Source organism: Sarcophilus harrisii, chromosome 1, assembly GCF_902635505.1.
Source record: "Sarcophilus harrisii chromosome 1, mSarHar1.11, whole genome shotgun sequence".
NCBI lineage: Eukaryota > Metazoa > Chordata > Mammalia > Dasyuromorphia > Dasyuridae > Sarcophilus > Sarcophilus harrisii.
In genome coordinates, this window is record NC_045426.1 from 49,583,379 (window position 1) to 49,697,912 (window position 114,534).

General features: G+C 45.4%; 5 protein-coding genes and 1 pseudogene across 24 annotated transcripts; 5 read left to right on the forward strand and 1 right to left on the reverse strand.

The window, feature by feature from the left end:
• Window positions 1–22,363: 22,363 nt before the first annotated feature.
• Window positions 22,364–62,658, forward strand: MTMR14 (myotubularin related protein 14). 5 transcript variants are annotated; one of them, XM_031954606.1, is made up of 19 exons: window positions 22,364–22,757; window positions 24,417–24,565; window positions 27,015–27,123; window positions 33,774–33,849; window positions 34,186–34,246; window positions 37,278–37,400; window positions 37,973–38,046; window positions 41,258–41,328; window positions 41,937–42,011; window positions 46,188–46,254; window positions 47,113–47,198; window positions 47,555–47,631; window positions 47,795–47,876; window positions 50,212–50,282; window positions 52,219–52,277; window positions 52,423–52,561; window positions 53,318–53,497; window positions 57,936–58,091; window positions 62,015–62,658. In XM_031954606.1, the coding sequence occupies exons 1-19, from the start codon at window positions 22,578–22,580 to the stop codon at window positions 62,193–62,195; spliced, it is 2,016 nt and encodes a 671-aa protein (XP_031810466.1). In that variant the 5' UTR covers window positions 22,364–22,577; the 3' UTR covers window positions 62,196–62,658. The 5 variants fall into 5 exon arrangements, with proteins under 5 accessions (XP_031810466.1, XP_031810472.1, XP_031810484.1 ...); XM_031954612.1 differs by having other exon boundaries at window positions 37,281–37,400; XM_031954620.1 differs by having other exon boundaries at window positions 22,365–22,757; window positions 47,840–47,876.
• Window positions 62,659–63,293: 635 nt separating this feature from the next.
• On the forward strand, window positions 63,294–73,315 carry CPNE9 (copine family member 9). 10 transcript variants are annotated; one of them, XM_031954648.1, is made up of 21 exons: window positions 63,295–63,820; window positions 64,889–64,929; window positions 65,201–65,247; window positions 65,343–65,446; window positions 65,559–65,595; window positions 65,862–65,864; window positions 66,807–66,883; window positions 68,581–68,644; window positions 68,831–68,934; window positions 69,128–69,232; window positions 69,435–69,476; window positions 69,894–69,969; window positions 70,230–70,283; window positions 70,371–70,453; window positions 70,727–70,773; window positions 71,068–71,249; window positions 71,620–71,747; window positions 71,988–72,090; window positions 72,185–72,242; window positions 72,508–72,614; window positions 72,841–73,315. In XM_031954648.1, exons 1-21 carry the CDS (start codon window positions 63,753–63,755, stop codon window positions 73,018–73,020), a joined length of 1,710 nt encoding a protein of 569 aa, XP_031810508.1. In that variant the 5' UTR covers window positions 63,295–63,752; the 3' UTR covers window positions 73,021–73,315. The 10 variants fall into 10 exon arrangements, with proteins under 10 accessions (XP_031810557.1, XP_031810508.1, XP_031810518.1 ...); XM_031954665.1 differs by having other exon boundaries at window positions 63,296–63,820; window positions 70,392–70,453; XM_031954667.1 differs by having other exon boundaries at window positions 63,298–63,820; window positions 72,508–72,581.
• Window positions 73,316–78,382: 5,067 nt separating this feature from the next.
• Window positions 78,383–93,788, forward strand: BRPF1 (bromodomain and PHD finger containing 1). 2 transcript variants are annotated; one of them, XM_031954713.1, is made up of 15 exons: window positions 78,383–78,643; window positions 79,293–79,399; window positions 81,481–82,098; window positions 84,250–85,209; window positions 86,377–86,578; window positions 86,866–86,997; window positions 87,564–87,710; window positions 88,588–88,897; window positions 89,162–89,476; window positions 89,896–90,180; window positions 90,726–90,873; window positions 91,140–91,276; window positions 91,374–91,492; window positions 91,963–92,117; window positions 92,978–93,788. In XM_031954713.1, the coding sequence occupies exons 3-15, from the start codon at window positions 81,491–81,493 to the stop codon at window positions 93,159–93,161; spliced, it is 3,702 nt and encodes a 1,233-aa protein (XP_031810573.1). In that variant the 5' UTR covers window positions 78,383–78,643; window positions 79,293–79,399; window positions 81,481–81,490; the 3' UTR covers window positions 93,162–93,788. The 2 variants fall into 2 exon arrangements, with proteins under 2 accessions (XP_031810573.1, XP_031810581.1); XM_031954721.1 differs by having other exon boundaries at window positions 87,564–87,692.
• Window positions 93,789–94,132: 344 nt separating this feature from the next.
• Window positions 94,133–96,916, forward strand: OGG1 (8-oxoguanine DNA glycosylase). 5 transcript variants are annotated; one of them, XM_031954759.1, is made up of 7 exons: window positions 94,142–94,482; window positions 94,579–94,808; window positions 94,898–95,110; window positions 95,510–95,691; window positions 95,805–95,955; window positions 96,031–96,080; window positions 96,169–96,916. In XM_031954759.1, exons 1-7 carry the CDS (start codon window positions 94,376–94,378, stop codon window positions 96,301–96,303), a joined length of 1,068 nt encoding a protein of 355 aa, XP_031810619.1. In that variant the 5' UTR covers window positions 94,142–94,375; the 3' UTR covers window positions 96,304–96,916. The 5 variants fall into 5 exon arrangements, with proteins under 5 accessions (XP_031810608.1, XP_031810630.1, XP_031810615.1 ...); XM_031954764.1 differs by having other exon boundaries at window positions 94,146–94,482; window positions 94,898–95,077; XM_031954748.1 differs by having other exon boundaries at window positions 94,133–94,482; window positions 96,031–96,916.
• On the reverse strand, window positions 96,533–108,200 carry CAMK1 (calcium/calmodulin dependent protein kinase I). 2 transcript variants are annotated; one of them, XM_003762425.4, is made up of 12 exons: window positions 107,993–108,200; window positions 105,105–105,222; window positions 102,961–103,092; window positions 101,108–101,182; window positions 100,594–100,732; window positions 99,487–99,613; window positions 99,234–99,309; window positions 98,781–98,893; window positions 97,941–98,019; window positions 97,769–97,856; window positions 97,299–97,416; window positions 96,533–97,202 (listed from the first exon to the last, which is right to left on the reverse strand). In XM_003762425.4, exons 2-12 carry the CDS (start codon window positions 105,188–105,190, stop codon window positions 97,123–97,125), a joined length of 1,113 nt encoding a protein of 370 aa, XP_003762473.1. In that variant the 5' UTR covers window positions 105,191–105,222; window positions 107,993–108,200; the 3' UTR covers window positions 96,533–97,122. The 2 variants fall into 2 exon arrangements, with proteins under 2 accessions (XP_003762473.1, XP_031810598.1); XM_031954738.1 differs by lacking the exon at window positions 107,993–108,200 and adding an exon at window positions 107,101–107,220.
• LOC116423147 lies at window positions 108,003–110,319 on the forward strand (annotated as a pseudogene).
• Window positions 110,320–114,534: the final 4,215 nt, after the last annotated feature.

Consider the following 114,534-nt stretch of genomic DNA (forward strand, 5'->3'; position numbering starts at 1 on the left):
ATCTGCAATCTGTCTTTTGACCTCATCATTCAACTGAAACTACTGTCTCCAAAATTAATTGCCAGATCCAGTGGCTTTTTTTTCCCTCAAAACTCATCCTCCTTGGCTTCTCTGCAGCTTTAAAGCCTGTTAAACACCTCCTCCTCCTGCAAATTTTCATATCTCTAGATTTTCAGGACACGATCCTCCCCTGGTTCTCCTCCCATCTATCTGACCATTCCTCAGTCTTTTCATGGGGTTTTCATGATACCCACTAATCATGGGTATCCCCCAAGTTTCTGTCCTATACTGTGTTTCTTGTCCTTCTATCTTATTGCACTTGTTGATTTCATCATTGGGCTCAATTATTTATGTCTCTGAATGATTTTCAGATCTCTTTGATCAGCCTTAATCTTTGTCATGACTTCCAGTCTTGCAACTTTAATTGCCTATTAAACATTTCAAACTGGATGTCCTGTTGACATTTTAAATTCAATATATCCATAATGAACTCATTATCCTTCTCCAAAATCTCCCAATTTTTCTTTTACTGTGGAGGTTATCACTATCTTCTCATTCACCCAGGTGACTCACAATTTAGGTACCATTCTCAATTTTACTCTCTTAACCTTCAGGAGCCAAGAATTATTGTTTCTACTTTTGTAACATATTTCCCATATCTCCCTCACCTTCTCTCCTCTGACATTAGCACTATCCTAGTGCAAGATCTCAATACTTGACACCTAGAATGTTGGACCCTATGGGTCTCTGGATCATTCTATCTGCCTTGCAAGTGAAGCCCTACATTGTATAGGGAATCTCCCCAATAGAATATGAGCTCTTTGAGAGTAAGGATTATCTTGCTTTTCTATTTGTATCACAGTTTTTTACATATAGTAAATACTTAATAAATATTTTTCCATGTATTCATTCAACAAATATTGTTCTGTCTACTATGTGTAAAGTACCATATTTGAAGTCAGGGGTACAAAGATAAAAATGAATCAGTCTTTGCTACCAAAAATTTTTTATTTTTCTATAATAATTTGTTAATGTTTCATCTAATTATATGAATTATCCAATTAGTATTTTCTTTGGGTCAACAAATTTATAGATTCATATGAATAGTATATTCATTGTTATTCTATTAGTACCTGTCTCCATGGATATTGAATACCTCTAGAATTTCTTAGTTATTTCATTTCAGTAAAAAGTATTTTGTAGTTATATTTATAGAAATCCTGTCTGCATTGTTAATTTGCAGATATTTCACACAATTGGCACATTTTAAAAGGCATTTCACATTCTATCAAATTTTCCTCTTTGTTAGCTGTTTATAGAAATAACTATTTCTGTGTACTTATTTTGTATCCTATTTTATTAAAAAAAAATTTCTTTTCTCCCACTTAACATTATTTTATTTTTTTAAATTACATGTAAAGATAGCTTTCAACATTTACTTTTATAAGATTCCATTTTTTTCTTCTTTCCTCCCTCTTCCCCAAAATGACAAGAAATCTGATATAAGTTATACATGCATGATCCTATTAACCATATTTCCACATTAGTCATATTGTGAAAGAAGAATCAGAACAAAAAGAAAAACCATGAGAAAGAAAAAACAATGAAAAAAAGTGCAACAGTGTGCTTCAATCTGCATTCAGCCTCTATAGTTCTTTCTCTGGATTTGGTTGGTATTTTTCATCATGAATCTTTTGGAATTATCTTGGAAAGTTGGTCATTGCACAATATTGCTGTTACTATGTACAATGTTCAACTGGTTCTGCTTACTTCACTCAGCATTAGTTCATGTAAGAAAAGTATTGTCTGGATTAGCTTTTTTTATTCTCTTAGATTTTACAGGTAAGTCATCATATCATCTGTAAACAGAGATTCAAGCCTCCTCTTTGTCCGTGCTTATTTTCTTTCATTTGTTTTTCACATTTTATTGCTAAAGCTAGTATTTCTCAAATTGTGTTGCGTAATTGTAGTGAAAATAAATATTCTTATTTCAGCCCTGTTCTTAGTAGGAAAGCATTTAATATTTCTCGATTAAAAATGTTGCCTCTTAGTTTTAGATTAATGTTTATCATGTTAAAGGAAAGTTCATAAGGACTTTCTTATTTTTTTTAATGTTTTAACATAGATGAATATTATGTTCTATTAAAAACTTTTAGAATAGAATAATAAAGATATTTAAAACAATATCTATTGTTTTAGTCATGAATTTTTATTGATGTGATTTATTAATATCATTATTTTCATAATGTTGAAGTATGCTTACATTTCTAGAATGTATCTTGGTCATAATGAAAAAATTGTTATATACATATGTGATATGTGTATATATATATATATGCACATATGTGTTTATGTATGTATGTGAATTGTATTTGCCAATATAGTTTTGACCGCTCACAATGGATTCCCAGAAAAAATGATTCCAAGTTCAAGGTACTTAGTGGGTTACCACACACTCAAAACCACATGATCTATAGATTACTACATACTCCCAATATTATGTTTACTTTTATCAGATAGCTAAAGAAGCACATTAGTTCAAAACAACAACAACAAAAACGTAGCAAATAAAGTGACAATAAATGATTCCCAAATTTATATATGGGATATATATTTAACCAATTCATATTTTCAATGTAAAAAGCTACTAATGTCCTCATTATAGGATTCTTTACTGTTTTTTCTTGGGCATTCTACCTCTATTATACACTGGATGTTTTGTCTTTGGTGAACTTTAGTCTTTTGTACTCTCATAGCTCTTGCTAGTAATGGTGATATCCTTGAAGAGAACTCCACTGTTATGGCCCCAAGCTGCTCTTTACTCTTCTCTGATGCACTGATGCAGGGGCTAGAAAGTTTCTACTTGCCAGGGAGAGCTATTCCTCTTTTAATATATTGCTAATAGTTCTAAGGTTCCACAACCCACTAGGCAAGAGTCAGCCAAAACTAGCAAAAAGCCCTAGGTTAAAATTAAGTATTACTTTTAGCTACCTACTCTTGTTGCTGATTTGAAGTCTTGAGTATAGACAATATCTGACAGGGTTTAAAGATTCCTTTCAAACTTTGATTCAATCTCTGATTGGGAACCAGTCCCACTAAACATATTAGAGATTCTGAGAAAAAAATTCACAAGAACTAGGTGGAAGCTGAGAATCTAAGGTAAATATTAATCCTAACGTCCTCAATGATTAGCTTATAAATGAATCTAGGAGCCAAGACTGCAGCTAACTGAAGAATCCAAGGCCATAATCCTATAGCTCTCCTATATCACATTACTTCATTTGATATGCATATTTTCCAGCAACAAAACCTGGCTAAGTTTTTAAAAATTTATTTCTGACAAGCAAAAACAAATATTCTCTCGATATCCCTATAGACTAATATTTTGATGCTAATATTTTTCCATTAATATTATTAGTGATATCAGCCTATTTTTTTGCTTTTGCTTTGTCCTTTTCTGGTTTGGGTATCAAGACTATATCTTTTAATTATGATTAATTCAGTGAAGTGTCATATTTACTTTTTAAAACAGTTTACATGGCAAAGGGATTATTTGTTTTTTTAAGTGTTATGTTTTACTTTTATTCACAAACTGATTATCTGATGCTGATATATTTGGATGTAGGCAGTGATGTGGGGTTTGTTTAATTTTGCATTCTGGGGAAAAAAGGTTTATTTTAAATGCAAGATCCCAGTTATTTAGGGAATTCACAGTTTGATTTTTAAAAAGTTGGGAAAACAGGAAAGAAACCTGGCAGAAACTGGGTATTTCTTATATCACTTACCAAAACAATCTCCAAATGGTATATGATTTAGACATATCTTTTATGATATATAATATAAATTATAGGAGCATAGAAGAAATTACCTGTCAAATCTATAATGAAAAAGAGTTTATGATTAAACAAGTGATAGTTTACCTCACAGAAAGCAAAATAACACAATTTTAATTATATAAAATTTAAAAGTTTATGCACAAGCAAAACCAATTCAGCTAAAATTAGAGAATAGGAAACTAGGGGAAAATCCTTGTGGCAAGTTTCTTTGATAAAGGTCTCATTTTATTTAAGTAATCAATAAGCATTTATTTAATACCAACTATGTGCAAGATACAGTGATAAGCCCTAAGGATACAAAGGAAGGTAAAAGATATTCTCTATATTCAAGAATATCCTTTTTTAAAAAGTCTGAAAAGATAGGTACCCAAGAGAATAGTTGCATTCTGGATGGGAAATGATGAAATTACTACCCTGGACCTGCTCCTTAATGAAGAATATGGGAGGAGATGTTCATCAGTAATATTCTCTCTAAAATGTAATGTTCTCTGTTTTGGTTTTCTTGGGGTCTTCGGAGTCTTGGGAGCAGCTTTTGTTTCAGTTCAGTAATCACCACCAAGTGCAACCAGGGATTAGAGTCCAAATCCTTTATTGTCTCTTTCAAAGTCTTGTCTCCTTCACTTGGGGTTCTGCTAGTTTTTCAGAGGTCTTCTGGAATTTTAGTTTCAATGGACAAGCGAAGGAAGAGAGCTTGCCACCAAGGTGGTATGAGATGGGATGACTCTATCTGAGTCCAAGGGCTTGTGCTCCAGCTTTCAGCCTCCAGCCTCCAGCCTTCTGTCCACTTGTCTCTGAATCTCTCTGGCTGAGGCTTCTAGCTTATATGCCCCACACTGAGTATAAACCAATCATTATATCACTGGGAAACCATTATTTGTTATAGGATTAAATCAATACTAAACTAGATTTAACCACTGTCTTCTAAATTCCACTTAGTACCTTGTTTCAAGTTCTGGCCCATAACATGTCCTTGTAGGATTAAATCAATCATACTGAATCATGCTAAATTAGATAACTATTGTCTCTATCAATTCCACTGACTTAGCATTTTGTAAGAATCCTTTGTTGAACTTGAAAGTTCAGAGTTCTGGCTCATAACATTCATCCTCTACCTTTTCCAGTCAGAGGTAGGAAGTCCCAAGAGTGTGGAATACTTAGGAGCCATGAAGTTTCAGAGTTGCTTCCATATTGCAGGGTAATGAGTTCCTGATGACTGTAATTTAGCATGATTCAGTATGATTGATTTAATCCTACAAGGACATGTTATGGGCCAGAACTTGAAACAAGGTACTAAGTGGATTTCCCAATTGATAAATGATGAAAGGATGTGACTAGGTACTTTTCAGAGGAAGCAGTCTAAGCTAGCAATAGCTGTTTGGAAAAACACCCACTCCAAAACAATGATAATTTAGAGAAATGCAAATTAAAATAACTCTAAGTTATCACCTCACACCCATCAGGTTGATAAAGTTAACAAAAACAGAAAATGACTAATGTTGGAAATTACATTAATGTATCATTGGTGGAGCTATGAACTGGTTCAGCTATTCTGGAGACGAGTTCAGATTTGTGTATTTTATATTTGTGTAAATATTCAGCCATTTTCTCTGAGTTATCCATTTTGTTTGCAAATAATTTGGCAAAATGATTTCTGATATTTTCATTCGTTATTGGTGAATTCTCCTTCTTTATCTTTTGTTCTTTATCTTGTTTGATTTTCTACTATCTTTTTCAGTCAGATTAAATATTTTAAAATTTTTATTTATTCAAAAAATCAGCTCCTACTTTCCTCTTGTTAGGTTATGAGCTTTTTGAAAGTAGGCATTATCTTTTGCCTTTTTTGCATCTTCAGTGATTAAATAGTACCTAGTACACAATAGGTGATTAATAAAAATTTGTTGATTCATTGAAATTGTAGTATATGAATGTGATGGAATACTATTGTGCTATAATAAATAATGAAAGGGGATGGTTTCAAGGATATCTGAGAAGATTTGTATAAACAGATACAAAGTCAAACCAGGAAAACAATTAACACAATACCAATAAAATCATAAAGATAAACAACTTTGAAACATTTGGGAATTCTGATGACACAATGACTAACCACAGTTCCAGAAGACTAATGATGATAGAAGCTACCCATCTCCAAATAGAAAGGTAATGGATTTGGAGTGTAAATTGAGGCATATAATTAAAAAAAAAAGGCTTATTTATATGGTTTATTTCTGACTTTATTGGTGTGAATGTTTAAATTGTATAGATATTAATTTCATTTAAAATTTCAAGTTAATTAATATATTTTTTTTCTGTCTGTCTTGTTGAGTTTTCTTATTTGCTGATTTTTTGCTTGTTTTTAGCGTATTTGTTTCTTGATTTTCTAGATGTATATACAATTTATTAATCTTCCCTTTTCATCTTTTGTTATTGTATACCTAAATTTAAATATATGAATTTATCTTTGTAAAACCCCTGCTTTGCATATAATAGATGCTTAATAAATGTTAGTTAGTCCTTAAATAAAGGTTAGTTTAAATATTGGAGAGCTATTCAAAGGCTTATGATTAGACCACACAAGCATAATCAAAGTGATGGTGCTACTTAAATTAAATAATTGATTTAATGCTTCTCCAATCAAACTACCAAAAAAAATATTTTATGTAGCTAGACTAAATAAAAAATTCATTTGTAGGAACAAAAGATCTAGTATCTCAAGAGAAATAATTGGGGTAGGTGTATGGAAAGGAAGAATGAAGGAAGAATAGCACTAGCTCCTTACTGAAATTATAGTAATCCAGTAATTATCCAAATTATTTGACACCATTTAAAAAGTTGAAAACTAGATCATTTTAACAGACTCAGTACGGAAGAGCAGGAAAAAAATATAATTTAATAAACTACAGTTTGATCAACCTGAGAACATAAATTGCTTGGGGGGAAGCATTCTATTTGACAAGAATTGATAGAAATATTGAAAAATGGTTTGACATAAATGTGTTTTGGAATTGGCATTTTACATAATAAAGAATAATAAACCCCTAAAGGGTATACAAACTGGCTATTAATGGCCATACCATAAAAAAATTAGAAAAGAATCAGATCAGATACATTTTACAGTTGTGACGAGAAAAAATTCTTAACCAAAGAAAGAATAAAGTTAATCATAGAGATAAAATATATTATTTAAATTATATGATAATTACATGGTTAATTTCATGGTCAAAGGAGATGAACAAACATCTCTTTTTTTATTAAACCTTTTTATTTTCAAAATCTAGGCATATTTCATATGCCTAGATAATTTTCAGCATTCATCCTTGCAAAACTTTGTGTTCTAAATTCTTTTCCTTCCCTTCCTTCTACCCCCTCTCCTAGATGGCAAATAATGCAATATATGTTAACTATGTGTAATTCTTCTATACATATTTATACAATTTTCATGCTGCATAAGAAAAATCAGATCAAAAAGGAAAAAATGAGAAAGAAAACAAAATGCAAATAACAATAAAAAAAGTGAAAACACTATGTTTTCTCTGGTACAGATGGCTCTCTTCATGGCAAGATCATTGGAACTGGCCTGAATCACCTTACTGTTGAAAAGAGCCATGTCTATCAGCATTGATCATTATATAATCTTGCTATTGCTGTGTGCAATTGAATAAATATTTCTCAAAAGAAGTTTAGACCGTTAGCAATCATATGAAAGACTGCTCCAATTCACTAATAACAAAGTACAAATCAAAGCATCTCTGAGGCTTGTTATTATTCAGTTGTTTCAGTCAAGTCCAACTCTTTGTGTGATCCCATTTAGGGTTTCTTGGCAAAGATACTGGAGTGGTTTGCTATTTCCTTCTCTATCTCATTTTTACAGATGAGGGAAGCAAGGCAAACAGGGTTAAGTGACTTGCCCAAGGTCACACAACTAGAACGTATCTAAGACCAGATTTGAACCAGATCTAGCACTCTATCCACTATTGTGCCACGCAGCTTACAACCCTCAAATTAACAAAGATGACAAAAAGATGGGAACAATGCTGTAAGAGTTGCGGGAAAATTGGTAAAATAATATGCTAATGGTAAGGCTGTGAATTAGCCTAACCATCCTGGAAAGCAATTTGGAATTATGCTAATCGGGGAATAAAATGCTCACACTATCATATTAGTAAGTCTATATCCCCCAAAAAAGGCAAATGATAAAAAGAAAGGTCTTGCATACCTCAAAATATTTATGGTGTACTTTTTGTAGTAGCAAAGAGCTAGAAACAAAGCAGATACTTGTTGAACGAAAAATGGCAAAATAAATTGTGGCACGTAGTGATTGACACATAGTAATCGCTATATACATTGTGTGCAAGAATGTATTGGAATATTATCATGCTATTAAAAGCAATAAATAGAAAAGCATGAGAAGGTTTGTATGAACTGAAAATGAAAAGCAAAGTAAACAGAAAGAGGAAAATAATCATTATAATGCCTACAAACAATGTCAATGGAAAGAATACCAGCAAAGAATTGGGACTAAATACTATGAATTGTGATAACCAAGTTTTATCCTCAGAGAAAAAAGAAAAAGAAAATACATTCTCAATATACTTTTCTCCCTTCTTTGAAGAGATTGAAGACTGGGTATATAGAACACTGGACTTGGCTGATGTCTTGGCTAATTTTGCAAAAATATTTTTCCTTTTTTATTCTTTGTTATAAGGGGTAGTTCCCAGGAAGAGAGGCAGAGATAAGGGATATGCTAGAAAATGCAAGTAAGTAAAAATAAAACACATCAATAAAAAATTGGAAGAACAAATGCTGTTTGGCTTGACTTGGATTAGACCTGGTGACCACAAAGTTGAGTCAGAATCAGGTAATCTGTATAGATATTTAATAAAAAGCTTTTTGAATTGGATTGGATTGAACATGGTAGCTATGAAGCTAAATGAAAAACAAAGTAGAGCAGCACTTTTATCACCATGAGCCCATCTACTTCATGCTTTCTCATTTAGAATTTGTATTCTGCTCTGGACTACATACAGAAGCTTTTTGTCTCATTTATTTGCAATTGTCTTTATACTGTCTTTCCAACTCCTCCCTATCCAAGACACACAGAGAGGAGAGCTCTTGCCCCTTCAGTGAATCACAGATATGTCATCCTGCTTTCTCCTTTACACTCTTTTGACATTCTATTATGTCCCTACCACCATCAGACATCTAAACTTTGAAATATTTATTCCCTCTTTCAGTCTTAGACTTCCTTTCTTTTGAACCATATTTCCAGGTTCAATGCCCCTGCACACACACACACACCTCGGAGTCACCAAAGGCCCCTAGCAGACTTGGTTTCTATTGTAGGAATGCTTGGATTTCTTTTTGGGGGGTTAAAAAAATATTTCTTTTTCTATTTAAATATGCTCAGTTTTTCTGCATAAGTAATTTGGAGATTAAAGTCAATTTCCCTTGATTATTGGCATATATTATTTCTAGTATATTATAATTAGCATTGATTATAACAATCACCTAAAGAGTTTTAATTGAACCAGTGAGTCATTTATCATAACAAGGAGACAAAAAGAATCTAGAAACCACTTCAAACCACAAATGTTAGATCTCTTTGATAAAGAAAAAAGTATGTCAGTCAAGGATAACTACATAATGTAAACTTGTTTGCATAATTTTATGGAGCAGAGTGCAGTGGTGCATGTCTATAATTCTTATCAAACTCTTGCTTCCATCTTTTACACTTCTTTCTAAAAAATCTAAGTTGGTTCAGGAGTCCCCAGAGCATCCAAATAAGTCTTTTCAATCAATTTCTAGTTTTCTTTGTCACTGGAATCCTTTCACTTTTAGCCTTCAGAATTGCATTCATGAAAATTTTCAAATCCCCTTGCACTGACTTCTCTTGTAGAATTTTACTGCATGGGATCCTGCTCATCCTTCCTTTCCTCTTTGAAATCTGTTTTCCCAAAATCTAAGGTGCATGTCAGGCTCTCCAAAGCCACATTTCAGTCATCAGTTTCATTCCACTGAGTCTCAGTAATAACTGAAGTCATTTGCCTCTTTGTTTTAGGATCGGCCTTGAGTTATACACTTCTTGCTTGTTGCCTAAACTGTGGGCATTTGTGTATAGACTTGAGATCATGAGTTTTACCATTGGCTTCTTTCTTGAATTTTGTCTACTATGAACTTCTAAGTGTCTCATCTGTATTCTTCTTCCATCACTGTAATTACACTCTAGGATGTCTAACTTAGTAGATATATAGATGTGTCTACATATGTATATGTACTTATATATGCATATGTTCACATCTATTTGGATGTATACACACATATATATGTGGATTGTATATGTCTATGTGTACTATATAAGTCTATATGTAAATGTATATATAGCACATATTTAATATTATGTGTATACACACACACACACACACACACACACACAGAGAGTTCCAAAAGTTTTAAGTTATGAAACTGCACTAAAGAAGTCCTCTAAAAATCTTATAGGTTATTCTACAGACAGGGCTACCTAGTCTGACTGTAAATAAAAACAGTTGTATAAGGATTTCTTAAAACAATTCAATCTTTAGGCTTTTACTCTTCCAGAAATATTTTTTTAATCCCTGGGCCTCAGTAGAGATCTCTGTAAAGAGAGAAGATTGGACCAGATGATCTCTAAACTCTTGTCTAACTAGCTTTAATCCATAATCCATATTTCTATGAGGTTCTTATTCAGTTTCTCCCTTCCAGACTTAAGGATCCCTCCAACCAATTTTTCCCTCCTGACCTCCAGCACTCAGTGAACTACTTAGTCCTGATTATTTTACTTACCCACTGCCAGAAGAGATAGAGTCACTGTCCAGAATTAAATTCATTCTGGAATTTGAAGGTGAGCAGTGTGGTATTTTCATACTGTAGAAATGGGAGAAAGGGACTGGATAAACGAGCTAATGAGAGAAGGAGGATGCTAGACAGTTTCCCTCAGAAAATGGAAGCCACACAAGCATAGTAGTATATTAACCCCAATTCTAACAAATTGTGAGTGATGCCCTGCCCCAGGTCTGGCTTCACCTTTAGATATGTATTAGCTGTGTGATTCTGGGTAAATCATTTAACTTCTGCTTCTTTTTTTTCTTGTATGCAAAACAAGCATACTAGCATCTATCTCCCAGAGTTGTCAAGAGGTTAAAAAAAAATATCTGCAAAGCACTTAACAGTGCTTGGAATGTAATAGGCACTGAATAAATACTTATTTCCTTCCTTCCTTGGGTGGTTTGATTACAGGGAATCCAATAAATTACCTTGTTCATTAAAATATAGTTTCCACTCACACCTAAAATCCCACCAGTTTGAATTGTTCCTTTGCGGGGGTCCTCTTTCTTTTGACTCTCATTTAAAAAACAAATCCCATTGGAAGAAGGGAACTGCATTAAGTCCCCAACATCTGTCATCCATTCATAGGAGGTCAGTGCTGAAAAGGAGCTTAGAGGTCATTTAGTCTAAATGCCTCATTTTACAGATAAGATTTCTGGGACCCAGAAAGGTGACATGATTTAGCCAGACCACACTGTAAACTAATTGCTGAGCTGGGCTTAAGTATGAATGAACCTGATAACTCCTTTTTGCTCTAAGAGGAGAAACTTAGGCAATGGAAGAGTTCTGGGGGACAGGTCCCAAAAACAGAGAAAAGGGCAAATGAAAGAGCCCATTTTACTGGGTGTGGGGAGGGGAAAGGGAAGCAGATGGGAGGAAAGCGTAGCTTTCTCTTGCCTAGCCAATGTTTTTGCTCTTTCCCCTTCACTTGTGTACAGTGTAAATATTGAATCTATCTATCCTAGATTTGGAATAAATATTTGCAGAAAGAACTGATGAATGAATGGTCAGTATGTTCTCTGTAAAATCCTCAGTTCTTTGGGTCTCCCCTCCCCAAAATTGTCACATTGTATACCTGCGCAAATGCAAACATTTAATCTTGTATATTTGTTGTTTATCAGTCAATTGTCTCAAGAAAGAGACTTCCATTTTGGGTTCTTTCAGTGAAATCTTTGAATTCTGCAGAAATATTTTGCAGGGGGAGTTGAGCATATTTAGAAAATTACTGAGAATTCCCACACTCTAAAGTATGTGTAAGGATAGGTCAACGTGAAAAAGAGCCATGTGATTTTTGCCCTCTTGGGGACTTCCCTTCACCAAATTCAGTCACAGTCCCTTTATGTCTTAGTATGGAAGTACTCAATAGTTAAAAGTTAAGCAATTGCCCAGTCACATGCTAGTAAATGTCATACCAAGATCTAAACTGATTTCAAAGGCAGCTCTCTAGTTATTCTGCCAGGCTGCTTCCTATGTATGAATATTCTTTTAAATTCAGTTTCCTCTGCTTCTAGGGACATAGTGTGTTGGGAACACCCTAGGAGTGCAAATTAGTGTAACTGAATTTCTAGCCCCAAACCTGCAGCTAACTAGTTTGTATCATGTTAGGTGAATTTCTTCCTCTCTCCAGAATCAGCTTCTTAATCTATAAGAGCTGGTGAAATTTGATATAAAAGGTCTCTTCCAGTTCTAATAGTAATAACCTTATTTATTCAATGCCATATTAATCAAACTACCAAAGGATTACTTTATAGATTCAAAAAATATAGAGCTATGAAATAATAAGTAATGGTAATGTTGGAATTCACTAAGAGGAACAAAATAAAAAATTTCAACGGAAATAATGTGGGAGTGGGAAAGGGTGCCTAGCAAAGCCATGTCTCAAACTTTACCACAGAGCAATAATCATCAAAATAATTTAGTATTGGTTAAGAAATAGAGAGGTTGATCAGTGGAACAGGGTAGATACATACAGAAGCAAATATGCCATTAAGCTGGCATTTGATAAACCCTAAGACCCCAGTTACTAGGATAAGAACTCAGTATTTGATAAAAATTTCTGGGAAAACTGGAACAAAGTAAAAAGTAAAGATGAACCAACATCTCACTATCCTGATAAGCTCCAAATGGATACATAGACATAAAGGATGATATTACAATCAAATAGAGGAGTAGGAATAAGTTACTTTTTAGATCTATAGATACAGGGAAAAGTTCATGATAGAACAAGAGAGAAAGAGAGACAGAGAAAAGAATACAGAAAATAAAGTGATCAATTTTGGTTATGCAAAATTTAAAAAAAAAATCTCACAAACAAAACCAATACAGATTAAATTAGGGGAGAAGCAGGCAACTGAGAATAAAGAGTTTTGTATCAAGTTCCTTTGATAAAGTTCTCATTTCTAAGATATATAGGGAACTCAAATTTATAAGAATTAGAGCCAGTCCCCAATTGGTCAAAGAATATGAGCAGAAAGTTTTTAGTTGAAGAAAACCAATTGTCTGCCACTGGCCATATTTAGAAAAAAAAAATGTTCCAAATCACTAATAACTAGAAAAATGCAAATTAAAGTCCCTGGTATTCTATCTCATCTATCACATTAGCAAAATTGACAAAAAAAAAAAAAAAGGAACATGACAAATGCTGGAGAGACTGTGGGAAAACAGGTACATTAATGTGTTGTTAGTGGAGTGACTAGTTCAGCCATCCTTGAAAATAATATGAAGAGGGGCAGCTAGATGGCACAGTGGATAGAGCTCTAGCCCTGAAGTCAGCAGGACCCAAGTTAAAATCTGGTCTCAGACACTTAACATTTCCTAGCTGTGTGAATCTGGGCAAGTCATGTAATGCCAGAGAAACTGAGGCAAGGTAGAGATTACAGAATTTTTAATATTTTATTTGGATTTCTGTGAGGGAGAGATTGTTCTGGGGGCATGATGCCCCCAGGGCTGATGTCCAAAGCATCCAGCAGCGAATGTGAGTTCTCAATGACATATATACAAGCCCCAAGTTCAGGTACACAAAGGGGGGTGGAGTCCAAACTCTGGTAAGCGGGAATCTCCAGGCAGGGAACAGCAATCCAGTTCTGACAGATTGGGGTGGGGTGGGGGGGTAGGACCATAAATTCTTACCAACTGGAAGTTAAGGAGGTGTTCAGCTAGAGCTAGGAAGTCTGAAACTTAGAAATATAGACAATGCCAATTAGGTATCTGAGATAGGACATCGGGAGTTTTATCTTTTGGAATGCCAGATCTCCACAGCCCTGATTATCTCAGTTCTAATAAACAGAAAAGGGAGCTTGCAACCAGGGAAACTGAGGCAGGACAATTTAGGGAAACTGAAACAGGACAATTTTGGGAACTGTGGCACAACAGTCACTTAACCCTAATTGCCTCAGAAAAAAAAAAGAATAAGAAGAAAATAATCTATAGCTATGCTCCAAAAGTTACTAAATTGTATATAATCTTTGATTCAGGATACCACTACTAAGTCCATACCCTCAAAGAGATCAAAGAAAAGGAAAAGAACCCATATGAACAAAAATACTTATAGCAGCTTTTTTTGTGTGTGATGGCAATCAAATGGAAACTTTTTCTTCAGGCCTGGATTAGACTAAATGACTCTTGAGGTCTCTTTTAACTCCAAGAGTCTGTGATCTGTGATGTGGATATGGGAGGAAATGAACCTCAAGACAGGAAACAAGATCAAAAACAATCTGGGTCTTATGATCCGCTTTTTCTCTAAGCCAGAATTGTATTCACCAGTGTCCTAGTTATCATTAGCACTAAATTAGTATGAAAAATTAAAACAGGTTTTGCTGTGGGGAAGCATAAATAAATAGGTAAAGAGACAGAAAGAAAAAACTGAGAGTGGTGAGGGGAAAAAATGGAGCAAAACAGCTTGGGATCCATAAATTTCCTAATCAAGAGAAGTACTCCCTATCCAGGCTCTGCATACCAATTCCTCCCTATCACTGCCCCTCATGGATGAATGTCCAGGACTCTATGCAGGACTCTATCACCTTTTCCTCTCTCCACTTAATTCTCTGATACAGCCTTCCCTTCCTGCTGTTGTATCCAGCACAAAATTCAAGGAGGGGAAGTACCTGATCTCATGCCAGGGCTGCATCCAGAAAAATAAATGAGACTTTCTTAGGGAAGTTTTTTTTAAATCATAGTTTAAAATGGGGCCTGAATAACTGACTTTTTTCAGCTAGGATATAATCACAAATTATTCAGTGTTAATGTTCTTTTTCCATTCCCTTTCAATCTTTTAGGATTAGAAATTTGTGTTGCTTGTGACTATTTCCTCCCCAGGATTATCTATCTTCCCTTTTAACAATTCTCTACTCCCTACTATTTCTCTACCAAATGATTTATATGGGTGGATGCTTGTGTTTAACCCTCTTTTGTCCTTTTCATATAAGAAAAAGATTGACCTGATGACTGCTCCCTTCAGTTCCTTCATCCATAGTTGAAAATGCTTCTTCTTACACACCCCATTAAGAAATAGTGATTCCCTTTTCCCTTCTTTTCCCTTCCCTCCTCTTTCCCTTTTTCAAACCCTCAAAACAAAAACAAAACAAAACCAATTCCAAGGACTTTTTTTCTTATTAATTTATTTTATACATATTACCCTCCTCCCTCTGTGCTCTGTGTTGCAGTGGAACTGGACAATTCTCTGTCTCCGCCCCTTCCCCTTTCCCCCTCTCCCCCAAAGATACTCAACATCTCTCTTTGCCCTTGTTACTTATTATGTCCAGGATACACTTACCCACTCTTTAAAGTCCAATTAAAATTCTACTTTCCCCAGGAATTTTTCTGTAATTAATTCTGGTTGGTAATGACCCACTCCTAATCTCAAATACCACTTTTTTGTGTGTAATTTTCCAAATAATTATCATGCTATATTGTGTATTATAATATGGAACCTTCTCAGTCCCACTTAGTTACTAGGACCCATTGCCTTCTCAAATGCCCTTGAAGTGTACTTATCTGTGCCCCTGCTGAATTCCCTCAAAGGAATAGAAAGTCCTTGAGGGAAAGGATCTTTTTGTTTTTGTTTTTTCCATATCTCCAAGTATCATTGGCATATAAGAATTGGCATTTAATAAATGTCTGAACTTAACTAAATCCCTTTTGGTATATAATGCTCTCCAAAGGGGTCAAGGACTATGTTTTATTTAAGTTTTGTATCCCCTCTAAAACCTAGCAGCGCTTTGCATGCAGTAGGCATTTAGTAAAATATGTTTGAGCAAACCTAGAATTTCAGAGTTTAGTTATCATCTAGTTCAAGCTCCTCATTTTAGAAAGAAGGAAACTGAGGTCCAGGGAAAGGAAGTGATTTGCCTATGAATTTCCAGCTATATATTTTCCAGACAGGACAAGAACATCTCCATTTGGAAAGCAGAATGAGTTTTCTCAGGGAAACAATATTTCAAATCATTCTTTGATGCTGTTTCTACTGACTTCCTGTAGGCTTCAACTACATAAATAGGTTTTTGTGGGCTGACCTGGGAACTGAATCACTATCTCTGTGGGAAAATATATCCATATATGTCCAAAAACATTCCAAAAAACTGACTTAACTTCAGGAAGACAACTGATTCATAAGCTGAAGGACATACCATATAAACTTAAGTGCTTAATACATATTAAGGGAGTCAGGAAAGAAGTCAGTTGGGTAAAGTTTCACTCAGAAGGGTAAAATAGTCCCCGCCTTCAAGGAGCTTACATTCTATTAGAAGGCTATAATAACTGTACACAGATAGCAAACACAGTATACACAGATGAGCAAATATGATGACTATACAAAGAATTTCACTGGAGAGGGTTCAATAAGAGGAATAGCTGACCTGTGCCTTGAAGTAAGCTAAAGAATTACATAAGTAAGAGGTGAGAAAAGCAGTGTATTTCAGATATGGAGACACCTCCCCCAATCCTGTGCACAGGTAAAAGAGGGTTCCATAGTTAGATTGTGGAAGGCTATAAATGCCTGTTAAATAGACAACCACTGCAAGAGAATGTCCACTTGAATTGAGAAGATAGAGGGTGTATAAGGAAAAGACTTTAAATCACTTAAAAGCACAAATAAGTATTAATTTGGAATATAGGAACATTAGTGCTCAGGAGACCTGAATAAGTCACATTTTCATTTCTATAATCCATTATTTGCCAAATTCATCCTCTCATTAGTGTGGATACTCTTTCTGTGGAGCAAACAACCATATATTTTCATTCTATTAAGGTATGGTCCATAATCATATCCATGAAACTCTCCACTGGGGAAATCTACTCAGTGGATTGGGGGAACTTTTGATGGTGTGTAGAGAGATCAGTTGGTCACACAAGCTGGCTATCAGCTTATCTCACTGCAAGCAAGACTAGCCGACTCCGTAACTTTCTTTTAAAATCCAATTAAAATTCTCCAGGAAGTTTTCTGTAATTAATCCTAGTTAGTAATTCTCATAACTTCATAGAGCACTTTTTTGGATAATTCTCTATTGTGCAATATTGTGCCTTGTATCTCATATTACAACTCTTATAGTCTTTCTTGACCCCACTTAGTTGCTAGGGCTCATTCCCTTCTACATTCTCTGATCATGGGTTTCTTTGCTCATGTCTTGCATGCTGCTTCTCTTGTGCAATTCTTCACAGTTATTATACTGAAACCTTCTCTCATCCACCATGCATCTTTCTCTGGCACGTTAGTTGAGATACAACTTCAGTTCTTTGGGGACTGGGGTATTCCATGTACAGCTTTTTTTTTTCTTTAAGCTAAGTTCAATTATTCAGTTAAATAAAATTTTTTCAAGTTTCCATTGGATCCAAAACACTATGTTCAATATAATATATTGAATATATATATGTTTATACTGAATATAAAAGTGTAAACATGAAACAGTATGATAATTCAATAGGAGGATGGTAAAGAAATGACATGTATGCAAATAAATCTGATAGAAGAAAGGGTTCATAAACTCAAAGGAGAGCTCTAGATAAAGAGATCTAGGACTCTAGCATAAAGTAATACTTTTAACTGAATGAATCAAAGAAGATTTCATAGAGAAGGTGGCACCTGAGTTAAAACTTGGAAGAGGAGAAGGATGTTGACAATATAGAAAAGTGCATGGAGCATTTGCTAGGGAATCAAAGGACTTAGGTTCAAAGCCACTTCTGATGCTTACTGCCTGTAAGATGCTGAATAAGTTACAACTTCCCTAGGTCCTAGTTTGCAATGAAGAGGTTGGACCATATCTTAGCTTCTCAAACTGTGGTTTGCGACCCCATATAAAGTCTCATAACTGAATTAGGGATCATGAAATTATGATGAATTATCAGTAAGTGTTTGATTTGTATACCTATTTTATATATCTATATGCCTGGGGTTGTGTAAAAATTTCTGGAAAAAGGAGTCTCAAGTGGAAAAATTTAAGAAGCTCTGGACTAAATGATTTCTGGTGTCTCTTGTAGTTCAAGATTTAGGATGCTTGGATCCCATGACAGAAAAGAGATAAGGAAGTCCATTCCTGGAATAAGGATTGTATGTCAGTATCAGTGATAGCTGATGGGAATGTACAAAGGCAGGAGATAGGAAACTGCTATTGGTCTAATGTGACTAGAAGGTAAAGAGAAGGATGGTGAACTAAGACAGCAAAAGAAGGATAGAACAAGATTACAAAGAACTTTATCCTGGATTAGGGTGTCCTAGACTTTTTTTTTTCCCTGACATGAACCTCCTACTATGCTTACAGACCCCTTCTCACAATTATGTTTATAAATGCACAAAATGAAAAAACATAGGATTACAAAGAAATCCAATTATATGGGAATATTCATCGAAATATTTTTAAAACAAAGTTTATAGACCCCAATTTAAGAATCCCTGTCCTAGACAGTTGAGTTTGCATTTTATTCTGGAGGCAATAGAGAACACTGCTGAAGGTTTTTAGGTAGTAGGATATCATGATGAGATTTGTGCATTAGAAAGATTTTTTTTGATACCTGCATGAAAAGGGAATTAAAGAAAAGAAAAACTAATGGCTTAGTAGAGGCAATTAGATTTGTTTAGGTCATAAAGATCTGAACTCTGTGAGTGGAAAATAGAAGATAAAAGGAATGGGTTTTGTGTAAGTAGGAAATAATTGGGTAGATGTGGGGAGTGAAAAAGGAGCTATAAGAGATGACTTCTAGGTTTCAAGTTTGAGTGTCTGTGAAGACTGTAGTGATCTCAAGAGGAATCAGAAAATTAGAAGTAGAAGTGGACCTTGAAGAAGGCAGATGATGAGTTTGACTTTGTCCAAGTGAAATTTGTGGTAAGCAGTTTATTTAGGTGGGACTGCCTGCTTATCAAGAAGAGTAGAGCTGATGGATCAGAACTCAGGGATTTGGAAGTAAGACTGGTATGTGGATTTGGGAAAAGCTGTATAGATTATAAAAACCAGTGAGTAAATAAGGTTAGCAAAGAAAGAAAGAGAGAGAGAGAGAGAGAGAGAGAGAGAGAGAGAGAGAAAGTGGGCTTCCATCTTAGGCTTAGGACATCTTTAGGATGTGGATGGAGGATAATGAACTGGTAAAGAAATTTGAATTGATAATTCTGGTAAAGAAAATAAATTGGATAACTGGAGAAGAAACAAACGAGTGGAAGAACCAAGAGAAAATGGTATCCTGGAAGCTAAGGGAAGAGATAATACCAAGCAGGGGAAGATATGACAGTGCTAGAAGTGTTCTGGCACGATCATTTATATATTACACAGATGGGATTCTCAGTTAGGCAATAGTTGGACTAGATCAGGGGTAGGGAATGTCTCACCCATGGACCTGTATGAGGCCAGTGAAATCATTTGCTAAGGCAACCACAGGTAATGATGAGCTAAAAGTTAGGTACAACAACCTCCCACTGCTTGAACTTAAAAAAATTTTTTTAATGGTAGCTTTTTAATTTTTCAGAATATATGCAAAGGTAGTTTTCAACATTCACCCTTGCAAAACTTTATGTTCCACATTTTTTACTTCCTTCTCCCCCACCCCTCACAGCAAGTAATCCAATATAGGTTAAACATGTGCAATTCTTCTAAATATATTATCATGCGGCACAAGAAAAATCAAGTCACCTGTATGTGCAAGAATGTTTGTAGCAGCCCTTTTTGTAGTGGCCAGAAACTGGAAACTGAGTGGCTGCCCATCAGTTGGAGAATGGCTGAATACATTATGGTATATGAATGGTATGGAATATTATTGTTCTGTAAGAAATGACCAACAGGATGATTTCAGAAAGGCCTGGAGAGACTTACATGAACTAATGCTGGGTGAAATGAGCAGGACCAGGAGATCATTATACACGGCAAGATAAACGGCATCAGTTCTGATGGACGTGGCTCTCTTCATCAATGAGATGAAACAAATCAGTTCCAATAAAGCAGTAATGAATAGAACCAGCTACACCCAGCAAAAGAACTCTGGGAGAGGAGTGTGAACCACTACATAGCATTTCCAATCCCTCTGTTTTTACCTGTTTGCATTTTTTATTTCCTTCTCAGGTTAATCTTACCTTATTTCAAAGTCCGATTCTTCTTGTGCAGCAAAATAACTGTATGGACATGTATACATATATTGTATTTAACATATATTTTAACATATTTAACATTTATTGGTCTACCTGCCATCTGGGGGAAGGGGGGGAAGGAGGGGAAATTTGGAACAGAAGGTTTTGCAAGGGTCATTGCTGAAAAATTCCCATGCATATAACTTGTCAATAAAAAGCTATAATAAAAAAAAAGAAATGTGTATAAAAAATGAATGTACATGTATAACCTATAAAAAAAAAAAAGAAAAACCAAAGAAAAAAGAAAAAACCACTGCTGTTGGACTTTTTAAATTGATAATTTTGTATAGTCTGAGGATGATGTTATAAATATACAAATAGCCATTGGCAGAAAAAAAGGTTCCCCACCTCTGGACTAGATGGTTTTAGAAGTCCTTTCCAATTGTAAGATTTTCTGTGTGGAGAGATTGCTGGGTCTGGAGTCAGGAGGACTGAATTGACAGAAGATCCAGTTCAGGTGAGAGGATTGAAATCATGGCTATTCATTCTCCTTGGGCAAAATGAGAAAACAGGCACAGAGAAATTAAATCGTTTACCTAAGATGCCCAAACAAATCTGTGGGAAAATTAGGGCTTTGAAACGAGGTCCCTGGACTTCAGTGTGCTCTTTTTTAAACACACCTTTTGAACTCAGAGTTAGGGTTTTATGGGGCTAAGTAAAGATTTTTTGGAGTAGGTGAGGTAATAGAGGGTTGGACACATCGCTGCAAAGACAACTAACTCCCTCTTGACCCTCTCTGCTTCTGTATATATGTGTATCTGTATATTTGTGTTGTAAATTTAAATAATTTTTAACATTATTTAATGTTAAATTAATATAATTTTATTTATTATTATTATAATAAATATTATATTTTTTATATATAAAAATATAAGGGTCCTTTTCCGCTTTGATTTCTTTGCATTGTGAGTTTATTATTAGGTTAGAAAATATGCAAAGTTTAGGGATTTCCGCCCTAATGCAAATTGCTTTTCCCAGTCTGAACGACCCGCAGGACTGCATTAGCATATTAATGGACCTGCGTGTCCTTTCCCGTAACTCCTAAGCGATCCCTGCTAGAGCCTTTTTTCTCCCCTCCCCCCTTCGCTCTCTCCGCCCCGCCCCCACGTCACTTGCTGTCTCCCATTACACCTTGTGAGCCGGGATTGCAAATTTGCATTTGTATTTGTAAACAAGTGGTGCTTAATGCATGCTTATGGATCGCTACTATGCGATCGGCATGATTTCACGTGGATAATTGTTAAAATCGTTACGGCGTGTTAATGGACGGAAACAATGCTGAGGTACCTAAGTTCACACCTTTGAGAGTTCACACCTTTGAGAGTTCACACCTTTGAGAGTTCACACATTAGAGTCACAAGTCACACCTCCCACAGTCACACTCTCGGAGGAGGACTCAGCCTTGGGGTGTGTCCCTCCAGAAGCATACAGAAGGACGAGCACTAGAGACTTCGGGCAGATGGAGAAGGAAGCTTCGGAGAGCAGAGGAGGGAGCGGCAGGGGGCGATTTGGAAGAGACAATAAAGGACCGGACTTTAACAGCGGGCGGCCCTGGAGGCCGCCTCCAGAAGCTCCCCGAGAACGGTCATGTTTTAGAGAAGAAGAACGCTACAGATCCTATTGTTTGTCGCTTCTACGGGTTAGAGAGGGCTGGAGGGGAAGAGAAAATCTGGAACTCAAGATTTAAAATGAATGTTAAAAAATAAATGAAATTAAAAAAATAAAAAAAATAAAAAAAAAAAAAGGTGGGTTGCCTGCGCGGGGGACTCGCAGGCCTGGTGTTTGTGCTCCTGGGCCCGGACCGCCGCCCCGAGGCCCCAGCTTCCCCAGGTGGCAACCGTTATCGTAAGGAGCGCCTCTCCCCCGACTCCTCCTCTTCCCGCCCGAAGCGGCGCCAATGGTTTCGCCCAACTCACCCAGCACGTGGAAATCGGCCTGCCGCCGCTCCCCTTAACTCTCCACACGTGGTTTCTCCCACGGCGGGGGCGGGGTCAGGGACGGGGGCGGAGGCGGGGGGACGGGCCACGACCGGGGCGGGGCGCATATTAGGGACGCCAATTGGTCAGGGCGGGAGTAAACATCCGGTGTGGGCGTCGGCGGAAGTGTGAGCCGTTCCAGGCTGTGGCTGCGCTGGCCGCGTCTGGCGGGGAGCGAAGGCGGGGCTGGGTCGGTTCCGGTGAGGGTCCGGAGCGCGGGTTGGGTTGGGCCGGGCGGGCGGGCAGGCGGCCCGGCGGCATGGGCTGGTGCGCGGCGCGCTGAGGTGGACGCGAGCTAGGGGCATGGCCGGCGCTCGGGCCGCCGCCGCCTCCTCGTCGCCCTCGTCCGGCTCTTCCTCCGCTTCCTCGTCGTCGTCCTCGTCGTCGCCGCCGCAGGAGCCGGGGCTGGCCGAGCTGCTGGAGGAGTTCTCCCGGACCCAGTATCGGGCCAAGGACGGCGGCAGCGGCGCGGGCAACGCCAAGGTACGGGCCGGGGAGGGAGGCCTTCGGGGCCCCGGGCTCGGTTCCCCTTCCCCTTCCTGCCTCCGGGGAGAGCGGCTAGTCTTTGTTTCCCCTCGAGCGTCGGGTCGGGGCTTTCCCTTCCGTCTGGCCCCTTTCGGGGGCCCCTAGACTGTCCGCTCCCCACGGGCAGGCACTGATCTTGTCTTAGAGCTGCGAGCTCCGGCGGAGCTGAACACGAGCCGCTTTTTAAAGACCCCTCTCCCCGCGCCCCCAGCCTAGCTCCGGGAGAGTCGGCAGGGGTTCCCCAAGTCGCTCGCGCGCCGTCCCCCCTGTCGGAAGCTCGTGCGTGCTCCGGGGCGCCCGCGTCGGGTTCTTGGGCCGGCGGGCCCTCCGAGAGCGGCAGCCCGCTGCGGGCAGCGACCATCCTGCGCTTTCTCTCCGCATTTCCCGGGCGTCTCGCTTCAGGCCAGGCCCCCGGAGACGCTCCGTAATCCGCCAGGGCCCTCGCTGGGTGCCAGTAAAACCTTGTTTCTCCGGACCTGTTTGCCCTGTCTCTGTCCGCGTTGGTTCGTGCTTTTGGGGGCAGGGTATCCGGGCTCCGGGGCAGAGGCCGCTTTTACATCCCCGGCGCAGTGCCTGTGGCCGGTCAGACTGCACGGGGGAGCCCGGCGCAGCAGGACGCCTTCAGTGAGCGCTCCTGGGCGCGGGACGGACAGCCTCCGGCCTGGGTCAGCAAGGTCTGTCTGTTTTCTGTTCCTGCCCGAACCTGCCGTTTCGGGGCTGCAGGCTATTCAGCCCAAGGCCTCACTCGGGCAGGGCGTTCTGCACTCCTCTGCCTTTCAAAAACGTCCCAAGTGAATTCGCTGTTCTGTTACCTCGGCTTCTGTGCATCTATTTCGTTCATAGAGGATCTGGTTTAGGGCCACAGAGCATCTGAGCTCCATCTGCTTGCAGAAGTTTCAGCCATTGGTGTTTGCCGTGGATCCTACTATTAGGGATAACTTCGTTGTAGTCTGTTTCCTCTGGTATTTAGTTTTTAGAGGATCCGTTTCACTGCCACAGAGCTTCTGAGTTTTGACTACTTGCAGAAGTTTCAGCTGTAAGTGTTTGCTGTAGATATCGCTATTAATGATAACTTTTAGGTAGTCCTCCATGCTTTCTTCCAAAGCCCAGTACAAATATTATTCCTTTTGGCTTTTATTGCTGGGAAAGGTTGTGACTTACCCTCCCAATTAAGCTATCCTCGGGTCACAGCTTTTGCTGTTACTGTTTTGACACCTGTTTGAATCAGAAACAGTTGTCTTTCCTTGAGGTCTCTGATAGCTGTTTTTGGAGAGCCTTTGTCTAGCTTGTAGACAAAATAACTCAGAGTTTTGCTTTCCCTCCCGATTATTAGGCCAGAGGTGATTAAGAACTCTGTGCTTATACTGCTGCCCGGTGGGTTCTTCCGGACTAAGTATCACTACCCAGGAGCCTAGCTGAAAAATCTAGGGCCAGTAATCGGGATTGGGACCGATATGATAAGCTAAAGGGGGGACCCAGGGGAATGTTGACAAGCAAAAGTTTATTCCAGGTAAACCCGTTGATGTCTTAATAGGGATAGATTCTTCCCAGTAGCTTCAGCTGTGTGCCCAGTAAAAACACTACTGTATGTTTAGTTAGGTTTTAATTTCTTTTCAGGTTGAACGAATTGAGAAGAGATGTCTAGAGTTGTTTGGCCGGGATTACTGTTACAGTGTGATCCAGAATTTGAATGGAGAAATCTGTGGCCACTATCCCCGGTACATTGTGTTCTTGGAGTATGAGAGCTCTGAGAAGGAGAAAGACACGTAAGTGGCTACTGATTACAGATAAGGTGCTTTCTATGATTCAGCTTTGAGGCTGGTGCTGCCTGCATCTGACAGTTTATTATAGGTTAGCACCTTCACGGAGTTATGGAGTGCTTTCACTGCATTGGTTTTATTATTAAAATGCTTCGGGAGTAGAATTTATGTAGTTGTCAAGTTTATTTTTTCCCCCTTTTATCCCCAGTCCACTATTGGGGCTTAAGCTGATTAAAGGGGAAAAAATCAATTGTGACTAAAACAAATTGACTTCATAAAGTCATCATGTTTAATGGAGAAACCCCTAGCCTCAATTCACCATTTGGGGACAGATAGGAGTCTTTTTACTGAATTGGAGCTTACAGAGGCTTGATAAAGTCCCCATGAACTCATGGCTCTTTGAGGAACAGAAGAAGGTTTATAGTCATAAGAGTGATCAGGAAAAGGAAAAATTATTGATGAGGCAATGAGGGCTGTGCCAAGTCAGTTCTGTTATTCAATATTCCAAATGCCTTCTCTTATAGGATCAAATTTAATTATTTCTGGGGGGAACCTTTCTATTTCCCCTTGGGGGGGGGCTATAAATTTAAATTCCAATCTCCTTACCTAAAGAAGGGCCTTCCTTATATTAAAAACATAAGATATTATCTTCAACTAAAAGTTGAAGATAATAGCAACATTAGTAGTATTCTCTCAACCTGCTCAACCTTAACCTGTTTGGAAAAGGTAGCTTCTTTTGGAGGCCTACAGTTACTAGATTATTTCCAAGAAAAAGCAGTGTTAGGCATTTGACCCAATTCAACTTTCTAACCAAGATTTAGCTTTGCCTTTTGTTGCCCTAACCCAACATACAGGGTGGAGTTGTTGAAGCCTATAGGTGCTACTCTGTCCATATTACTGAAAGTAGAGGTAGGGTTTCTGGGTTAAAAACTTTATACCTGAAAAGCTTGTAAAGTTAGTTTTTATGATATCATATAATAAGGTACTTGACATGGCAGTGAGAGTGGGTGTTGCCCTTGAAGGGGAAATTAGGGGAAGAGACTGCATGTAAAAACAAAGTAGTATAATTTGTTTCTTAAACAAGTCTGACTTTGATCTTGTTGCTGGATTTTCTTCAGACTAAACTAAGTAGGCCCTAACTCAATTTTAGGAGCTGTTTAGGAAGGGGGATTATGCCATTGCTTGCAATATGGAGACAAATAACTAATCCTAAACATTAGCAGAGTTGAGGGAAGAAGACCAAATCTATTCAGGTAGAGGCCTGGACAACAGGAGATACAGCATGGGGAAGATTCAATGCTATATTCCCCAGTAAATGGAAATCTTGGGGAGAAGAAACAAATACAGAGTTTGAAAACTGAGTAGCAATAGAGCCTATTAAGTTCTTAAACATATTTTTATGACAGTTTTTTCAGAAGAAAGTTTTTGGCTGACTTATTTAATAAAAAAAGTAAACTATTTTTATCCACTTCTAAGTGAAGGAAAGTAGTCCTAAATGAGGAAATTGAGGAGTGACTCGGTTTTTCTTCAGTTTTTTTTTTGTTGTTGTTGTTGTTTGGTCTTTTTAATAAAGTAGCTCATATATTGGAATAAGAATTTACATTGACTTGGGTCCTGGGTGGTCTGAGATTTTCTTGGGTAAAAGTTAAAACCTATTAAAACGATTGAGGAAAAATTAGTAAAACTTATAACTTTCCCTGAACCCATAACATCTGTAAGTGATTAAAAGCATCATAATTATATCCCTCCCTCTTTCTCTAGCTCACCTAATTTGTTTAAAAATACGCATTTCTCACAACTAGAAATTTTTATTCATTGTATTCTCAGTCCCTGGCACATAGACTTAATAAATACTTTGAGTGTTCTATATAGTAGAAAAGGGGGAAAAGGATTCGGCTTCCTCTTATAAATTTTTTTTTTTTGATGGGGACAAGAAAAGAAATCAAAAGTATAACTTCTCCTTGGCCACCACCTATTACTGGAAGTGAGAAATGGCTGTTTGTGCAGTATATTTACTGGCTAGTGATTTTGAAAATGTATGAAAGCAAGCCTTTGTTTTGGGGAAGTGGTATTTGAGAATGTGTTCTGCTTTTATTTGATATTGAAACTAGTTTCTAGGTGTCAAGGGGTACCATTATTAAACTTAGCAACTTAGCCATCAAGCCAAAGCCTACAAATACAGAACAGCTTCCTGGTAACTTCTCTACCCCCATCCCTTCCTTCCATTTCTTTGGGTTCAATTCCTTTTTTTTTTTTTTTTCCCTTTTTGATTTGAGCCAGTCTGTTGCTAGATTCTGAGAAATATTATCATTTAGAAAGTTTTAAAATGCTATGAGGCAGTTCCTCTCCTTCTACACATCCCTCTTTATTCCCTAGGGTACTTGAAAGTTCATAATGCAGCCAAGTGACCCGAGCATGGTCAGAGTACTGACTATACCCCCTTTCTGTTGAGCAGGTTTGAAAGCACTGTGCAGGTGAGCAAACTGCAGGACCTTGTCAACCGAAGCAAGATGGCCCGGTGCCGCGGGCGCTTTGTCTGCCCAGTCATCCTCTACAAGGGCAAGGTATGGTTTATCTGGTTAAATAATGACTTGGAGCATCTTTTCATATGACTAGAAATAGTTTCAATTTCTTCATCTGAGAATTGTCTGTTCATATCCTTTGACCATTTTTCAATTGGAGAATGGAGTATGGTTTATCTGGGAACACAGTAGGAACATAACTAGGCTCCTGTGGCATTCCTGCAGGTCATTGTTCCCACATCTTCCAGGATAATGATATGTCTGTACTTAGATATTTAGAGATTAATATTAGGCCAATTAGGTAAGCCAGATGGTTAAATTAGGTAGCCCTGATGGAGTGGAGAAGGAACAGGTATTTCAGTGCCCAACACAGTGCTAATCTATTTACAAATAAATGATTCTTTGATTAAAGGAGTTCAGAAGGGATTGAGCCAAATAGATTTGAGTATTTAAAGAAGGGGATGCTCTTGGTGTGGGGAGTAGTAGCATGAGCAGAATTCAGAAGGTAAGATCCAATAGGAGGGATTGTGACCTGTAGAGGAGAGCATGATGACCAGTTGGATTTGTGGGAGAAGATACCTGTTAAGCATATTGAAAGATATAGGCCTTTGCAGGAAATAAAAAAATAAAAGCTGGGTAAAAATTTTGGACTTGGTAGGGAGTCTTTGTAGGGTTCTTAATTGGGAAAGTGACTTAACTATTTTTAGAAAAAATTATTCTAGTAATGATTTACAGGATAAATTGGAAGAAGCTAAAAACAAGTTTAGATTGGTAGAATAATCTAGATATGAATGACTTGGTTAGGGTAGTCAGGGGGAAATACGAGAGACTGCAGAGAAGAAATAGCAGGACGCTGCTGGACTCATTCTTTTATATGCAGATAATCACAAGATTTTTTTTTAAGTCTAGAAGAATAGAAAAGTGGGGTAGTCTGGAAAGGGAAGCTAATTTAACTAGGGGAAAATAAATTCAGCTTTGAATATATCTAATGTTAGGTGATGGGAGTAGGGGATGCTGGTACATTAAAAGTTGAGTAATCAGACAGGTGGAAATAGCAACTAGAGCCCAGCATCTGAAATAGACTTGGCAGTCTTCTGCATAGTTGTAACAGGCAAAGCCATAAAGAGTACGTGACTTTATGAAAAGAGTATATATAGAACACAGATTCTTTACCCAGAGTCTGAATTTAATTTTTTTTTGTTAAATTTAATATTTTTTCAATTACATATAAAAACAACTTTAATACTTTTTTCAAACTTAGGAGTTACATGTTCTTTCCTTCCTTTCCTTTCTTCCCCTTGAGAAGGCAATTTGACATAAATAGTCTAGTCATGTAAAACACATTTTCATACAAGTTATGCTGTGAAAGAAAAAAGAACAAAAAACCCTCAAGAATTTTTTTTTTTTAAGTATCTTCAATCTGCATTCAGGTTCACTACTTCTTTCTTTGGAGATGGCTGCACCATTCATCATGAGTCCCTCAGAATTTTGAATCATTATATTGCTGAGAATTAGCTAAGTTATTCACAGATCATCGTACAATATTGTTTTTACTATGTATAATGTTCTCCTGGTTTTATTTATTTCACTTTGCATCTGTTCATGACTTTACAACTTTTTCTGAAAGCTCCCTGCTCATCACTTCTTATAGCACAATAGTATTCCATCACAACCTTATGCAAAATTTATTCAGCCATTCCCCAATTGGTAAACATCCCCTCACTTTACAATTCTTTGCCATCACTACAATTTGTACATTTTTTGTACAAAAGGGCCCTTTTCCCTTTTTTATGATCTTTTTGGGATACGGACGCAGTAATGGTGGTATGCACAGTCTGATAGCTCTTTGGGTATAGTTCCAAATTGTTCTTCAGAGCAATACTAACTGTGCTTTAGTATTTTAATTTTCCCATGTGTCTTCCAAGATTTAACACTTCTTTTGTCAGATTAGTCAATCTGTTATGTTGATGATAACTCAGAATTATTTTAATTTTCATTTTCTCTAATCAGTAATGATTTAGAACATTTAGTCGTGATTATAACTCTTTGATTAGTCTGAAAACTGCCCTATTTATGTGAATTTGATTTTTTTTTTAAACATTTTGGTAACTGTATTTTAAAATCTTGGTTTGAGAAGAGGTACTTCAGACTAAAGCTTAGGTTTCACCAGACTGCAAGATCTAAACCCCTGATCTGGAAGGAGGGAAAAGATTTGGACACTATTGGAACATAATGAACAGGGGGAGGGGAAGAAGGAGAGGGGTAGCAAAGGAGTCATCTCACTTCAAGACTGAACTTTTTACCCTTTTGTTTCTCAGGCACTCCTTATTTTAAGTTAATTGTATTGAATATTAAAGTGAAAGCACTAATAAAAATAAGGAAATAATTGCTATTACAGACCTGTCAATTTTAAATTTAAGGAATTATCAGTTCAGAGGGCTTGTTAAGAAGTAATGCCCATTGCTACCAAAGAATGGTATTGCATGTCAGCACCAGGCACTTTCTCCCCTCTTCCCCCTTTGTTAGAAGGGAGAACTATTCTAGAATCTAGAGGTTTTTGAGAAATTGCTTATTCATACCAGGGCTGGTGAGGTGTTCGGAAGAAATTCTGATTTGAACTATGAGATACGAAATGGTTTCCTGGAGGCATTATTCTACTTGTTTTCCAATATCCTATATGCTTTAGATCATATCTTTTTCATTCATGTGCCAGGAGAAGAGAACTTATTTTTACATAGGTGCAAACCTGACTTTGTTATGGGAATTAATGAGGATAAAGAATTTGCTTTGTAGAAAAAAATGTTGCAGCTTGCTTCTGTCAAGAACACATTCTTTGTCTTTGATACCCCTATGGACAACGAAGGACTCTAACCAGATGACTTCTGAGGTTTCTTCGAGTATTAGCGAATTATCATAGATAGACTCAAACTCCTCTTCACATAGACATTTCTACTTTCTGCAACTGGAAAAGAATATATATTGAGGTCAGGGGCACTTTGATGTGATGAATGTCAGCTGAGCCATCTCATCTTTGCTTTGTTTTCCCCATTTATAGCTGGGAAATAAGTGTTAACCCCTCTCCACCCTGGGCCATGGTGAGAGTGCTTTTTGGATTGGGATTTGTTATTGTTGCTCTTGCACTGGAACTCTTTAGGCAGAGCTTGCATAGAGTACAGGTGAAGGATGCTGCAGAGATGCTAACTCGGATCTGAACTGCTCTCACCCTTGGTGAATAAGGAAGTCAAGAGTTGGAAGGTTTGCTCTTTAAGGAATAGGTCTTGAGGTCATATGCTGTAAGAAGTTGGAAGGTAAGGAAAGGAAAACGGCTTAATTTGGATGTTGATGGTCACTGGTAAACCAAGATCTTGTGAGAAGCCAACTTCTTGGTCAGTAAGCAGGAAAGCTCCTTTTTTTGGGCCAGGTGCTGATCCTCAGAAAGAGACAAAAGACAGAATCATCCAGGAACAATATGCAAACAACTATGTATATACATTATATATGGAAAAATGGAAAATAATTAAAAGACAGAAGGCTCTAGAATTGGGAGTTTAGGAAAGGCTTCTGTAGACCAGGGCTTCTTAAATTTTTCCACTTGTAACCAGTTTTCTATCAAGAAACTTACTTGACACTCATATAGGTATATAAAATAGGTATGCGAATCAAATGTTTTTGATCATAAATTCACAACCCCTACATTCAATTACAAGACCTGTGTGGGATCGTAAACCACAGCTAAGGAAACTGGATTATAGAAAATAGAATTTTAGTGGTAGAATTGAAACTAAAATCTTTTTTTTTTTTTTTTTTTTTTTTTTTTTTTTTTTTTTTTTGCTGGAGTCATCCTAGATACTTTCTGCTATCGTGTGCTGCCTCCTTGTGTAAAAAGGGCTGAAGTGCACCCTGCTCCTGCTTTATTTATTGGAGGGATGGGGAGGGGCCAAGTGACTGTTTTAAAAAAAAAAAAAATTCATATTTGAGGGTTTTGCTCAGCAACTTTAGTTGCCCTTCATTATTTCAAATTGCTTCAGCCAGAGGAGCTGTGTTTCTTAGGTACTAAAAGAACTGGAAGGTGAGATTGCTGAACAGCTGTTAGCAATCCCTAAAAGATCATGGAAAATGAAAGTTGTCTTGCACAATTAGAGATGGAAAAATGTCAGACTAAATGGGGGGGAAGGGAATGGGATTAGAAATTTTAGGCATAGTGTTTTACTGTAATTACCTGGAGAAATTCTAGAACTTAAAAAAAAAAATCTTATGTTGCATTCCCATCCGTATATATCTTCTTCCTTCTCCTTCCCCTAGCTTACTTGGAGCCAGAGAAGTTAGATAGTTCAGCAAAGCCAACATATCCATCTGTTGTGAAAGTATATGTAGTATCTCCCACTTTGGGGGGGGGGAAGGGAAGAAGAGGCAATTTTTTTTTCAACTTTTCTCTGAAATTGTTTATTATAATTGTACATGCCATTTTTTAAATTTACATTTGCATTATTATTGTGTAGTTTTCCTGATTCTGCTTATTTTCCTCGGTCAGGCTTTTTATTTATAGTCTTCCTTACTGCACAGTAAAAAAATATTCATACAATTGAGGCACTAAAGATAAATGGCTTGCCTTTATCTGAAGTAAGATTTAAACCTGGCTATTCATAACTTCCAAGTCCAGAACTGTATCATGCTCTTAAATCTGGACATCTATTCTTTTTCAGTGCTTTGTTACTATAGAGAATGTTGCTATGAATGTTTTAGTGTACATAGAACATTTCTATCTTAGACTTTTTTTTTGGGGTGGGGGGGTATGACCAACAGTGAAATCTCTTGTGTCAAAATGTGTGGATATCTAATTACTTAGCACGATTTCAAGTTCCTTTCTGAATAGAACTTCTTCTAAGGGATGGTTAGTGAATATCTAAAAAAGAAAATGGTGATCCACAAGCATGGCTTCAACAACAGGTTATACCAGATCAACTTTTTGCTTTTTGCTTTTTTTTTTTTTTTGACAAGTTCTTTAGACAGATTGATAAGGGAAATGTTATGACTACATTTTACCTTTAACAAAATATTTGATAGTCTCCTAGATTGTTTTTATGGAACAACATGGTGATATATAGGATGCATGACAGTACAATTAGATGGTTTCATAAAACACCAACCTCTAAAAGTTCACATTGATTCAATGTGAACTTAAAAGGTGGCAATATCAGGTAAATCTCTAGGACTCTTTTGACCCTTTGCTGTTTAATGTTAACAGCTTGAATAGAAGCATAGATGGTATGCTTGCCAGAGTTGCAGGTGATATAAAAGGGATGGCTAGGTAACAGATTGTTGACAGAGTCAAGTCCAAGTCCAAAACAGTCTCGACTGGTTGTAATATGGAACCAAATCTAGTAAGGTCCAAGTTTAATAGTAATAAATTTATGTCTTGACATTTACCAAAAAAAAAACTTTGCATTTATAAGATGGGGAATGTGACTAGACAACATTTTTCTCCGAAAGACTTTGAGAGATGGGGTTTGAAGATGAAATTGGATTTTTGTGACTAAAATACTATTATACTTACATCAGATGCTTTGTAAGCAAAACAGAATTTATTAGCTCAAAAGAAATGTGAGATGCAAAGATTTAGATCCATCTCCATTCCAAATGTATATACTAAATATTTTTGCCCGACCTTAGTAGAGCCTTCCTAGCTCATTGATTTGATCAGCCAGCCGGATACTACATCTTGACATTTCCCCCCCCCCCCCCCCGCCCCAACATATTGTTGTCATCTTTATCAAGATCGAAGGACTACAACCAACCAGTTGTTGATTATCAAGCAGTTCAATATGGTAGCCAGAATAACTAATGTGATCTTAGAGGTGCATAGGTTCCAAGACTAAGAAGATGGTCGTTCTATTCCTGTCGGGTCACAGATGAAATATGTTCCCTTTTGGAGACCACATGTTAAAAGATCATTGTTACTAAAGAGTACCTGGAAATATGCAACCAGAATTAGGAATGGCCTCAAGCCACTAGAGGATCAGTTGAAGTAATGTGCAGAAGAAAGCATCCTTGGAAACAAATGTTTTCAAAAATATGATGAGCTGTCTTAAGTAGAAATAGCAGAGAGAGATCTGAGGTTGGAATATGGTAAAATTTGAAAGGATGAGAACTGCCCCTAGATGAAATGAACTGTGGTTGGAGGTAACAAACTCCCTTTCCTTAAAGAATAGGAATATATAACCACTTTTGAGGGGAAAGCATGTATTGACCAAACAAGGTCTTTTCCAGTTCTGAAATGTTGAGAATGTACATCTTGATTGAAACCAGGTCATTAAAAGCAATGATTACAGCAACAAATCCATATGCATAAATCAAAGCAAAACAAAACAAATTCACAGAAACCAGTATTCTGTGGATTGTCACAAAATTCATAGATTCGATTCTTTCCCCCCCCCCCAGTTGTGTGCTTTTTCTTGGGCTCCCATGTATGTCCCTGTGTTTGTTTGTGGGACTTAAATTTCATATTTTAAAAAGAAAGATTGTCCATATGTTTTGATTCGTAAGTGTTCTCTATTCTGAATTATATATCCTTGTTGGTCATCCTTTATTGATTTTTGTATTTGGGAGGTATATCTATACTACCCTTCCCAATTACCTTAGCCTTGTGTTTTTCGGATGAATCTTTAGCTCTGAAAATGCTATTTCTCTTTCAGCATATTTGCAGATCAGCAACCCTGGCTGGATGGGGGGAGTTATATGGACGCACTGGGTACAACTATATCTTCTCAGGTGAGTGCTCAACAAAAATCTCCCTGAATGAGAATATGAATTCTAAAATTCCCATCTTGCCCTATCTGCTTTTTCTAGTATGAGAATGGGATAAGAGGAAAAGGAAGAATAAGGCATCCCCATCAGGAATGGAGTCAGTAGATAATGAGCATATAGGAAATATCTTAAGAATTGTCTTGAGCTAAAGTGGATATTGCCCTGGAAAGTGCTTGGTAAATGTTTATCTTGGTGTGGAGCCACAATTTTGTGGCAATCGGTGCCACTTCTGTGAGAACAGCGACCAAACATCTATATCTTTGTCAATAGTACCCTGATTCTGACTGATTTCTCTGACAGGGGGCTCAGATGATGCTTGGGCAGATTCAGAAGATATCACAGAGGATGACTGTACACTTCGGTCAGTATTGAGTTGAGAATAATTGGGGGAGGGATTAATTGACTTTGCACTGTTTCAAGACTGAGTGCCCATGTGCAGGACATTGAGCTAGGCATTATGGGAAGTGGGCTGAAGGACCACACTGAACTGAAACAAGGTTCCTACCCACGAAGACCTTGTTTGATTAGTAGAGAAGATAAATATACAGCTAGAATTTGTTAGACTATGATGAGGGCATAAAAGCAAAAAAAATAAAAAATTGTTTGAGTTCACAATCAGGGAAAGATTCTTTTCAAGTGAACACAAATTCACATGAAGCTTTTCTTTTCCTATGTCTGCCCACCTCGAATAAATGGCAGTTCTTAAAAGTAGATTCATTGATTCTCATCCATAAATCCTTTTACTCTCAAACATGGATTTTTATATAGTCTATTGGGGGAAAAAATCCTATCTGATAGAATAGTATAGAAAGCTGACTTTATTCTTTTATTTCATTGCCCTACTTTAGTGGTATGAGTGAAGGGGAAAGAAGAGAAAAATTGAGGTGTTTTCTGAATGTTAAAAAAAATTTTTTTCTATTTTTTTTATTTTTTTTTCTAGGAAGAATTTTAAGTTATTTGAAAGGCTATCAAAGAAAATAAACTTCAAAAGATAGGGTGGGATGGGATGAGGGAGAAGTATTCCTTATTTGGGGGGGGGGGGAAGTACAACTGTTGTAGTAAAACAAGATTGTGAACATGTTAAGCACTTCAGTAACCTTCTGGCATCTGGGGAGCAATAGATTTCTGCCTGGAGCTTTGGGAGAGACTACCCTTATACAGAGACTCTAGAACTCCCCCATATTTCTGCCCTGCATGGGTAAGCCTATCTATGCTCTAAGAAGTCAGTTCTTTTTTTTTTTAATAAAGCTTTTTATTTACAAAACATGCATAGGTAACTTTTCAACATTGACCCTTGCAAAACCTTTTGTTCCAAGTTATCCCCTCTTTCCTCCACTCCCTCCCCTAGCTGGCAGGCAGTCCAATATATGTTAGATATGTTAAAATAAATGTTAAATCCAATATATATGTACATATTTATATAGTTTATCTTGTTGCATAAGAAAAATCAAGAAAGAAGAAAAAACAAAACAAAATAAAATGCAACCAAACAACAAATAGTGAAAATTGCTATGTTGTGGTCCACAGTTCCCACAGTCCTTTCTCTGGGTGTAGATGACTCTCTTCATCACTGAACAAGTAGAACTGGTTTGAATCCTCTCACTGTTGAACAGAGCCATGTTCATCAGAATTGATTGTTGTATAGTCTTGTTATAATCTCCTGGTTCTGCTCATTTTACTCAACATCAGTTCATTTGTCTCTTTGCTTCTCTGAAATCTTCCTGCTGGTTTTCTTACAGAACAATAATATTCATATACCATAACTTATTCAGCCATTCTCCAATTGATGTGCATCCATTCATTTGCCAGTTTCTTGCCACTACACAAGGGCTGCCATAAACATTTTTGCACATATACGGGTCCCTTTCCCTCCTTTAAGATCTCTTTGGGATAAAATCCCGGTAGTAGTACTGCTGGGTCAAAGGGCATGTACAGTTTGATTAATTTTTTGAGCAAATTGCTCTCCAGAATTATTGGGTCTGTTCACCATACCACCAACAATGTATCGGTGTTCCAGTTTTCCTATATCCCTCCAACATCGATTGTTATTGTTTCCTGTCATTTTAGCCAATCTGATACGTGTGTAGTGATATTTTGGAGTTCTCTTAATTTGCATTTCTCTGATCAATAGTGATTTGGAGCACCTATATGAGCACAAATAGTTTAGATTTCTTCTGAAAATTGTTCATTTCCTTTGATCATTAATCAGTTGGAGAATGGCTTGATTTCTTATAAATTTGAGTAAATTCTACATGTTTTGGAAATGAGGCCTTTATCAGAACCTTAGAAGGGAAGCAACCTGAGAACATTTTTACATTCAAAGTTCTGAGAAGTCTTTAACGGCTTAAACTTCTTCTGCACCTTCCAGCTTCCAAGAGCACTTCCCCATTGTCTTGTTTGAGCTTTTTTGTTCTGTCAACTTGGGCAAATCACTCCTAGCCTCATTTTTCTATTTTGGAGTTGCAAAAGAATAAAGATTTAACGTAGTCTTGCCTTCTGATTTTATGAAATGGGGGCAATGGGGTGAATGTTTGGGTCTAGGAAATAGTGGTGCTGGGAGTATAGGGGTTTGGTGTGTTTCAGTGTTTCCATTATCATATTGTGTCTCAGACTTCCTAATACGTGCCCTTTCTTAAGTTCCTCTTGTCCCCGGTGGAGTTGTATTCTCATGTACTTAATGGCCTCCCTACAAACCTATCAGTCTCAATTGTATTTGGGGATGGTGAATATCTCAGATCCTTAGGTCCAAGCCTGATCTTGATGTCTCTCACACTCTTCCTGAGCAGTATTTAGGTAAGAGGAAAGAAGGAACAGTGGGTGTGGTGAAAAGGACATTTAGTAGTGACTCCATCTTTTCTGAATTGCCCAACTTTGTGGTGAATCAAAGGGATAATAAAGGGATAATAACAATAAATATAAGCACAAACTTCTCTGAAGCTTTAGAGAAGCTTAAGGATCAGACAAATGTTATCTCTCTCACTCTCCTGAAGTTCTAGGCAATATGAATGGACCTGCTGTTTTCACAAGCAGTTGATAAAGTAACTCTTAATCTGTCTCCTGATAAGCGTTTAATTTGGTTTCTAAGTCATGTAGATTGAAAACTGACTTAAGGGCTATAAACAAAAGTGGAAAATAATCTTCAACTAGAAATGAAAGTATCATCCCCCAGCTTAGCTTGGCTGTCTCAGTTTGCTGAAATTATTTGACTTGTCAGAAATAGCTTGTTTCCTATTTCCATGCTGCACAGTTGCTATTCTTTGAAGTGCATCTTTTTCAGAGAGTCTCCCATCTTAGCACTCTCTGGAACCAATTGGTTAGTTGACCTTCAGTGTTTGGGTAAGTAGAACTTGTGAAACTTACGAAACTACTCACCTTGGTCTTCTTTGTTTCAGAAGTGCTGACAATCAACTTTTTGATAAGGTTAGAGGACATGACATCAAATTGCTTCGGTACTTATCAGTCAGATACATCTGTGACCTAATGGTGGAGAACAAGAAGGTTAAATTTGGCCTAAAGTGAGTATGGTGTGTGAGCCCACACTAAGATAAATATATAAGTAGTGATTTCGTGAAATTATACTGTTAAAAAAGGCTACTTGAAACCATCTCCTGTTTCCTCTGTCCTAAATCCTAAATCATCTTAGATGAATTAGAACTTCTTTACAAGTTTTAAAGAGAAAAAGTGGTTTTCTTGAGGAGCAATACATGTCAAGGTCAATGTCCAAAACAGCAAGTAATTGTTAACTTGATAGAGCTTTATTCATCCTTTCCTCTTTTAATCATAGTCTCTATTTAAAATATTACCAGATACTGTTTTTTCTTCTCCTGTAGTTTGTCTTTACCTTATGATTGTTATGGTATAATAAGTTGGAAAGTGGGAGGTCTGATTTGACAGTGCAGTTCCAACTATGTTGAAACTGCTCTAAGTATAAGCAATAAGATTCAAGTGGTAGGATAGTCTCATGTCCCCTTATACTCCCACTTTTTGCTGTGGTATTAAAAGAAATGACTGGTCCCTTTCCTTCTGTGAGGATAAACTGAAGGGAGCAGGCTAGAAACAGAATCTGATTCATGTCTTCCTGTCTTAGTGTAACTTCTTCTGAGAAAGTGGACAAGGCCCAGCGATATGCCGATTTCACGCTTCTTTCCATCCCATATCCAGGTATGGTTCCTTTGAGACCACATGAATGATGGCCTTTGGTAAAGACTGGGCATCTTCTATTGGGTATGAATGAAACTAGAAAATTTCTGGGTGGTAGCTGGTCTTTTGGTGGGTAGGCGTCTCTGGTTAGAGGTGACTTGTTCTCATGTTCTAAATTGTCAGTGTTCTGAGATGGGGAGAGAAAGGTGTGGCAAAAAATTAAAGGTATTTAAGTTTTGATTACATATGTCTTAGTAAGCTGAAAATGATGGAAAGAAGGAACCAGAAAGGCAATAGAAGGCTCAGTGAATTGTCTGTGGGGCATGATGACTTTTTAAGCATATTTTTCGGGTAGCTATCCCCTTTAATTTGGACTGTCCAAGGAGATTGGTATACATAAGAGCAATTCTAACATCCTAAAAGGCACAGAACAGCATGAAAGTGAAATCCAGATAGCATGGTGAAGAAAGTAAGATATTATCAGTATGGTGAGCACTTTAGAGTTGCTTAACCTTTTTTTTCTTTTCTTTTTCTTTTTTTTTTTTTTTTTTTTTTTTTTTTTTTTTTTTTTTTTTTTTTGAATGGGTACAAGTTTATTACTGCTCAGAACCTTGATTTAAATAAGACATAAAGGAAGAAGAAACTCAAAGCATAAGTGGTTAAGTGGTGCACAATTAATAAAACACAGTAAAGACACTAAAACACATCACCACCACCACCACTCCAAGGAAGCACTAATATCTGAATTCCTTGGCTGAGAAGACTCACGGTCACAGGAATTGTTCTTGAGAGAACAAGTAAAAATTTTCAGTAATTTATATTGTACATAGTAAAACAATTTAGCCATGGATAAATGAAACTATTGGGGATTCATAACATAATTCCAGGATTGAGGAACTAAAGGTATAATGCTCCATGTTTGCAGCATTACTGCTTTCTAACTAAATGTTTGGTGGAGTCAGTATAGGCCTGAATATCTCAGTTGATTGTACCTGCAGGTTTTTACTCCAAATTCCCACCTATTTTTTTCCATTCTCCTGGCCTTTGTTTTTACTTAAGCCAAACTAAGACCTATATCGTTGAATTTCATTACCCTTCACTTTGAGAGATGAAACTGAATGAGGCTAAGGAAAATTTAAATGTGTCCGAGGTTATGTACATGAGTGGCAGACCTGGGATTTGCCTTCAGCAACGAAGCATGACTCCCTACTGCAGGGGAAGTGTTTGGCCATCAGGACTAGCTTAAGTTATTAGGAGGGTGAATTATTGGTGAAGGAATTAGTTCGAAAGGGCAAAGGGTAGATAAGAGTAGGACCAACCACATGGCTTTCATGCCAGTATTCACCAAATATTACCCCAAAGGTTCTCCTAAAGATTGGCGATTTGTCCTCACAATCTTGTCCTGATTGTATTATAGCAGGGTATGTAATATATACCTAAATGGATTTTTCACATCCTTGGCAGAAAAATAAGATGGAGATAGTTTCAAACTCCTGATCACTCCTGTCAGGTATGCCCTTTCCAAAATGGGGTGATGAACCAAGCAGGTAGTTCTGAAACATAGTTGTGACAAATTATGTTCATAGCTTCAAAAGGGAGCAGCTACCTGACCCTGATCAGAGGTCTGGGATTGTAAACTATTTTCCCTGGTCTAGATTAGAACTGCAGCATCAGTTCTGAGGTATGTAATTTAGGCTGTAGTCCAAAGGCCCTCCTGATGTTGGGGAGGTGGGAGTGGGATGGAGAAGATGCTATAGTAGCAGAAAGTTGAGAAGCATGTCTGGATTGTTGCTCTCTTCTCTGAGCAGGTTGTGATTTCACACTTCTCCCCTGGGTATTTTGACTTTGTCTTGGTGCCTTTAAAAGACTGCTTGGTAATAAACATCATGTATTGCCCAGAGTCCTAAACTTACCTAATTTCTATTGCTCTCTACTAGAGCTGTTTTAGAAATGTGACCCTCATCTGAATTGAACCTTGGGTCCTCTTCTTTGATTTGAGTTTCTACAATTTGGGAAAGCAATACATTTCAAAAGAGCTCTTGAGGTTCCCCAAGAATAACTTGAAGTGTGACTGAAGATTGCTTTCTGACATCTCGACCAAAAGCAATCAGAAGCAAGGTACAAGGGATTAAAGTTCGTGTGTAACCAAAGCTGAACAGTAAATGAATTATTAGGTGTTTCCCAAGCCCATCTTCTCCAGATTCCCTTATTGAAAGGGATTTTCCCCACAGGAATCATGATTATGAACTTGGCTTCTAGGGTTACCAGAGTCTCTGTTCAGGCCACAGTAGCATGGTTGCTTTCTGAGGACTCTGACTTGAATGTGTAACAGTATGGTATGGTACAAAGCATAGGATACTGGATTTGAGCTCGGAGACTAGAATTAAAATTCTAGTTATGACATTAGATGAGTCACTCGAATGAGCCTTGGGCTCTTCATCTGTAAAATGGGATTGATTTTTTTTTTTTTTACTATTCATCCTCACAGGGTGTTTGAAGGCCCAAATAGTTAATGTATGTATTTTCTGACTCTAAAATGCTATTTACTCTAGTATTTTACTAAGATGATTTGAACTGAAAGTAAACTATACCTATGTAGTTGGAAAGTGTTGTTAGTGATGTTTCCCTTAGATTTGACTCGGCAAACACTATATACACCTGTCTATTTCAACTACATAGTAAGGACATGGGAAGCAATGGTTTCTGACAGTAATATAGTAGTGTACCACACTACAGTGTACGGAAGTAGTACAGTCATGTAATGTAGTCTTTGGGCATCTGAGCATCCAAACTATTTAAGATCCCTTTGAACAAAACATCAGTAGACTGTTTCTTCATTCTCTACACCCTGTTTGGATTCAGAACTACTCTGAAGGCTCTTGTATGTTATATTACTACCTGGACTCTGCGAAGTGTATAGTAGGGGTCCTTCCAGTGAGTGCTACCTTCCTTTCCTTTCTTATTTGTCTGCTGGACTAGTACCAGAGAATAAAGGAAAGGAAAGGGGAAAATGTAGTCGGTGTTTTTTAAAGTTAAAATTCTAGCTCTAGAAGTGCTGATTCTTCTGAACAGCTTTTGTAAGCTGATGCAGAGTGGAGAAACATTGAGTTGGAGGCTGAGGTTAACCATACTTGATTCTCCTGCACTGAGGAATCTTGGCTTTTATTCCAAATGAATTCTAGAAGAATACAAGTTCCCAAAGGGCATCTCTTATTTTCTCTTCCTGTTTCAGGCTGTGAATTTTTCAAGGAGTATAAGGATCGGGATTACACAGCAGAAGGACTTGTTTTTAACTGGAAACAGGTACAGGAAATAATTTGTAACTAATTTGGGATTTGTGTGGAGGAGGGTTTAGTGGAGGCTAAGAACAGCTAAGGGAATTCATTTAGAAGGAAAAATCTGCCCCCTCTCTTCTCCCCCCCTACCTCATTGTCTCCACTTATCGATTTCTTTTCCTAATTCATTCAATCTTTTCCCTTTTTTGCCTTCTTCTTGATATCCCAGTCTCCTATGTTAGAGAATGTTTGGCTCTAATACTCTAGCACTTTCTTAAGCTGATATGAAAAGTTCAACAATAGAAAAAGGAAGAATTATCTCCAGCAACACATGACATCTAGGGGTAGGATTTGTTTTCTTCCCCATTAACTGAGCAAAGAGTTGAGGGAATTACCTTGTAGGTTGGTTGGAAGTTTAATGGGAGCTGATTTTTGCCAATTGCAAGTCACATGCCAGCCTGAAAACTTTTCATGATAATTAACCAACTAAAACTGTCACTGCATCTCAAATATGTCTGTGTAATACTTGGATAAAACATCAAGGTCTGCTCTCGTACCTGCTGAAGATGGTTCCTGTAAATGACCACTCCCTCTTCTCGTGTACATTCTGTGCTTCTCACAAGTCTCTCTTTTCAGGATTATGTTGATGCACCATTAAGTATCCCTGTCACTCTGACTCGTTCTTTGAACATTGACTGGAATGAGTACCAGGTAAGGAAAGGATTGGGGGTTATAGGAAACAGATGAGAGTAATTCATGAACACTTGTGGTAATCTGAACCAAATTTGTCCCTTACAGGAAAAGTGTGGGGAGTCATGTGGTACAAAATGGGTTTGTGCTTAACCCGTTTTAAATTCTGTTCCTCATTTGCTTCAGTTCTACTAAGTTTCTCACGGAAATTTCCTACCCCCAGTAGACTCCATTTCTACCTTTTAAATTTAAACGAACTTTGACTTTCATTTTATCTTTGTATTCCAGTTAATATCTTCCCTTCTAAGTTGTCTAGCTTTCTATAGGAAAGAACTATGACTTATTCCTTGTGCATCTGGCATTCATTGTTAGGTGAATGAATAGAGCTGGCCCACCTAAGCCTCTGTTCAAGGACTAGCCCTGGAGGTATGATACTTCTAGGATAAAACAAACTCCTTGACTGGTCTTAAGCCACTTACAATCATGTTCCAGGTTTACTTCATGTTCTACTTCACACATGCTATGGGCCAACTTCTGGGTTAACTTGTGCCTCAATTCCATGTGTCATCATCTGCCTCCTTGTCTTGATAAAGGCTGTGCCTCATTCCTGGAATAGACTTCTTCCTAATGTTCACATTTTACTAATCCCTAACTCTTCAACATTCAGCTAAAATGCTGTATCTTTTCCCAATCTGTCTTATTGTTTGTTCCTTCTCTCATTTAGTTTGTGTGTGTGTGTGTGTGTGTGTGTGTGTGTGTGTGTGTGTGTGTGTATATATATATATATATATATATATACACACACTTAAATTTTGCTGTATTGTTATCCATTCAGTAGAATGTTAAACTTAAGGCCTGGCATTGCCTTATTTTTTTTGTGTATCTCTATTCCTTTATATTTCACATAGTAAAAGCTTAATAAATGTCTGCTGGTCCTACCACCCCCTCCAAAACAAAGGGGAAGAAGGGGGAGGATTGATATACTTTGTGGCCAGGAATAGTGGAAAAAACTGTCTGAATTAATTAGATTTTTGGGCTTATTCCTGTTCCATTACCACTTGTTGAGGACACCTGATGTAAGTATATCAGAAATCTTACCATATGCACCATCATGGCATACAGCCCATGTTGGCTTGAGTGATAGGGCTTAAATACAAAGCAGTATTATTGGCCTTGCCTTTGCAACTGGTCATGAACATTACTCTTCTTCCTCCTGCCTTATATCTATTATATTCTTATGGTGAAGGAAAGGAGTAATTGGCGATATAAAAAATGTTTCATGTAGAGCTTTTCTTGTGTTGTGGGGAAAGAATGAAGATAAGTGTGCATATAGCATTAGTGCCAGCTGCTCTGTTCCTTTTTAGTTTAGAAGGGCAGTAATGGTTGCCAAATAATGATGTTGATTAAAGTAGGAGGTTGAGTCCAAAGTTCAAAAGAGTCTTAGACAAAATTTCAGAGTAGCGTGTGAATATCTTCCCAAATCTCCATTCGGGACTCCATCTCAAATTCTTTTCTACCCATCAGAATCTTTTCCCACAGAGCCCTGGATAGAAATTGGAGCTAGGCCTTATGTATTAAGGTCTTCATAATTATTAACCATTTCTGAAGTTACATATTTAAAAGACTGATAGCTCATCTGAAAATAAAATTCTCCTATACCTCCCTTGTTTGTATTTAGCTGTTTTCAGGTTTCAAATGCTGTGAGGTATGAGCTTTTTTTGGGAGCAGGAACTGTTTTTGCCTTTGTTTATGTTCCCAGGCTTTAGCAATGTCTGAACCACCGCATTGCTGAGGAGGGAGGGGAAGCTGCTTAGTCCCAGGGTCACACAGATAGGAAGTGAGAAGCATCTGAGGCAGGATCTGAACTTGGGTCCTTCTGACTCCAGGGGTGGACTCCTACCTTCCCAAGTTGTTCTCTTTCCCTCCTCCCCATCCTAATGTATATTTGAGACTCTGGAAAAGTCCTGTTAATGCCTCCCTTGGACTCTTCAAGCTTGTCTTTAAATCATCCACAATACCTGGTTGTTGTTGCCACTGAAGGCAGGGTGTAGGAAAGGAGCTCTTGAAGCTGAATACTAACTACTTCCTGCAAGATGACCTGTGGGGGCCAGAAGCCAGTTGAATCTCTAGGCAGAAACTTAATATCCCTATGATCTCTCAGCTTTGGTTTCCTGAAGTGTAAGGTAGCAGTAATAGCATCTACTTAACCAGGTTTTGATGAGGATTAAATGAGAAAATAAAGGGTTTTTTTTTCCCAGTCATAATCTATATTAAATGCCATTTATTATTGGTATCATCTAGGAAGGTCACTTAATGTCTTGGGTCTCTGTTCCCTCCTCCCTAAAATAAAGATTAGATGGAATGATATTTAGCTTTTTCATGACCCCAAAACAGATACCTTCTTCCTTATAGAAGCCTGCCTGATCTGCAGCACTGACTCACACACCGTATGGGCTCACTTCTCTTCCAAGGGTCCCTGGGCAGAAGAACTAATTCTAGCGACAAGCAAAAAAGATGTTTGTTCCACTTCGGTCAGTAGGTTCTTCCCCAGCTTTGCTGCTGCAGTGAATGTAGAAAAAAGACCTTTTTGGGGGAGATGTAATTTTAAGTAAAAGCCTATCCTTTTGTCCTTTTCTGGCTATCAGACTGAACAGTGACATCAACTGGTTGCTTTAGTCTCCATTCTTCTAGTGACCTTGAGCACTCCAACTGCAGAGAAGTAGGAGTTTAATTCTGTAGGAACAGGTTCCTTTTCCTGCACAAGCATTGCATGAAAATGCTTCTAGAACTGTTGACTTCCTTTCTCTCCCCCCCCCCCCCAAAGTCTCTCCTCGTTTTCAGTAGCATGGGTGTCCAGATCATTACATAAGAAAATAGAGACTCTGGCTAGGTTGTCCTTTTTGTTCATTCAGCACCAGGAATCGGTCATATCCCAGTCAGAAATGGGTAAATTTTATTGTCCAATTTTCGATTATGAAGTCTTACATCTTTACTCTGGGAATAATAGCCTTTGGATAGCACTTAATGTGTTTTGCAAATATCTCAATTGATCTCCCACTAGATCTGTATCTATGAACCAGCTCCTGTTTAAGGTTCTTTCTTCCAATTTGGCAGTCTATTGGTTGGTGTTAAATCCTAGCTGTGTCTCCCATGCATTTGGTTAACTTGCCAAGCAGTTATTCCCATTGGAAACACTGTTTTTGTCCTACCCTGTAATCATGAGGGGCCTTCTTATGTTCTTTCCCTTGAAAGCCTCAAGCCTCAACTTTCAAATTTGCCGTCTTTCTTGACCTACCTTCGGTATTTGATTTATACCTTCTTCTCCCTCCCTTACACCCTCTTCCCCCCCCCCCCCCCCCCCCCAGTTCTCTGCAGAATTGCAGCTTGGAAGGTTGCTGTTCACAGGGGTGTGTCTGACATGTTGAGCTAGAGCAGTTGTGAGACCCCTGTGTGTGACTGCGGGTAATGGCTTGATTAGCTCAGAGCTGCAGCGTCTCTCTGGAGCTGCTAAAAGTGGGTCAGGCCTCTCTGGGGGCCTGGGAGGGTCAGGCCGAGGAGACTGCTTTAAATTCCTGGGAAAGCCATTCCAATTACAGGTGGTGCATTCATCCCAGCCCCCCTTGGGAGGCTCTCCTTCTGGTGTTCAACTCTCTATCTGTGCAGCTGCCTAGTTCAGAGAAGCAATTGTCAGAACTTTGCTTCTGGTGGGGAGAAGAGACTAGTAAAACTGGGTCAGAACCCCTGCGGAATTAAGGATTCTGAGCAGGCAGTGTCTGAGGTTACCTCCTTTGTCAATAGGATTCGAGCTTGTCTGGGCCTTTGCTCCTCATCTTCTTTTCTTCTCTCCGCCCCCCCCCCCCCCCCCCCCCCCCCCATTGTCCTGTTTCTGGTTAAAAGGAATCAAATCGGGATACTAGTCGGTTCATCCTGGTTGAGGAATCCTATTAAAGAAGGTAGGGCTTCAGAAGAGTTAGGATGAGCTCCTTCTTCCCTTTTTGTGGTTTCGTTGTCTTAAGCTAAGAATATTTTGGCTTGTTGATTACAATTTATGGCAATAGGTACAATAAGTGGATGTGATAGAGAACAGGATAGTTTATGCAATCTTACATTTTATTCTCAATGTAAGAATCTCCTTTCTCCCTCCCCACCCCTGCCAATTTTAACCACAAGCCTAATGTCTCCTTTCTTCCTTTTTAGAGCTGGGACCTGGTGCAACAAACACAGAACTACCTGAAGCTTCTGCTTTATATAGTCAACAGTGAGGGTAAGGGCCAGTCTCCCTATACCACCACCCCTTTGGTCCCAAACCTCTTGCTTTTCTCAAAGCATACAACCCACTCTTGCAGTACACTCTCAGCTTGTGTTCTGTGCCTTGAATGCTTCCCAAGGTGGCCTGTAAGCAAGCTTCCGACTGCAGGCATTCCCCACAGAGCTATTTAACAGCTTTCAAACTGTGGTTGGTACAGGAAGGAGTTTCTTTTAAGGTCAAAACAAAGTATCATTATCCTGAGGGTAACTGGTAGTTCCCAGATCACGAGTGTTAACATTGTTATGAATTAAATTCTTTTCCCATCCCTACCCAGCATCTCCATCTTCCCCTACCCCCCTATTTAGAGGGGAGTAGGAAGAAAATGAACTTTAAAGCAGGTCTCTTTGATATGTTATGTCCAGTTTTAAAATGTTTTATTTTCATATCAGTCCCTTCCAGATAATGCATATCAGACCCCTTTGAAGTGAGTCTTCCTTTGTGACAAAAAAAAATACTTAAACAAAACTAAAGTGACACATATCGGCTGCATCTAATTGTTAGGACATCCTGTAAAAGGAGGAAGGGTGTGGCGTTTCCTCATCTCTTTCCTGGGGCCAAGATCCCTGCTTATTGTAACTGGCTCCTTAGATGGTAGGAAGTAGTCTGGATTTGGCTTTTGTCCTGTTAGCATTGCTGAGGGAGCAGTATTCCCTGAATTACTGTAGGGAAATCTTTAAGCCTTCTTTAAGGGGCAAGATTCTGGGGATGACTAGCATTCATACCTCCAAGTCCAAGAAGGCCACAGATTCCATTTTGTTTACTAGCTGTTCTTTGGTTCTCTTTTGGGCCTAATTCCCTTTGCCTCTTGATCAGATGACAGCGGGCTGTTGGTGCACTGTATTTCAGGCTGGGATCGGACACCTCTCTTCATCTCCCTCCTACGCCTTTCCTTATGGGCAGTAAGTATAGAGACTAGGAAGCCTCAAAGTATGAAGTGCCCAGGAGATTCTCTGCCTTGGGAGAATTTTGATTTCTTCCTAGCACCTCCCTTCCCTCCCCCACACTTTTTCCCCTATAGAAGGTGGATATTTGATGGGATAGAAAACTCCCTTTCTGAGCCATTATGAAAGAACCTGTGGTTTTTTCTGGAGACATTGATCTCCATTCACTTATATTCTAGGCCTCTGGGTTGGTTCAGTGGGACCTTATGATTTCTGTTCTAGAGAAAGTAGGTGACCTTCATCAGCTATCCAGATCATAGCTGCATATACCCTCATGGGAAGGCTATTTTATGATATCTGCACTCTGTTCCCAGGATGGGCTGATCCATACATCCCTGAAGCCTGCTGAGATCCTCTATCTGACTGTGGCCTATGACTGGTTTCTCTTTGGGTAGGTCCCATGTGGGAGGCTATAGGGCCTATTCCTGGTGGTCTCTCTGTATTTGGAGGTCATGGTTCTCTGACCCTGGGAATGGAAGAAGCTTCCTTCCCCTTGGAATAAGGGGCTGAGACTTGCCTAGTAGAGTGACTCCAATTTCCCCTTGGTTTCTTAGCTTGGGCCTTGTTGTGAGTGGGCTCATTTCCCTTTCTTTCTTCAGACACATGTTGGTAGATCGACTCAGCAAAGGAGAGGAGGTGAGTGCCTTTTTTGTGTATCCATAGAAGGGGACAGATACTGCCTTAAGTGACTTCTTACCAAAGAGGAAATGAATCTATACATTTCCTCCCATACCCTCCACCCCTTCCTGATTTAGTAGAGAGGTGTCTAGCTTGGCCTAGGCCATCCAAACTGGGATTTAATATTAGGGGTTCCCATCCCCAGATGAATTTTCCCTTTTTATTCTATTTCTTTAACTTGGGGGGGTGTTGGGTGTGTGATCCTATACACTCTTGAATCCAGCTATTTGGCTGCTTAATTGCTGTCTTCCATTATTCCTACCTACTACCTGTTGTCCTAGCTTTCTTGTCCCTAATTCACTTCTTACCATTATTCCTGCTTGGTAATTTTTTTAAAACATCATAAGGGATTTTAATCATGTTACTTGTGTAGCAACCCCAGTGGTAGGATTAGGACATCTCAAAGTCTCAGTCTTATCAGCAACTTCTGGTTCTAGAGACCTTGTCCGTGCTCCAGCTTGGAGCATTTTTTTTTTTTTACTACTTTTTTTTTTTTTACTTCTAAAATGTTAATCAACAGCAGGAGCAATGTTATCTTTGTCACATCCTTCCCAACTGATGGCCTTAATTTTTATTACTTAAGATCTTTGTGATGTTTTCCAAACCTTTCCGTTCGTTCTTATACTTTTTTTTGTTCTTTCCTTTGGTTTTTCTTTTCTTTCTAATTCCCTTCTCCTTAAGCCCCCTTGAAGCTTTCAGCTCTTATTCTGCCTTTTATATTCCCTTTTCAAATCTCCCTCTCTTGACTTAGGGCTTCATTCTTGATTTACAGGCCTGTCACTGGCCAATGTCTGGGACTTGATTATAAAAGGATTGAGTTATTTTGTTTTAAATGTTTTGTTCTGGTTCCCTTCTGTGTTCATTGCACCTAAGTATGTAGGATCACTCAATGTTATCTCTTATTTTGTCCAAAAGAACTTTATATGAAACTGGATTCTCTGCTTTTGTACACCCAGTTAAGCTGTTAGACTAAATGATTTCTGTATTCTCCACCCCAAGCAATATCTCAGAAGACTTTTCTGGTGGGTAAACTTTATGTAAACTGGCTCCTTAAGAGAAGCCTGGGAAGTTAAGGTGGAGATGAAAGGAAAGAAACAGCAGAGGGGAAGAAGCATTCTTTCACATCCAAATGGTGGAAGGGAAGGGCATAGATGTTATAGCTTTGACTTGGTAACCTCTGAACCTAGGTTTGCTTATATGTAAAAAGCCAAGTTTAATCCTACCTCTCTAGATTGCTGTGAGACTCGATGAGAATCTATAAAAAGCACTTGGCAAATCTCTTAAGTGCTGTCTAAAAATCTTTTATGTAGATACTACATAGATAATAATTGCAAATAATGGAATTAGATATAAAACAAGATTGTGATAGAAGAAAGGGAAGAAATTGGGCAAAGCTTTGCAAAGGTGGTGGCATTTGTTGGACATTTTCTGTACCCTTTCAGCCTCAAAACCAAGTCTGCTATTTATGTTGACAAGTTTGCCCAACTCAAAATTTTTATGACCCTGGCTCCTGTAGTTAATTCATTCCTCTTAGATGCTGACCTACATACATTCTTTATCTTGGCAACAAAGTCTCTGATTTGGGATTTAGAGGAACCTAATGGAACCATGCTATTACTCTATATCCTATTCTCCTTCCTCAATATTCTGAGGGGGGCCTACAAACCACCAATGGGTCAGCCTGATTATTTTCTCCTTCCCACCATCACCATAAAAACTCCTATTCTCCTGCTCTTTGTCAGCAGTCTTCCCTTCATGTTCATTAATCCTAATGTTATCTCCTTCCCCAGCTGGTCTTCCCTGTTAGCCTCCTTTCCTGAGATTAAGGGGAGGGGGGGGGGTGAAGGCTTCTAATCCTTCTACCCTTTTCAACAGCAGAGAAATCATGTGACCCTTTTTGGTGATAGGGAATGTGAAACCTGGGGAGTTTGACAGGTGGAGCTTGAGAAACTGACCCAACCTCTCGATCTATTGGGGAAGGAAAATAAGCTGCCTTTCTCCTTCCTCCTGCCACCTTTTTTTTCTTTTTCCTGCCCACCAGTCCTTAGGGCCCTCTTCCTGATTTTATTCTGTAAATTCCATAGTCTATACCTTCTTAATAAATGTCTAGAGACTGCCTTGGCTCATTTGGTGTCCGGGCTAGAGAGCTGATAAGTCATTCTCCCTTCATATTTGAGTCTAGCTGATTTTGGAGGCAAGAGATGGAAATGGGGAGGCAGGGAAGGGTAGAGGCCTCCTGCTCTCTTCAGAACTAATATTCTCACTTGTGTGTGTGTGTGTGTGTTTCCTTCAGATTTTCTTCTTCTGCTTCAGTTTTTTGAAGCATATCACCTCTGAGGAATTCTCTGCTCTGAAGTCACAAAGGTAAGGAGCCCGATACACACACTAACCTTACCTTTCTGGTTCTGTCCACTTGCACCTTTGGGGGCAAGGAGAAAGACTGCAAGGACCCAGCCTAGTTCTGCCATAATTTATTGCAAATTTTATAGACTGAGAAATGGGGCAGACTTTAATAAAAAACAAACAAAAAAAACTTCCCTAGATTCTCTTCCCATTAGAGGGATCTTTGGATTTCCCTAAGGGATTTTTGGGTATTGGAGATAATATATCTAAGGATAATTTCTGTCTTAATTAGCATATTATCTTGTGATTTCCATTGCACTGTTACCATGAGGACACATGAGCCAAATCTCCATCAATCCTTCAGTTTTTACCTGTGAATTAGTTCTAATATTGTGATAACTACATTTGAACATAATTAATATATTTATAGTCCTATTTCGTTTTTATTAAAACATTCTTTAGTCAACTTCCAAAGAAGTCAAGACTTGTAATGGTTAAGAATGACTCCTACTGATTAAATTGAAATAGTTAAAGTATTAAAAACAAATTCATAGACCCTAAGTTAACTGCCATTAAAGACCTAGAGAAGTCTTGTAATTCTCTTGCTGTCTTCCACTTGAGGTTTCATTTCACAGTAAACAGAATTGCCTGGCTGATGTTATATTCATCTCCTTTTAAAGAGCTATAGTCCTGCATTTCATATTAAGTTGTTAATCAGAATGGGATACTAATGTGTTTTATTTCAAAAAACAAGACAAAACCTTTTGTGGCCACAAGGAATCAAGAGGACTCTTACAGGATTGTGATAACATTAAATTCTGACCATAAATAAGTACATAAAAATTATTCTATTTCATACTTCAGAATAACATCCTCCAGCTTGGGGATCTGGGACATTGGAAAGGATAATCATTGTGGTAGCTTTTACATAGTTGTGACTAAGCACCTTTAAATACATTATCTTACTTGATTAAAGAATCTTAACCTCTGTTGATGGTTGCCACAGAATTTTCACCTAGGTGAGCTGCTTCTACTAAGTCCAATCTCCTAGGAAATATTTAGTTGCTCTATCTAGTTCTGGAATCCAAACACCTTGGTGTTAGGTGTACTTTCTATACCTGAAATCTAATGGATTAAACAAACATATCACTAGACTACTTTATACTGGTACTCAGAATACAAAAATGGAAAATGAAAAGTCATCTTCACTTTCAAAGTGTTTACATCCTAATGGGGGAGTCAAATATAGTTACACTTTGAAGCACTAGCTGAATATTCTGTAGAACAAATAAAAAATAAATAAATATAAGGTAGTTCAGAAGGGAAGGCACCAGCAGTTGGGGAAACATATCAGGACACTTAATGTGCTGCTTTGAACATCATCTTGAAAAGAGATTTCCTAAGAGTTGAATGAAGAAGAATGCAATCTAGGCAGGGGAGACAAATTGGGGGGAAAAAACAGGGAGATAAGAGATGAGTGTCAGGAGTAAGGAACAGAGAAGAGCTACAGCAAGATTTGGCAATTAATGGGAGATGTGTAGGATAAAGGAGAATTGTTGGGGACTGAAGGAAAAGCCAGGGTGACAAGTAAGCTTTGGGACCTTTGACAGAACTGGGAAGTTGAGAACAGGGCTGAGCCCTAGGGGAGGAAAAACATGAGTCGCGTTTTAGACATAATGGGTTTGAAGTCTAAGACATCTGTTAGCAATAGTATTGGACCGCAGGCCAATTATGGCACGCAGTATTAGTATTGGACCGAGGGCTGCCTAGTTCTGGAGAAATTAGCTGAATTGCCCAGGAGTGGCTCAGATGATCTGAGGAGCCTATCATCGGGCACTTGACAGTTTCAGGCTCAGCACATGTCCTGAACAGTTAACCGGGAAAGGAACAGCTAGGCCTGAAAACCTGCTACCCCTTCTATCGGTGCTATGGGTCAGTGTCTCTTTTTCCTCTCCAGAAGGAAGAGCCTTCCAGCCAGGGACACAGGCTTTACTGTAGACGACCTTTGTAGCATGAGTAAGTTGGGGGCCCAATGGGTCAATGTGTAAGCTGGGGGGCACCCCCATTCCCAATGGGGAGGACGTGGGGGTGGGGTTCCTAGTGTCTGACACTGGTGGCCTCCTCACAAATGGCTGCTTTTGTCTCTGTTGGCCTCTTCCAGAAAGTAGGGATCGGGGTAGCACAACTAGCCTAAGTAGTGACTTCTCTCTCGTCACCGAGAGCTCGCCAGGAGCAACTGGCAGCTTCCCCTATGAATCTGTGGACCTGAGCTCAACGGCAACGCAGTCACAGGCTGCCTGGTAAGGTGCCAATCTGGAGCTGCCCCCAAGGGTGGCCCTAGCCATAACTAGCACTGCTGGACACTCAGCTGGAACCCCGGGAATCAAGGGAACCCCCTGGGGGCGGGAGACAAAACGAGACTTTGTTCCCTTAGTGACTTGCTGCCCCCTCCAAAGCCAGCCATCTGCCAAGGGGCACCACTGTGGTCAAGCCTGTACCACCCAGAAGAAGGAGCTTCTTTGGGTGATGCTATTGGCTTCCTGTGAGCCTGCTTTCCCTGCAGGGAGTCTGTGGATAGACAATACCTCCCCTGGGGAAAAGGGGAAGGCAGTGGGTATTAAAAAGGTTAACTCCTTATTCCCTTTCATTAGGAAATTCAAAAGGTTGATTAAAAGGACAGGTTTCAGGTGGGTCAAGAAGGGAGCAAATCAAGTAGTATCGAAAAAGTGAAGGAAATAGGGACTTAGAATTTGGAGAAGATATTCAGTCCTCCAGTGTTTTGGGAGACATTTGGTCATTTCCTCTGACTTGGTTGTCTTTCTCTATATGTATGGGCAGAAGGCAGTCCATGTTCTAGTATGTCTCTTCTTTAATGTTCAGGGCTACCTTTGGGCCCCAAGTAATTCATAAGCACTTGGTATATTTTTGTAAGACAAGTCATGCTGAATGTGCGAGCTTCTCCCAAGTTGTTTTTTAGAAAATGAATTCTGTGACTTTGAAATCAGAGAGGTGAACTTGGAAAAGCAGCTCCAAAGTGACTGCTTCTTGCTCTGCAGGAGGAAGAGTCATACATCTTCTCCCCAGACTGTGCCCTGGAACCGTCCCCAGCAATCAGATGACAGACAGCCTTCCTGTCAAGGGATTGTGGAAGCCAAGTTTTCCAGTTCCTCATCCTCTAACCACTCTGACAACTTTTTCCGAACAGGAAGTAGTCCCCTGGAAGTCCCCAAAACCAGGTGAGGTGTTTGAAGGCAAGAGTAGCTGCTGATGGAGGTGCTGGCTGTGTGTTGCCTCCTTAGTTCTGAGTTTGGGAAGTTCCCATAGCATGCGGCATCCTTCCCCTCTTAGAATCAGGAATAGCTAAAGCTGTCTTTCCATTTAAAAGAAGTCCATTGGTGTGAAAACCATACAACTGGAAGGCAGTCATGATCAGAGAAGTTCATAGGTGATAGTCAAAGAAGGTATTGCTCTGGGTGTTTGCTTCCTTCCCTCAGGGATTGAGATTTGATGTGCTGGTCATGACTTGAGGCCCAAGAATGCAAAAAAAAAAAAAAAAAAAAAAGCTTCTGGCATGAAACAGTGTCTTCAGGAAAGGAGCCCTTCCAGTTTCAGTTCTGCTTTGTCAATTCGCTTCTTGGGTATTCCTCTTTAAGTATAAAAGAAAAGGGGTGAACTCAAGAATTTCTCTGTTCCCTTCCAGTGTAGGTTAAAGAGAATCCAAGGATATACCCAGTCAAAGATGAGTAGTGTAGATGTGGCCAGCTGATGACAGAGGGTGGAGTGACAGGACAATGATAAGTTAATGTGAATTGGATACATAAAAGAACAACTAGAAAAACTGGAATGGGCATGAGAATACAAACTTCAGTGTTTCCCAGGGAAAGGATTTTATGGTTAGCACTTGATTTAATGTTGAAGAGCATTTAACTCTTGCCAGCTTCTCTTCCTCCTTGCCATTCTGATTTTCTGTTCTCCCTTCCCTATATAATCAATTTGAGAAATCATTATGGTGTTCCTATACCCTTTGCTACCCTGACTTTAATCTTCAAACAAAGTAGGTACATTCCCCTTCCTGGCTTTTTTTTTTGGGGGGGGGGGGGGGGGGGTTAGATTAAAGATTAGTGATCTCATATCTTTTTGCCAGTGTCCTTTGGCTAATATCTTTTTATAGACAAGGTTTAATTTCTTGTCTTTCTAGAAGCACTCTTAAATACTCTAAAATGATTTCATTTGATCCCCATCTGACTCTGGGGAAGGGAGATGCTATTTTTATCCCCATTTTGTATATAAGAAAACTGAGGCAAACAGAAGTTAGGTGCCATGGGGCACCTAGTTAGTGTCTGAGGGCAGATTTGAATGTGTATTCTCCTAATTGGAGATCTGGTGTCCTATCCTGCCCCCAGAGAGAAGCAGCTAGAAAGAGGAAGATGGTCATATGACATTTGGCAATTTCACAACCCCTTTGGCCTTTAGTTGATTCATTTGGAAAGTAGAATTAGACACTCTAAACCTGTGATCATTCTACTACAATAAGATTTTTTTTTTTTAAATCTCCTGCCTTATGAATAGCATGCTAGTAAAGGAGAGAGGAGAATTCAAAGGCCATTCTGTTCTACACTTTAGCTATTTAAAAGGTACTTCTCTAACTCTGTCACAAGAAACCTTCAAGCAGAAGCTCCAGTGACCATGGAAGGCCTGAGATATAGTGACTCTCCAAGACCTGAGTTTTGGTAGGAACCCTGCCATTAAGGGATTTTTTTGAGAATTTCCTCCTCTGTAAAATGGGAGAGAAAATGAGAACTGGATCAGATCTGATCTGATTTCAGCTCTGATATTTTATTATTATTATTATTTTTTATTATTTATATATATTTTTTACAAACATAGTTTCATCAGGATCAATATGTTAGTGTTGAGGTCTTTGTCAAATACTTTGATGAATATTGTAATTTAACACTAACTTAACTAGCATTGTATTAATCTAACAGCTGATATGTTTTTAAAATAGATCTTTGCCTATAAAAAAAAAAACTTTGCTCTAAGCTTTCAAAGGTGTAAAGCTTCACGTTTGGAAGACAAGAACCTCAAAAGAATTTATTTGCTCTTTTATAATTCTGATAAAGGGTTGCTAGGAGACTTTTAGGCTTATTTGTGGACCTCATTCATTGCATATAAGCTTTCCGTTACCTGTAAGTACAGAAAGCTGCTGATTAACCAGAGTAAGAGGTCCATCCTTCCTCTGTGCTTCCAAAAAGGAAAAGGAGCCAAGAAAGATTCCTCCTCTTTCTCCCCCCTCACTCCTAAGAAAAATTGTCATTCTAATAATAGTAAAGTCTTTTAGTGTAAATAATAGAGTTTCTAGAACACATAGCTTAGGGTTGGTCCCAGAGATGTTCACAACTTCTGGGCTAGAATATTGGGATCCTGTTAGAGATGGGTAAAATTCCTATGTTTTTCAGCCTCCAAATTTACCTAATCTGATTTTGTTTGGCAACTAGTTCTTGCCTCAAGACTGGGGCTAACAAATCAACTTTGTCTTCAGATTTTCCATAATGATGGAGGAATGCTTTTAGCAAAAAGTATTTGTTAAACAAAGTTTCTGACTCTGTTTTGCACTATTGAAACCCAACCAGCCTGAATTGAAAAAAGAAATTCCACCTGATTTAGACAGACTGGTCTTAGATCACTTTTCTTTGAGAAAAATCAGTGTTCTCTAAAGTTATTGGCCTACAAAATTATGTCAAAAGCTTCTTGTCAAATCTCTGGCATCTGCTAAGATTTTCATAACCAAAGACTTGTTGTTTTTGTTTTTCTAGTGACTCCATAGAGAATCACCTCAGTAGTCAGATGAGCACATCTCTAATTGGAGAATTATAGGGAGTTAGTAGTCATAGGATAGAAAAGACTCTCCTCTACTCCTCTACTTGTAGAGGAGTAGAGAAGATCCACCAATTCTTCACCAATTTAATAGAAATTATAAACTTACTTTTGGGTCTGGCTCAGGCAGTGTTCACCAGTTCTTCACTTCACACAGACTTCTCTCTGCTGTATGACCCATGTTAGGTGCTTTTTCTTTCTTTTCTTTCTCTTTGTAAATTCCTTACATTAACTTTATTGCCGGTATAAAAGATTTATTTACAGTATTGCCTCCTCAAAGATGGTTGAACTGGGCTGCCATAGGTTGCCATGTTAAGCCAACAGAACACAGCATCTCCTGGCTTCAGTCTTAACATTTGTCTCCTAACCCCTGTGCTGATTACCTCTAGAACTGGGCAAGAGTAGAATGTTCTGGCAGGGGCAGATGTGTGAGGCACAGCAGATTTAAGGTAATAACAGTTCTGAAGCCAAGATGAGAAATGTGGTTGTTGGATGGATTTTATGTTAGCCTCTCAGGATTAGAATGGTCACAAGGAAGTCCATGTGACATTTATTCAGCAATTGTGAGCCAAGGGCAAATGCAGCTCTGCCAAACTTGTTCTGCCCTTGTTTTTGAGGCTCAGAAATCCTCCTCACAGTTCTTGTTCTCTTAACATAACCAAACCATTCTGACAATAATGAGAAAAAGAAAAGAACATCAAAGAATCTCTTCCTCTAGGGACCTGGAAATGCATTGGTAAGCCTGGGGCCCAGATAGCGTAGACCCTGTTTAAATTACATCTGTATGTGCCAGCCATGCCTGCCTGCATTGGATTTCACCCAGGAGATGGATAGTAAAGAGGAGCTACCCTCGTAGGTTTAATGAGGGTTAGGTAAACTGGACGGGCAAGGGGCTGCTTATTTATCAATAACATTCTTCTTCCTCTTCCCCTAGCTTTTTCAAATAAAGCTGTCACTCATTCTCCCTGACTCTTTATTATGAATATCCTTGCAAATAGACCAACCCAGATGCTGGGGTTATTGCTCCTAAGTGTGAACTAGCTTTTGGAAGGGCTGGTAAGTTGCCTGTGCAAGCAGTCAAGCCTTGGGAAGAAGATCAAATCATGTTTTTATCTTTGTTCTTTGCTTTCTTGGATACACAGGGACAAGCATCCTTTTCTCAGTAGCATTTTCTATAACCCTTAAGTCTCTGGATCACTCAATACTTTATACCATATAACTTCACATGTTGGGTCCCGGGATGGTGAAACTGTTTCTCGGGTGAAAAAAAAAATTTGTTTACTTCCTTCTCAAAGGACCATTCTGAATCAGATGTCTACCTAATCTCTCTCCTTGATCCTGCCTGAGTCTCTAATGGTCATTCTGCGTCAAATCAGCCAAGAGTTTCTCCGCCTCTCCAGTGAAATCTTTTTCCATCAACTACTTGTAATACCAGCCACCTCTTGTATCCCCGTGGTCACTGATTTGGGGCTTGGTGTCTTTGGTTTCGTGGGTAAACTGTCCTGCTGTGGTATTCCACCAGACTTCTATGTGTTGGCATCCCTTGCATGAGGCCTTCCTTTATTTAAGCTCTTCCTGTAGGATCCGCTTTCTTGGTCACTACCAGCCACATCTGGCTTCTTTTCACTTCAGTGGAGATTGACTCACTCTGACCTTTCCAGAGCCTTGATGCCCAGAACCGATTTAACCTTCTCCCCTTGTTCTAACTTTGGCTACCCTGATGGGACTTGGAAGAACCAGTCATGGGACTGATTGGCACTGATTGCACCATCTCCCCTCTCTGTTTCTCTGCCCCAGATCAGAGGACCACTCCTTGCCTGGATCCTCCATCTCTACAGACTATGGCAGCTGGCAGATGGTAACAGGCTGTGGCAGTATTCAGGAGCGGGCAGTCCTGACCACAGACTCCTCTCTCCCTTTCAGCTTCTCGGATGAGCTCCCTAACAGTTGTCTGTAAGTGAATTGATTAGGCCGGGTGCTGCCCTACCTCTGTCGGAGCCAGTGTTAAGTATAGAAAAAGCCAATTTATCCTTTGATTCAGATCACTTGAATCTGCCTCCTAGCTAAATGTGTTCTGTTCCTGAGTCCTCTTTGGTACCTGCCTGGAAAGTGTTTTGGTGTAATGTTAAATCCCCCTCCCAGCTTCTGAAGCCTATCGGCAGCCTTCTCAGTGGGGGTGTTCCCCAAGGGAAATTTCTGTAGGCTACAACTATAGAGAGTTCTATTTCTGTTCAAGCCTTTGCATGATAGAATCTTTTGAAGGAAAAGAATGTGGGAGAGTGAAGGCAAGCATGTGACTTAGGCCAGACATGAGAGGAAGCCAATTTGGAGCTCGGGCAAGATGTATTTTTCCTGACTTGCAATTAGATTAATTTTACTTCTGAAACCATCTTTGCAGAAGACGGTCCAAGAAACACTAATTCTGTTATCTAGAACATAGGGCATGTAGTTCAAAGGATCAGATGTTTCATAACTTACTGTAATTCCTAGATTTCAAGAGAAATGTAGGTAGAATAGAAGACTGACCACCAGCAATAAAAATAACTTCTTCCTGTTATGCTTTCCCATTGATTGGAAATGTAGCCTACAGCTCTTACCATTGGCCCTTCAACTCGTAGGGAAAATGCTTCTGATATTAAAAGGTTGTTGCTGTTGTCCTGGAGTTTTTCTTAAGCCTGTATAGTTGTTATAAACCTGTGTCTTCATGCTCTCAGTGCTAAGGAGGGCTCTTATTAGAGATTGTCTTGTTAAGGGAAGCTCAAAAGGGAAGTGTGATCTCTTAGCCAGCCTTTATAGGTGCTTCCTAATGCCTTCTTTGGCCACTTATCCAGCCACATCCTTTTGCCCTTCAAAGGAAGGGTCAATTGCTTAACCACTGTACTCTGTCAAATTGGATTCCTCCATGAGGAAGACTTGGCCATGACATTTGGAAAAAATATCCTCCCCAATATATCAATCTAAGAAAGGCGGGATCAGAGTGCCTCTTGATGGCTGTCATTTAGCCAGTATTGTCTCTTCCTTCTCGCTTCTCACCCACAACATAAATATTCTTGTTTTTTCTTTTTTTCTTCCCCTTGAGAGATAAAGGGGTAGAAACAGTCGGCTCCCTTGATGTGTGGAACAGGATTGCTCAGGCTCTGCTGAATGGAAATGTCAGCAGAGAAAGAACTGTGAGTCAAAGATGTGACTGTGGGGAAAATCCTGGTCACTTAAGAGTTTGCTCCTTGCCCTAGCTTAGGAGCTCTCATAGTGATGTCCTTTAGAAAGGCTTGAACCGGGTTCTTTCGAAAACCAAAAGGAAGTGGCCATTTGGGACTATTCTACAGCTTGCCATAGACATAGAATCGCCCTGGAAGAAAAGTCAGCACTTGGTCACTTTCATCCTTTTGTGGTTTCTAATAGCGTCTTTGCATTACTTCTATACCTTTATATTGCATTACATCCATACCTTTAATAGGTGAGTCCTAAACCTTTGGAAGCCTTTCTTCTGTACTAGAATCTTGCAGCCATGGAACAGAATTCCTGCAATTCAGTAGTCTTAAGGGGGGAGGGATAGGGGAAATCTTTGGAAGTAACAGAAGATACTTATATAGCCCATGAGATCTGGGGCTCTGGAATCTCTTTAAGAAAAAAGTCATTATTAATCCACTTAGCCTTTCAAAAGTTTGCCTGGTTTACTCAGAATAGAGCTGTTTCTAAGATCCTCAGAAAATTATTAAAATCTTTTCCTTATCCCAGTCTCTAAATGGAGGAAAATGCTTAGTGCTAGACTTTCCTCCCAGGTTTGCCTTCTGTCAGTAGACGGCCTGTTTTCCCCTTGGACTCTCTTATCTGATTGGAGAACTAGTTGGCCTTGAGCTTTAAATGGGACCAGACATCTCAGTAGGATGTTCAGTGCCTGTGAGACTTCTGTGATGGACACTGTCTGACTCTTACCTAGTATTCTTTATCCTGCCCTGTTAAGAGGCTCCTACCCCAGTTTCATCATAGACCTGCTATGTATTTGGAGAAAACGCTTAAGCTTGTCAAACAAGGAACAGTCGTCCCTCTTTGTTGTACAGGAAGATAAAAATCGTACATGTATGCACTTTATGTGAAATTGCTATCTAATTGGGAGTAACCGTGTTCTACCTGTCCAACACTGTACCAAGTAGCTACCAGACAAGAAGCAGATGTGCCCTAAGTGCAACTTTGATTATTACAAAGGCAGTTGTATGAGGAAGTTTTAATTCCCAAGTAATTTCAGCTGAAGGGGAAAAGTACCTTTTATATATTATCTTAAGACATTTTGCTTCAATTGTAGCCATAAGTACTGAGCCGAAGAGGTTTTTTTCTTCTCTTCCTTCCCCACTTGAGTTCTCATCTCAAACATCTTTTCCTTATGTTTCAGGGATCCTGAAGGGAAACTTGGCATTGGTCTGCCTGCCATCTTGTAGAGTGGGCATTTTCCTAGCTGGAGAGTTCCATTTATATATAGCTAGGACACAGCCTGTGGTGGCTGGTCTTTTCTCTTGTATTGTTTGTTTGCCAGGGCATAGTATGTGGTTCCTACTTCCCTTATTTCTTCTTAGAAGGGACTTGAAAAAGCTTGGTGATATTGTGATGAAATTTTCATGTCCCCAGTGAGATGGTGCCTGAGGATGGAGTTTGCATATCACAAGCTGATGTCAAATGAAATTTCCATGCAAAGCTTGCTTGTGATAGAAGTCTGAATTCTGGATGCGACTTTTATCCTCTCAAATTGGGAATGTGACCACAGAAGAACTGCCTGCTCTTCCTTCTGAGGGGGGGAGGGGGGGGTGTGGGGCCTGACTTAAGACTGTCACAAGAGGCTAAAGACAAAGGGGGCAGAAACAGATCTTGTTGGAGGGGGAAGCTGCCACCTGTCCCTCTTGACTGTCATTCTCCTTGACCTCTGTACCAGCAGACTTGTGACCAGCACTTAATCGGTCAGCCGCACAGCAACTGTGGCCTTGTGAAAAGGCAGTCTCCAGATTGCTGCTGCCTGAGCCGATCCCAATCCTTAGTAACTGAGGCTGGTCTGTTTCTTTTCCCAGCAACAAAATGTAAGGACAGAAACGGGGCAGTCTGGTCCTTGCCTTACAGGGCGGCCATGAGGCAAAGTGAACAAGCTCTTAGAAAGGAGAGCACTGGATGATAGGGCAGTGTGTGAACCTTAAACAGAGCTCCTGAGACTCATCTTCCCTTATCCCCAAAACTAACAACTAGTGGTAAATAATCCCCACCATCTGAGCTAGAGCTGACTTGGAACCTTGAATTGGAAAACAGGGTGCTCATAGCTCAGCCTTAAATTCCCTGTGTCTAGAGGAGAGCTGACAGCAGCAGCCTTGACCTGCTGGGAAACCCACCTTTGGGGAAGGCTCTGGTGCAGGGAACAGGGGACAGCCCAACAAACTCAAAAGGGGTTACCCCAGGGCCTCTGGACCCATGTTGGGGGTAGAAAGTTCTCCCATTGCTCTGCATCCTGTGCCCCAGTCTTCTGATGCCTAATGTTGGTATTGCTTGTTCACCATGAGGTAAGAAGTGATTCTGGCCCAGGGTCATCCATGCTTAAGGAGGCTGGAAGAGGATTGCGGCATTGTCCATTTGTCTCTAGTACAGATCTGGGATGACTTTGAGATACTTTTGTAGCCAAGTTTTTTTTTTTTCCCTTTCCCCTCAAGATACAGTGGGAGCAACCTAAAGTAGCTCATGTCCCATGTCTGCTGAAAGATTAGGGTAGTGGGGGTGGAAGAGAGATGAATATGAATGTTTGGGCAGAGGACACTGGGAAGAACCATTTTTCCCCAAGTGTGGCCTGTGAGTGACAGCCCAGCATAATTGTATCCTTTGCAATTCTCCTTGCTCTGGCCCAGGTTTACTGCACCAACTGAACGGGAATCCAGGCTGGAAGAAGTCCGTTCCACCTTCTTGGCTACCTACAGCAGCACAGTGGGACTCAAGTCAGTGACGCCCAGCCCCTCGGGGGCCATCGGGGGCCTCCTGGAGCAGTTTGCACGTGGTGTGGGACTTCGAGTATCCAGCAGCACTCTGTGAACCATTGCTGACTCAGACAATCACCTGTCCTGCCCCCTCCCCAGTTGAGCCACTGGAGGAATCAAAAGCCATGAGAGCCCTGAAGCAGAGGGTTTCCCCCCAGATCCTCAAGGAGCCTCTTGCTACCACTTGGCAGCCCAAGGGAATGTGCCCCAGCTGTGAGCCGTCTCTGCAAAACTAAACTTCTGATGCCCACCGCCCTCCATCCCCGTTTTTGGTCTTTGGCCTGGTCTACAAAGCCTTCCTCCTCTTCCCACACACCCCTTCAAGTTCTGGCCAGCCCCTGGCTGGCTGGTCCTTTCACAGTTGGAAGCAGCAGTGCTCTGGGAACCGAGGGAGAGGCAGCATTTCTGGGAGGAATCCCTTGGTTTTTATTGCTGGGGGGGTGGGGGAGGTGGAAGTCACCTGCACTGAGGAGAAAACGATTGTGACACAAATAATAAAAATGTTGGACTCACTCTCACAGGGTTTCCCCTCCCCTTCCTGCCCGGTTTTGTCCTTCATCCTACTTGCACTCTAGTTTAGCCAGGAGCTGGCTTGGAGTTCTTTGCACCCACTCCTTCCAGCAGCCGCTGCCTCAGTCTCCAGTTTGACTAACCACCTCTGGGTCCCCTTACCTCCAATGAGGAGATTCCTTCCAATTTCCTTGGCTTCTCCTTGGCCCTAAGTGGCCTAGGGAGCCTGGGGGGGGAGGGGGGACAGGGCTGGACTCCAGGACCAAGATGAAAATCAGTCCTCCCAAAAGGGGAGGGTCGGGCGAGGTGCCTGCCTAGGAAGGAGGCCGGGCCGGGGCCTGGGGCTCGGGAACCACCGGCAGCCAATTACAAGGGTTGGGGCAAGCCCTCGGGGCCGGAGGGAGAGCTCCCCCTGGAGGAAGTTGGGAGGAACTTTCTAAAGCCCCTCTCGCTCTGACAGTCGGGAGTCCCCCCAGAACTGCCCAGATCACGAAGGAAAACCCCCACTTGCTGCCCGGTGAGCGGCTGCACATCTAGCACCAGAGGACTGGGGGGGGGGGGGGGGGGGGGGGGGGGGAAAGAGGGAAGAAGGGGGAGAAGGAGGTTGCTCGGCTTCGGGAGGCAATTTAATATTCGCTCTTCTCCCCCCCCCCCAAGTCCGAGGTAGCGGAGTCAGGGAGGCCGCCGACCTCCGCCGGGGCTGGGGCGAGGCCCGTGCTAGAAAACTGCTGGAAGTTGTGGCCCGCGCTCCCTGCGGGAGAGGGTGCCCCCGGCGCCGCTGCGCGCGTCCCCGCCGGGGGGCTGTGTTTCGGCAGGTCTCCGGGCCGCCTGGCGCGGGGCCGGGCGGGGCCTGTACCGCCATCTGGAGACCGCAGTGGCTTCCCCAGGCTCAGTCTGGGCGCGGGAGCGGGCGCAGCGGCAGCGGCAGCGCGGGCGGGCGGGAGCGCACGCCGGGGCTGCTCGGAGCGAGCGGCCGCCTCCGCGCTCCCCCTGCACATGGCCCTGGCCCTCGGGCCCTTCTAGCCCCCCGGGACTGGCCCTCGGCGGGGGTCGCTCGGAGCCCCCCGCAGCGGCCGGCCCCTCCTTCCTCCGGCTCCGAGCCATGTCGCTTACCGGAGCCTCGGACCGCAGCGTCCCGGCCACCAAGATCGAGATCACCGTGTCTTGCCGGTGAGCCGGGGGCCCTAACGCCCGTCGGGGGCGGGCGGGCAGGGGGCTGTGCGGTTCCATGGGGAGGGGCCGCCGAGAACTGCCCTTTCACAGCCGCAACTGGGAGGGAAACCGCAGCCGGTCGGGGGAGAGGATGGAGAAGCTCGAGACCAGGGTAGGGGCTGAGCCCGAGAAGGGGCCGGGCGGGCAAGAGTACGGGGCTTGTGGGCAGCAAGGGAGCAGGGAGCGGGCGAGCCCGAGGGGGAACGGGAGAGGGGCGAAGAGCGAAGATGGGGGGAAGGAACAGATCGTCAGGCGAAGACTGGGGCAACAAACAGGTAGGGCTAGGCAAGAGTAGATAGAGGCAGGGCAAGGAGCACAAAGAGAGGGGCTGAGCGGGAAGCAAACGGGGGCGAGGGGGAGGCTGGAGAGAGAGCCCAGCTGTAGAAAGGGGGGATGGGGCAAGTGGCGGGGAGAGGGAGAAGCAGCGGGGACCGTGAAGCAGCGGGCCGAGTTCCCAGCGCCTCTGGCGTGGCCGTTCTGCCTCCCCCGATCTCGGCTTCGGGCTCCAGCCCCAGCCCCTGGGCAGTCTCAGGAAAGGGGGCTGAGATGAGTGCGGAGCCTGTGAGCGGAAACTCAAGTGGGAGGCCCGAGCTGTGTATTTGGGGCGTGGGCACGGAATGGGGGTAGTGGAAGAAACCAACTGAGGACCGGGGAAGAGAAAGTTGTAGACCCCGCCTCTGATTGCTGCGGCACAGACCCGTCTTTCTACATCCCCAAAGCAAGCTCCCGGACAACAGGGGTGTGGGTAAGAGGGGGCTCCGAGGCTCGGGAGCGCTGTCCAGGGTCCTGAGGAAAGGGCAGGGAAGGGACGGGAAACCGAAGTCTGGGATCGCGTTCTCGGAGCACCGCCCTTCCCCGGGACCCTCGGCTCGCCCTAAGCCTCTCCATCCCACCACTATCACCACGCCCAGGGGAGCTGGGGGGAGGGAAGGGGAGCGGCTGACCCGCAATTCTCTGTCTCTGTCTCTCTCCTGTTGGTCTGTTCTTTTGTCTGTCTGTCGGCATGTCTATGTACCGCTTTCTTAGGAATCTGCTGGATCTCGACACCTTTTCCAAGTCCGACCCCAGTAGGCAGCAGCTGGCTGAGATTGGGGGCAAAGGGGCAGGAGGAGGCGGAACCAGAATGGGGCTTGGGGGGCGAGGGAGGAAGAGCCCAATTGGGGAAAGGCAGGGTCAAGTGGAGGGAAATGGGGTAATGGGAGGGTTATCGAAAGGGGATGAGGACCAAATGTGAAGGGGCCCTTATCCTAACGGCACTTTACCCCCGGGGGGATGAGGGTGGTACGAGGATGCCAGGGAGCCAGAGAAACGGGTAGAGTTAACAGCCTGTCTCCGCAGTGGTGGTGCTGTTCACTCAAACCAGAGCCAGCCAGGAGTGGCGGGAGGTAAGTGTGGGGTGTGCGGGCATGAGAAAGGGGGCCCGATACAACTGGCAGATGGAGGCTTAACCCTAGGTTCCTCCCCACACACGCACCCCTAGTTTGGAAGGACTGAGGTAATCGACAACACACTGAACCCCGACTTCCTTCGCAAATTTGTGCTGGATTACTTTTTTGAGGAAAAACAGAACCTACGCTTCGATGTGTGAGTACCCCGAGGAAGCGAAGGCCCTCTGTCCACCCATCCTCACTGTTCCCAACCATCTCCCTCCTCAGTCCTGCCAGCTCAGCCCAGTTCCCTCTGGTTTTCTCCGCAGGTACAATGTGGACTCCAAAACCAACATCTCCAAACCGGTAAGATGTCGGAGATGCCCCTCTCAGCTCTCCTCCCCACCTCTGCTCCTCTCCTTTCTCTCTTCCATCCTCCTCAGACCCCTCCCCATCTCTGACCCAGTCAAGCTGGAGGACCACCGTGAGACTGTATCCAAGCCCATTTCTGGTTCTCCTCCCCCTCGGACTGCATAGGGCATGGCTGGCACAACCTAGACACTGGGTGGCTCTGCTAGCCTTGTTCACTTCCTGTGTTTCCTTTTTCCTCTGCTGCTGCTGGGACCCCGCAGAAGGTGAGAATTAGCGGAATCGTGGGTCGGAGAGGGAACGGGAGACAGATTTTGTCTGAAGATTCCCCTCCTTGCAGCCCGCTGCTCCTATCTCTTGCTCTTGGCCAAGGTCTCCAGAGCAAAAACTGGTCTTGGTATTCCTGGAGCTCTGTTGTTCCTTGCCCACATACCCTGAAAGAGATCTAGTCCTTGAGCAAGGTGCCCTTTTGGCCTTTTCCATATCTGTAAAATGTGGGTTTGGGGCAACTCCATCAGAACTGCCCAAACTGATTATACATGTGGACCCCAACTATATTATTGGAATCCCCAAATGCTGCTCCTTGAAGTATGGTACTGAGATGTCCCAGAGATATGGGAACAGAACACCAGCAATTAAGCCGATTTCCATACTGATCAACTGCTGTGTGCACTATCTATCATGGGCAATATTTTGATGTTCAAAGCAGTCTGATGTTTCCCAAGTTTAAGTACTGAAGCTGATCCATCCTAGCTTTGTTAATGAGGCAAGTCATTTGTACATGCTCCAAGAAGCGATATTAGTTTATAAAGTTACAAAGAACTAGCTGGTAGAGAGAAAGCATGGCTATCACTACATTTCTCTCACAGAACCTTAACTCAAATTGCAAACAAGATTTTCCAAAACATTCTGGAAAATACTGAAATTGATTATTTCCAAGGTCCAATCCAGATCTAACTTGAGGATTTTAGGATTCTCTAAAAGCTCACAACTGTTGGGAGTGACCCAACCTGCAAAAACTAGCGGTTAGACATCATCAATCAGATCACTCAACTTCTGCCAATCCCTGCTGTTTCCTTCAGGAAGCAGAACTTCCTCTTCCAAAGGGATCCTCGGTCCTTTTCACTTTTTACTCTTTCTGCCCTTTCAAGCCCTGAGGAACACAAACACACTTCACGTTGCCCTTGACTATTATGTCCCTTCTACAGGATTTCTTGGGACAGGCATTCCTAGCACTGGGAGAAGTGATCGGAGGGCAAGGCAGCCGTGTGGAACGACCACTCACGTAAGCCCAGCCCCACAGAGTAGGGAGGGTAAAATCTTCATGCGTTAGGAGCCCTCAGCCCGGCTCTTCTGTGGTTATTGAGAGTAGACCAGTGAGGTCATATATACTTATTGTGTATCTAATTTATATTTTAATATATTTAACATCTACTGGTCATCCTGCCATCTGGGGGAGGGGGTGGGGGGAAAGAGGGGAAAAATTGGAACAAGAGGTTTGGCAATTGTCAATGCTGTAAAATTACCCATACATATAACCTGTAAATAAAAGGCTATTGAATTTAAAAAAAAAAAAAAAAAAAAAGAGTAGACCAGTGAGGATGAAGGAATCTGGACTGGTTTCTTCCTCACAGATTTTATCAAAGAAAATCTAAGCAACTCCCTCCTGCTTCACCCCCAGTCTGTCATTGATTCTGGGTCCAAATAGAACAGAGGCTGGAGCAGAATTTTTGTGAGGGAAGGCTGTAAAGAGACCAGAAAAATGACAATTTTACACATTTACAGCTTTGTCCATACCATCATCTCCAGCCTGGAATAATCTCTAGCCTTTTTCATAAATTCTATCCATTCCTTAAAGACCAACTCAAACCCTATCTATTCCATGAAGCCTGTTCACATTTTGGCAGCCCTCGAGCTTTCCCTTCCTTGAACTGCCCCAGCCCTCCTAGTGCCCAAAGTGATCCTATCTCATCTCTTGACAGATCATTATCCCTAAGCCTTTACCAGGGGTCCTCAAACTATGGCCCGCGGAACAGATGCAGCAGCTGTGGATGTTTGTCTCCCTCACCCAGGGCTATGAAGTTTCTTTATTTAAAGGCCCACAAAACAAAGTTTTTGTGTTTACTATAGTCTGGCCCTCCAACAGTCTGAGGGACAGTGAACTGGCCCCCTATTTTAAAAAGTTTGAGGACCCCTGCACTTAGACTGTTACCACTTATTACTTGAATGGCCTTACACAAGTCACTTTAGACTATATCTTCTGTGATAAAATGTGAGATTTGGACTAGAACAAAACTGCTTAAAACTGTAGGTTGGGACCCCATATGGGATCATGTAACAATGTGGGGATTGCAAAATTATGATTTATTATCAACAAATATTTGATCTGTATACCTATTTTATATACCCATATAAGTGGGACTGAGTAAAAATTTCTCAGGCAAAAAGGGATCGAAAAAGTTTAAGAAGCCTTAGACTAGATGACCTACAAGGTTCCCTTCAGCAATAGATTTAGATTCTATGACTCAAGAGTCATTAAGGAAGACTTAAAGGAACTATGACATGACCCGATCATTTTAAGGGCTGTCATACAAAGAAAAGCTTATTCTTATTCTGGCTTGACCTAGAGAACAGAACTACCAGTGAACAGAAATTATAGGGAAACTGATTTTGGCTCAGTCTATGAAAATTTCTTAACAAATGGAGTTTTTCAATAGAAGGGGAGCCTTGCAAGGTAGCGAGTTCCTCATTATTGGCATTATTTAAGCAATGTTGACTAAGAATTGTTTGACATATGGTCGAAAGAATTGGGGTGAGGATGTGGTCCCTTTCAGCTCAGAGATGTAGAAAGGAGTTCCTGAGGAGGGATAGGAATTGATTCAAAGGGGGTGGCCCGTTTTCTCATCTCCCTTCTATCCTTCTAGTCCTCACACATTTCCCTCAGCTTCCTACTCTGATCCAATGCCTCATTTCTGCCTCTAGGGGCATCCCTGGGAAGAAGTGTGGAACTATTCTGCTGACTGCAGAGGAACTCAGTAATTGCCGGGTCAGTAGTTCATACCTCTGTTTCCCTTCTTGTATGTCTTCCCTCCGGGGAAATACTTCAGGCCATGTGGCCCTTCCTAGATCCCTGTTATCCCAACTTCCCTCCCATCCCTTTAAAGGATGCAAAGTAGCAAGTGTCTGGGGGCAAATTGTGCTCCCCTTCCCCAGCTCTGTCTCCCATTCCCAGGACATTGCCACGATGCAGCTCTGTGCCAACAAGCTGGACAAGAAGGATTTCTTCGGAAAGTCTGATCCTTTCCTTGTCTTCTATCGGAGCAATGAAGATGGCACGTGAGTTGCCCATCGTCGCCAAGGACAGAGTCAGAGACGGAAACTCCAAATCCCCCTTTCACTTTAGTGCAAAGAGACTCGGGGCCCGTTGTTCACTCCTCATCTGGGCCCCAGCCTGTATCACTCCCCACTTCCCAGACACTCCGTCTCCCTTGCATCCAGCTCCATTTTTGGCATATCATTTCCCAAACAGATTTACCATTTGCCACAAGACTGAGGTAGTGAAGAACACACTGAATCCTGTGTGGCAACCCTTCACCATCCCTGTGCGGGCGTTATGCAATGGAGACTATGACAGGTCTGGACACTGCTCGTGGCTGATCCAGGAGGGAGGGAGGGAAAGGAAAGATCAGGATGGAGAGGGGGCAGCTGACGGGGCTACTTCAATCTAGTACCAAGTCCTCTCTAAGTGAAGTGGGCACTGGGCCTCAAATGGTGAAAAAGAGGGGATTCTGCCCAAGAGAAACCTCCTGAGTCACATCGATTCATCTGTGTTCTAGGACTGTGAAAATAGATGTATATGACTGGGACCGGGATGGAAGGTGAAGCTACCCCATGTTCCTTTTTCCCAAAAAGCCATTCCCTCTGCTTTTTTTTTTTTTAACATATAAAAGCAATGCTTCAAACTTATATAGTTTATGAAAATTTCACTTCTATTATTACCTCATTTGATCTTCACCACAGCCCAGTGAGATTATCATCATTCCCCTTTAACAGCTTAGAAAACCGAGACCCAGAAAGGTCACCTGATCACTCCATTTCCTAACTCCTCAGCCCGCATATTTCCTTCCATGTTATGCTACCTTTTCATTTGTCTTTCCATTAATTGAGGTCCTTTTCTCCTGGGAAACTTGTTTTTGAAACCCAGAGCATAGGGAAGTCACCGGAGGGCCTGAAGTCTGTTTTGAGCTCTGGCAGACTGCCTTTCCCACCTAATCTTAGTTCCTCTCTTATTGCAGTCATGACTTCATTGGAGAGTTCACCACCAGTTACAGGGAGCTAACCAAGGCCCAAAGTCAGTTCACGGTGTATGAGGTGAGATGTTCCCCTTAAGCAGGGGACAACCCAGAATATGATTAGAGTTGTGTTCTGCGACCTTCCTCCAACACATTAACTTTATCTTGTCCTCCATCCTTGTCTCTCATGCCTACCTCTGCTTGTCTCATAGGCTTCCCTGGCCCATGACTATTCCTACAACTATTACTCATTCCCCAGAGCCAACCATTGCTGCCTCCATTCTGATTTGTGCATGTGCACGTTCAAATCCAATTTCTATTCCCTTATCCTCATTGTAGGTCCTCAACCCCAGGAAGAAATGTAAGAAAAAGAAATACGTTAATTCCGGGACGGTGAGTGCTAACGGGAGCCCTGTCCCAGGCTCATCCCATTTCTTCTTCCTCTAATGCCCCCTTCTCCTCCTTCATACTGTTCTCTAGGTCTGTCTGTCTTTTTCCCAGGTGACACTTCTCTCCTTCACTGTGGATTCTGAATTCACTTTTGTTGATTATATCAAGGGCGGGTGAGTCACTGCTTATGGGGTAGCTGCATGATTCTGCACTCAGGAGGAAAAGGTCTTGGGGCTTTTTCCCATAAGGATGGATCCAACCATGCTCTTCCAGTGCCTAGGCTCGCTTGGAATCCAGGCCAAACCAAGTCCCCCCCCAAACGGCACTAGCTTGGCTAAGTAGCATGGGTAGAGTGTGTTGGAGGGAGGGGAGGAGTCTGAAAAGGGAAGCCAATCCAGGCTCATGAGAAGAAACACAGCTTCCTCTTCCCCCTACCCTTCCAACAGGACACAGCTGAACTTCACTGTGGCCATTGATTTCACAGCCTCCAATGGTGAGTACTGGGATGAAAAGGGGAATTTTGGAGGGACCACTAGTGCTCATCCTCCACCAACCTTTTAGAAGAACCCAATCTACTGACCCCAGTATGGTCTTTTAAAAAAAGGATCTTAAAGAGCCTTTCCACCCCTTCCATCTCCCCACCCCGGAGGCCCAGTGAGAGGGCTTAGCAAGATCCTTTCCGTCCCTTCCATCTCACTCCCCGCCACCAGCATCCCAGAGGCCCAAGGGGAGGGACTTCATAGGGGGCCAGTCTGAATGCAGGGCTGAGGATGCTGTGTCCTGACAGGGAACCCACTGCAGCCCACATCTCTACACTACATGAGCCCCTACCAGCTCAGTGCTTATGCCATGGCACTCAAGGCTGTAGGAGAAATCATCCAGGACTACGACAGTGACAAGCTCTTTCCTGCTTATGGTTTTGGAGCCAAGGTGCCCCCCGAGGGACGCATCTCCCACCAGTTCCCTCTGGTATGGGCTAGGAGGGCCTGAGCAAGGGCCCTCTGGCCCCGTGGCCTCTTCCCCCAGGTGACGACTAGGATTGCATGCTGCCTCCTTTCCCATAGGATCGTAGTTTAGAGTTGGAAGGGACACTGACGGCCACTGAGTGTGATCCCCTCATTTTACTAATGAGGAAACTCAAGACTGAGAGGCTAAGTGATCTGTCAGTGATGTGCCGTTCCTTGTCCTTCCCCCAAGGTCTGGTCAGGTGCCGCCACAGGCATTCTGGACCCCAGAGGCAAGATCCTTTATCTGCTCCCCTGTCCCCCAATTCTACCTCTCCTGGATCAGCCAGAGTGACCCTCTTGTACTAAGCCTCCCCTGTCATTTCCACTGGCAGAACAACAACTCTGAGGACCCAAACTGTGCAGGCATTGAGGGTGTCCTGGAGAGTTATTTCCAAAGCCTTCGCACTGTCCAGCTCTACGGCCCCACCTACTTTGCCCCCGTTATCAACCAGGTGGCCCGGTACGAAAGGGGGGCAGGAAGGAAGAGGGAGGAAGCAGCAGTGGGTGGGCAAAGCAGCAGCTGGGCAATGCCGACTCCTGAAGGGATCCTGGCAGGGGGCGGGGAGAGCATCATCTGTGGCACCCGCGGCACTCTTGGGGAGTAGGGGGTGGGAGGAAGCTTGTGGAGATAACTGGGGATTTCGAAGACCTTCTCTGGGACTAATACTCTGATGGTAGCTCTGCCTCTGCTCTTCCTTAGGGCTGCAGCCAAGGTCTCCGACGGCTCCCAGTACTATGTGTTGCTCATTATCACAGATGGGGTGATCTCAGATATGACTCAGACCAAGGAGGCCATTGTCAGTGTGAGTTGGGGAAATGGTTGGGAGAGAGGTGCGGTCTCCCTTAAGTTTGTTCCTCCTTCTAATGGCCTCCCCCCCCCCACTCAACTCCCTGTAGGCCTCCTCATTGCCCATGTCTATCATCATTGTGGGAGTGGGGCCAGCCATGTTTGAAGGTGAGTATGGAGGAGGCGGCGATCAAGACTGGGAGGAGGGAGTGAGAGCATCAAGGCTGGGTGTTCTCCGAGCTGTTGGTCTGAAGGAAATCCAGAGCTATTCTTTGGGGCCATCTGGGGGTTCTAAACATGAAAAGGAGTAAAGGTTGGGGCTGCTTTTTTTGCTCATGAGGGGTTTGGGCCTCTGCTCTGAGACCCTAAGACTGGGGATGGCTGGGAGGAGCTAACCCAGGACTCAATGAGAAGAGGGCTATTTTTTGCCTAGCAATGGAAGAACTGGATGGAGATGATGTCCGGGTGTCCTCTCGTGGGCGCTATGCAGAAAGGGACATTGTGCAGGTAGCTCCAGGTGGCAGCATGGCGAGTGCATGGGTCAGTGCAGAGAGAAAGGGCATCTGGAGAGCCAAGCCCACCTCCCCAAGCCTGTGTGGTCCCTTCCCCCTACTCCATCCCTCTCCTCCCTTTCCTATTCAGTGTCCATGGCCAAGCCTGCTCTTCCCCTGGGCTCTCCACCTTCTGATTTCACCCCACTGTCTCCCATCCTCTGTCTTCCATACCCACCTCCTTTCCTCACTGCCATTCCTGCCTTCTATCTTAGTTTGTCCCGTTCCGAGACTACATTGACCGCTCTGGGAACCAGGTGCTGAGCATGGCGAGACTGGCCAAAGATGTGCTGGCGGAGATCCCGGAACAGCTGCTGTCATACATGCGCACCCATGATATCCAACCCCGGCCTGCCCCCAGTGCTAGCCCCAGCCCCCCCTCCTTGCAGCCCTGAGGGGCTGGCCTGGCCGCCCTATTGCTCCCCGCCGTGTAGTCGCCAAGAAGGCTGGTTTGAGCTGGGCTGGGCCCGGCTCCAGATCCCAGAGCTGAAAGTGAAAGGGGCAGCCCCATACCAAGTTGTCCTCAGAGAAGCCTGCCTTCGGTGGGCTGACCAAGAAAGGCATGCCATCCCCTCCCTCACCCCCAACTTGTAACAAGCAGGGAGGGTCCGGTGCCCTCCACTGGACTCCTCCATCAGTCCGGCTTCCACCAAGTCCTCATGCCAATAATAAAGCTGAGCTTTACCCTCACACCGGTCTCATGAGCTTAGTGGGCAGGGGAAGGGTCCAGGGAAGACTGAGCACGTGAGCGTTGCAGCAGTAGATATTGCCTGAATTATCAGAGGGCAAGCTGGGAAGGAGAGGCCAAATTTCTTTGGGAAGTGGGAGCTAAGGAAGGATAAGGATTCAAATAAAAAACCACAGACCTCATTTTGAAAAATCATAAAAACCCCAGATTCCCGAGGGGAGAAGAACTGTCAGTTATTTCTCTCTATCCGACATGTGAAGTAGGATGTTTCCTCTCCCACCAAGCTGCAAATTGGTGCCCTAGTCTGGCCCCCATTAGCTCCGAAAAACTCAGAGATCACTTCTGCCCCACCATCTTCTCCGTCCCATTCCTCTTGCCTTATAAGGCTTAGCCACCCAAAAGTAGGAACCCACTTTTAGGTTCTAAGAAATGAATTGGTCTGTCCTCGATGTATTCAATGTGGGGGTTGGGGACAGGACAGGGAGGAATAACAAGATTAGAAATGGGAATGGAAGAGGGGGCTGGGGATGTTCCTAACCACAACCCAAACAGAACCAGCAATCAGAAAGAGCAAGTTGAGTAAATGGGGCCATTTAATAGCACAGGTCACTTCTGATATGTACTGATTCCTGCCTCCTCTCCCATTACACACAAAATACACACATTTCATTAAGTTCAAATGAACTTTCTGGGCAGTTGAGATGGGAAAATAAAGATAACCTAAGAGGGAGGAATAAACATATAGCCTACGGGCTGACCCCAGGGGCCAGGTTCCAAAGCACAGCAAAACTAGAGGCAATAGCTCCAACCACAAGACCTAGGGGACCCCCTCCAGCCCCCCAACTTCTTTTCCTACTCAGTAACAAGCAAAGCCTGTTCTATAAGGAGATATACAGCCAAAATGAATAGTCCCTGCCCTCAAGAAGCTCCCATTCTTCTGGGGACATGCACGCAGACCGATATAAACATAAAGGCATGAGGAGAAAAAGAACAGGAAGAAAGCCATTCCAGGACATGAAGGAGATCCTGTATCAGTCAGGGACAAGAGAAGGAATGCAGATTTCTGGGTGCCGAATGCATAAAGTGAAAGGTTATGCAAAGTCTGGAAGGTTAGGAGGAAGCCATGTTGTGAAGCTCTAAATGTTGAACAAAAGCAGGGAAGGGACATGGTCAGAACTATACTTTAGGAAAACTACTGTGGAGGAAATATGGAGGATGGACTAGAAGAAGAAAGAGCTTGGAAATAAGACCATTGGAGAGGTGATTAGAGTAGTCCATGCAGGTGGTGAGAAAGGCTTGAACTAAAGTGATGATTCAAAGAATCAAAAGAAGGGTTAAAAGGGGATGGACACTGTGGAGGTAAAAACTGACAGTGTGGGCAGTTGACTGGATATAGGGTGTAGGGGACAATGAAATGGAGAAGCTGGGATAGAAATAATTAAGTGTAGAGAAGGGAAAGGGTCAAAAGGGAATATTCAGTTCAGTTCTGAACATAGTGAGAGACCTTCCTGAAGCATAATGATAACAATAATGATGATGATAATTATAACTAGCATTCATATAGCACTTTATGGTTTGCAAAGCTCTTTATACATATATCTCATTTAATACAACAAACCCTGTGAAGTACATGCTATTTTTAACCCTGTTTTACAAAGAAGGAAACTGAAGCAGACCAAGGGTAAATGACTTGACCAGAGTTATACAGCTAGTAAGTGGCTACAGCAGAATCTAAACTCCTTTCCTTCAGAATCCCAGTCTATAATTTTATCCATAAGCCACCTAGCAGGTCTGCCCAAATCACTAACCTATTCAGCAAAATTCAGCAACTTCTATTATACTTCTTCCCTCCAGAATCAAATATCAAGTCCTCTGTTAGGTCTTCAAAGCCCTTCCTACCTTTCTAGTTGTCTTATATCTGACTCCCCTCCACTGATGATCCAGGTACCAGGGCCTCCCACCTCTGGGCCTTGGGATTGCCTGGTCTCCACATGCCTGGAAGCCTCTCCCTCCTACCTCTGCCTCTAATTTTCCATGGCTTCTTTTGAGACAGCTGAAATCCCACCTTCTACAGGAGATTCACAGCTCCTCATCAGTCCGTGCTCTCTTCCTTCAGATTATCTATCACATATTCTGTATACATCTTGTTAAGTACATGGTTACTTACAGATTGTCTCTCTCATCGGCCCCATGTCCCTTAGACTATAAAGTCCTCAAGGACAGAAGTTTTGTCTTGTTTTTGCCTCTTTTTTGTATCTCAAAGGCTTAGCACAGTATTTGGCATACAGTAAGTGCTTAATATCTATTGCCAGTAATAATAATAATAATAATAGTTCTCATTTAAATAGGACTTTAGGGTCTGCAAAATACTTTACACACATCTCATTTCAACATCTCTGAGAGGTAAGTAGTTGATGCTCTTCTTATCCCTATTTTATAAATATGGAAACTGAGGCAGGCAACTAGTGAATATCTCAGGCCATGCTTCACCTCGGATCTTCCTGACATCAGTCTCAAGTGCTCTACTTGCTGAATAATCTAATTCAGTGTGGACTTATGCCTACCACACACCCAGATGGAGCTGTCCAGCAGACAATTAAAGAAACCCCATTCATTTGGCAAAACCCAGTGTTCAGCTTTCTGAGTAAAAAAAAAAATTTAAGAAAAAAAAAACAACAACCACTTTCTTTGTTCTTAATGTTGTAAATTCAAACAAGCAAGTTCACTGAGCAAAATTCAGAGATCTATTATCATGAGTCTGATCTCCTGGTAATAACTTCTTCAGCGGTAGGTATAAAAAAAGACTTTCTATTAAGTTCTGAGAGGGGACTGCAATCTTCCCACTGCCTCCAATCTTGAATCTCTTTCTGAAGCAGTGAAGTGTTGTCCTTGAGACGGTAACACATACTTCAGCTACTGTAATCTGTCTTCATAACTCGATATCTCCCTCCCTCCAATCAAAACAGCGGTTGCCCTTGGAAAAGCCTTTTCAAACATCCCCCCAAACCAAATGGTGTTCCTGGGCCACTGTTGGACCTCACAGCCTGTGTTGTGTAGCCAGCAGTGAGGGACCTTCCTGAGGCATAATGATAATAATGATGATGGATAATTATAACTAGCATTCATATAGCACTTTGTGGTTTGCAAAGCTCTTTACACATATATCTCATTTAATACAACAACCCTGTGAAGTAGACGCTGTTTTTAACCCTGTTTTACAAAGAAAGAAACTGAAGCAGACCAAGGGTAAGTGACTTGACCAGAGTTATACAGCTAGTAAGTGGCTACAGCAGAATCTAAACTCCTTTCCTTCAGAATCCCAGTCCCAATTGGGACTGAAGTCCCAATTTTCTAGGGTCTCCCTCCTCCAAGAACCACTCATCTCCTGCACCCCAAATCCAACTTCTCCCATCCCTACTTGCCCTTCCTTAATCAAAGGCAATCTATTTAGGAGATCTATCCCAGTTAGTGCAGTTCATTTTGCCCTGTTGCTAAGGGATGATCTCCCCCAAATCTTTCCAATCCCAGTTTTTCACCATTTTTCTGCACTCATTCCCATTTCATTCAAAATCCTACGCCCAGGTCTCCTGTTCTTTTTTTTTTTTTTTTTTCCCCACATTATTTTATTTTATTTTTTATTTAATAGCCTTTTATTTACAGGATATATGCATGGGTAACTTTACAGCGTTAACAATTGCCAAACCTCTTGTTCCAATTTTTCCCCTCTTTCCCCCCACCCCCAGATGGCAGGATGACCAGTAGATGTTAAATATATTAAAATATAAATTAGATACACAATAAGTATACATGCAGGTCTCCTGTTCTTATGCACTCCCCTTCTTCCTTCCTTCCTCTCTCAGCCAGTCAACAAGCTTTGATTAAGCACCTCCTAGTGCCAGCAACTGTACTAAGTGCTGCCGAGTCCTAGAAGCCCAAGTCTCTGCTCGCGTGGAACTTGGATGGGGAGTTAGCCTTGCAAGCAGTAGATGGGATAAACGAGTTAATCTGTATTACTCTTTCGGGTTTGCAAAGCATTTTAAGACTTCCCAACAACTCTGCAAGATGGTTATGTGACGAGGCGCTCCATCGGGAGCCTCCACTCTCCCTTCCAGCTCAAGGCCTGCCCAGAAGTAAGACACGGTGGCCCCGAAGGCCTTCTGTCACCCCAGGGCTTCCTCCCTCCCCCCCCCCCGGGGGCCCAGGGAGCAGAGGGCCGTAGGCCCGGATTCCGCTCCTACAGGCGGGGAGTCCCTCAGAGGCTGGACACTAGACCCCGGCCGGGTGCCCTCCTCCTGCCTCGGTTTCCCCCCCTGTAGCCCCAGGGGCTTTGCAGACCTCCGGCAGGTCCAGAGCGGAGGCTCCGCGCTCCTCGCCCGCTTACCAAGGGCCAGGCCCGAGTGGGCGCCCGCAGTGGGAAGCGGCTGAGGAGGGATTCGATCCCTTGCCGCCGCCGCAGCCTCGAGCCCCGAGGTCAGCGCGCTGTCCCCGTTCCGGGCGGGCGGGCGGGCCTCGGCGCGAGTCCCGGCTCGGGCCCGCCCCTTCGCCCAAGCCCCGCCCCCTTCTCAGCGCTCCCTCCGGGCTCCCGGCCCCGCCCGGCCCGGGGGAGGGCTCCGGCGCTCGGCCCTAGCTCGGCCCAGCGGGGAGGGCGGGCAGGCAGGCGGGCTGGGACGGAGGGAGGGGGTTCTCCGGGCTCGCGCTCCTCATTCGCTTCGGCAGATTCGCAGCAAACGGCCCGAGGCATCCACCCCACCCCCTCCCCCGTCCCGGCGGAGCGACCCCATCTCCGCCCCCGCCCCACCCCCGCGGCGGCGCTGGAAGCGGGCAGCGGCGGCGGCTCCAGCGGGCTCTGGCCTGGCCCCACGTGGGGCGGACTGGGGGGTGTCTGAGGAGCCGTGTCGAAAGTGCGACTCGGCGCGGCCGCGGCCTCGCATTTACCCTGCGCTGCCGCCGCCGCTGCCGCCGCTACCGCCGTCGCCGCCGCCGCCACCGCCGCCGCCGCCGCTGCCCCAAGCCGCCGCCGCCGCCCGCCCCCGCCTCCTCCTCCGCGCCCTTCTCTACCCCAGTCCTTCCTTCCCTCCCCTCTGTTCCGCGCCCTCCCTCCCCCTCCCAGGAGCCTCTATTGTTCCGCCGGCGGCGGCGCGGCCCGAGCCCAGCCCGGCCCGCCCGGGAGGCAGTAGCAGCCTCAGGACGAGCGGGGCCGGGGCGGCCGGACGCCCGGCCGGGCTCGGCGAGGCTGCTGCGCGCCCCCGGCAGCCTGCCGGGTCCTGCTGCCTTCTCCGGCCCGGGGCCCCGCCCGGACGCCGGCTATGAGCCCGCACTGGCGGCGGCCGGTGAGTACGCGCCCGCCCGAGGGGGACCCCCGGGGGGCGGCTGGGCCGGGGCACTGCCCGCGGGCCGTTTCCACGCCAACCGCCTGGCCCTTTAAGAAGCCCCCCTCCCGCCCGGTCCTCTTGTCCGGGAGCCCCCCCTCCCGCCCGGTCCGCTTGTCCGGGAGCCCCCCTCCCGCCCGGTCCGCTTGTCCGAAACCCCTTCGCAGACCTTTCCTGCCTGGGCCCCGGCGCCGGGAGAGTGTCCGGGAGCTCGGTCCCCAGCCAGGATGCCCCCTTGCTACAAAGTATCCTTCGGGGGCGTGAGCCAATGGCAGCTGGGAATTGTTGTTTAACTTGTTACACTTGGATAAAGGGAGAACTCCGGCGGTTTCCTGGACCGGGGCAGGGGAGGGGAGCGGGAGCGTTCGGCCCAGCCGCCCCCAGTCTGGGATCTTGAGGGGATTAAGCGGGTCCTCGAATCCAGCGTTGGCTGGCCGGCCCCTGGTGGTGTCCCTCCCCACTTATTTCGGCCCCTGGAAGGCAGCTGTCACGCTCCCGGGCCCCCATTCATTTTTCAGGCTTTAAAATCTATTGATTTGCTTTTTGTTCTCTTCCCCCACTTCCCCCACCCCATTAATACACTGTGTCCACCATCACTATCCCCATCAAGCCATAACTGGGGCCTGGTGTGACAGCCCCAGGAGCAGAGAACAGGCTGGCCCAGCCAGAACAGAGGCGGGAAAGCTACGGGGAGGAGTACAGCCTATTGTAGAAAGGGTAAGGGTTAGGCTCGGGGACTTGGGGGTGTTGGTGGTTGGTTTTTCTTGGTTTTCCCTCAAAAGAGAGAGACTCTGGAAGTCAGTCTTAAATTTCTTTAGAGTTCAGCATGTGGACTTGCTCAGCAGAGGTCAAAATGTTGTTGCCATAGCAGGGGATTGTGAACTTTTTTATGTTTTAACAGTATTTCAGCTTCCTTGATTTCCTTTATTAGCCTATGTAATTTTTTTCCTACGTTTAAAAACATCATTGTGAGAAGGGGGCCATATGTGTCACCAGACTGCCAAAAGGGCCCCTGACAAAAAAAGGTTAGAAGCTCTGCCTTTTGAAGCTCTTCCCTCACATAGCTTCTTCTGATTTTCTGGCCCAGGTTTACCAAAAGCAATGCCCCTGTTTCTGAACTTCTCAACAAACACAAGAATTTCCAGTAACTTTTTTCCTTAAGGGTCTGACCCATATGACTTCTGAAACCCCATCAACAGAGCGTGACAAAAGGCAACGCTGGGGAGGAGTCTGGGCCATCTTCAGGCCCAGGTTGCCAAGAGTTAGTGCTTCCTGCTGCTTCCTGTCCCTAAGGATCCAGCACAGAGGTATCTCTGAGGGCCTGAGGACTCAGTTGTTTTCAATGGCAACGGTCTCCATAGAGACTAAGAGGTTAAAGAGCTCGGATATAAAACACAACTCCTTCATTCCTCTTGCCTATAAAGTTCTCTGGTTCTCAAACCTATTGGACATCACTGGAGTTTTTACTCAAAAGTTCCTAGTGGTTGATCAGAGATCCATGTCAGGACAGGGAATAAGGTCGGTGGGTACCAATTCAATTCAAAAAACATTTATTAAGTGTCTACTGTATGCCAAGAACTGTGCTAAATACCACGCAGCTCCTCCCTGTCCCCCATATTCACTTAGGATTTAACTCAGGAGTTAGTCATTCTAGACTTGCTACTTATTCAACAGCTCTGAGCCAGCCTTTTCCTGGGCTTCAACTTTCCTACATGAAAAACAGACATGGCCGATACTAACATGCCTCGTAGGGAATGTGTGATTTACTTAATAGAGTATCTGGTGGCTGCTGTTCTTGGTAGGGATTAGGAAGGGGTTGTAGTTGAGAATCCAAGCTATAAAGCTGGTTTCCCTTGAGTGGACCCAGGAAATTATGGTCTCATGTTAATGTAATGTCCAAGTGGGGTTCAAGTAAGCAGTGATCTGCCTTTCGAGGAAATGCTTAGGGGGAAGGATACATAGATTAACATAAGTAGAGATCACCTACGTGTTACACCATGATGAGATTTCTTGGCATTGAGCTCTCTCATCCAGTAATCTTTCATGGACCCCTATATCTGGTGTCCTGAAAGGAGGAGTTAAAGACTCTACCTCTGTGGAAAGGCCAGGAGTCAGGACTCAGTCAGCCAAACATTTATACCAAAGCATTATGTCAGGTGCCAGGGATACAAATAGCAAAGTGAGACACTTCCTGCCCTCCAGGAGCTTACATTCTAATAAGGGGATAATACAGTGGTGGCCCAGGAAGGGTCTAAGTGGGTGGGAGCGGAGCCATGGGCAGTAGATTGTTGCACCCTTTTCAGTAGCAGGAGTGGAATTGATTTGATTGTTGTTCGTAGGACAAGTGGTAGCAGTGGAAGAGGAGGGTATACTCATGGGAAGGCAGGGAGTAAGATCTTCCCCAGTGAGAATCCTCCCCATATCCTAATGATGACTGGATGGGATGAACAACTTAGAACCAGTATGGTTTACCTACTAAGCCCAGTGAATCAGGAGAGCCTGACACTGGTGGAGGCCTGAAGCAGAGGAAGTAAACCTAGTTGCTTGTAGGCAAGTAGCCTACAGCTTGGAGGGGAGGGGAAGGTTTCTGGTTGCTCTGTCCCTGGTAGGAAGGGGGGGGGGGGCGGCAACAGAGGAGAGAGCAGGGCGCTCGTGCGGGCCCTGTGCCGGCTGAGTGAGACGGGCCCCTTATTTCCTTGGAGCTGCCTGTGCGCGGAGGTTTGGGGAGTCTCTTGTAGCGGGGTTGTGGTTGTCAGGCCTCCCTCTCAGCTTCTCATAGCTGTCTGTCTGCATTCCAGATGTGACAGAATGGGGGTGGATTTTGATGTGAAGACTTTCTGCCACAACCTACGGGCCACGAAGCCCCCCTACGAGTGTCCCATAGAGACCTGCCGCAAGATCTATAAAAGTTACAGCGGCATTGAGTACCACCTGTATCATTATGACCACGATAGCCCACCTCCACCTCAACAGACTCCCCTTCGAAAGCACAAGAAGAAGGGGCGCCAGTCCCGCTCAGCCAACAAGCAGTCCCCCAACCCTTCCGAAGTGTCCCAGTCCCCCAGCCGCGAGGTGATGACCTACGCCCAGGCCCAGCGCATGGTAGAGGTGGACCTGCATGGCCGAGTCCATCGAATAAGCATCTTTGACAACCTGGATGTTGTGTCTGAGGATGAGGAGGCCCTGGAGGAGAACCCGGAGAACGGCAGCAACAAAGAGAACACAGAGACCCCGGCCGCCACGCCCAAAGCCGGCAAGCACAAGAGCAAGGACAAGCGCAAGGACTCCAACCATCACCACCACCACCACCACCACAATGCCTCGGCCAACGCCGCCCCAAAGCTGCCCGAGGTGGTATACCGGGAGCTGGAACAGGACACCCCTGACGCCCCACCTCGCCCCACCTCTTACTACCGGTAAGGCCAGTCCTGCCCTTGCCCCCTCCTCCAGCATGCCACTGACCCCAACCTGAGGACCAGCCACACAGGAGCAGGGCCTAGAAGGGCTGGGAGCCCAGGCAGGGATCAGGCCTTCTTTGTCCTCTCTCCCAGTACCTTGTGTGGGATGCTACAAGTCATCTGAGCACCTCATAATTCTCTAGCACCCCAAAGCTCACAAGGTGCCCTCCTCACAACCACCCTGTCAGGTAGGTGATACCAGTGGCGGCATCCCCGTCTGTCCTTAGCACTTGAGAGTTCTATGATTTCATGCTTGGGGGAGGATCCCTCCGCTGATGCGAAACTTGACCCTTCTGTGAATTTCTAGATGGAAGGACTGGAGTGTTGCCCTGGGCAAGAGCCTTTCCAGACTGGGCGGGGCTTCTCTGTACGGCCTGTGACCAGGTCAGTCCAGGAAGCTCTAGTTTGGGACGACCTGCTGTGGCTCGTGCCCTCCTGCTTCAGTTTTCAAGAGTCCAGGATCACCTCTGTACCTTGATGAAGCATCAAGGGAGGGCTGCAGACAAGGTTCCCCCTTCTTTAGATAAGAAAACTGAGTCAGAGAGAAGACTGTTTTGTGACCACACGGTTCAGGCATGAAAGAGCTAGAGGGATGGATGAATGGATGGACGGACGGACAGAATGGATGGTCAGATGGATGTTTACATGGATGAATGGATGGTTGGTTGGTTTAAGGAACAGAACAGATAAGAGGGAATAGATCACCATGAGCCCTGGCCCCTCCTGGGTGTAGGTCCTTCTGCCTTAGCTCATGCCATGCTTATTCCCTGTGCAGTTTTTAAACCAGTTCTTCATTCTTTTTGTCCATCCTGGTTTCTTCCCTTTGTATTCCTGCCATCTCTCCTTTTCTCCTGACTTCCTTTGCCTCTTATGGGCCTCCTGCCTGATTGGTTTCTCTTATCTCCTCCCTGTGATTGGGGCCCCAGCCCAAAAGCAACCCGATCTGGTTGGGCTTCCTCTCAGTTATACCCCGTGCCTTTGTATAGAAAGCTGGGGTCCTTAGCCAGCAAGGACAGCTTGTTCACTCAGACTAAACTCTACCGTCCTTTCTAGAACCTTTGGGGAGTGAAGCTCAGACACTGAGGGAAAAGAAAGTGCAGGCAGAAATGATACCCATGGGTCATATCTTTGCTTCTCTCCCACTCTCTAAATACCTTCTTACGCTGGACCATGTCTCTAGCCCTGGAAAGGAACCTCAAAAGTCATCTAGGCAAACCACCTCATTTCACAGGCAGGGAAACTGAGATCCAGAGAATTAAGGCCGCACAACTGGCAAGCAGCAGAGGTGAAGTTTGCCCCCAGATTCTGTGGTGCCGTACCATGCTATTTCCCTGGGTGGCTGCTGGGCTGTGTTAGGACTCATATGATCACCGAAAAGAGAAAGCTTGACTCTGGGGTTCATGTGCGAAGTCTGGGAGACCCTTGGAGGCCTGCAGCACCCCTAGAACCCTCGTTAGGGCCTGCTGATTCAGGGCAGTCTCCAAGGGCTCTGGAGGAACCTGGCTTTTTTCATTTCCCTGGAGTTACATGGTGACTCAAGGAGAAAACAGGTTGCCAAGTGGCTGGCCATTTGCTAGCAAACAATAGCCCAGAGTTCTATGCAGTCAACTGTCAAGCTCCTTCTACTCCTCAGGACAGGGACCAGGCAGCAGTACATCTTCTGTACTTTCCTCCTGCTTCTGACTGCTCACTTCCTGTGTAATTCTTTTATGAAATCATCTATTCCGTTGTAACCTCCTTAGAAGGGATCGTGTCTTTGTATTTGTAGCTCCTCCAGAATCTTACATGATGGATTGCACGTAGTAGGTATTTGAGGTTTGTTGATTGTTTTTCTTTGCAACATATCTAGGTGCCCTAATGTTTATATGCTCAGGTTCATTTGTCACATTTGCCTTTGATGTTCATTTTTAACAAGGTCCCACCCAGATAAAAACCTTAGAGAAAGCAATACCTACACAGAGTGATTTTCTCCCGAGTCTCCAAATCCCTTACAGAGATAGCCCTCAGGATCCTCACACAACATCTTGTCCCTCCCTTTGCGTGCTTTCCAGAGGCTCTGAGGGATGGGGAAAGGGCAAGCCCAAACCTGAGCCACCATGTCCCCTGCAGGTACATTGAGAAATCAGCAGAGGAGCTGGATGAGGAGGTAGAGTATGACATGGATGAGGAGGACTATATCTGGCTGGACATCATGAATGAGCGCCGGAAGACAGAGGGAGTGAGCCCCATCCCCCAGGAGATCTTTGAGTACCTGATGGACCGGTTAGAGAAGGAGTCCTATTTCGAGAGCCACCACAAGGGGGACCCCAACGCCCTGGTGGATGAGGACGCCGTGTGCTGCATCTGTAATGACGGTGAGTGTCAGAACAGCAATGTGATTCTCTTCTGCGATATGTGCAACCTGGCTGTTCACCAAGAATGTTATGGCGTCCCCTACATCCCTGAAGGCCAGTGGCTTTGCCGCCGCTGCCTACAGTCCCCGTCCCGGGCAGTGGACTGTGCCCTTTGCCCGAACAAGGGCGGGGCCTTCAAGCAGACGGACGACGGTCGGTGGGCTCATGTAGTGTGTGCCCTGTGGATCCCTGAGGTATGCTTCGCCAACACAGTGTTTCTGGAGCCCATTGACAGCATTGAGCACATCCCACCTGCCCGATGGAAACTCACATGCTACATCTGCAAACAGAGGGGTTCAGGGGCCTGCATTCAGTGCCACAAGGCCAACTGCTACACAGCCTTCCACGTGACCTGCGCCCAGCAGGCCGGCCTCTACATGAAGATGGAGCCAGTCCGGGAAACAGGTGCCAATGGCACCTCCTTCAGTGTGCGTAAAACCGCCTACTGTGATATCCACACACCTCCGGGCTCTGTGCGCCGCCTGCCTGCCCTATCACACAGTGAGGGGGAAGAAGAAGAGGAGGAAGAGGAAGAAGAGGGAAAGGGTTGGAGTTCAGAGAAGGTGAAGAAAGCAAAGGCCAAGTCAAGGATAAAGATGAAGAAGGCTCGGAAGATCTTGGCAGAAAAACGGGCAGCAGCACCTGTGGTATCAGTCCCCTGCATCCCACCACACAGGTAGGCAGGGCCCCAGATGATTAAGAATGGGGAGCCTCTGATTTCCCCTTTGGCAAAGAAGTTCATAGATCATTAAGTGTTGGAAGGGGCCTTATGTATCATCTAGTATCTCCTTCCGTTTTACAGCTAAGGGAACTGAGGGCCAGTGAGCTAAAGGAAATTGCCCCACGTTACCTAATTAATTACTAATAGAGCCAGGATTAGGTTGCAGGGCTCCAGGGTCCATTTTTTTACATCATGAGTTGGCAGAGCCACAATGAAGAACAGAGATTGGTGAACATTTTCTAACCCACAAGGAAAAAAATCATGGGTCCGTGCCCTAATTTAAAAGTTACTTGATTTAGGAGAGTAAAGCTTTACTCACAAATAATTTTTAAAACATTTTCATGTTTTTGCCAGTTCATGGGGAGTAAGTAGGAAGAAAAGAAGAAATAAAAGAAACTTTAACAAAGGGAAAAAGAGGGCTGTAAATGTATGAAATAGAGAAAGCAGTAAAGAGACCTGTTAGTGAGTTTCTGGAATTTAAACTGTTCACTCCATGTTGTTTACTGGGCCTATAACTTCTTTTTACCCATTGGAATGCTACTTAGCCCATTAACTATTGCTTACAGCTCTTTATTCTTCTATCCTTCAAGGTTTACTTTGAATGTTATAGTTCATTGGGGGAAATTGCTGTGGGCATAGGGACCACACACAGCCCCTATCATGAGCTAAGGGTCCCTGCTGTAGAACTGGATGTTGGGGTCTTGGAACCTTGCTGGTCAAGGTTTCATCTGTCTGGGGTTGCTGAAACTGCTTTACAGCTTAAGCAGAGTCTCATGGTGTTTATGGCTGGATGAGAGGTTTCCAAAGACCTTTTGCTGTTCTGCTTCAGTGAGGGCAGGGCTACAGTCTGTGTAGCTTATGGAGAACACAAATCCACCTCTGTACCCTCCTGATGTTGAAAGGATGGAGTGTGGGAGGGTCATATAATTGAAACCATATGCCCTGCTCAGAGGCTCTTCCTGGCCCAGAAGCCTGTAAGAACGCTAGCCTGAGGCTCAGGAGCCAAATTGAGAAGAGACTAGCTGAGGGCAAAGCCTCTGGTGAGAGGTAGGTACCAGTTGGCCTGTACAAATTACTGCAGGGTGCTCCCCCCTCCTCCCTCTGTCCTTCCCATCTTTTTAGGCTCAGCAAGATTACTAATCGCTTAACCATTCAGAGGAAGAGCCAGTTTATGCAAAGGCTGCACAGCTATTGGACGCTAAAGCGACAGTCCAGGAATGGGGTCCCCCTACTTCGCCGCCTGCAGACTCACCTGCAGTCCCAGAGGAATTGTGATCAAGTTGGGGCACCACGGCCAGCTCCCCCAGGGGGACTAGGAACTGGGGTAAGATAATTTGGGGGCGGGGAGGATATGGATTAGAGCAGGGCATGGAAGAAGGTGGGGAAAGGGTGGGGATTTAGGCTACTAGTGTTTTCATGCCTGTCCCTCACTTAGGATACAGAGAATGGCAGCCACTTGGATAGCAGCCAAGCTCCAGATGATCCTTTCTTATAGCCAAGGTCTGAGGAGTGAAAGGAGATCCTCCGCCCGCTTGTGTCACCAATAGCTATTCCCATTTTTCCCCCAGTCCTATTCCATTTTCAGCTTTGTTTTCCTTTTTTCCTCTTCAGAGAGACTCTGAGGACAAGAATTGGGCCCTGAAAGAACAACTGAAGTCATGGCAACGGTTGCGCCACGACTTGGAACGCGCCCGGCTGCTGGTGGAACTGATTCGGAAACGTGAGAAGCTCAAGAGAGAGACGGTAATTCCCATTCTGTCCCTAGGCAGGAAGCATGGCCATCATTCTAGAGGGCAGGTGCACTTGCAGCCCTACCCATGGAACCTAAAGAAGTTCAGAGTGCTCAATCTGCCAGTGGCAGAGAAGTCAGGTCTCTGATGCTCTTCTCTACTTGGCCTTTTTGACTTGTACACAGTAAACTAGGGACAGTCTATGACAAGATAAAACTAAGTGCTAAATTGTAAACTTTTAGCACTTAATTTTATCTTGTCATATTTGATTTCATAGCAGAAAATTTTTTTCTGTAAGTAGATTTCATTAGTTCACAAGCACTTGCCAGCCTTGTAGGAATACAAAGTAAAATAGTCTCTCTTCTCTGAGAACTCCCATTCCTCAGCTTAGTAAGAATTAGAAGCAGGATGAGAAAATTTGCATTTTTTTTCCCTCTCTTCACAGTCAGCTTGAAGGAGCCAGTTGGAAAAGAAGAATCAACAGACCATAAATCAAACTTTGCCCATCACTAAAACCCTTTTTCCTGGAAGGGCATTTCCTGGGACTATAATCTAAACATCATTTATCTTATGTTTCAGATCAAGGTCCAGCAAGTAGCCTTAGAGATGCAACTGACCCCTTTCCTCATCCTCCTCCGTAAGACCTTAGAACAACTCCAAGAAAAGGACACGGGCAATATATTCAGCGAGCCGGTCCCTCTGTCTGAGGTAACAGAAATCTACGAAGTAAGAACCCCTTCCCCCTCTCACCCAGCCTTACCCCTACCCCATCCCAATTCTTCCATGCTGAGTTGCATTCCTGATGTCATTTCACTGGGAGTGGGTGGGACCCTGGTTACTGAGTCTGCCAGCTAGAGTAGCAGCCCTCCCCTCTTGAGAGGAGAGGTCTTATGCCTGTCACACCCTCCACATATTGTTAGCAAAGTAAACTTTGTCCAACACCTGGGTCAATCTGTCCTCGTCGAATGGGGAGATCCTTTCAATAGCCAGACATGAGTCGGGCAGTGGGGAGGGGGAGGTTGACCCCAAAGACTATAATAGTCATTCCTGAGAAGTGCCACGCTTAGAGGATGGCATGACCAACAAACAAAGGATTGAGGGAGGCAGGGAGGGGTTGGTTCTAACCTCAGGACATAACACTCTGGAAGCACTGACTGTTGGAGAGCTCCAAAGTGCTAGGCCAATACCCACCATCTCCTGACTAGAAATGTTTTCTGTAATAGAATACAAATGCAGGATGTTTTCAGAGCCTTGTCCCCATCTGTCGCTGAACCCTTACAACACGTTTGTAAGGCCGAGCAGATGGAATTGTTGCCATTTTATATATGGGCAATCCCCAAAGCCCAGAGTGGTTCACTGACTCAGGGTCACCTACTAAGAAGTCAGTTGCCCTGCTGGAATTAGAGTCCAGATCCCCAACTCCACTGCTCTCGACAACACCTCACACGTGTTTTTGATGCCCTGAATTTCTAGATTCCCCTTTATGGTATCTGGAGGGAACCCGTCCCTGGGGTTTGGAGCAGGGCTCTGGGTAGATGGGGGCAGGGAGGTCAGTGGGCGATCTCTCCATGTAGCCAGGGCCTGCTTTGTCCCTTCCTGGCAGGTGCCCGACTATCTTGAGCACATCAAGAAGCCCATGGACTTTTCTACAATGAAGCAGAACCTAGAGGCCTACCGATACCTAAACTTTGATGACTTTGAGGAGGATTTCCATCTCATAGTCAGCAATTGCCTCAAGTACAATGCTAAGGACACCATTTTTTACCGGGCAGCAGTGCGGCTGCGGGAGCAAGGGGGCACCGTGCTCCGGCAGGCCCGGCGGCAGGCTGACAAGATGGGCATCGACTTTGAGACTGGCATGCACTTCCCCCACAACTTGGCTGGGGATGAGGCCCTACTCCATGCAGAGGATGGTGGGTGATGTGATGGGCCTCCCAGACACATGCCAGTTCTCTTGGTGGGCATCAATTCCCTAAACCCTTCCCTCTCTGATCCTAGGTTGGCATTGCTTATGTCACCATGGAGTGGCCTTCCCCAGCTTGGTGGCAAGGACACCTGGGTGGGATGAGGGGAGGACTTGGTTTCATCATGGGGTCATGGGGCTTTCAAGGGCTCTGCCTGGCTCTGATCTTCACATCCCTGTCCAACTTGCCTCCCCTGCCCTCCACCCTCTCCAGAGGAAGAACGGTTTCTGTTGTCGGAGAACCAGAAACACCTGCCACCAGAGGAGCAGCTGAAGCTCTTATTGGAACAGTTGGACGAAGTTAATGCCAGCAAGCAAAATGTCAATCGCTCCCGACGAGCCAAGATGATTAAGAAGGAAATGACCGCGTTACGCAGGAAATTGGCACACCAGCGGGAGGCCGGCCGGGAAGGGCCAGAACGGCACAGTGCAGTGGGGCGGGGTGCCCTACAGGCCCACACCCCTTGTGACAAGGATGGACAGACGGACAGTGCGGCCGAGGAGAGCAGCAGCCAAGAGACGGGCAAAGGTCTGCGCGTCCATGGGGGCCTGGGCCTCAGGGCCCTGAGGAAGGGACCCCTACAGGCTGGTCCTCACTTCCAGGGAGGCCATTCAGGCTTGGTCCCTCCTGGCAACTGTGGCCTCCCACTTCCCATGGAGGCCTCCTGTGCCCATCCCCGATGCCTGGGTTTCTCCACTGCCTCTCTAGCTGTAGCTGCTGGGGAAGAGGGGTCCTCAGGGCCCCACTTACTGGGCAGTGATAGCAAGCAAGGTACTTCCCACTGCACTGAAACAAGGAGCTGAGGAGAAGGGAAAATTGATTTCCCTCTATTTTAAACCTATTCCCTTGGCCCTTATTTAGAATTCTGGTCTGAGACATTGTCAGAGCATGAACCTAGTCCTCTGGAGCCCTTACCCAATATTCTCTCCCTTCTGCCTCTGCTTTAGGTCTGGGCCCTAACATGTCCTCAACCCCTGCCCATGAGGTGGGCAGAAGGACCTCAGTCTTGTTCTCAAAGAAGAACCCGAAGACAGCTGGCCCTCCCAAGCGGCCAGGCCGGCCCCCAAAGAATCGTGAGAGCCAGCTGGCCCCAGGTCATGGCAGCAGCCCCGTGGGGCCTCCCCAGCTCCCCATCATGGGCTCTCAGAGACAACGAAAGCGAGGGAGGAGTCCTCGGCCCAGCTCAAGCTCTGACAGTGACAGTGATAAATCCACCGAAGACCCTCCCATGGGTGAGCCAGCCTTCCTGTTGTCCCTTGTGGATATAAATAAAGGCATAGTTCTTCCCTGTGAACCTCTTGGTAGCTGCCTCATCGAGTCACCTCTTTGTCCAGTGAGGAGCATAACATTATGATTGAGAACTGGAAGGGACTTGAGAGGTCCCTGAGACCCCCACACTTGTTTTACATACAAGGAAACGGGCATATCGAACTCAAAATTACACAGCTTATAACCTCTTAGAGGTATCTAAAGTGGCATTTGAACCCAGCCCTTCCTGACTCCATGTTTCATACCTTGTTCAGGCCCTCCCAAAGTTGAAGAGTTGGTCTAGCAACACAATTAAACACTTGGTAATTCCAGGACTAATCCCTAGTTCTCCTGTCATTATGAGCAGCACCAGCTATAGTTACAAGTATAGATCATGCAGGACTGTGGCAATCCTTCCCAGAAGCCTTTTGTGGAACATTGGGAGTATTCGCTGTTCAGGATAGACAGGAATAAATCCTGGTATTCCTCCCATCCAGAGAGATCACCCTGTTCCTTCTCTCTAACCCAGATTTACCAGCAAATGGCTTCAGCAGCGGGAGCCAGCCTGTGAAAAAGAGCTTTCTCGTCTATCGCAATGACTGCAGCCTTCCCCGGAGCAGCTCTGACTCGGAGTCCAGCAGCAGTAGCAGCAGCAGTGCTGCTTCGGACCGAACCAGGTACTTGGCTATCACATCTGAATTCTTGTTGGAGCTGTCCCAGGAAGAAGGCCTTTGGGACGGCCACAGGAGCAGCAGCCTTCTCAGGGTGGCTGGTGAAGGGCCTGGGGGTGGACTTCCCTGCCACTCTCAGCCATGAAGGCAAAGGACAGGTTCCCTCTCTGAAGGATAGAATCTTGAGGTGTTAGTCATCACCTTTCCTTCAAACTCCTTATGGTTTTGGCTTCTTTAAAAGCTGACTGGAGTTTCTGATTATTCCCTTACAGCACAACCCCCTCGAAACAAGGCCGAGGCAAGCCTTCCTTCTCCAGGGGAACTTTTCCAGAGGACAGCAGCGAGGATACATCTGGCACTGAGAATGAGTCCTACTCTGTGGGCACAGGGCGAGGCATGGGGCATAGCAGTAAGTACCCCCCCCCAATAGAGTCAGGGGAGCCCAGTTTTGAAGCTGTCTTCCCTTTGCACCCCTTGATTCAACTTTCTCTTCCATTTCTGTGCAGTGGTGAGGAAGAGTCTGGGCCGGGGACCTGGTTGGCTATCTGAGGATGAGGACTCCCCGCTGGATGCCTTGGACCTGGTGTGGGCAAAGTGCCGAGGGTACCCCTCGTACCCAGCTCTGGTAGGATCCTGCTTCTCCTACCTTGCCCCATGCCTTCTGCCCTCACCCCACACCAGCCCCAGCTACAAGGCCAGGAAAGTGAACCAGAATACAAACTCGAGGTTAACAAAGAGTTTCCGAAGTCCCACTGGAGCCAGAGAGAGTCCAGTGAGCGTGAGGGGTTCTTGGCAGGCAGACAGATGGACAGGTGCAGCTCAGGGACCTGTCTCCCCAGTTTTGATGTGGTATACATTTCCACCCTTGTGCATCACATAGGTACTCTGAACAGTCTCATTCAATCTCCCAGGCATTGTGGCTACCCAATGCAGTTATGGCCCAGGGGTCATAAGGTCTCTGGGGCCTTGTAGCCCCTCGATTATCAACAGCAATCTCTTTGGCCACACAAGAGTGGCTAGACTGGCCAGAGTATTAGGCAGGAGGTTCTGAGGGGAGGGAGAGGACTGAACCAAGCTGTGCCCCCAATCCGTCAGATCATCGACCCAAAGATGCCTCGGGAGGGCATGTTCCACCACGGGGTACCCATTCCCGTGCCCCCGCTGGAGGTGTTGAAACTTGGGGAGCAGATGACCCAGGAAGCTCGTGAGCATCTCTACCTCGTCCTCTTCTTTGACAACAAGAGAACCTGGTAAGGGGAAAGGGGAGGCAGTCACGGGCTAGGGAGGGGAATTAATCTGTAAGGATAGCTCTCACTGTTCCCCAGAAGTAGGGTCCAAGAGCAGACAGCCTGATAAACTGTTTGGTAGAAAGCACTAAACAGAAGGCTGAGACTGACGTAAGCAGAGCAGCAGCTTTAGCCTGAAACCAGTACTTCCATTTGTTCTCTGAAGATTTGGTCATTGTGCTAAAATACGCGTGTGCTTCCTGATTACTGTACAGGCGCAGGCCCAATAGGATTAGGAAGGTGGAAGGGGCATCGGTCCATCTGGCTTTCCTGATTCGTTTTGCAGATGGGCAAGATCCAAGTTGAGGCTTACACGAGTTAAATAGCTCACACATCCAAGTAATAAGAGCTAGGAGTTGGACCCCTGCCTCATGGTTCCAGAACCAGGGCTCTCCCCAGTGGACCATGTTTTTTCTCCCAAGAAGTCAGTTGTCATATCTGACGAAGCTCACGCTCTCTGAGCCACAGTTGTGAGTTTTGAAGAGCTCTCAGAAGCCATCTCGTAAAAAGCCCCTCATTTTACAGACTAGGAAGTCCCGTGTGGTGGCTTGTCCGGAGGTCACTGGCACTGATCTCTCTCACTTAGGGAGCGCTTTCTGCTCTATCCCCTTGGTGCTCCTCCTCATCGTTGGAGATGATGAAGACCTTGGGAGAGGGCAGTGGGATCCCGATCCCCATTGTGCCCCACACGCATTGGCTTGTTAGCCCCATCTGTAGAGGGTGATTGTGGCGGACTTAACTGAAAACACCTGGTTTGGAGGGGGTGGATTCGGAAAAGGCTCCGGGCGCAGACCCTTCCGCCCTCACTTTGTCCCCCTCCACAGGCAGTGGCTCCCCAGGACCAAGCTAGTTCCTCTGGGAGTGAACCAGGACCTAGACAAGGAAAAGATGCTGGAAGGCCGCAAGTCTAACATCCGCAAGTCGGTGCAGATCGCCTACCACCGGGCCCTGCAGCACCGCAGCAAGGTGCAGGGGGAGCAGAGCAGCGACACCAGTGACAGTGACTGAAGCGCCGGGCCGGCCGGGGCCCCGGCAGCCTCTGCACCGACTCATTCCTGGTCTTGGGGCCAGTCTCAGGGGAAGCTGGGCGGGGCGCTCCCGCCCACGTGCAGCTGGACTGTACCGGACTCTCCGGGGGGCCGCGGCGGCCCGGGCCACGGAGACGCCCGGAGGAGTCCTCCCCTCCTCCTCCCCCCTCCCCCAGCGTCCGCCGTCCGGGCCAGAGCGGCCTCGGCTGGGCCCCGACCCCGCCGCCCCCCAGCCCGCCCCGGGGCTGGCTCGGAACCGCTTGGCCCGGGAGCCGCGAGGCGTCTTCGGGTGCGGGCTTGGGCGGGCCCTGCCGCGGGAAGCGCGCCCATGTCTGTCTGTCTCTCCCGCCCTGAAAGGGGGGTCCCCGGAGGGTGCCTGATGACCCTTCTGCTATGTACATACTGTAAATTAGCGGAGAATTTAAATTATTCTCATTTGTAACTGCGCTCCGGGTCGCGCCAGAACCCTTTGGCACTCAAAAGCCTGGGGCTTGTCCCCGGCCCCCTCCCCGCCTCTCCCACGGGTCCCTGCCCCGCAAATTGGTTTGTATTTATTTCGGAGGAAGAAAATATATTGATTCTTAGAAAATAAACCGTCTATTTGGAATCCCGCTTCCTGGCAAGGGGGAGGGGAGAGATGGAGGGGGGAGGGGGAGAAAGTGATCGCTCCGGAGCTGCAGCCGGCGGCCGAGGGAAGGGGGGGAGCGAGACCACGGCCTAGCTTCCCAAGCCCCGGGCCTCTCCTTGGAGCTCTCCCGCTAGCTCGGCTCCGGACAGGCTGAGGTCTCCCGAGCGGGCGGGGGGCTTAAGTGTTCTGCTTCCGGTTGCGAGTGTCTGGGACTGGAGAAGTATCGCGTGAGCTGAACGCCTCGTGCGCCTTTAAAGCGGCTTCCGACTTTGCGCAGCGAATCGCAACGCTAGTGTGTGAAGTCCGGGCTGGAGTGGCCTAGAGAGGCGGGGCCTGCTCGGTACTGGGAAACTACGTCCGCCGGTCTTGGGCGGGAAAAAGCAGACGCTGTCCCGAGAGCCGCGGGCGGGGGTTGGGGCGAGGAGGCGCCGGAAGGGGCGGGACTTCTCCCCGGACAGCCAGAGCGGAGGCAGCACTGAGGAGAGGCGGCGCTGAGTTGAGACTTGCGCGGAGGAGGTCCTCAAGGGGCTGGTGCCCGGTCCCCGCCACCTGACTTGGGGCGGGGCATGCAGCACCGCACGCTCACCTCGGCCCCGGGCCTTTGGGCCTCCATCCCCTGTCCGCGCTCCGAGCTGGACTTGGACCTGGTCCTGTCCTCGGGCCAGTCCTTCAGGTGAGCGCGGGCCTCCGCTGCAGCTCCGGGAAGGGAGGCCGGGGAGGGAGGCGCGCAGGCGCAGCGGCGGACTCTGCCTGTCTCTCCCTCGGCCAGCTGGAGAGAGCAGAGCCCGGGGCACTGGACGGGCGTCCTGGACGGCCGGCTGTGGACGCTGACCCAGGCGGACGGACGGCTGCACTACACCGTGTACGGGGAGCCGGCCGGGCCCGGGGCCCCGCGCACCCTGCGCCGCTTCTTTCAGCTGCACGTCCGCCTGGCCGACCTGTACCGGCGCTGGGCCTCGGCGGACCCCCACTTCCGAGACGTGGCCCCGAGATTCCCGGGTAAGCGGGAGGCCCGGGCGCTGTTGGGGGGCGGGCGAGCCGGAGCCCGGCTGACGGCATGTCCCCTCCCCTCCCCTCCCCCCCCGCAGGGGTCCGGCTGCTCCGACAGGAGCCCGTGGAGTGCCTCTTCTCCTTCATCTGCTCCTCCAACAACCACCTCTCCAGGATCACCGGGATGGTGCAGCGGCTGCGCGCGCTCCTGGGGCCGCGGCTGGGCCAGCTGGACGGCGTCTGCTACCACGGTTTCCCCAGCGTGCAGGCTCTAGCCCGTGAGCCCGCCCCCCCACGCCCCCGCCTGCGGGGTCCGTCCCTCCCCCACGCCCACGCCCAGCCCCCACGGGGCCGTCCCTCCCCCACGCCCCCGCCCAGCCCCCACGGGGCCGTCCCTCCCCCACGCCCCCGCCCAGCCCCCACGGGGCCGTCCCTCCCCCACGCCCCCGCCCAGCCCCCACGGGGCCGTCCCTCCCCCACGCCCCCGCCCAGCCCCCCGTCCGTCCCTCCCCCACGCCCCCGCCCAGCCCCCACGGGGCCGTCCCTCCCCCCCCTCCCCACGCCCCCCCCATGGGGCCGTCCCTCCCCCACGCCCCCGCCCAGCCCCCACGGGCCCCGGGTCCTGCCGCCGGGCGCCCCCGCGGGGCAGGGTGACTCCCGTTCGGGGGCCCGCGCGCGCGGCGCTCACGCGCGGCCCCCTCTCCCTGCAGAAGCTGAGGTGGAGCCGCGGCTCCGCGAGCTGGGCTTTGGGTACCGCGCCCGCTTCGTGAGGGAGAGCGCCCGCGCCCTCCTGGAAGAGCGGGGCGGCCCCGGCTGGCTGCAGCAGCTCCGCTCGGCGCCCTACGAGGAGGCCCGGCAGAGCCTCTGCGCGCTGCCTGGGGTCGGGACCAAGGTGAGGCCCGGGAAGGCGCCCGCGCAGACCCGGGGGCACAGGGACCGCGGGCGGGAGGAGGAGGGCCGGGGACAGGCCGCGGACAGACCGCGGCCCGCGCTGCTTTGTCCAAGGTGGCCGACTGCGTGTGTCTCATGGCGCTGGACAAGCCCCAAGCCGTGCCCGTGGACGTCCACGTCTGGCAGATCGCCCGCAGGGACTACGGCTGGCAGCCCGCTTCCGAGGGCCGCAGGGGCCTGAGCCAGAAGGCCAGCACGGAGCTGGGTGAGCGGGGTCCCGGGGCCGGGCGGGGGGAGTCATCGGCAAAGTGGCAGATGCAGCGCGGCCCTTGTGTTGTAGGAGACTTCTTCCGCAGCCTGTGGGGGCCCTATGCCGGCTGGACTCAAGCGGTGAGTGTCTCGTTTCCGGGCAGCCCCAGCCTTGGTGTGCTCCCGCTCCCTTCCGGGGAAGGCTGTCTAGCCCCGTGTCTTTGCCCAGGTGCTCTTCTGTGCAGACCTGAGACAGACCCCCAAACCGCAGATTCTCCAGGAAAAGGCAAAGCCCCGGAAGCGCAAAAAAGGGACCTCTGAGAGCCCGGCGTCAGGGCAGGAGGCTGCTGGAAAACCAGCGTGACGGAAAGCTGCCTCCTCTCCAGTCCTCGCCAGGGACAGATTCCCGCCCTTCCCTCTCCCCACCTCTGCCCAGCGTTGGGCTCGGGGGTTCCATCTGGCTTTGAGCATCTACCTCAGAGGCCATTTATATCCCATAGCAGATGGTCAGTTGAGCACTATTGGGGAAAGGTAAGGATTGGGAAATGCCAGCTAAGCTGGAGGGACCACACGATCCAATGGTTTTAACCTCTTCCCTTTAATAAAAGAATGAACAATAAAATAGAAATATTTGCTTGGAAAACGAGTGGATCTCTTGACCAGAACGTGGGGTGTGATGGGGAGCACTGAGAGAGGAGAAGTCACCCCACACGTCTCTTCTCAGGGCCCTGACTCCTTCCACAACTTCCCCAATCAGCTCCCTGCCCTTGCCAGAGGCCAGGGTGATCAGAGCGAGATGCTAGAAAGAGGCTCAGGAGAAGGTTCCAAAACAGACCAGAGGGAACAGAAGAGGCCAGTCCTTCCTTTCAAGAGAAGCCTGGGCTGAAGTGGGCTCAGGGAAGAGCCCTGGGAAGGGAGAAGAAGAAGAGGAGACTTTCCTGGGACGGGATGGGACCGGATGGGAAGAGAGGGGAAGAGCAGAGGGCATTTTACCCCTTCCCAAACAATTGGCAGCTCTAACCCCTTCTGCCCTGCAGCATCCTCTGGAGCATAATGGCTTCTCTTTGGCAGGTTCCACTCTAGCCCCTTCCCCAGGAACTAACCCACCACCACTCTTCCCCTGAGGATGGAGCCCTCCCTTCTCCAAATTCCCAACCCCCCAGCAACTGTGTCAAAGGCTGCTCTAGAGCTGGGGTGGGCGAGTGGCCGCCAGTTCCGGGGAAGACTCTGCACAGCAGTCCCTGCAGCAGCCAACGTGGGGACCTGGCAAGGAGAAGAGCGTGGACCTTGGAGGGGGGGCTCAGTAATGGAAGGTGCCTCTGGGGCCGTCCGCCTCCCTCCCCCACACCGTTGCCTCACCCCCGCCTGTCTCGGGTGCCAGCAGCTCCCCGTGGCTGGTTTGGCCGGGGCCGTCCTGGCTGGTGCCCAGCTGAAGCCTCCGCATGTGCCGCACCACTGCTGTGGCATTGAAGGCTTGCTAAAGGGAGGGGAACCATGGAGAAGGTTAGGGTCCATCTGCCTGCCCCGGGTGCCCACAGGAGAAGGAATGAAGGAAGTCTGTGGGGAGTCCGGCCCCCCCATTTGCAGAGAGGCGGAGGAATGTGTTTGTGCTCCCAGCAGCAGGCTCAGAGCCCAGAGCCCCTGGCACCTGCTGCTCCCGGGAGGCTCCCTGAGAGGGAGACCCGGGCCTGACTGGCCCATGAGGCTCGGCCTTCGGTACATCAGGGAGACAGAGGCCAGGGCCTGGGACAGACCAGGAGGAGGCCGGTGGTGATGAGCTGCAATGGGCTGCAGCGGTTGGGGACCCGGGGGGAGAGCTGCAGCCTCACCTTCCACTTGCTCTTGGCAAAGTTCTTCTTGATCTGCTCACTGACAGACTGGTGGATGTTTTTGTCCAGAGCAGTGTCCCCTGCGATCCTGAGGGAAGATGGCACGGGGGCCGGTAAGGGGCCGTCGGGAGATGGAGTTGGCTCCCCTCCCCCCCAGCAGGGCCTTCCTCACCATGGGTGCTGCAGGGCCTGCTCACAGGTGAACCTCTTCTCAGGATCTTTCTCCATCAAATGCCGGATGAAGTCCTTGGCTTAGACCCCGAGACAGGACAGAGACAGAGAATGCGATTTGATTTCAATGACACAGATGGGGCGCCCACTATGGACCCTGCCCCAGCCCACCCATCAGTCAGTCAGTGAACAAGACTGGAGTGGGGGCGGACGCCTAGGGGGATATTGTCCTCGGAGCTTCCTGCTGCCCAGCAGACTCCTCCACTTCTCTGGAAATCTGCTCTTCTGAAAGGGTCCTAAGATGCCCCAGAACACTTTAATCCGTTGTGCCCTTTCAGGGACATTCGAATTCTAACCGAAGGCAAACGTGGGAATCATCCAACCAATAACGAAGAGCACTTGTTTTTTAGTGTTTTTGTGGATTTTACATTCTGGGCTGGGGTAAAGCAGCTGGGGGTGTTTATCCTGGAGAAAACGGAGGGGAAAGGGACTGGGAGGGTATTTGAAGGGCTGATAATCAGAGGAAAGCTAATTAGATTTGCTCTGCTTGGACCAAGGGGGAGGGGCAGAACCAGATGTTAACTGCAAGAAGAACATTTAGGCTTCAAGTCAGGAAAAGCTGTCTGACAATTAAACCCGCCTGAAATGGGAGCCTCAAGAAGTGTCAGCGCCACCTCCTTGGGGGGCCTCCGAGTTTGGATGGCTAAATGTCAGGTGGGGGGTTTCTCCATGTACAGTTTAGAAAGTTTCTGATGGGCCCTTCCAACTGCGATGACAGGATGGGGGAAGGAGGGAAAGGGCGTCCTCAGGGAAGGAGATTTCCCCCTCCCAGCCCTGGTACCCGAGTCCGAGATGTCGTCCCAGTACGGAGAATCAAACTCGTACTCGGCCTTCAGGATCTGCTCAAAGAGTTTAGCGTCGTTCTCATCATAGAAAGGAGGGTAACCACAGAGTCTGATGGGGAGGAAGGAAGAGCGGTGTGAACCACCAACCTTCTAGTCACACTTCCCTCTCTCTCTCCTATTTGTCCCTTGTCTGAAGCCAGGTAGGCGCCGAATATCCCCATTTTGTAGATTGTGAAACTGAGCCCTAGGGAGACCAAGCGACTTGTCCAGTGAGTTAAAGGCAGAGCCAATTTTAACTCCCAAGTTTACTGTTCCAAGTCTCAGAACGGGAGGAAGGGAGGGAGAGAGACAGAGAAAGAGGAAGGGAGGGAGGAACGGCTTTCCCTGTGGCTCACTGCATTGAAGCTCTCACCGTGCTCCCCCCACCCTGTTCCTGACCCCCTACTCACAGGATATAGGCAATTACGCCAATAGACCAACAATCCACAGCCTTGCTATAAGGTTTCTGCGCCAAGACTTCAGGGGCTGCGAAAGTGGGAGAGATGACAGTCGTATTAGGTAGGAAGGAAGCACCCATACAAGAGCTGCCCCCTGCCCTCAACCTTGAGACAGAACTCATTGCTCCCCCAAAGTAGCTTAAGTCGCACCCCTAAGGCCACTGGCTCCCTCCATCCCGACCCTCTGCACTCAGATCCCTCCTACCTACGTATCCCGGAGTGCCGCAAGCTGTGGAGAGCACGCTGCCTGAGCCTTCCATCTTGGATAGCCCAAAGTCGGAGATCATGATCTTGGAATCCTCCTCCAGGCTGTAGTAAAGCAGGTTCTCTGGCTTTGGGAGAACAGTCATCCTCATCATCTACTTGTATAGGGCTTTACCACTGACACCCCTCTTTTGCCTTAATTATCTCTCAGAATCTGATTTGGAAAGGACACAGGACCCCCACTTAGAGCCTTGTATTCATACTCCACTCCAAGACCGGGTGAGAGAGGCTTCCTGTCATCTGGGGCAGTTTCCCACTGGAGAGTCAGCCATCTCTGTAGCCTGTTGGGATCTTTTCACATCCTGAATCTGTCCTCCACAGTCACTCTGCTTCCTAGCTGATGTCATTTGCAAATTTGATAAGCGTGCCATTTATATCTTTATATAAGTCACTGGTAAAATGATCTCATGCCATCTTCACAATAGGCCTTTGAGGTAGGGGAAGCACATTATCCCCACTTTACAAATAAGGAAACAGGTCCCCAAATGCTCAAAGGTCACATGATGAGTCAATCAATGGCAGAGATGGGACCCTTCTTGTTACCTTATCCCTCCCCCCCTTCTCAGTTCTGATCCTCTTTTCTCTGCTCCAGCTCCATTTCCCCATCCACCACCCTCTTTTTTCAAGTTCCTTTCTGATCTTTTTAAATAAATTAGATTTTTAATTTATTTTAATCAAGTAATCAGTTGTTTCTTTCTTTGTAAAATGATTGTTTTATTGTTGAGTTGTTTTTACATCAAAGTTATTTCCAGATATATCCCCACTACCCTCCACCCACATGACTAACAAATAAGCCTTTCCTCTAAACAAACAAGAAGAAGCAAAGCCAACTAACAGAGCAATCATATCTGACATCAAAGGAAAGGTATACCCTGCCCCAATAGCCTCTCTATTGAAAGAGGTGAGGGGGTACATTTCCCCAAAGCTTCTCCAAAGCCATGATTGGTCATTGTAACAATACGTCATTCAGGTTTCCTCACTTCTCCAAGCCTTCCCAACCTATTGTGTTGCTCACTGCATCCCCTTCCCCCCAAACCCCCTCTCTTACCTTGAGATCTCTGTGTACGATGCCCATGTCATGGAGATACTTGACAGCGTCCAGCACCTGGCAAATTAATCGGCTGGCGTCGCGTTCTGTGTAGAAGCCCTTCTCCACTATTCGATCAAAGAGCTCGCCCCCAGACACCCTGAGTGGAAAGAGTGGGCTGGGGGCAGTGCTTTCCCCAGGAGCCTTCAAGGCTCCTGGGAAGCTCTTAGATTGCTAATGGGAGGAGGACCCCTCAGAAGGTTGGAGGGGAAGGAAGGAAGGAAGCCAGAAAAGCAGATGTCTAAAGTCTGATCTGAGGCAGGAATGGGGCCAGATCAAAGACGGAGCTGGAATGGGGTCAAGAAAAGATGGGGTGGAGGAACCTGGGGCAGGAGTGAGCTGAGAAGGAAGAGGCAGATGGCCTGGCCAGCAGAAAGGCCATGAGAAAGGGACTGGGGCCGGACTGGACTGAGAAGCAAGGGGGGACGTCTGAGACAAGAGCAGAGGGGGGTGGCTGGGAGGGCCGGGTCCTCACAGTTGCATGATGAGGTAGAGGTGACCACCACACTCATAGATGTCGTCCAAGGCCACGATGTTGGGGTGCTTGATCCTAGGAGAAGAAATGGAGGGGGAGGTTCAGAGCCAAGGGCCGGCCCAGAGGCCTCTCGCCACCCGCTGCCCAAACTTCATTAAGGAGGAGCTGGCAGGAGACGAGAGCAAGGCAACGTTACCCCCTGCAATTACATGAAAGACCCTCCAATTCTGGTGATGTGAGGGTTCCTTCTGTCCACTCACAAGCCTGCTCGACGTGGAAGTGGCCAAAAAATAAACACACCGCAGGCTGGCCAGACAACAGGCGTCCCAAAAACCATACCCACAAACAGCACGTCACTGGGCTTGCCCCCCAAACCTCGCCAACTGGTGGGATCCGAAGGTTTGTTCCCAACAGCCCTGAATGACCCAGGACCACAGGAGAGGCAGGGAGAGCGCCGGGGGGAGTAACACTTGATAGTGAAGAGCACTTGGGGCACTTAAACTTTTTTCTCTGTGAGGCCTGTGATTTCACTGAAATTTTCTAACATGAGACATCCCCTTCTAGGAAAGAAGGAAACAAGCCTATATTAAGCACCCACCACGTGCCGGGCACAAACATGATTTCATTTGATCCTCACGGCGCCCTGAAAGGGGGTACTACGAGGAGCCTGACTTTACATCTGAGGAAACTGAGGCAAGAGACAAATGACATGCCCAGAGTCACAAACCAGGAAGTGTCTGAAGGAGGATTTGACCTGATTTCGGGCCCCCGGCCCCTCTATCCGCTGTGGCCCCAGCTGCCTCTGCTAATGCAGGTGACAACTGTCCTGCAATTCAAAAGTTGGAAGAGCTGCTCAGGGCCATGACGTTTTGCTCAGGAAAACATAACTACCCCATGTCCAGGACGGGGTATGAACGGAGGCTTTCCTGATGTGGCTCTCGTGATTATATCACAACACCCAGTTTCTTCAGGACCGACCGCCTCTCCCTTCATTTAATAGGCCAGCAATAAGAGCACCAGGCAAGCATTTGGGGTTGGAGCCGTCCCCCTTCCCTGGCCAGAATGGGGGATTGGACCAGCAGTGGACAGGAACACCGGGCTGCTAGTCTGTATCTGGCTGTGTTGGAACCTCTGGGTAGGTAGTAAGGGAGGAAAGAATCCCAGTGCGGGTCTCCCTTGTACCAGAGGAGGAGGCCATGAAGCTGATGGGCTCGGGGCAGAGGCCCAGGTGCGGGGTCTGACGTCTGATGGCAAACCTGGAGGACGTAGCAGCCGTCCTTTCACAGCAAAAAGCTACTGCTGAGAAAGCTACAGCAGGAATCTGAGACCAGAGGAAGGCAGCAATGCGGGGGCTCTCAGGCAGCGGCATTGTGTGGCAGAGAGTGTGGGCCTGGAGTCAGGATGATCAATCAACCCAAATAAAATCCTCCTTCCCACATGCCCTAGTTTCGTAATTCTGAGCCAAGCCCCAGATCACTAAGCCTCAGTTTCCTTATCTGTAAAATGAGGATAATAGCAGCTACTTCACATAGAAATTTAAATGTCATAATTTGGGAAAGTGTTTTGTGAATTTTGAAGCCCTATTTAAAGGTTATTATTATTATTATTATCTGTTATTCAACAAAGCCATCAATTGCTGGATCAATCAATGGGTCCTTGGTTCAGGTCCCAGTATTCCCGACATCCCTCAGATTGGAGCAATGGTAATGAATAAAAAGGCAGTGTTGGGTTTGGGTCAAGTTTGTCCAGGAGAGAATAAACACGGAGCTATGGACTCGGGCAAAGCCAACCCAAGAATGGAGGGGGTCAGAGTGGGGTGATCCCCCACCGGAGCTAGCCCAGCTCCCACCCACTTGTGCAGCACGGCGATCTCATTCTCGATGCTGCTCTCCTTGCCCTCCAAGGCTTTCTTGGCGATGCATTTGATGGCCACAAGTTTCTGAGTGGTCTTTTCTTCAGCCAGTATCACCTCGGAGAATGCTCCCCTGCCAGGGTAAAGAGGGGGAATAGTGAAGTAGGGGAGGGGGAGAGGAAGTGAGAAATGCTTCCAAAAAGCCCCAAGCTCATGGGGGAATGGGAAGCTTACAACCACTTCCTCCTTACCAACCAATCATGCAACTTCAGGGATATGAGGCCCCCCACCACTGCCCACTCCCATTAGCTTCTCTGGCGCAGGGAGAAGGAAAGCTTCAGCAAGTGTATTCAGAAGGAGGTGCAGCCCTGCCCCAAAGTCATACATTTAACCTCCTGGTCAGGCTGGACAGTTCCTGGATGTCCTTCTGAGTGGCAAGTCCCTGGACCTGGGATTGGGAAGCTTGGGTTCTAACTCTACTCAGTAAGTTCCCTGTGGGAGCCTGGCCAGCTTGCCCAGCCTCTCAGGACCTCATTTTGGTTACCTACGACTGGGGGAATGATGTAGATGGGCTCTACCTAACAGGGCTGAAGGAGAATTAAAGGAGAAAAAGAGCATCTTTAATGTGACTCCTGTGAGGGGACAAGAGGACCAAAAATTAATGTCTGTGAATGCAATGAAAATAGAGGATGAGGAATTCAGGGGTTATGAGGAGGATCTTGGCAGCCCTCAAATCACATCTGAGCTTAGACCGGAGGGCTCTGTAGATGAAATAGAAAGGGGAAGATGCTACAGCTTCCTCATTCCTGCAAGAAGCTTGCCCCCCAAAACACTCATCCTTGCATGGCTTGCACAGAGTAACAACCAAAAAGCAAAAAAGATGGGGGGATTCTTGGGGCAAGGAGCCTTTGGAAGCTCTGAAATTACTTGGAAATAGTAGAAAGCAGACCATGCACGCGAGAATCATTTTTGAAAAAGAAGCTGGATTGAGGAAGGGGAGCCTAGAGACCATCTGAGACTTGGGGACCTGAGCAGAGCTAAGTGGGGATGGGAAGAACTAAGGTCTCTTTTATCTGAACAGCCCAGATTTAACTTCCTTATACTTCACACATAGACTGATCCATTCATCTGCCTCCAGCCAAAGGTCTTTTGCTAACCTAGCCAGATAGGACCAGTCCCATTCCCCACTGCCCATCTGTTTCCCTGGTACAAGCCAGATTCAAAGGCAGCGTTTGGATTTGAGCCAAGTGTGTCCAGGAGAGAATAAATGTGGAGCTATGGACAACCCAAGAATGGAGAAAGTCACCGGAGGTAGCCCAGCTCCCATCCACTTGTGCTTTCTCAAAGCTGCTCTCCTCGCCCTCTGAGGCTTTCTTGGCGAGGCATTTGATGGCCACCAGATCTTCCTACTCTCCCCATAGGGGAAGCGAGAAGGCAGTGACCCCCCACCCTCAATCTTCCCAATCCTCCGCCACTTCCTCTTTCCTTCCAGTTTCAGACTCGAATACCAAGACCTCTTGCAAGAAGAACCTCTGAAGGCTTCTTTTTTCCACTCATTTCTCCCTCCCAACCAAGTCTATTTTTGAAACTCTTCTCAGACTTTAGCACGTACAGGGCCCAGAATAGGGAGGAGAGCCTGAATTTGAAGTGGGGGGGGGGGGAGGGTTGAGGCTGGTCCCTTGAGTAGGGATGGGAATAGAGGGGAACCCCTGGCCTGGAAGTCCAGACATTTTCTTTGGTTGCCCCTGATTCTTCATAAAGAACCTTCATCTGGACTCTGTGTTCCTGTCATTCCTCTCAATCCCCACCCCCACAGACCGGACAAGGACCGAGGTCTCCCGCTGGCCTGCAGATGTGTCCATGGGCAGTTCCTGGGCGGGAGCTAGCAGGAAACAGCTGAGGGGCTGGTCCAGAGAAAAACTCCGTCCACTTCCTGACGGCCTAATGTCCATGCCCCAAGCCCAGTTTGGGGGAGTGAAGGCAGGACACGATCCCCAGGCTTCTCCTGCATCCTGCAGCCCCGTCCCCCTCGGTCTGCCAGCCTGCTCTCAGCAGCCCTGGTCTGTGACCTTGCCCCGGCTTCCCTAGCCCACCCCTGGTTCATCTGTGAGAGAAGGCAGAGAGCGAACACAAGGCATCACTTACGTGCCCAGGACATCCCGGAATTCATAAATGTCCCGAATGTCATCTGCGTGCTTCTTCCAGCTGGGTCCATCCACTTCCCGAGGCATTGCCCACTGACTGCTGGCTGCAGCCAGGGCTCCTGGGGATGCACAGCTTGGGCTCAGGGGGAGCATGACCACCCAGAGCCCCTGTTCCTGCTTTCTCTTTCCTAGTTCTAGACCATCCTCCTTCCCATCTCTTTCACCTCTTCATCTCTTGAATAACAAGGACTCTAAAAATTAAACATGGCCCAAACCAGAGCTCCTGTTGTCTTACACACACACACACACACACACACACGCACACAAATTCATAACATAATGGTGGGAACATTCTGAAGTGACCTGAGAGATGACTGGTGAAATTCCTGTAAGGTGGGAAGGTCCTTGATCAAGTTGCTGATCTCCTGGGGGTCTGTTTAGGGTATCCCCTCCTCCTCCTCCTCCTTCTCCTCCTCCTCCTCCTCTTCCTCCTCCTCCCTCAGAAAACAGGTTCCCTGCTCTCCCTCTGCCTCCAGTAATATCTCAGCCACATTTTAAAATAGCTCCATTTGCACCATTGCCATGACAACAGCAGCCACATCTGGAACAGCTGGTACTCCCTCATCCTCCCACCTCTTTGGACCATCATCTCCTATTCCTGCCCCACCCAAAGCAGATTCCTAGACCTCTAGGCCTTGTCCCAAGCCCCTATCCTTAATCTCTGGCCTCCTTGAACTCTGCTTCCGCCCCCTCCCTCATCCGAAGCTTCCAGCTCAAACTGGCACCTAAAATTTGAGAGTCTTGTACCAAGCACGGCCAGGCTTCTGTGCTTAAGCTAATGCCTTACTCTGATTTCCCCAACAAGGGGACTCGGTTTCCACCGGCTTCCACCTAAAACATCTCAAATTCATCCTAAACCCCCTACCCAATGCACATCCCAAATCTAAGAATCTTTCTAAGAAAGCTCCAGGAAGGATGGGAAGTGAGCAGTGATTCCAATTCTCTAATTGGGGAAACAGACCCTGCATTACACAAGAGTTTAATTCAATGTTTTCCCAGGAAGCTTGATAATTAGTCTCAGTTCTGCTCCCTGAGCTAAAAGGGGACTGACTTAAGGAGAAAATCTAAGGTGGAAAAGTGATACCCCATGAACTCCTGAGCTATAGGGAAGCAGCGAAAAGAGCTCCTTGTCTCAACTTTCTCAGGAAGGTGTTGGGCTAAATGATGTCCAGGGCCCTTTCTCTCTTTTCCATTCTCTGAATCTAGGTAATCAGGAGACTGTCTCCTAGCCCGGGTCCTCCATTAATGAGCTATGTGTTAAGGGGTTTTGTGACTTTCCCTCACTAAATCTCAGTTTCTTCATTAAGAAAAGGAAATTGAACTGGCTGATCCTGAACTGGCTGATATGGAAGACCAGAATTTTACGAAGCTCCCAGAATTAACAATGATTGGATAGGGGACATATCCCTGGACATTCAGAGATCCAGATGGATTTTCCCAAAGGAAAAGGGGCCAGGAAGAGTAGGGTAATAAAGAAGTGTAAAAAATGGAGCTTCCCTGACTCTGGTCCCACCCTCAGCCCCTCTGGCCACAGTCTGATTTCCTCAGGCATCAGGCAGGCTCTCTATTTAGTGCAGCCCAGGCCAGAACCCGCGTTTGGGAAGATCCAGTCCCCAGGGAAGCCCAGATGTTCAAGCAGGAACAAAGCAAGGGATCGAAGGCCTGAAGGCAGGACATGACCCACACCTCCCTCACTGTCCGTCCTCTGTTGGGCCAACTTTTCAACAGACTCCCCAAAGCCCAGGACACCTCTAACCTGGAAAGAGTCCGGCACTAGCGTGTGTTCTGGCAATAAAGTCCCTTTCCCTTGCCCCATGCAGTCTCCCTCCCCAGCTCGGGCTCCAGAGCCAAAAACGGGGAAGGTGAAACTTTAAAGATGAAAGATGGCTCTGCGAAAACCCCAAGAACAGGGACAGAAAACAAACGGGGGCGCGTACCTTAACCCGCCAACGCCTGCATACTCAGATCCGTCCCCCAACCTAGGACACCCAAGCACACAGACCCCGGGAACAGGAGATGGACCCCCCTGAGCTCCGGTTCTCCCGTGTGCCTTGGGTTGGACACACCCTAACACTCCTCTCAGTGGAGGGGGGAGGGCTGAGCATCCTATGATCCTCCCATAATGCACACACACACACACACGCCCCTTCAATAACCATTTACCTTAGGTCTCGCACACAATACAATACAGAGCAACCTAGGTTCGTGCGAAATGCTGACTCTTGCCCAGGGAAGGGGAGCAGCTGCCCCGGGCCCAGAGACCCGCACTCCCGGGGGGCCGACCTCTCTGCGCCCCCCGCCCCCCAGCCCCGGGAGCAGATTGGCCCGTGGGGTGGAATCCGGGGCTGGCTCACTCATCCCTACCTCACCCCTTCCCCATTTCGATCTCTTTGTCTTTCTCTAGGACCCATCCCACCCACGCCTTCATTCGGGGTCCCCTGGGGAGCTCCTGGGAAAGGGGGATCCGCGCTCCCCCCCCCCCGGGCCCAGAGACACACCCTACCTCCTTCTCCCCCTCCCCTCCCCCAGTCTCTGCTGAGGCCAAGTGCGGGACCTTTGTTTGCAAGGGGAGGCTGGCGACCGGGGCCAGCAGCCGGCAGGGGGCAAAGCCCCCCAGGGAGCCCTGGAAAGCCCAGGTGGACATGCTCGGGGACCCCGGAGGAAGGGGTGGGGGGGCGCTATCCCCGCGAGGAGACCCCCGGCTGCCTCGGTCCGGGATTTCCCCTTCCCTCCGCCCCTGCGGATGGGGCTGAGCCCGGGGCGCCGGAGGGGAGGTGGGGGCCGAGCCCCCTCGGGAGGAGCCGCGGCGGGCGGGCCCCCGGCGCGTACCTGAGGCTGACCCGCAGTGGGAGGGGGGGAGGTGGCGGGGTGGCTGCTTGGGTCGCTCGGGCGCCCGCCCCCACCGCCTCCCGAAGCCGCCGCTGGCTCTGGCCCCGATCTCCGAGCCGCGCCGCTCCCGCCTGCCCGCCTCGCTCCGGCCCCCGGTGTCCACAAGCCGCCGCGGCGGGGGCTGGTCCTCCGCCTCCCCTCGCGACCGGACGCTCGGCGGGTCTGCTCTGATGTCAACCGGGCGGAGGAGGAGTTTGTGCGGCCGCGGGAGGGGAGAGGGAGGAGAGCGAGGGGCGGGGAGGCCAGGGGAGGGAGCCGGGCGGAGGCGGGGCGCGGAGCAGCCCCTGCCGAGCGGCCGCCGGGGGGATGCGCGCGACAGCCCGGACCTCAAACAGGCCGGACAAGAGATGGAGGGGGGGGGGCTGCGTGTCCCGCCGAGAAGGGGAGCCTCGGCCGAGGTCGCACAGGTGGGGAGTGGCGGCGGCCCCGCGCTCTGGGCCGCCGGGGGTCTTCCTGCCCTTTGCTTCGGCCGTGGGGTGGGCGCGGTGCCAGGCCCAGGGTGGGCAGGGCACGGCAGGGGCTCCAAGCCTCGGGCTTTGCCCAGAAAGGGGCTGCCCGAGGCCGGCGCCCGAGCCGCACCGGCGGGGGACGCGTCGCTTGCCAGTCTGGGCCGGCCGGGAGTTCCCCGTCTCATCAGCGGACCGACCGCTTTCCCACAGCAAGTGTGAGGTCCCTCCGAAGGTGGGGCGCGTCCCGATCTTCTACCGCCCGCGGCAGTCCGGGGCAGAGCAGCCGAGAGTGAGATGGGGATTTACACCACGGTGCTTGAGCGCCCAGCTTTAGGGCGAGAAGAGGCGCGGTTCTGGTTTTGTCCTGTTGTTTTCACTCGGGTCCAGCCCTTCCTGACCCTATCTGAGCTTTCTTGGCCAAGACATCCCGGGTGGTTTGCCATTTCCTTCTTCAACTCGTTTTACAGACAAGGACACTGAGGTAGAGGCTTAAAAGGCTGGCCCAGAGTCCCACCCTAGTTAGTGCCTGAGGCCGGGTTTGAATGCAGGAAGATGGGTCTCTCTGACTCCGGAGACGTCTTCCATTCTGACACCCCCCTAACCTTCTCTCCTGACTCCCACCCCTAACACCTCCGCCTCCCCACATCTCAAACCGAAGGTCCCCTAAGTAACGAACTCAACTTAGCCAAAACTCAAGTCCCCCTTTCTCCAAAATCCTTGCTTCGTTCTTGTCGTCACCCAGATTAGCAGCCTCGGAGCCACTCTCGCTGACCCAGTTATCTAATCTGTTGCCACGTCTGGTTTCTGTCTTTGCAACACCTGCTCTATATATTCCCTTCTCCCTGGTCCAGCTCCTGCACTGAAGCCTTGGGGCTGGCCTCCACCTCTGTGCACTCCAGGCCACCCTCCAAACCACCAAATCCCCAAAGTGATCTTTCTAAAACCCAGGACTGACTGTAGCAGCAAACTCCGGGGCTCTCTGTTACATAAGTGCTCTGGCTTTGGAAGTCCTTCCCAACCTAGTCCTTTTATACCTACCTTCCTCTCCCTTCCCCATACTCGCCAATCCAGTTCTGTGCATTGCTGAACTTCTAGCTTAATGCTCAGGCTCCCAAACTTTCCCCTGGATTCTGCAGTTGCTGGAATGTGCTCCTTTCTCTTCTCTGCTTCCCGGCTTTCTTCAGTCTCGGCTAAAATCCTCTTTTTCGCAAAAGGCCTTTCATTATTGTTGTTTTTCTCTATGCTATTGCCTTTCCCCAGAGATTACCTCTAATTTACTCTGCATATATTTTGTGTCTACAAAGTTGTTTTTCCGTTGTTTCCTCGTTAAAATGTGAGCATCTTGAGGGCAGGGATCGGTTTGTCAGTGTTGACACTATAAATGCTAGTTGAGTTGATTTGGTTGGTGACTAAATGGCTAACTAAATTTAAAAAAAAGCTGGGGTTCAGTGAAGGCCCTAGATCTGATAAGCTATTTTGGGGGGCTGTTCACTCTGTTTATTCCAGCCACGAGCTATCATTAATTATTGGTGTCTATGTTTTATGAATAGTAAAAGGTTGAGTGGCCCAAGAAGATCTTGGCAAACTGGGAGAGGTTGATCTATTTGTAAAGGACTCTGGGATGAGGAAGGACGGTTGTGAAATCCTTTTTCCTTTCTCTTCCGTTCCCTAGTCAGCAAGTGGCCTTCAGGATTGGGCCCTTAGAGATAAGAAGCAAGGGGTGAGTAAAGGTGGTTCAATAAAGAGCTACAGGAGGGACAGGATATCTGGGAGGAAGGACCTGGAACTTGTGAGAATCAGGTGAAAGAATAGCAAGTTATGCCATCTAGGGGAAGAGGTGGAGGGAAGGAGGGAGGGGAAAAGTTGAAACAGGAGTTTTTGCAAAGGTCAATCTTGAAAAATTACCCTTGCATATGCTTTGTATATAAAAAGATATATATATATATATAACAGCAGGTTACCATGTGATAAATGTCTAAGCTAAAGGGTTCCTGAATTGTGGACACATTAGGCAGGAGTGGGTGATGGGCTCCAAATTTCCAGTTTATTTGGCTCCTCTCTGCCAATGAACAGAGTACTTCCCAAGACCATTGAAAAAACAGGTCAGAAGCCAGAACAGGACTGAAATAAATTTATCCAAATGAGTGTCTCAGGAAGAAAACTGAGGAAACTGCAGGGAGAGGGAAGGAAGGAGATTACTTGGAAGGATCAAGAGACTCGGCTTTTAGAAAACTTAAGTTTACTTCCTTTGCAGCTTCATCCTTTATCTGGTATACCTGCCCTTCCTAATTCCTCCTCCTCTTTGCCCTGGGCAAAAATGCTAGGAGAATATAAAGCTTTATCAAACATTTATTGAGCACCTACTTTGTACAAAGTATCTATCCTACTGTGTGTGAGAGTGGAGGTTGGGGAGGAGGAAACGGGAGAATGCATCTTGGATCCTGGAAATGTGGCACCCTCCAGTGGCCAGGGTCTTATTCCACAACCTACGAAGACATAGGACCCCCTTCCATCCTCAAATTTTCAGAAAGTTCCCTATCTCTGGAGAAGCAAAATGAACTGGGTGTTCCTTCCATTAGCTGGGGATCAGGACCCTACAGGTAGGTTCAGAAGGACCGAAAATCTCCCTTCTAGGAGATTGACCTTTAAGAAGGCTTTAAGCTCACTATGAATTTTTCTGGAGCAAAGGTCCCAGACATGGGGAGAACAGAGGATTCTAATGAGACAGAAAAAGCTAAGACTCTTAGGGAAAACAAAAAATAATAACTTACATATGTCTTATGTGGTTTATGATTAACAAAGAGCTTTCCTCCTCCTACCACCCCTGTGTGATAGGTAGTGTAAGAGTTTTACGAATAAACTAAAGCAAACAAGTTAAATGATTTATAGAACTACAAGTTTTAGAGCAAGAAGAGACCTTACAAATCTAAGTCAACTCTCTCATTTCACTTATGAGCTAACTGCCTTAGAAAAGGGAAATTATTGTCCAAAGTCACATAGAAAATGAAATAACATTAAAGCTGAATCTGGACTATAATCTAGTGCTTGCTTTCTGGTTTCCATTGCTTATCTAAAACAGCTTAGAAGGACTTAGAACCTGGTCTTCCGATCTTAAATAAATCAACCACACCCTGATTACAAAAGATAAGACATGTTCCCTTTGCCTGAAATAACTCTCTCCTCTCCTCTCCTTTTTGAAACTGCTAGCTTTAAGATGCCTTCTCTGTTGTTTCCCCCCTACCACAAAACTTTTTTTTATTTTTCATGTATATGACTGTGAGCATGCTGTTTAATCAGTAAAACTTAAAACTCTTTGTTTAGTTTTTAATCTGTATATTTCTAGAACCTAAGCAGGTACCTGTGCAGACATAATACTTAACACACAATAAATACTTTGTTTGTTGAATTGAAGAAAACAAGCTAACAGGCCATAAGAGCATGAAAAATGTCTCCTTAAATCAAGCCTATAATTCACCCAATCCCACCTTAATAGAGGACTTGTCAGATATTGTCCCTTCCGATTTTCCTCAGACTATTTGAAAGTTCAGGGAGTTAGTCTGAGACAAAGTTCTCTCCATGGATGTTGATATCAGAGAAATAGCTCACCACCTTTCATTCTTATAATGATTCTGCAATTTATATGGTCTTTCTGGTAGTTTGTTTTAATCACAAAACACCAAATGTATTTTTAAAGTAAAGCTTTATTCTCCCTAAAGATCCTGAAGGGTTTATCAGATATAAAAGAATGACATTATTTCAGAAATTTACTTGGGAATCTTAAAAATTGCTAAAGTCCCCTTAGTGTTTAAAACTTTAGATTTCTTTATCTCAGTGGAAAGAGCAGAGCCACCCAATCCTACAATGCTTGAAGATGACATCTGTGCCATCATTTGTAAAATGAGAAATAGTTTACTCAGGGTTAGGAGACTCATCGATTTTTCTAAACCTTCCCTCGTCCCCTCACAACCAGTGAAATCTGGTTATGTCATTATGTCCTACTAGAAATTAAAATAAACTAAAAACATCCCTCGAAAGTTTAACTACTATTCATAGCCCTTCAATTTCACTAAGGTATTTATACTAGAATAATTATTACATCACCTTTTTATAGGATTGGATGAAATCAAGCAAAAGTTCCCCAGCAATAACTTGATTTTTGCATAATTTGACCAGGGCCAATAAAAGTCAAGTTTTGCACTGCTCAGGTTTTCCAGTTTCTTCCCTGGTGTCTACAAATATACTTAGGTCTCCCCTCTCCGTAAAAGCAACAAAAACCCTTTACTTGAACCTCCTACCATTCCAGTTGGTGACTCCTCTCCTCTCTTTGGTAGTCACAGATTAGGGACCAGACCTAGGATTTCTCTTCCTTTCTGGCAGATTACTGGACCTACATCCACTATCCCTCAACTGTAAATCCCGTACCTTTGGGCTCTATGAGTTGGATGCTCCTCTCTCTCGATGATCTCACCAGTTCCCATGGGTTCTGTCTAGTTTGTCATTGTTTAGACATTTCAATCATGTCCTGCTCTTCATGACCCTCAGTTGGGGGAAGGGTTTCTTGTCAAAGATAACAGACCGTTTACCATCTTGTTCTCCACTTTACAGATGAGGAAACTGAGGCAAGCAGGATTAAGATCTCATAAATATCAGAGACCACATTTGAACCCAGGAGGCCGCCCCTTACCTAGACATATCTACAGCTAAGTCTGGGAGTTACCTGGCAGATGAAGAGGTCTCTAGTCTTAGTCTCTTTCCTGAGTCCCATTATCACCTCATCCATGGCCACTGACATTTTGAATTGGCAATGATACCGGCATGTTAAACTGAGCGCGTCCCAACCTACTTGCCTTGTCTCCTCACTTCAAAAGTCCGGAGCGTGGGGTCTTCTGGAACGCCTCCCAGCTCTCCCATCCCATCAGCTGCCCCTCCACACGTCCCATCTGACCCCTCCTCACATCACCCTCTAGTTCCTGCCCCCATCTGCGTCAGGCCTCCTCCTCTATTAACCCTCACCTGTCTTCCAGGACTCTGCATTTACTTTGGATAGATTTGGTACCTACTTGTTGAAGTCTATATTGTCCATTCCCTCTCCCCATGGAGGATCCTAGTTCCTTGAAGGCCAGGATGGCCTTGGTTTTATCTTTACACCCCTAGTACTTAACACAGTAGTTATTCAACAGACATTTATGAAGCACTTACTGTGTGCTAAGTGCTTTGATATAAGCAAAGGCAAAAGACAGATATCGTTCTCAAAGGGCTTGTTCTAATGGAGGGCATGTGTTACATGACTAGTTCAAATTAGTAACAGAAAAGATTCATAAGCACAATACAATTTGTCTTATGACTGTATGAAATGTAGCTGTTATCCTAGAGGTAACTAGGTGGTACATAGGCTAGACCCCTGGGCCCACAGAGCCAGTAAGACCCAAGTTCAAACATAGCTGGCCAAGTTTCTCCAATTGTAAAATGAAGGGATGATAATCAAAGCAGCCAAACTTCCAAGGTTGTTGCAAGGCCCCAACAAATTCACTGTAAGCATAGTGCCTGGCACACAATAGGCACTTGGTGAACCTTTGTTTCTTTCCCTCCATCCATGCCCTGAATTGTTCATTTTGGGTCCAAAGTGTCTAGCTAAAGCTTTGAGCTCTTTTCAGTTTTGCCCACTTTTTTCCAGTCTTTCTTACACTTCACAAACCTACATCTCTCATGACAGGATCAGACTTGCTGCATCTTAAGTTCTTTTCCCTTTTAAATCTATGATCCTATGACCTCTTAATACTTTTATAGAAGTTCTCAGCTGCTGCTGAACTCTAATCAGAAACCCATCTGGGTAGCAAGAAAGTTATGTCAGCATTTTCTAGCTTTTGTTTTCTCCAAACATGACTACATTCATAATGTATTTGTATGATTCTGGGGAAGGGAGGTGAGGGAAGAATGAAGAGTTTAGCGTAGGAGTTGATGATGGGCACAAAAAAATCTTATAACTAAGGAAGAATTGTTTAAAAAGCTCCCAATGCCCACCCTGCGTCTTTT

Coding starts and splice junctions, on each gene's coding strand:
- MTMR14 (XM_031954606.1), top strand. CDS start 22,578: ATGGCCGGCGCTCGGGCCGCCGCCGCCTCCTCGTCGCCCTCGTCCGGC. Junction 50,283..52,218: donor TCTGCTCTGAAGTCACAAAG/GTAAGGAGCCCG, acceptor TTTCCTCTCCAG/AAGGAAGAGCCTTCCAGCCA. Junction 52,562..53,317: donor ACGCAGTCACAGGCTGCCTG/GTAAGGTGCCAA, acceptor CTTGCTCTGCAG/GAGGAAGAGTCATACATCTT.
- CPNE9 (XM_031954648.1), top strand. CDS start 63,753: ATGTCGCTTACCGGAGCCTCGGACCGCAGCGTCCCGGCCACCAAGATC. Junction 70,454..70,726: donor GTTGATTATATCAAGGGCGG/GTGAGTCACTGC, acceptor CCCTTCCAACAG/GACACAGCTGAACTTCACTG. Junction 72,091..72,184: donor CCAAGGAGGCCATTGTCAGT/GTGAGTTGGGGA, acceptor AACTCCCTGTAG/GCCTCCTCATTGCCCATGTC.
- BRPF1 (XM_031954713.1), top strand. CDS start 81,491: ATGGGGGTGGATTTTGATGTGAAGACTTTCTGCCACAACCTACGGGCC. Junction 85,210..86,376: donor CCCTGCATCCCACCACACAG/GTAGGCAGGGCC, acceptor CCATCTTTTTAG/GCTCAGCAAGATTACTAATC. Junction 90,181..90,725: donor CACCGAAGACCCTCCCATGG/GTGAGCCAGCCT, acceptor TCTCTAACCCAG/ATTTACCAGCAAATGGCTTC.
- OGG1 (XM_031954748.1), top strand. CDS start 94,376: ATGCAGCACCGCACGCTCACCTCGGCCCCGGGCCTTTGGGCCTCCATC. Junction 94,809..94,897: donor CGTGGCCCCGAGATTCCCGG/GTAAGCGGGAGG, acceptor CCCCCCCCGCAG/GGGTCCGGCTGCTCCGACAG. Junction 95,111..95,509: donor CCCACGCCCCCGCCTGCGGG/GTCCGTCCCTCC, acceptor CTCTCCCTGCAG/AAGCTGAGGTGGAGCCGCGG.
- CAMK1 (XM_003762425.4), bottom strand. CDS start 105,190: ATGCCTCGGGAAGTGGATGGACCCAGCTGGAAGAAGCACGCAGATGAC. Junction 101,183..102,960: donor GAGATCGCCGTGCTGCACAA/GTGGGTGGGAGC, acceptor TTCTTCTCCTAG/GATCAAGCACCCCAACATCG. Junction 99,614..100,593: donor TCGTACACAGAGATCTCAAG/GTAAGAGAGGGG, acceptor GTTCTCCCAAAG/CCAGAGAACCTGCTTTACTA.